The sequence below is a fragment of the Perca flavescens genome, chromosome 21, assembly GCF_004354835.1.
Source record: "Perca flavescens isolate YP-PL-M2 chromosome 21, PFLA_1.0, whole genome shotgun sequence".
NCBI lineage: Eukaryota > Metazoa > Chordata > Actinopteri > Perciformes > Percidae > Perca > Perca flavescens.
In genome coordinates, this window is record NC_041351.1 from 19938623 (window position 1) to 20079999 (window position 141377).

The window sequence follows — 141377 nt, forward strand, 5'->3', positions numbered from 1 at the left end:
TTTTTTTTTTTATTGGTATGAACCCCAAGGTACCTGTATGAGTCCACCCTCTCCACTTCCTCCCCATGGAGGGTAACTGGGACAGGGGGGCCCTCCTATTGCTGCGGACTTGGTGATGTTGAGCTTCGGGTGATGTTGTTGAACCGTGTGATAAGGGTCTTCATCAGTCCTCTGTACTCCTCCTCGTTGTTGTTGTATCTAACAATGGAGAAGTCGTCGGAAAACCCTTTTGGAGGTGGCAGGAACCAGAGTTAAACCGGATGTCTGAGGTGTAGAGTGTGAAGAGGAATGGCACCAGAACAGTTTCTTGAGGTGCGCCTCTGTTGCTAGTCACAACCTCAGAGGTATTAGCCATCCACGGTACATAATAGCCCAGACTAACCCCAATACTGTACATGCAGTCCCCACTTTCTTTTTGCCTTTATGTATGGGAAAGGACATCACATCAAACCCCATCTACCAGTGTTAGGTTTCCTTGCTCAATGGCAAAAATTAAAATCTTGCACTCTTAGAAACCACGCATATTCTACTCTTTATTGTTTGCCTTCTATATACTCAACATATTTGCATTGAATTCAATAGAAGATCAACTTGCAAAAGTTGTAAATCATGCTCAGTTTTGCTTCCTCTAGTGTGTTTCAGTGCACACAGTGAATAAAGGAACTAATACGTATTCTGACACCACAAACCTATTGTAAATAATTTCCCAACACCTCACATGTTTAAGGTGAAGTGATTTTTTTCACCATGCTAAAAGCCCTGGCAGATTTTGGAATAAAGTGTGGTACTATATATGATCTCGACCATGAAGAACGTACACATAACCGGCGACTCACCTGTTTGACAGCATCCAGCAGTCTCTCCAGGAGGTGCTGTCTCTTGGTATCACTCTGCTGAGTGCCTGCAAGACAACAGACAGAAAATTGCCCAAATTTGGTTTGATGATGGATTAAGAAAATAAATTACCAGTCACTGCAGTCATACCTGTGTAAATGATGCATGTTTAAGGAGGAGAGGAAGGGAATGAACTGCTGGCGAAAGTCATGGCCGTCACGGTCAGTATAAAGAAAACAGTTTGTTTATAAAGTTTTCCAGTTCAAACACAATCTTCTACAAGCTGCCAACCCACTAGACCAGCTCTCGGCCAAGTGCTTTGCCAAAAGGCACCCTGGCAGTTGCAGAGTGATGGAAACTGGAGCGGTCCCTTTCGGCCACCCACATGTTTACGAGGGACCCACGTTAGCAACTAGTCATAACCACACTCCACCTCCACCTCAAGGCTAGTCTCAAGATAACTGCCTCTCATGTTAACCTGCCACTTCAAAACCAAACCGCCAAGTGTTTTTCCAGGTTGTCACAGTGTGGTGGTGCAGTTAGTCATGCACTGGACAGGTTCACATTCACAAGAGTGTTCATACAGTGTTGAATCGCTTTCATTTTCTTTCTTTTGTTAATAAATCGCTACGGTTTGACGGACCAGAAAGGTCATTTGCTGTTTATTAACATTGGGGAAGTAGCTGAGCGCTGCCGTTAACAAGTCAGCAGAAACCCCAAACTTAATGTCTGAGCACGGAGGGAACTAACAAGTAACTAAATCTGCTCTTGCGTGCATGATATGGGTTTTTTTGTGGGACAGCGACAAGCCAAAGGCAATGAGACAACAAAACTCACCGTTCATTCTGACAGCCAGACCCCGGTAGCAGTGACATCCAAGCTAAAACGGTTTACCGCCGATTTGATGTGCTTTTAATCATAAAGAGCACAGGCTAGCGATGCACCGGGGACATGCTGCCTCTGTAGCCGAGCTGGACCCACTCAACCGCGGCGTGAGAGCTGATGCTCACACGGTGAACAGAGAGAGGCCTGCCGGTGAGCCGCTGGGGCTGTAAGTCTACCCCAGTGTGACATGTAAGAGTTGTATAAAGCCTGGTGAGCAGATAAACTGTATTAAGTGCAAGCCGAATTTTAGTTTCAGAGCCATGAAAGGACCCGTCTAAAATGTGGAGGTCCGTTTAGGAGAGGAATGAAGTGTTTCAGTTTCAGTAAGGAGCCTGTGGCAATGCAAGCAAAGGAAACGGACTGACTGAGCAGCGTTAACGATCACATGACAAAACACACAGCTGTCATATGACAGGAGAGTCCTAGTGGGAGTTGTAGTCTTTTTGTAAGTGTTGTGGAACTACAAAAGTTAACTTTCAGAATTTTACATGCAAATATGATTTTAAAAAGCATGCTTGTATATTTTCTGGGATTTGTGCAGATAGGGTGAAGCAACATTGACACATCTTCATTTTGTTTGAAAAAAATATATATATATATATATATATATATATATATATATATATATATATATATATATATATATATATATATATATATATATATATATCATAAGCCTTAATCTGTGTGTGTGTGTGTGTGTGTGTGTGTGTGTGTGTGTGTGTGTGTGTGTGTGTGTGTGTGTGTGTGTGTGTGTGTGTGTTCGTTCTGAAATGCACTTCAAATTAGCCCTTTTCTCTTGATTATCTTTTGATATTTGGTTTACTTGCAGCTAATTGAATTGATGTCAAAATCATAGTTTTATGGGTATTCTGTGTTGAGATGGTGCAACATTAAGAATCTCTGCTTTAATGGACGTCCCACAACTGTACATCCAATTACATCATCTTTTCTAAGTCCTTGTCAAAGAATTTTCCATCACATATCAGTTCCTTTCTGGGAAATTATAAGAAACCATTGGACCCCAAAAAAAGTTTTTAAGTTGTCACTCATCTGTAATATACATCACTATCTAATGTATAGAGCGGAACACAAAGATACAGAAGAATTTTGATCAATACATCGTAGTATTTAAGGTGACATTTAAGATGCTAACTATTCTGATAACATATTTTCTCACCAAATGAAGGTTGGGCGTCGCAGCAGAAGCATCATGTGTCCCACCCATAGACTGTTAGAGTCAATGGCCCCACCACCATTTCACAGACTAGAACGGAATGATGTCACAACTAGACAAAAGCAGGAAAAGCAACAGAAATTGTTGTAGTGTTGAAAAATAAATATGTAGCCTACTCAAAAAAGCAGCTGATGTTATCTTGCTTTAAGCCATTTCAATGTTAATTAAAAATTATTTGAAAGCCTTTTAAATGCATATTACTGATCATTTATAGTTCATCTAAGGAAGTGCAACACAACCCGCTGATCAGTTCTGATCTGATTAGACTCAGTTATCTTTTGCAAGACAATAAATGAGATAAACAGCACCAAGGGGCATATAAATCAATGAATGCGTTACCCATTCAGAGCTTGTTTTGAAATGGCTGGAGCAATGGATGTAAATGTGTCAACACAGGAGGGGGCAGCAGTTGGTACAGGGGACGTAACCAGTAGGAACAGCAGGAACAGCCTGATAGGCAGATGATGATGATTTTCATCGCAATTAGCACACAGTACCATTATGTGAATGTTTAAAGTGCTCATATTATGCTCATTTTCAGGTTCATAATTGTATTTTGGAGGTTGTACCAGAATAGGTTTACATAGTTTAATTTTCAGAAAACACCATATTTTTGTTGTACTGCACATTGCTGCAGCTCCTATTTTCACCCTGTGTGTTGAGCTCTCTGTTTTAGCTACAGAGTGAGACATCTCACTTCTGTTCCATCTTTGTTGGGAGTCACACATGTGCAGTAGCTAGGTAAGGACTACTACCCAGTCAGAAGCAGAGTATGAGGGCGTGCTACGCTAGCAGCTAGGCGAGCATTATAACGTGTGTTAAACCTATAAAGTGCATAAAAAAGATATATAAAACAATAAAGGAAAGGGGAAAAGCTAAAACGTATAATGTGAGCACTTTAAGCAAATATTATCAGTACCTTTGCTGAATGAAACCCACAAACACAGCTCTGTGTTCCTCCAGAGATATCTGCCCTCTGTGCTGGAGCGCTCAAACAAGATGTCAAACAAGGCAAATCCAACTGAAGAACCAAATTCATATGCATTAGGGCAGAAAGTATGTAAAGGTATGTTATAACTTGCCTGTTCCCAGCTTCAGAGGGTCAAATTCCTGTGGCAGCAAACCTTAGCCTGCACTGAAAGAACCCATTTTTCTATATTATTGTTTCACCAGGTGCATTATTTTATGATGATAATGTTGGATTTGCAGGTTTAAAGCATTAAAAGAAAACGAACATGCCAAAGGATAACAGAAATTACTGTTACTGACCTGTTATGTAAACATGTAATGTGATAAAAAAAAATACATTTCAATATATTCAGAATATCTGCTTTGCGAATGTTTTATGAGGAAGAAAATGCCCTTCAGGGAGTGTATCGTTGAGGTCTTACGCATGTGAACATTATCTGCTTGCTTGTCACTACACCGTCTCAACTACAGTCTGTATTGTGTATTCACTAAATGGTCTTTCTATCCAAATGAGCGTTCCAAACCGATGACGTTGGCCATGCTTTGGGAGCTTCTAGCTCAGCCTCTTATTTTGTTATATCAGTATCCAGATGACATTTGCTACCGAAAACAGCTACAAATGACAGATTGGCTTAGACCCTGATCGGCAGAGGGCAGACTGTGATATTATGTCATAAATGTAAGAGCATACAAACACTTTAGACCTGTGCACTCCTGACCTCTTGTGGCTGAAATGGGCCTAACATTACATCACATCCAAATAAAGGTTTGTGCAGCATGGGAGAATTATTACAGTTTTTTTTCCAATTGCTAACACACTAAAATGACATGCATAGCACAATTATTTAAACTTGACACACAGAGTGCAAAACCTCTTCTCAAGTCTCCAAAAGTCTAAACACATTTTCTGCTTTACACACATTTTGCAATTCAAAATGGCACTTTTTAAATGCACTGAACACGGTTCTCTGCATAACACACAACAATCTGACATAAAGTAACATGTTTGCCATTTCAAAATACTGCCATTCAAAATGACACTACATGAGCTGATTGGCCAATACCTACATGGGCCACCTGGCCAAACACCTCAGTGGTTAATTGTTACCACTTCAATCAGGAAGTAAGCACTATGAAAAGACCACAGGTGAGCACCTTTTTATTTTTCCAACATTTCTGCATTTTTCTGCAATTTTTTTTTCTTCAGTTTACTGTTTTTTGTGAGCATATTTTTGTTTCGTCCAATGTAAATATATCTGCTGTGCATATGCTGCACTGACTTGTTTGGTGAAAAATAAAAACAAATAAAAATGTTTCGACAGTATGTGTGTGTATCTGCAAATATTTCTGTGCATGTGAACAATCTGAAGAATTTTCTACAATTTGAACTATTTTAGTATTATGGCAAAGCATACTAAAGATGAGAGTGCTTTTCATCATGCCCAACAGTGTGTAGTTGGTTAGATGAAAATCTGGTAATATGAATGAAGTGTGTGTGCCATTTGGTGCAAAAGTTAGATTTTGATAATGCTATATGTAGTTTTGGTTGCAGTGCTTCTTTTTGTAGGATATATATGAGGCATTTTGAAGTTTGGGTGTGTGGTTTTGTGAATTGTGTTAAGTATTTTGATAAAAACCGGCCTCGTTTGCAAAATTGTGTTTTAGCAATTGGAAAAAAAACTGTATATTCCAAAAAAACAACAATAAGAACAAGACTTCACTGCATTACGACAAAGGGTGTTAGTCTGTGAAATAACTGTGCTAATGAGCTAAAAAAAATACTATTCAGAAACAAAATATTGAATGCCTATGAGCTGGACCAGCGCGTTTTGTTGTGTTGGTTATTTCTTGTTTGTTGACTGTTCAATGGATTTTTGGTTCATCTGTTCAGATTATTTTGTTCTTTTTTTTGTCCAAAAGGGTTGATTTGTTCAAGCCGACCAAGTTGAACATGGACACCGGCTAATTGAATTTCTGTGAACTATGAGTAATGTATAAAAAACATAAAGAGGGGGTAGGACCAGAACGGTTATTAACTTCTCCCTACCCCCTTTTATTCCAATGTTTTTATTGGGTTTTGAATTGGAAACACTTATAAAACAATTAACAAGTCCCCAAACAGCAACACCAACATATACAATAATAAAATGACAATAACACAAAATGAAACATTAATACCAGAAACATTATTTTTAAAAAATCAAACATTGCCAAAAGTGTGGTGGGGGGAGCAGGGAATTCGGACCCAAATGCAGAGAGCAGGCAGGCAGGCTGGAGAACGTTTGAAGAGGAGGATTTATTAATGAAACACAAACAAACCAAGGGAGTCCTGTTAACTGCAGCAGGCAAAAACCGATTCCAAAAACAAAAGGTATCAAAAAACCAAGGGAATCCAAAAACAGGAATAACTGGGAGCGCTGACACTGGGGGACACAAAACACACAAAGGAACAAACACCAGACATGGGCAAGCACACAAGACGATCTGACAAGAGACAAAGGGAACACAGAGGCTAAATACATGAGGTGACAGGCAAATCATAAACAGGTGAGACAACAGGTGAAGCACATCAGGGCGGGGCAGGACAATCACAAAGGAGGGAAAACACAGGAAGTAGAACTAGACAAGACAGAAAACAGACTATCAAAATAAAAGAGAAAATGGGAACAACTAACAGAAGACATGGAATCTACTAAATACAGAAACTTAACACTAAACACAAGGGAGAGCAGAGAACACAGGAAGACACAGGGAACATAAATCCACAGTCCAGAATAAAGCAAACAGGATAATACAGAAAACTAGAAAGAAAACAAAATAGCAAGCAAAAATACCGAAACCATAACACAAAAGACCTTTACCTTCATTTGAACTCTTTGTTTTATATTCTAAAGGATGAGGTTGCTGATATTGTATATATTTTTACTAGTGTGACGAAATCTCATTAAATACCAAAACCAACAATGCATAAGTCTGTCTCTCAATACTTCAATACAGCTGTGCACTGTAGTGAGTAACATTACTCAAGCAACAGTGAACAAGACACTATTTTCAGAGTCCGATTATTACACATTTATTGCATTAGTGAGTATTTCCGACAGCAGGGCGGCTTTTGTGAGACTGAATCACATTTTATGTATTTATTTCAGGAGGACACTTGCCTTTCAATCAACCTCTGGGGGGGCCGGGATCAGACTCAGGTGGATTTGTAATCACTTTGACGATTCACTGGCTTTTGATCTAGTGCCTTTAACAGGTTAAATTTCCATTTGTCCAATCCTTTGGTTTATAACAAATACATTCAAAACTAATGACTAATTTCCATCATCCTCAGCTGTACTTTTGTGTCCCTGGATCCTCCTGTGAGCTCAGAAAAAGCCTCTGTTCCTGCAAATCACATAAAAACCAGCAAAACAATCCAGTTTGGGTTAAAGCCACTGATTTATGGTTTAAGGGTAATCAGATGACCTGAGAATCTTCACAGTCCGCTGAAATCTGTACTCGGATCACTTTGGTCATTTCTAATCTAAGGTTTGTGTGTGTGTGTGTGTGTGTGTGTGTGTGTGTGTGTGTGTGTGTCAGCTTTATTAGAGGATCACAAACAGCGTAATTATTTACTATACAGAAGCAGAGCAACATTATGTATTATAGGAGCTAAATGGCTGTTTTCTCACTGAGGAACTCACAAGAGGAACTCTGTGCCTCTCTTGGAGCTGGAGAAGTATACCTTCAAGCAAAAAAGATTGTGACATCACAAACATTATGAAAGCCAATCACGGTCCAATTTGCAAATAGATATTCAAATACACAATCACCATGTGAGACTTTGAACCTCCAGGGACTTTTCAGTGCAGTTGGAGACATTTTTATATATAGTATATCTGTACAGGTGAGATTATGAAGTTTCAATTTACCAGTATTCACAAAATAAATAAATATTCTTGTCACATACTACCCAAATAAAAGTCAGCCTCATCATTAACTTATTATACCCTTTATTTTTCTATTTACAGTCACCACATGCTCAACCAAACATGACTCATAACAAAATTGTGGCCGATGAGAATGCTGAGATTTCTAAATCAGGGCCATTTGCAACACTGTGTTATAGTGGGCAAAGTTGACATCTTATCAGCTAAGATAAGAACATGTGGATGTTATCCAGACAAGACTTCAAAATGCTGTCTAATCATTACTGGTGCATGGGAGCAAAGCAAACAGAAAAAAAAAGAAAAAAAAATCCATTTTAACCTGACGAGCAAAGGAAACAAATATAAAGATCCAGGTTCAGTGACAGTTGTTTTTTTTTGTACAGTCTGATGGGTTAGCTCATATTGACAAAGTCTCTCTCACTAACCCTTGAGGCGAGGAGGCGATGGTGCGGTCATAGATAGTGGAGAGCGACACCTCTGTGCCGGTGTTTGAAGCTGTGCTGCTGCCTGCGGGGCCTTCTCTGACGGGCCTGCTGCTCTTCTTTCTGAAAGAGTTCCTGATCGTGCTGGAGAGGCGCTCGGACGCGCGCCTCACCGCCCGGCTCAGCCCACGGTTCTTCTTGATCAGGCCCACGTCGTCCTCCAGCTCCTCGGGTGGCACCTCGATGTTCCCCGAGTACCAGAACACCCACCAGATCAGGCTTAGGAAGATGACGATGGCCCCCGCGTAGATGAACAAATCGTGGAGAACGATCCCTCCGAACACCCCCACCATCATGATGAAGACACCCACTATGTCGTGGGCCACCGCGAACCAGAAGGAGCACTTGCAGCGGCCGACTCCTCCATACCTGGTCTCCGTGACAAGGTACGGCTCCACCTGTACAGATGTTGACATGGTGGCGGTGGGGATCCTCCGGAGCAAGTTGCCAGAGTTAATCCAGATGTGGATCTGCAGGACAGTGAAGTGTAACCCTCATTCGCTCACATATACACACACACACACGAAACAACCTGCAGTGGTCAAAGTGCAATGTACGCAAGCGGTTATCAGCCAGAACCACGGCTGCTTTATGACTGGAGGACGATTCAAAAGAAACTGTTGCATCGTTGTTGACAAAATAAATAAATAAATAGTTCCCACTTTCACATTTACAGAGTCCCTTCGATTAAAGCACCCCCCTGGCAGCACCGCCTGCGCCTCTGCTTCTCTTTCAGTACGGGGATCCACACCAGCCCCATCACCACAAACATCAGCCCGACGGACAGGCAGGCCGAGGCCACCGACCGGCACGCTTCGGTCACCCCCAGCGACTGGAGCAGGAAGAGGAGTCCGCCTGCAGCACACATCAGGGATCCCATCACCATCACGATGACGGGTTTGTGGAGGTGGGCCCAGCCTGCAGGGCCTGAGTCAGGGTATGGACACAGGCTTTGACTCCCAGAGTCTTCTGGGAATGAAGTTTCTCCAATTGCTTCCATGGTTGTATATAATGGAAACACCAGCCACAGCTCCTCTACGAGCTTGTCCCCGTCTGCTCAGCCAGTACCGGATGAAATCAACGCAGCCACCCCCTCAGAGTCATATGAAGGAGCTATATCCTCCCTATGATGAACACGAGATTGTGTGCATGATGCATCTCTTACTCTCCTCCTGCCCAGTAACCTGTGAGCACTGTAATTCCAGATGGCCCACCACGCCCACACAGCACAGGAAGGGCTTGGATGAATAGACAGACCCAGCCCACCTGCTGACAACGATAACGTGACCATCTTGTTGCATTATACCTCCGAATAAATACACTGTCTGTAGAAATGAAGGGAAATTCATTTATCAATGTCTCAGATCATTATGTATTATTAAGATGCAAAGCCCCATCGATGCGCCCACGTAGCATTATTGCATGCGAGTTGCAGGCAGCAGCTGTACAAGCCATGATCTCAGTAACAATAGGCATGTCATCGGATACAGCTGGCAGTTCTATGCACAGCGTTGATGGCTCAATTCACCATGAACTAACAGGGCGCAAGGCTAATGCACTTCAGATGTTAAAGCCCACAAAAGGTGTGTATACACAGTTCATGTTAACAAGTGTATGAAAGCATGTAGTATTCTTTATAACCTAATAGGGATGGTCTTAAAATGAAGCGCTGCTGACTTGAAACTTAAAAAAACTTAAAGCTAAAGAAGTCGTAAGAGTCATTCTGCAGTCATGAGTTGACTCCTATTTAGAGAAATGCATTCTAGGAGGATCTATTACAGACTGGGTGTTACTCTTACTTTGCTTGAATCACTGATAATTAAATATATCTGTATTATTTCCTCCATGCTGACAGCTAACTACTCTAATAGAAGGGGAAGTCAAAAAGAGCAAATGATAAAAAAGGTGTAAGAAAAGTAATACTTTTTTTTTTGTCAAGTCAACAATACCCAAATGTAAATGTGTGTGTCCCATTCAATAATTAGTAGCCCAAATAGTTCATAAATCCCCACTTTTTACTCTACATGAATAACCACTGGCCAGGCCATCAGAAGCATTTTATAGGTTTTTTTTTTTTTTTTCCACAGTCACATTTTGACAAGGCAGGAAAAACGCACGTCTAATTAATAGTATTAATGGCTGCACTTTATTTAAGCTTTACTAGTTTGAGGGCCATGTCACTGTGTATGATGGCTCACCGACATGGCTTATCAATACAATGAAACAAAAAAAATAAAAAAGCTATAGTTACTATTAGTTCCACCTGTGGTTTTCCTGCGATGATAAAACTGTCTCCTGTTACAAAGGCCTGTTGTTACAAAGAATTCAGGGAACACAAGAAAGCCATGGATAGTTTCAGATAAGTTTATAATCTGCTTTATCCAAGGAAAAAAAAAGACAAAACAGAATGAATATATTGACAATCTGGTCCTGTGTACTGTGTAAAAATGTCCATGTTGAGAGGGCAATGTGCAAAGATGCTCTACTGAGAATCATTTCACTTTAGGCACTTTTCTTTTTACTTTAGAGTCAGTCTTGCCGGCCTTCTTGGTCATTTTGTTTGGCGATTTTCTTCCTTTCTTGGCTGCAGCAGGTTTGGGTGCCTTCTCCAGCTGCTTCTTTTTGGATGGTTTCTACAAAGAAAGAAAAAAAGAAAAGCAATGAGGGTCTGCAGTCCACTTAATGATGACACAACACTGCCCGAGACAGTTGACATATTTAAATGACCAAGTATTTAAATCTAGGAGCTGGGAGTAGCACTGACCTCCAGTTTAGGCTTTTTGCTAGGTGTACTTATGGGAACCAGCTGTGGGATTTCTTCCTCCTTCACGTGTTTCTCCTCTTCCTCCTTCACGTGTGTCTCCTCTCCAGCAGCATCGGTTTGCTTTACGTCCCCTGTCTTGTTCTTCTTTGCCTGCTTTTTGGCTGCAGCTCCCTGAAAATCCCAAAAACACGCGAGGTGGTCGTTTTACACGTCGTTTCTATAAATCTAGCTCGGACACGAGACAAACGTGTGAAGGCAAACTCGTTCTCACCTCTTTCTTGGACGCCTGAGCAGGTTTCCCTGCCTCCAGCACGCCGAGGTGGTTCAGGTCTGAGGTGTAGATGGGCAGGGACACCGACGTCTGACTCTTTATGTGGATGAGCTTCATCACGGGTCCTTTCTGTCAACAGCAATGCAAATATGAAAAGGTATTACAGAGCTTGGGGCTGGCCAAAAGTTAAAAATGTATGCACAAGCCCCGGAAGCAACAAAGAACAATGCTGATGAAAACACGAGACGCTTCCCTGGGCAGCTAGACTCACCGTGCGGAGTTTGGCCGCCACTGTTTGGACAGCGGCCTCGATGTTGTCGGTCACCTCATCCGCGGTCATTCCGGCGTGGGCAACACGGGCCATGCTACAATACACATCCATCATATAAGTGAATGTAGGGTTACTATGTGAAACTCTAATGTGACACTGTAAACAGCACCAATACAAGTAGTCACAATGCAGGATTTTTTTTTTTTGAATATCCTGTCTACATTCCATGTTGTGTATCAAAGGTGTAGAGACAGGCTCCACAGAAAGAGGGGGTCCATCTGGATTAACATTGAATCTCTTTGGCACCGGCAATTCCCCTTAATCTAAACACTTCCCAGAATTGACACGGGGTTGCTAAGACGTGCGCTTAAATTTGACGAGACATAAAACATTCCGTGAAACTAAAAAAAACACAACAGGGTTCCCTGAAGCTAAAATAAAAAGGTTAGTTACACAGAGAGCTGTGTTAGGCAGTTCATAAGGAACACCGTCTCACCAGCAGCAGCCCTTGTTGGTGACCTTCAAGCTGGTGCCCTGGATGACTCTCTGGATGTCTCTGGCCAGATGTTTGCTCTGCAGGTTCACAGACAGCGGCTCTCTGGTAAAGACAGAAACGGGGGTAAAAACACATCTACAAAAAAACTCATTGCTTGGTACTAAATGTGTAAAATATATATGTATTTTTTTTTTTTATAAAAAAAAAGGTCCCATGGCATGAAAATTTCACTTTGAGGTTTTTTAATATGAGTTCCCCCAGCCTGCCTACGGTCCACCAGTAGCTAGAAATGGCGATAGGTGTAAACCGAGCCCTGGGTATCCTGCTCTGCCTTTGAGAAAATGAAAGCTCAGATGGGCCGATCTGGAATCTTCTCCTTATGAGGTCATAAGGAGCAAGGTTACCTCCCCTTTCTCTGCTTTGCCCGCCCAGAGAATTTGGCCCACCCATGAGAGAGAGAGAGAGACATCATGGCTTTCAAACGAGCAAAGTGGCAGTTGGTCAAGGCCACACCCCCACCCTCCACCTTGCCCCCCCCCCCTCTCCTCCTCAACAGCTACAGACACAGAAATGGTACATCCTAAGGAAAGCTCATTGTGGGACTGACTCTAGTGGCTGTAATTCTGCACCAAATTTCGGGAAAGAGACTTCAGATACAGTATTAGGGGACCACTAAGGTCTATATAAAAGCATCCAAAGAGCACCATGTCATGGGACCTTTAACATTAATTAACATTATATGGGTAGTTTATTTGCTCCATTTTGCTGATTTAAGGGCAACTTTCTTCTTACTTTATTTTGTTCTACGTGTTTAATTAAACGCGGCATTCTGTTTTCATAATCAATTTCTTACATCGTTCTCAGACAGCGCCTCACAGAGGAGAGCGGTCCCTCTGACATGAATATGACAATAGGATCAAAAGCTACTCTTAAAAATGAGATCAACACCTAATGTTGGCCGTGTATTGAAGAGATTAGGAATTGAAGGTACAACTCTGACAACACAAAGAATAAAGGGCTTACTTTTTCCTCTGGTAGAAATGTTTTCCGAGGTGGGATGGCAGCAGGCGGCGGATGCGGTCGTCGGAGAGGAACAAGTCACAGTTGCTGAGCAGACGGCGCTTGGCTTCATACGGTTTGTACTCCGTCCTCAGGGCCTTGTACGGGATGATCTGCTCCGGATACGGGGACATTGCCATCAATACGAGGTCTAAATGTTTCCCAAAAACCTGGTAAAACGCTAGTGGCGTTGTAAAATTTAGGATTAACCAGCCACTGGCTAGTCAACCAACTTCGCTACAATATGAATACTAGGGGTGTGCAAAATAAATAGTTTCATATTTGAATCGCAATTTAAGCTCTACAGATTCAAAAATCGATTATATATATATATATATATATATATATATATATATATATATATATATATATATATATATATATATATATATATTTTAAATTGTATGTCTATTGCAATCACATGATATATACTTTATTGACCCCCAAGGGGAAATTCAACATCCCAGTAGCTTACACCCAACATATATCATAACAGGATGTTAAAATAACAAATCCACATGAATAATATGGTCAATAAAAGATACTGAATAAAAATTCAAGATTAATGTACTAAGGAAGGGATGGATGGATATAGATATATATATATATATATATATATATATATATATATATATATATATATATATAGATTTAATAGTTACGTTTTTGAATTGAAAATCAATATTGAATTGAATCATGAGCCTAAAAATCGGGATCAAATCGTGACATTTTCTGAATCGTATACCCCTAATGTATACTTTTTTTTTTTTTTTTTTTTTTCATACTCCACTGTGCATTTATCCACACTGAGCAATGTGTTTGTCTGCAGCTGGTCTTGCAAGAATGACCAGATAAATAGCTGCTCAATGACTCAGGTAGATATACCTCAGTGATGTTTTTCACTCCCTTCTCCTCCAGCAGCTTCCTATAGAACCTCTGGGTCTGCTCAGAGGTCATGTTGGGCTCATCTTTGGTGAAGAGGCAAATGTCGTCTGTGTCAGATCGCTGGCCATGGGGCAAGGGACTGAGGGCGGAATGAGACGTCACGTCAATATCAACTAAGTCAGGTAGACGAGAGTCAATATATGCTACAGAAGAACAACAGGTCAGGCAGGAAGGCTGCTTTACGTTCCTGTCTGGTGGACTCACATGCGGATGGACTGTGCCACTTTGGGAATCTTCCAGAGGGTGAAGAGCATGCTGATCTGTTGAGTCTCGTCCAGGAACAGGGAGTCACTGGTCGACTTGGTTTTCAGGAAAGCCTGCAAAGCCTGGACGGCCTTTTTGACCTAGCAGATACATTAACGCCGTTGTCACAAAAGACTTTGTAAACCCACCGACAAACTTTCTTCCAGAGTTCTAGGGATTCCGACTTGTTGCTGTGCCACTGTGAATTACCTTCGTTGCTAAACCCATAGACATAAATACATAATATATACATAGTAGTGTAGTATCTATGCTAAACCAGCAAGCAAACACGCTAACGTCAGCTGATACGTGCTAGCTTATAGCTGCTGTCGATTTACAACAATGTAATTTATCACAGTCATGTTTGCGTTTAATAACCGAAATTATATTTATGAGTTTAAATGTATTTCAGCAATAAAAGCATTTTTTTTCTTTACCTGTGCCCGGTCCAACACAACTCCTGCTCCATCGGCCATGCTGTCTGCTTCACGTGTGGGAACTGTAGACACGCATGCGCAATTGGTATACTCTACGTCACATAATACAAAAAAACTTTATTTGTACGAAAACTCTGAACACCCAGGGAAGTAAATAAGGTTGGCTCATAGATATACTGCATGTACGAGGATGTCTCCTGGTTGTTTTAATTCAATTTAAAATGATGGATATAGATATTGCAGTCTTTATATGTAAATATCTGTACTGAATGTTTCATAAAATACTTTATTAAATTGCAAATATATGGCAGCTTAAAATGGATTTAAAAAAAATAGCAGCTTTTTAGTCTTAGGAATTGACAAAGTACATCCAATTATATTAATATTAAAATGCATAAATCTACAAAAGGACAGGAAACTTCTATATTAGTATGCTGAATGTCAATATTTGGTATTAATATTGATACTGTGGATATTGATTTAGCCATACCAAATGGGAATACTTATTAAAAAGGAAAACAAATACACCTTTCTGTTGCAGCCTGATCATTTATTTTCAGTTTCAATTATGTAACAGCGGTGTGTGGGTTTGTGTTTGTGTAAGTGTGTGTACCCATGGTTCATCAGAGTGTGAGCTCAATCCAATTAAACCATCTCATGTGGAGAGAGACCAAACTAAAAACTTTTGGTACAGCAGTCCTTTAAACCAAATAAAATGTCCACTGGATTCTTAATCCCACTCTTAAAACGGGAGATGTACTTTGCAAATTATAACTACAGGCTAACTCTGGTCTTTTGTATGATATGAAATCATTCTGTAGTTTTGTTTCTCTTCCCCAAACTCAGTTACACTGCATCCATCTCCATTCTAAAAACAAATGGCGTGGCCTGCCGACTGCACGGTTCGCCGTGGGATTACAGAAGGGGGGGGCATGTAGCTACATTAGTGGCATAGCTGAGCTCTCAATATGAGAAAGCTGACACACTGGACTTGGTCTCTCATTTCATATAGTTCATCATAAAAAGTGATTCAGTCTTTTTTTCTTCATTTGATGCAATTTTATTACCTCCTTCACTCCTTGTTGTCCCTGTTCTTCTCTTCAGCATAGTTGTGTGTAAAGAGAAAGTAACTATTTGGGTCGGCTCTAGCAGCATTTCTCCTCTGGTAAAAGGTGGTAGAACTCCATGCATGCTGCCACTGTTGCATTTAGTCCTTTTCTGGCACCAGCTTCAGCACTTTGCCGATGGCGATAGTTTTGCCTAGTGGAGGAGTGTATGAAGAGAAGTGAGGGACAAAATGGAAAAATAACCCAGACATGAACAGTAGCAAGTAAACATACAATGTATTATCTCTGCTGTGACAAAACATATTAGCTTAAAGGTCCCATATTATGCTTACTTTCAGGTTTATACTTGTATTTTGGTTTGTACAAGAACATGTTTGCATGCTTTAATGTTCAAAAAACACAATATTTTCTCATACTGAATATACCTGAATTCACTTTCTGTCTGAAACACTCCGTTTTAGCCCATGTCTCTTTAAGACCCCCTCCTAAAAAAGCCCAGTCTGCTCTGATTGGTCAGATTGGTCAGTGTTTCCGGGGTCTTCCGCATCCGTGCTCTCGGTGTCTTTGCACTGTCACTGTAGCCGGGGAATGACTGTAACCGCACTATAGCGGAACTTTCCTCCTATATATAGTATAGTTGTGACATCACAACTCTACAGAAGTCCTGACGGCTTATTTAAAGTCACAGTGTCTGAATACGGGCTGCGGATTAAACATTTTGATATTTTCACAGTAACTACATAGCACCTTGACTTGCTGTCTTACTAAGACACCCACACAGCGTCCTTACCTTCGTCTCTCAGTGTGAATCGTCCCATCTGAGGGAATTCTTTGAAGGTCTCTAAGCAGATGACTCCAGCTGCCCGGAGCCTGGCGATACACACCTGGTCCTGCTTAACAAAGCGTGGTCGTGTTTTGCTTTTCTCCCCGGTCTTTTTGTCCACCAGACAGATTAAGGCCTGCAGTCGGGATTTAAAAAGAGTTGAACCGCAGTTCAGTAAGGCCAGGAGGCGATCAGAAACTACTGGCTGAGCAAATAAAATACATTACAAAAACACACTCAAATACCGTAAAATGTTTCAGCAATAGTTTGGAAAGTAGAGCATGTAACTTACTGAGATTTGCACTTCTTCAATGCAGGTGTGGATGTGAAGGACTGCATTGTAACCAGGACAAATGATTGATTTGTGCTCAATAATGACGATCTGAAATAAAAGGAGAAAGCGACGTCAAAAGATCAGTTGACTTGACATAGTCATAATACATGTATTTATTTAGTATTGAAACAGAGCCGGATATATCAGTTTATATATTGGTTCATCATCTATACTCTCAATATCTTCATATATATTTAAAAACAAGCGGCCGAATATGGGTTTAAATGTGTCTTTAACTGATGAAATCGGTTAGCATCAGCTGGCACATTTTATATGCCTCATTCTCAACCGTTGGGCCCTCTGGCTTCTGCACACATGCTCTAAACACCAAACAATAAATCAAATCACAACAATGTTGTGCATCAAACAAGCAGCTAAGTGCTGCTGCTAACAGGCATTGCAGTGGTGGCTCTGCATGAACGGCTGCCCTTCAAATGAATCGGCTTGCACCACAGCTTTGGGCCTACAAAGTCCCTGTTTAAACAGACCCCGACCAATTACCATGGTCTGGGTCTAGCTACAAATTCTCCCCACCAAGTAATGTAGACTCTGAAAGTCAGAGGTACAATGAAAAAAACCTACAGATGTCAGCATGCAGTGACTTTGGTCATCTGGTGTTGACGTACCTGTGCGTCAAAGGTGCGGCCGGAGTGGCAGAGGTTGTCAGGGCTACAGAGGATAAACCCAGGGAGGATTTCTTCCTCCTCGATGCCCTTCAGCCTCAACTTCAGATTCTCCCCAGGAGTTGCGTCATCTGTCTCCACATCGTCGCTCAGCAGGCTCAATACTTCCACTGTGTGCTGCAACACACACACACACACACACACACACACACACACACACACACACACACACACACACACACACACACACACACACACACACACACACACACACACACACACACACACACACACACACACACACACACACACACACACACACACACACCTTTTAAAATATTTTAAATAGACACAATATTGCTGTACTGAAACAGGTAACATACAACTTTATCATTTCGGTAACAGGACCTTCTTTACATCTAGGCTGCAGTAAATTTAATACAAGAATGAGGCCTTGAAGTTATTCCTAGTAGAAGGTTTATTGGTCCCTTGTGAGAAGCAGCAAAGTCATACGGAGGAGATCTCACCCGGTTTGGCATCATGACCAGCTGCTGGGCTTTACTGATGCATCCAGACTCCAGCTTCCCGAGGATAACTGTGCCCATGTCCTGCAGGAACACACGCGTGTTAAGAATGACCACAGCAATTTAGTGTTAGCCATCAGTAAGTTGATGCACATTAGTCATTACTTTTACAGACTTTATAGTGATTCATTAGCTAATCAATAAAATAATAGTAAAAAGTCACGATGACTGGGCAGGGACGAGAATATTTGCCTTCAAATGTTTCAGATCCTAATACCTGGCTTGTTTACATAGAGTATAACGTTACACCTAATGCACTCTGGAATATACAGCACATTGTCCAATAAAAAATGGTTTGACAAAATTCAACCATTTCTTCAGCAAAAAGAAACAATTTAAAAGCCTATTGCAATAGCTGAAAAATACATTTGTGTGAGGCTGACAACATGGTTTGTTTTTTTATTGTGAAAAGCTGGCCTTCTGGAGATATGTGGTTTTCACATAACAGCAGGCAAATAATATTAGTATTCTAATGCTGGTAAAATACTGTTATCATACAGTATGAAAGCAACTGTTCACTTTGGTTTTCTCGCACTATTTTGTCCAATATACAGTACTTGTGTCTTATAATAACTCGTCTCAGGTTCATTTACATAGCAACAGCTATTTGACTGGAAAAAGTGTTATAATTTAAGCACCTCGAGCCCATTAAGTATGTTTGTATGTAGCAGTCCAGAAGATCGGAGTATACTGTGAATATATTCAAGCTAAAAAAAAACTCCCACACAATTTCAAGAACTATGGCCCTAACACGATGCTCAGAAAAATATGCAAATTTGGAAGAGACTCGAGCTCTCCTTTGGGGGAATAACGCTTATTTGCTTTCTTGTCAAAAGTGAGATGAGATATTGAGGCTGGAAAAAGATGAAACAGCTAGTCTGGCTCTGTCCATATTTAAGAAAAATCTGCCGACCAGCACCAATAAAGCTCTCTAATGAACACTAACCGTTTCCCTGGTTTCCAGTCTTTGTGCTAAGCTAACGGAGATAACAGATTTAACTGACTTAAGAGTGGTATCAATCTTCTTATCTAGCTCTCGGCAAAGAAAGTGGATCTGCTCATCAGGAGAACTCTAGTTGGGGGTTCTTAGTCATATAAACACTACATAAGGCTCTTGTGTAGTCACAGGGAGAGAGGAGTATTTAAACAACTTAAAGACAATAGGATAAATAGAAAAGATATGTGGGAAAGGGAAAGATGCTTATAGTAATGTAGGGACAACTGAGGGAGCTGCAAAATAACTTAATTCCACCAACACTTGCAGTATGTGTTGAATGGCTTCCAACATCTAAACCGATGCGAGTGCCAAGATGCTGAATTATCTTTAAGAGCACTGACTATGCAGAGGCTGCAGTGTGTGTGTGTGTATAATCATGTTGGTGTGCTCATGGAAGATCCCTCAACAGGAAGGAGAATGACAAACTGGAGAGGGAACATAAAAAAAGATTTGGGCCAAGTGAACAAAAACCAAAAGAAAATTTGACACCCACTCATCTGCTTGGGGAAAAAAAGCAGTGGAGAAGACAAGCTGCTACAGAGGTCTGTTTGTCTCTATTTGGAAAAACACGGCCTCCAGCCGCTTACCTTGTATTTGTCTACAATAGGTAGTCTGACTGGTCCATCGTTGGATCTGGTGAAGTTTGGCAAACTGTCCAGATGGGCAATAAATGGCAAACCCCTGGTAAAGAGAGAAAAAAAAAAAGTCACTTGTTCACTAGGGCTGTCCTCGACTAAAGAAATTCTTAGTCAACTAACACTTATACGATTTTGTTGACTAATTAGTTGATTTAATTGATAGAGCTGTGCGCTTTGAGAGGTGGTTAAGACTAGAAAAGCACAATATAAATGTAGTTAATTAACCATCTGTAAAACTGAGTTTCTCCACAATTAATCCTGCAAAAGCACCACTTTAAATCTTGTGTTTACCATAAATGTGCTCAGAAGTTTCTTGGAAATAAGTAATTAAACATGAATAAGCATAAGAAATGACTAATCGACTAAAGAAATCTTAGTCAACTAAGTCCAAAACGACCGATTAGTCGACTAATCGACTAAGAGGTGGCAGCCCTATTGTTCACATTTTATTTCTGTTATCAGAAATGTCTTCATGAGTGCAGCTACTGTGTCCTAGCATGGGCTACTGAGTGATTTGTGACAGCCTGGGGACTCTTATTTCAAGTGCATTTTGGCAAATGTATTTAGTTTTAATTAAACCACAGCTGTGTATTAAGTGTGAACCAGCAGAAAATAAATTCCAGCCAGCATTAAGAGAAGTCCAGACTCCACACAAGCCGATGCATCAACTGAAACAAAATATAAAAAGAAATACATAAAACCTAATACTTTTCTGTAAACCGTGTGAGCTGTGGGACAAGCTTATTCATAAAACCATGTGCACAAATACAATTTCTCTTCACTAATACCAATAAACTTATTGTTGGCCAATGTCTCCTTAATTACAGTTGGTAAACATCTTCACTGTAATGTATTTTACAAATATGTATTTATAAATTGTGCTAGTCTTTTTATACTCCGAGCAAATGAAAGGTGAGACCATGATGACATGTTGTTGGCCTTCTTTAACACTATCATAAACAAGAATAAATACCTGTTAAGTGGCAACATGTTTAAGAAGTCCACAGTACAGAGCTGCAATCTCTCAGGGAAAACAATATGTTCCTTTAAAAAGGCAGATGCTGCCAAGAACAGCACTGCTGTGAATCAACATTGCGTCAGTGATGCATTACCAGCCATGTAGCAATACAGGAACAGAAACTGCTGGCAGGGGAACTGGTTTTCATGAATCTACCTACCTTTCCTTTTTGGAAAGAGCAGCCCTGACCATGCAGTCAACATTTTATACTCATGAGTTCAAACAAGACTGCTGAAATATAAATGAATGTGATTACTCAGACATACTTTGCTAACATAGAACATCACAGAGCCGACTTACGTGTACCAGGGGCATTCAGTTACGGGCTCCTTGAGGTTGGCACCTGTGAGTCCGGAGCAAGGCATAAAGTGGATGTCCTTCTTGGGGTTAAAGCCCACCTTCTTTAGAAATGGAACCAGCTTCTCCTTACACTCTTCATACCTGCAGAAAAGGAATGAAAAGACGCAATTATTTACTGAAATATGAAATGCACAACATCATGTATTTTTACAAAAAAGGAGTCAGAAGTCAACGTGGGAGCTATGAAAAAATGGAACATCTGAATAAAACAGACAGTCAACACCAATTGTAATAATTCACTGATAGACAATGTTTTTGGTGCCATGTGTTTGTAATTTATTATTTCAACACATAAATGTGGAGACGTCACTGACGCAGTATTGAAGCAAACGTAAACACGTCGTGTCTATTTGAACCCAGTCCCTGTTCACCTTTCTAGGCTCCAGTTGACAGTGGGGTCATCCATCTTGTTGACCAGGACAATGAGATGCTTGACTCCCGCTGTTTTAGCCAGCATGGCATGTTCCCGTGTCTGTCCGCCCTTCTCAAAGCCGGTCTCAAACTCCCCCTTTCTCGCTGAAATCACCTGATACAAAACCAATAAAAGGAGGCAGAAATAATTCCAGTGTTAAGTGACAGTTAGGTGACAGTTAGGCCCTATTCTCACCTGGTGTGTGTGTGTGTGTGTGTGTGTGTGTGTGTGTGTGTGTGTGTGTAAATATCTGATATTAGATATTCAGAAAAAAAGCGTGATCTGGGATTGCCTCCAAACAGGTCTCACAGGCCGTTTTCTCAACTTGTCAAATACAGACGCCTCGGCACGCCCTTTGGCGTCAGATACCGACGCACAGGGCACAGACATGCACATGCACGCACAGCTGGAATGGCTATCAAAACAAAGAACAGAAAAGCTTGGATTACACTCAAGAGGGAGTGTGACTTCATTCTCTGCTCGGGACGCCATTACTCCACTATATCTTTACATAGCAAACCGTAATTTACTGCTTTTATATGAATGTTCTGATATATGAATATCGAGTGAAGCCCCTTCAAGTAACTTGTGTCCGTATAGGATTTAATCTCTGGGTGTGTCTTGAGGTTTAGGGCTAGTTAGTGTTAGGGTTTGTTGTTTGTCCATCTCACCAGGACGGCCAGGTCGGCTTGGGACGCTCCACCAATCATGTTGGGGACAAAGCTCTTGTGTCCGGGGGCATCCAGGATGGTGAAATGTTTCTTCTCCGTCTCAAAGTAAGCTCTCCCGACCTCGACAGTCTTCCCCTTGTCTCTCTCCTCCTGGTTTGTGTCCAGAGCCCACGACAGGTACCTGCAACAGCCATGTCTATTTATTCCTTTGTTCTACATAACTGCTTCATAAACAAACAAGCCTGTTGGAATCAAAACCTTTTGCAATATTTGCTTGAATGATGAACATTGGAGTCCATGGCGATTAGCTGCAAAACATCCAAAATAACAACATAGGGTAGGTCAAATTGACTGCGCTTTTGAGGTGCTTTCATTTAAATATTTAAAGCAGCTTACTGCAATTTATTCACATATGTTAATACTAAAGAAATGGGATAATTAAAAAGGCATGCTGATTGTAGACACAAGAAAACAAAGATTTATTTTTCCACACCATGTCTCCCTGTTCTTTTCTTTCGCTTCTCTTTCATATTTTTCCAGGGTTCGCTTTTCCACCATTCCAGTTAAGTACCTAGAAAGTAGAAAACAGGGAAAGTTGACACAACAGACGGCCATGGACGTGACGTCATATTTATTGCATCTGTGGCATTAAAAAGTGAAACTGGGGATTCAACTGGAAAACACTGTTACACTGTAGTGGACAGCTAGCGTGGTAACTATAAACATAAGTGTTTTTAATTTTTACAGGTCTGGAAACACAGTGGGCGAATTATAAAAGGCACACTTTACCACATTTAATATATAAGAAAGAGATACAGTGGCTGGCATAAGTTTACACACCCATGCTAAAGTTGACTAAAAAGAGGAATTAAAAAAAAAACATCTTTTGGAAATTGATCTTAATGCATTAATTTAAAAACAAAAATTAGGAAAATTCAACCTTTAAGGACACCAATTTTCTTTGTGAAGGAATAATGTATCGTAAATAAATGTTCTTCCTTAAAATACAGGGGGCATAAGTAAGTACACCCCTATGTTAAATTCCCATAGAGGCAGGCAGAGTTTTATTTTTAAAGGCCAGTTATTTCATGGATCCAGGATAATATGCATCCTGATAAAGTTCCCTTGGCCTTTGGAATTAAAATAGCACCACATCATCACATACCCTTCACCATACCCAGAGATTGGCATGGGGTACTTTCCATAAGATCATCTCTCAATGCAAATCAAACCAGCTTTTAGGCTAACTGAAATAAAACCATGCCAATCTCTAGGTATGGTGAAGGGTATGTGATGATGTGGGGCTTTTTTAATTCTAAAGGCCAAGGGAACTTTATCAGGATGCAAAATATCCTGGATCCATGAAATAACTGGCCTTTAATTACTTTTACGATACATTATTCATTCACAAAGAAAATTGATGTCCTTAAAGGTTGGATTTTTCCTTTTTTTTTTTTTTTAAATAAAAGGCATTAAGATCAATTTCCAAAAGATGGTTTTTATTCCTCTTTTTTAGTCAACTTTAGCATGGGTGTGTAAACTTATGCAAGCCACTGTATTTTCATTTATTCAGCCAACACATAACTAAATTAAAATTGGATTACTCACATGATCTGTCCTCCAATAGTTGATTTTCCAGCATCTAACAGACAAAAAGAAGACGAATAAAACTTTCCACAATCTTCCTCGGATAAATGAATAAACATACTGTACACATGATAAAGAGACGCACCCACGTGCCCGATAAAGACCACGTTCACGTGCTCTTTCTTGGGGGCATCTGGCAGCGCCGGAGCCACTTTGGGCATGGGCATCTCCTCCTCTTCCTCCTCCATCATCTCCTCGTCCTCGTTCCTCGCCGCGCCCCCCTCACAGGCTCCTCCTGAACTCAGATCCTCGTCTGCTCCGCCTCCTCCTCCTCCCCCCGGCTCCTCCTTCTGCTCCCACGTCTCTTCCTCGGTGGTCATGTCTGCCTCTGTGCCTCCATTCTCCACTGGAGCTGGAACGGTACAGTACACATTTACTACACCTGTACACCTGCTATTTCTCTTTAAGGTCTGGATGCTACAGGCAACCCACAGCTTGGAAGGAGGAGGAACTATTTAAGGACCTACTTTTTTGGTGGAATGAAACCCTGCACTGACCACGAATCCTGATTGATTCTGAATCCTGGAATTCATTCAAGATGAGGCATTTCTGCCAGTTTTATGTTCATACCAAACTTAAAACCTTTTACCACGTTTGCACAAAAATGTGGAATAAGATACCCTTTGCACACATTAAACAAACAATTCCATTTTCAAAAGAGAGAACTGAGTCAAGTCATGCTATTCACTTGTTCCTCCTCCACCATTATCATTAATTCATATGCTTTATTGCTTTATTGTAGCCATTATGTTTCTTTTGTGTGTTATAATATAATTATTGTGTATAATGCAGGTTTAGTTATGTAATTTCATTCTAAATGTAAATGTATCTTTATTCCAGGGAACCTGCTGTTAAACTGCCTTACCAGAGTTTAGGAACTGTGGTATAACTTCAATATCCGATCTGTCAGAGTAAAATAAATGCATATGCTGTCAAACAGCTCAAATTACTCTTTGGTTTTCAACCACAAGGTTTCTACAGATGTTTGGTAATTTCTAATTTTAAATTCTTCATTCTATTTTAAAAATCTAAACCGCTGCAAAAAACGATGACAGTGGCGTGTGACATAAAGACCTCAAGGATAGACGACATCATAACATGAATTTGCCTTCACAGACAGTCTAAAAAGAGTTGCAAGACTTCACTGTCTGTGGTATGCAGTTAATCGTTCATTAGTCCTGTCCACTTGTTAGAAACACAGTCAATGCGATGTTCTGCAGAGCAAACATGTACAACTAAAATAATTAGAAAAAAGTAACAAGAAATCTCCTGAGCCCTGCAGAAGAAACATCTTTCCAGGACAACACACAAATAAGCTTCCCATTTCCGTGACTATGAAATGATGCAGCCCAGCAGTCATGTACAAAGCTCTATTTTCTTCTTAACCCTCCCCGTTTATGATCAGCCAGTGAGATATTGCTGCTGGTAACTCAGAAAGACAGTTGTGCCTTGACTTTGTCGAAGTCGAAGTCAATGCTGTAATTATAATTTTTCTTTCAGACGTGTTCAGAAACATGTGACAGGTCGAGTATTAGAACGAGTATTTTCATGAATAAGCCTGTCGGAAATGTCTGTCTCTTATATACACTACATCCGTTTTGGTTGTTTTTTTTGTCCCTGTGTCACTCACTCTGCTACAGCTGCAGTGCTCAGACACTTATTAAAAAAATAAATAAAACACCACCAGTTCTCTGTAACTTGAGTAGAGGCACACAGCAATCTGGGACAGGCCAAAAATGTGAATGAACCTGACTTAGGCAAATTGCAACTAGTCAGCGCAAAGTGACTGGAGTAACCAAATACATTCAAATTGCTCTGACACACAGCAGAACCAAGGTCTCAGCCATGCAGCGCTTGAAACATATCAGTGTGTGCTAGTGGGAGGTCTATTTTGGGCATGGACGTGTGAGATTGCATCATATTATACGTAGGCCCATGCACATTGCTTTACCAATGCCAGCAACCCAAATATCGCTCAATAAGTGAACCTACTTGACTTCAAGGTGAGCATCCGCGTTCTCCTAGTCTGCATAAGGTTTGGCCTGGCATTTTAAATCTGGCTGCAGGTAGATGAGCACACCTGAGCCTAGAACCACACCTGTCCTGTGGTGAACAACCTTGCCCGACAAATAAATTAGTAACTTAATAGCCTGAACATGCAGTGCCTGGAGTACAATGTGGTTGCATACCGGCTGTTTCTGCCACCTCCATGCTGGCAAATGGGTCAGGGGCACCTTTTGAGGAGAGAAAGCAAAGCATGTCAAACTTTCATAAATATGTATTAGACAAGGACGGTCGTTTGACGTCTGGTTGTGACTGTTGCTGTGTTATAAATTAGCTAACTGACCGTTACAACACACGACTATCACTCTAGCAGACTTGGTGATTAGTTAGTGGAAATTAGATAACTGTGGCACTGGCTGGAACGAGCAGAGCGAGTTGCAGAAAGGAAGGCTAATTTAGCTGGATTAGCAAGCAAGCTAGCAAGTTAAGCTAACTTCCAACCAGCTGTCTGACATTCACCCACCGTCTGAAGCCCGAATTTCTACGGCACTTGCTTGAAGGAAGCTTGGTACGAACACCGGGGCGTTAACGTTGGGGACAAACGGCTTGGCGTTGACGTTCAGTGCGGCGAAGGCAGTCGGGAGCTCTGCCGCGGCAGCCGGGGCCTCGGCATCCTCCTCCAGCTCCCACGAATCCGGGGCTGTGTCACTCGGGTCCATCGCTCCTTTTTTCCAGAGTTGACAAGCTTTCCACTGCCGGGGAACGTGGAGGTTTTTTATAGTTCCGATAAAACGCGTTTAGTTGCTGGTGTGTTTTAGACTCTTAGCATCACATTTGGTGAAGTTCCCATTGCTTTGTCAAACCTTGCTTTCGCAAGCGTATGGATCCCGTAGCTGACGAGAAGTGGTGTGTGCAGTACAGTACGGCTACTGCATGTCCTGCAAACACCGCTAGAGGCCAGCACCGAACTTCTGCTTCGTGTACAATCACGGTACCACCTTATACATCAATGGTTATCATCGATTGTATACAGTCAATAGATAAATTAAAGAGAAAAATAAAATAAAATATACATACACACATTAAAAATGTAAACATACCCATACACATTTCCATACAGACGGACACCGTTATGTATTCCTTCTTTTAGAGAGCCAAAGATAGGCAACAACAATGTCACATGTGAAAAATGTCGCTTTGAGGCCATCGACAGCCAACCAGCAGAAACAGCTGAAGCAGAGGTTAATGGATGGGTGCACCTCTACACCCATGTCCCTTTCTGAGCATGACCTCTGGAGCCCTTTCAAGCATGTTAACACCAAGAAAGCAGCAGCAGGATATCTGCAGTTAATCTGCGCAATCTCAGGAAATATGAACTATAAAAAGTACATAACAAACGGATGTCTTTTTGTGTTTATTTTATCTATGAAATACAGGAAAAATACTACAAAACAGCATATAAATAGAATAAATACATTAATCGTACCAGGGCCAAGATTGTCAGTGTATCTTGAAGAAGTTAATATAAATAAATCAATTAAAAAATACCTTGAATAACTTTAAACTGACAGGAACAGGGGTCTATGCTAACATGTGTCTCTCTCTTCCTTTTATCCATCACTCTTTGGCATCAGAAACTCCTCCAGCAAGGATGGCAAACGTAGCCTCGTTCTCAGGCATATCGGGACTAGAGGATATCAAGAAAGAGCAAATGTGAGTCCCAAATGTTTTAACTCTTCAAATAAAAGTATTACTTAGGTCTAAGAGTCATGTCTGAGATCCAAGTTCCTAACAATCAAGTCTTAGCAACCATTATTAGTTTACTCATACATCCTAGAACATTTTTCTCAAGTTATACATCTCGCACAGCTTCTCCTGCCGGTTCAAATAAAATCTCTATACTGTAAGCCAGCCCTGAACTATGCACTGCATGCTCACCACTATATCAAATCATCCAACAAAAGGTGTGTTTAAAGATACATTTTCATATATTTAGGTAAGCCTATGTTGATGATGAGCAGGTATAAAGATAGGTTTACTTTGAAAATGGATGTTTAATAGTCACATCATACAATAAGTTTGGGGTGGAGTATTACTTTAGCACACACTAAAAGCAATGTTAAACTACAGCAAAGACCTTTCATTATCAGACAAAACGCACTCATTACTTTGTGCCATTATTTGAGAGAATAAATGGTGTATTATGAAAAATCCTGCATTATTGATATTATAAACACAAATTGCCAACAACCTGTCAAATATTTTGGCAATTCTCATCTCTGCACGCCCCTTCCTCAAGCTGATACGGGTGGTGGAGGCGTGGGCCAGGATATGCCCACCAATGGGCTTCTTGGGATCAGCTTGAAACCTTAATCAGGGACAGGACACAAATCCAAAATAAACATCTCATCAAAGCTTCAAACAATGTTGCACTCAATGAGTCAGCAACTAAACAGAATTTCAAGCACAAAACTTGTGACTCTTACGTCATTCCGGCACCGGGATCAGCTGTCATTTGGTTGGTGACAAACACTGCTACGTTGTACTCTTCAGAAAAACATAAATGAAAACCAGACATCATCATCATCATTATTAGGAAAATGATTCCTTTATACTTTATGCATATTTGAGACCACCATGTAAGAGACACCAAAGCTGAATTAGTCAACAAACAGCTATATATATTTATGCAGACATTCTCTGCACTGTACATGGCAGGTAAGATGTGGCTGATGTTTGTGGCTTTTACATATTTGCACATAAGCACGCTCTCCTGGTCCAGACCTTCAGAGATCTTCTGCAGCCTGGAGAGCATCTGGGCCAGTTTCTGCTGCCGCTCAGCCAGCTCGCCTCGACCAGAAAAGTCTACTCTGAACAGAGCCATGATGGAGTCGATGATCTGACAACAGGGAGGGGACAAGGAGACTGAAGGGATGAGAAAGCTAAGAAAGAATCCCTACTTTCAGAATGTATGCTGGTTTTTTAACATAAGAAAAACAAGAAAGTGCTGATTCTTGCCCTCCAATAGCTTCACACAGAGAATACCAAAATAAAGGGTGGAAGTAAAACCACAAACATGATGAATATGTGATACATGCTTTTACAATTCATTCTTTTACTCACCAATAGTTTAAACACTCCTCCTTCCTCATGAAATTTGGCTGCTACAAAGTCCAACAGCTCCATCTGGTGTTCACCTGAGGAGCGAGCAAGACTAAAAGTTGAATACACCAAAATATTATAACCTAAGATAGCGTCAAATCTATCTATCTGTTCTAAATGAACTGTATGTTCGCACTGGTATAGGCCCGGGCGTAAAGCACGTTGTCCAGCACAGCACCATGGTCCACGTTAAACCTGTCAGCGATGTCTTTCAGTCTGTCCGGGCGGCTGGAACCAGACCGGTATGAGTCAAGGATAATGTGAAAACAGAATAACAAGAAGAAAAGATACAAATACACACATGAGCAGTCATTGTATAGTCACATTATGACAACTGCTGGAGGAATATCTCTCATAAACATGTTTTCAAAATCAGCACAATGTATGGGGCAATGGGTTGACTGTGATGCTATCTATAGCCAAGGTTCTCCCTGGGACAACAAATAAACAGTGAAGTCTGAGGTACACAACATCAACCAAACTGTAAGTCACATGGTGTGTGGTTGTTCCCATTATGAGGATACAAGGTGTTCTCTGTGTCAATAAAGATGACTTTCCCGCCTGAGTAGCCATCCTCGCCTGGCAGCTGAGCAGTGACTAACCAAAAACAAAAAACAGAATTTGACTTGCACAATGTTTTATCAACCACTTTGAAGCAGCCATTTTCAAAAGGCTCCTTACTCACCACAGAATGTGTGAGATAGCTGGGTTTTCCCTGTGCGGAACTCTGCAGGATGAAATAATGTAGTAAACATTTTGACGCAATGCTGTAAACTGAGTGATATTTAAACAATATAATCATATCATATACAGTATACGGTTATCTAATTAAAAAGACATCTCACCTCCAAAGGCCTCTGTGATAGCCATACTCTCTATACCTCCACCCAAAAGTTTACTGCAGAGATAAAAGACATATGTTGTAACATCTTTACTTTGAATTAGCAATACTTTAACAGATTCACGAAAGGAAAGCCAAACTTTCAAACATCATTTTTTAATTGTCTGTGTATCTGGTGAAGTCGAAAAATTCCTTGATATTGATAGTGTGACAATATTTTGGTTATGACCAGTGGTGCTCTAACAAAACAATCATTAGTAATGTGGATTAAATAACCCCGTCCAGTGTTAATTTGGCTTTGCTAGAAAAGTCAAATTAGGAAAATGATATCAATTAACTCTGTGTCGCCTTTAAGACCATGATGAAAAACATTTGAGCTATATCATAATATTAAAACGTCTAAAGTTCTAGAGCACATGTGTCAAACTCAAGGCCCGAGGGCCAAAGCCGGCCCCTGGCAGATTTAGATCCGGCCCTCATAACAATTTAGGTTCATAATAAATTATGACCCACCTAGCTTTTGTCCCTTTTTCTAAAGTTTTTGTAACTTTTGTCGACGCTATTGGCACTTTTTTGCCAATTTTGGCGACATTTTTTTTGGCGCGTTCTCCAACTTTTTTCCCTTGTTTTTTTCGACCTTTTTTCTTTGATGGCTATGTTACTTTTTTGTGGCTTTATGTCGACCAAGCTGTAAATGAGAAGAGTACACTAGACATACAATAATACAGTCAAAGATATTTGACTTTTTCGATTAAATAAAACATAACATAAACTAAACATGTCTGGCCCTTGATGTGATTCATATTTTCCAGTGAAACTGAGTTTGACACCGCTGTTCTAGAAGATACTGTAAATCACTATCTCCCAACTCAATAAATGTAATTGTAAATGCACATATAAATATGTTCAGTAGTGTAAATCCTACAGTCTTCATGTTATCAACATTAGGAGTAAATCTTAACTCGAACTCCTGGCTCCCGGTTGTGATGTGGAACACCTGCTTCCTCCTTGAGCTGTACTCAAAGGCAGTCTGGAAACCAACATTCTACAATGTAAAGAAAATGACCTAATACATAAAATGTTCTGTACTGTTCCCAAATAATTCAGTGACCCAAGAATAAAGAAGCACAGGTTGAAGAATGACGTGCCATTTTCAATAGAAAATCCAATTTTACCAGTATTTTCCCAGCTGCCTCTTTGATCTTTTCCACTTTTGCCTCTGACAGGCCCTTGATGTTGCACAAAGCCTTGCGAGTAGTCATCTGAATCCCCTTCACAGTGCAGATACCCACTAACTTCATCTTTTTGATGTCTGCTGCATTCTGTGGTCACAGGAGGGGAGGGACAGAGAGATGCTCACATAGAAAACTGACTTTTGATCTGACAGGACAACTCTGACTATATGTCACAGGCAGCCCTGCTGTACTCACAATCCCATGTTTCTGGAGGAGGTCAATGTCTTGGAAGAAGGACTCCTGTTAGGTTTAGAGAAAAAGGAAATATAAACGAGGTAGTTGCTGAAGAGTATCATTAAGCTTGACTATTAAGGGAAGAATATAGCTTTTACCTTAAAAACATCAGCAGCATAACTTAACCATAATTTACCAATGCCTTATTAAATAAATATTAGACTGTCAAACTATTTTTATTTTTGAAATGGTACCTACATTTTTTGTTTTGAATACAAATGATTTATATTAACTTATGTTGTGCAACCTTACCTATAAATTGATATGTTTTTTTTTATGTCATTGAAGGTCATGAACATTAAAATTTATCAAAGTTCAACATTGTAAATTGAAATCTCACCTCATCATCCTGGAAACAAGTATCATCTTCAACAACCTGATCCTCTGCGGCTTTCATTCTCGATGTAGCTAGTTAGCTAGTACTTACTACAACAGGTTAAACGTTGAATATAAAATGGATTCTGCTGGTTCATACAGCAAAGGCCTTTAGCCAAGGTCTACTAACTTAGATAGCTAGCTAGCTAACCTTTTTTAAGTAAGCTAAATTGATAACTAGCTAACGTTATATTCTGGTCTTTCAACTGCTCACGACATAAACAACACTGTTAGTAAAACTATCAGAACCAGGACGTTTGCTTTTTCAACTACGTTTAATATTAAATAGAAGGTAATAAAAGGTGAATGGGTCTATGCTTCTTGAAGCGGCTAGAAACTGGCGGGAATTCGGGATTTTTGTCCAGTTCAAGTGCAGTCGGAAATTATAACTTTATCAATTGAGCGAACATGAATCATGGCATTGCAAGCAAGTAACGCTTTCAGGTGCGTACATGGACAACTCCATGAATTGATTTGAAGCGGGTTTGAATTTTTTAAATGATCATTAGTTACTGTCTCAGCGAAAAAGAACATGTTCCCATTACAACCTCTAGTAATAGCGATTCTTTGATACAGTCTATGATTACAACCAACGGGACGAGGAGCTGAAAAAGAGCAGTGAATGCATCAATGGACACTGGCATTCAAAAGAAACGGTGCATGGTTTACTGGTTTATCTTCTAGACTGTTTTTAGTATATTGTTGTTGTAAAATTAATGTGTTGTATTCCGGGATATGGTTTATAATTTTTTTGTGGTTTCTTATAAGGCCATGTATAGTTGTATGCACGACACTAATAAAATCTGATGCATCATCACTCACTGCAGATAAGTTGCTCACAGTAGGCACAAGTTTACATAATAACATTAATTATGGCTGCATATTTAGGTGCTTTCATCTAATCACAATACATAGTCATAGTAATTGCACCAGTACCTTTCCTGCTGTGAAAAGTTAAAAACGGTTTATAAGGCATTTGAGAATATTTGCTATTTTGAGACAAAATATATTCGCAATTAAAAAAAAAAAATCAGTGAAAAGAAATACACTCTACAATAATTTTAATATTAGAAAACGTAAAAAAAAGTAATTGATTACTTTTTTTAATGTCTGATAAAAAAATAATCCCTTAGTCTGGCCTTTCATTCATAAATCGTAATTTATTGCTTTATGGGCAGTATAACGACAAACATGCTTAAAGTAAACACATGGATATCCATTTGATTTGGTGTTTTAATTACTGCAGTCATGTTGAACACAAAACAGAGACATGAGTTTGCTTAATGAACAGAAGAAAGATTGTAAATTCACATGGATAGCAACAGAGAATAGAAAATAACATTATCTACAGGCTGGATACGTCAGGGTAATATAGAGACATTTAGCATCAAAACATCAACTACCCCAACCACATTTGTCCAAAACCTTATGATGTGTGCTGTCTTAAATTCATTTTACTTTTCACATACTATCAATGGAAAAGGAAACAATGTTTAAATTGTTAAACAGCATGGAACCTGGTGATGTTGAATTATACAATATATTGCTTAAAAATCAGAGCAATATAATAAAAACAATTAACTGTGAAATGAGAGGCATTGCACTCTTGACATACATACATAGTACAACTTTGAACTGTTACGAATAAACAAACAGGAATGCACCACATAGAAAAGAGTGTCATATAGCATGTAGAACTTCAAGAGGCCATCTATGGGACACATTCCTACCAGTTAATCTTGTCTACAGTGTGCTCCACAGTGCATTGGACCTGTTTGTCAGATACTCTATTCTTATAATTCTCCACATAGAAGTAGGACCAGCAAGCTCATGATCATGGACAAACTGCCCACATACTGTAGGTATAGCAATGTTCTTCAGACTGCAAACACCAAGACATACAATTAACCTTTTGTCTTTCAATGCATCCACTTGAACCCGCTATCCCCTAAAGAAAAAAAATAGAAGCCGTGCTCCTGGAAATAAGTCTCTGAATGAAGATGGAGTAAGGAGAGACAGCGAGAGAGAAGTGTTAGAAACGCATCACATCCCCCTCCAATCCCATCAGCCAATCCAATACGTTGGAGTGAGCCTAATGCCATGCTGTTGACATGCAGCAGCTTTTGCTTCCGTTTTTTATTTTTTTATTTAACTGCAGTTCTTTGCCCTTCTCCATGGTCTCTCTGTCTCTCCTTGCGACCGGCCCCGCTGTTTCGTTGGCAGCAGATCTCAGGTTCACGTTGGCCCTTCCTGTGTCTCACATCTTGCCAGGTGCAGGAGGCATCATGCCCGGCATCCCACCAGACATTCCAGTGTTGGGCCCCAACAGGATCTGAAAAAGAAAGAGATCATTCAGGTTGTTCATTGATGTACTCGTCACATACAGCACATAAAAAAAAAAAACTCAGGTTTCTGTGGCTGTCTGTCAGGTGTTGGTTACATGTACACTCACCTGTCTCTGCTGTTGTAGCTGCTGCTGCTCCAGCTGTAGTCTTTCCGTCTCAAACACAACAGGCAGCACCAAGATCATGAAGGAGGTAGTACCGACCCAGAGTGCCGAGCGGGAAAAACTGAAACAAGTTAACAACCTGATTAATGTTTGCTTTTTAAAGTGCTCATTTTCAAGTTCATAATTGTATTCAGAGGTTGTAGCAGAATAGGTTTATGTGGTTTAATTTTCAGAAAACGCCATATATTTGTTGTACTGCACATTGCTGCAGCTCCTCTTCTCACCCTGTGTGTTGAGCTCTCTGTTTTAGCTACAGAGTGAGGCATCTCACTTCTGTTCCATCTTTGTTGGGAGTCACACATGCGCAGTAAGTACTGCTAGCTAGTCAGTTGCAGAGTACGAGGGAGTGCCACGCTAGCACCTAGGCGAGCATTATAACGTGTGTTACAGAGTGGCGCACGTTCATCACAGAAGTAAAGGCTGGACTACAATAGAGCTGTTTGGAGCAGTTTGTGAACACAGTACACAATAAAGGAAAGGGAAAAAGCCAAAAAGTATAATATGAGCACTTTAAGATGTGCCAGTCCAAGGTATGGACCAGCCAATGACTTCTATTTCTAAAATTAGCTTCCAGCAATTCATAATGTGTACTCATTTGGAAGATGTGAGTCTAGCTCAAGAAAACAAAGACTGGATCAATATGCTGCTTCTGGGATCTGACCTACGAATTAGCTTAGTTAATCTCTTGATCCACTGGGCCACCATGCCACACTGCATACATTCCTGCATTGATAAGGAGATATATACCTGTAAAACTTCTTGGCCAGTGAGACCGAGCATTGTGCAGACACTTCAGCAGCAGTGCGAACTGTGTCAGGGAACATCTCTGTCAGGCCCCACAACCTCTCCATCAGAGTCTCATCCAGCTGGAGGAGACAAACGCAAACATCAGACCCGGAACTTTTGGTGCAAAAAGACAAGTAGCTAAAAAAAATAGCATCTCATATGAATAAAAGCATGCATTGGAAATAAATCCACGCTCCTTTATAAACTTGGGAAATACACTTTGTCCATCCTGAAGTTTGCTACAGCTTGGTGTAGCTAGTGTTAACACAGTGCTTAAGTATTTTGCCACGGTCATAACTTTCATAATAATAACATGATAGTGACATATAGAGCTAGTTTGACGAAACAATACTTTTTAACTAAAGAATTGTGTATGCTTTCAGCAGACTCAAAAGAGGTTTGTCAAGAGCCAGAACAGACACCTCAGGTAGTTAGCTAGTTAGCATTGGTAACGTTTCAATCATGTTAGCTAGCCATGTTTAGCCAAGAAAAGGACCAGCTGAAAACAAGACAGTGCGACTCTATGTTACATTTTTGTCCTCTTCCACATTTCCGAAGTACACCAGAATGACCAGCCACTTACATCTTCATCTTCATCGTCGTCAATCTCGTCCTCGGGGGGCCGGGTAGACACCGGGCCCGCAGCGGGGGAAAGCTCCTCGATTGTAGCCATGTCGTCTCCTGCTAGCCCGCTACTTCTCTGTCGGGTTGGATAAGCTGTGTGCACGGCGAACAAGTTGCTAGAAAACACGGTAAGGCCGACAGTTTAGTGTATTTCTGATGATTTTCCCACCGGCTTTCATTAAAGCTAATGCTAAGAGGCGTGCATCTGTCCAACGACAGTCTGAGGTCACAGTGGGAAACGAGAGGCTTGTCAGGGACGGATGACGAGACCAGGGCAGGGGTCAGTTTGTACTTCACCCCAAAGTAAACTGCGCCCCCTGCCGTAGTGGCTGTCTAATAGTAGCCATTGGTCTCAACAAATATAACTGGCTAAAAATATTCATGTAATGTATGTTCGTTTTGCCTAGTAGGCTATTGAGTCCAATTTGCCTAGCCTTAGATTTACCTTGTTTAAATTATACAACTCCATTCTTTCAAAACTGTGTTTTGATATTCATCGGTATATCACTCATTAATCACCTTTTGGCTATATTGTTAAAAGGCATTTTTATGCTTGACATGGCAACATCTGCCTCTGCTTTGCCACTCAGCGGAGTTGGGTAACATTCGGGAAATATAACACTATTTTCCTATATTCACATTTTCCCTTATGGGTCAATGTCAACTCAGCTCTAGGCCTAGTCCATATAATGACGTTTCATTTATGGTATTGTTCAGGTGCCGCCAGAGGTTCCGTCCGATATCCCTCATTTTTGGCCGGATGTCCCATCATCACCTTCCTCTTTGTGTTGGCATTCTAAACTCCGGTGGATTTATGAAGACTATGGTTAACTGCTCCTCAGATCTTTGCAGGGTAAATCCAGACATCTAGCTAGACTGTCTGTCCAATCTGAGTTTTCTGTTGCACGGCTAAAACAATTTTCAAACGTAAACCATGTTCCACCAAAACAAGTTCCTTCCAGAGGCTATTTTGCAGAGGCACCGTTGCTCCGCCCAAGACGATTGTGATTGTTTTAAAGAAATGCCAATAAACCAGAGCACGTTTTTTTCTCCTATCCCGGAATGTTGTGTGGACTAGCCAGGAGGTCTGGCAATGCGAGACTAGCTCAGCTCAAACGCAGCCTACCAGTAGAACAAAATAATGAATGGCATTCACTCAAGATATGTACAATATAGTTCAAAGTGTAACCTTTGCTCCTAATCCCAATTTTTAACATAGCCTACTATTGCAACAGCAGGTACAATGAAAATACATGTTGGCCATTTATAGATTTTTATTTATCATTTTGATTGGCAGCTACATAAATACCCTGCTGTATAGAACTAAAATAAAATAGTCCCATCCCTTATAATAACTCCATGTGAATTAGAAAAACAGACACATAATGGACTAACTCTACATGGTTGTCTGTGTTGCAGCAGTGAAAAAGATTCTGTAGGCTACTTTTCAGCATATAGGCTATGGCATTTATACTGTAAACTATGAGTATGTGTGTGGGGTGTGTGGGTTTTAGCTTTAGTAGGCTACTTGTTTTTATTGTTGGATTCTGCTTGATTTTAAACTTCACCATCATATGGCTTCTAATGCTAAATAGTGCCAATAAAGGGTGACTCTAAAGCCTCTCCCAATGTTTTAATCTTTTTCCAGAGAAGTTGTTGTTGCTGGGAATGGCGAAAGGGGGCTGGTCATGGAAAAGTTTTAGGATGCAGGGATTTCTTGTTTACATCCTCCCGGAGTACGACGCGGGGGCGGGGTTGGCTCCGCCCTCATTCTTTAGACCTGACGTCATTGTCGCTTGTGTTTTTTTGTGAATGAAAGAATCCAACCTCAGAGAGCAGCGGAGTAATTCCGGGAAAAGGCGGACTGACATTTTGTCGCTAGAGTCGCTTCGATCCAGCAGGTAAATTATATTTTTTACTCAATATTAAACGTTCAAATATTTCACTCAAATTCTTTGGTAACAGCCGAACACTAGAGGACTTGTATCCGCCGGGGGCTTGCCAACCAACCAAGGACAAGTGAGCAGGCAGCTGTTTGCTTTAATCTCCTTTAGGTTAGCTCGTCAGAAACCGTTGGTGCTAAATGCTAACGTTACTAGCATGTTTAAGATGATGCGCATAATTTGGCCCCGCGGTTAATATTTATGCCTCTCGTAACATTTGACAGCCAGATGAGGTTCTCACTAACCCCCCTTTTAACTGTATGTCTTGAAACAGATTTAAATGGATCATTTAAAGTCATGCTAAAATGGATGTCGAGGGCACTCGTGATGGCTGTTTACTATAGCAGCAGCGCTTTACCCCAAGCTGGCCAGCTCCTCTCCCTATAAGGATAAGGGTGGATTCTGGATGTAACGTTAGCTAGATTCATAAATGTAGTTTGCAAGGGTTGTCTGTGTTCGCTATTTGTTACGTAGTCAGTAAATATTAAAACAGAATAAATATTAGGGTGTTTTAACTGTATAAAACCCGCTAACTAGCGTTAGTTGTAGCTTGCGTTTGGCAGTGCTGCGTTCACTTGTTGCGTTTCACTTAGGTTGCGTTACTGAAAAAGTACTACGTCCTCTAAAGTGATATTTATAGTGAAATACAAATGCGGATATCCTGTGCTGTTTTGGACAAACACAGAAAGACGTGGTCACCGCTGGTTTTCTTGGGTTTGGACTGAGTGGCAGGCTTGGCGGAGCCGAGCAAACGGTTTATTGCTGAATCACCCTGACTTTACGAAACGGCAGTCTCCTCGGTTTACACAGCCGGAGTCCGCCGGCTGGTTTGACGACCACTATTGCTGCAACCTCCACTTCCCACGCATGTCGGGAAATGCAGTTTAGAGGTCTTTTTTTGTTTCCACCCAGCTCACATAGATCAACATCAACACATGATGTACATGAGTTTTAGGTGGCCTGCACGTACACTAAATCCCCATGTTACTATTAGGAAGGACGAGAAAAAATGATTTTTGTTTTGTAACTGTACTCTAAACGAAACTGAATTGTGACTTTTTTCCTTGTATGGTTCCCCCTCCTGTCTGACAGCACGTTGGGAGTCCTGTTTGTTTACTGGCATGCTGCTGGAGAATGGCACAAATAGTCTTCTCTGTTTACACTTTTTTTTTTGTTTTTTTCTTTTAGATTTTTAACATATGATTCCCGGAGAGAAAAAAGGCCAAGAAAACTTTTTTACTTTTCAAATCAAAAATGTAAATACCTCCATTTGAAGAAGTGTAATATCCTTTCACAATTGGGGGTCGTAAATTCAGGAAAGTCAGTCCATCCCATTCGAAAGCGAGCAGAAAAGCAACTCTCTTTAACTTTAATGATTACGCCAAGTTAGTTAAACTATAATATTAATACAATATAAAGATTCACAACAACCGATTTCCCCAAAGGTTTCGTCACAAACTGCTTTGAAAACTAGCATGATTGTTAGCGCATCTTCAAGGTTTTGTTGTTGAGAGATTTACGAAAGGAAAGAGACCAAAAAAAAGATCATAAATACACCCTGGTACCCAGCAAAGACAATATTTAAAGTGCTCATATTATGCTTTTTGGCTTTTCCCCCTTTCCTTTATTGTGTTCTATATCTTTTTGTGCACATTATAGGTTTACAAAGTGGAAAAGCCCAAAGTCCACCCCAAAGGGACTTACCATCTCCAACAGAAAACACTGTTCACAAACTGCTCCAAACAGCTCTACTGTAGTCCAGCCTTTACTTCAGAGACAAACTTGCGTCACTTTGTAACAAACGTTGTTATGCTCGCCTAGCTGCTAGCGTGGTACGCCCTCATACTCTGCTTCTGACTGGCTAGTAGTCCTTACCTAGCTACTGCGCATGTGGAACTCCCAACAAAGATAGGAACAGAAGTGAGATGTCTCACTTTTGGCTAAAACCAAAAGCTCAACACACAGGGTGAAAAGAGGAGCTGCAGCAATGTGCAGTACAACAACTATATGGTGTTTTTCTGAAAATGAAACCACGTAAACCTATTCTGGTACAACCTCTAAATACAATTTTATGAACCTGAAAATGAGCATAATATGAGCACTTTAAGACGTGGTGAAATTCAGCTGCAGCATGGTCTTGTCTAGATCAGTCTGTTTCACAAAGAGAAATGATGAGTTGGCAGGGAGTTAGCTAGCTCATCAGGGAAGCTGTCAAATGGTCCTCAGCAACCTCAAAGCAACTACATGACTGTATTTTGTCACTCTATGCACACGCAGTATCACGCAACCACGCTTTAACATTTCTTTTGTGTTTTTTGCCACTTCTGGGGCTGCAAAGAGACCAAATGGAAGCCCACTCAGTCTGGAAAAAAAATCCGATGTTGCAGTAAATATGAAAGTTCACACTTTCACTCTCTATGTGGGAAACCCCCTGTGGTTTGTTGACGTCAACGTAGAACTTGTGGGTCTCAATTAAATGTTAATGTCAAAAGATTTGCTGTAACAGGCGTAGCTTCTCATCGGCATGCCATGTGGCCATTTCTCTCCTGTGAGCTCTGGTCAGGATGGAGGCGAAAGTGATAGAGCTAAAAACGGCCTTGAGTTAAAGTGCAGAGTCATTTTTTTTTTTTCTCTCTCGACATTACGGTGATCTGAAGCACACCGCCAAATTAACCAAGAAGTGACTAAGGGGGAAAAGCAGTTCAAGTTGGCCCAGCGTAGATGTTGGACTTTAAACCCACACATCAACATTTGTGAGTTGACCTTAAGAGGAGTGTAGGAAGTCCCCACGCAGTCTGTGAGAACTGTTCAGCAAGAAGAATGGGAGAAAATTTCCAAATACAGTAGTGTTAAGGCAAACCGACTAAAACAAACTCTCTTCCTGCTGTTATTACAGGTTGTTCCTGGAAGCAGTGATTTTTAAATGTAAATGAAAGCTGACCCAGTTCTGGCGTTTAATTCTCCTATTATCATTTATGTTAAAAGATTTGTTTTTTTTGTGCTTTTCCTTTTTAATTTGACAGGACAGCTAGGTGAGAAAGGGGAGAGGGGGACATGCAGGAAATCGTCACAGGTCGGATTCGAACTCTGCGTCGAGGCATAAACCTCTGTGTATGTGCGCCTTGCTCTACCCACTGAGCCAACCCAGCACGGTTCTCCCATTTTTGATATGGGCTAATTTAATTCAATAGGTTTTAATTTTAGGTTTAATCTGCTGTTCTGCTCTTTTTATCTTAATTTTTACTCTTATTTTTAATCCAGTTTAATTTATTTTAGGGAATGTGTGACATGCACCTGCAACACCAAAACAAATTCCTTGTATGTGTAAAAAAAAAAAAAAAAACATACTTGGCAATAAAGCTTTTCTGATTATGAAATGCAAACATTATATAAAAACCGTTTCAACTGTGTAAGTAGAGGTAATTTATGTAGTTTCTAGTCATTTTTTCATGTTACTCGAAACATATCCCACAATACAATAGTTGCATGTCCCTTTTTTTACCATGAAAGTTTTGAGCCGTTGGCGTTGTGTAGGAGGCAAGAGGAAGTGTCGAGGGAATTGGGTTAGGACACCTGCTTTGAGCAACCAAAGGTTAGACGCATGATAACTTCCTCCTGACTATTTCGGCTAAACAGAGAAGGGCCTGTCGCTTTCAAAACCTCTTCTTTTTTTTTTTATATCAAACCACAGAGTTTGTAATGAGAGAGCATGTTTTGGAGAAGCATAAAAGATCTCCGGCTTCTCCTTTTTCTCTTTATCGCGGGTGACTGTCTTGTGAGCGGATGGGAAAAAAACCAAAAATGTCAGGCCAGTCACATGTGATAACCTACCCTTTCTTGTGTCCCGTTTCTGTGTTTGCAGATTGTCTGTATCTGTGTTGACTGGTGCTTTAGGGGGGGGAAACAAACCGAAGACAGACGGATCATGTCATCAGAGAGAAGCAGCAAGGCCCTGAAGGTAGTAACACGCTGCCCGGCAGAAACCTCAGTCTTAGTCTCTCGAGAAGAATGAGTCATGTTAGCCTTTGACTATTTTTACAAGAGGGAACGTCATTGTTGAAAATAGGTTTTACTCCCTTCCTTATCGGTTATTTTTCAATCTCATTTGTTGTGTGTCTCCCCCCCCCGCCTTTTCTTCCTTCTACATGCTCCCTCCCTTCCTATTTCCTCCTCTTTTCCTTCCCCTTCAGGTAAAGCAGGAATGTGGCGAAAATGTGCCCGTCCTGTCGGACAGCGAGCTCATGTCTCTCACGGTGCGCGAGTTGAACCTCCACCTGCGCGGCATGTCCCGCGACGAGATCCAGAAGCTGAAGCAGCGCCGGCGCACCTTGAAGAACCGGGGCTACGCCGCCAGCTGCCGGGTCAAGCGGGTGTCGCAGCGCGAAGCCCTGGAGCAGCAGAAGACGGAGCTCCAGCGGGAGGTGGAGCGGCTCGGGGCGGAGAACGCCGGCATGAGGAAAGAGCTGGAGGGGCTGGGCGCACGCCTGGCGGCCCTCCAGAGGTTCGCCAGGGGCCTGGAGGCCGGGGGGGGCAACCTGCTCGCCACGGCCCCGCGCCGCAACACCGCCTCGGTCATCACCATCGTCAAGAGTCCGCCACAGCCTCAGCCACAGAGGGACCAGGAGCCGTCCTAGAAGGAGCTGCTTGACTGGGGGGCAGGGGGGGGTGGCAGGGGACAGGGACGCACAACATGCAATGCAAAAACACACGCATACACCTGCAGGCATATATATATATATATATATATATTCTATACACACACACATGCAACAGGAAGACGATTTTAGTAGGAAAATACTAAACGCTGCGTCACGCCTCGTTCACATTTTGAAATTCCGTAGGATTATTTAGGCGGGAGCCGTTCGTTCCTGTGTGACACAGCGGTTGACTAGTTTTCCAAAGCAAGGGCCAGGAACCGTGGCGAAAGAGTCTAGGACTGGGTGGCGGTGTCCGCCACTAGGACACTGCAGCTTAGTTGACTGAAATGTGTATTTTTGTTGTGTATCTGTTTAGGATTCTGTCCGCAAAGACGCAGCGGGTTTAACCGTGAACGAGGCATTCGGCACCGATGCACTCGCAGTCATCACACACGCGCGCACAAAACCCCTCGCACCCAGTCCACGGGACGGGACGGGGGGCGGGGTAGACTTTGACTAGCTGGACTCTGACTGAAGCCAGACCAACCCAACCGGAGTTACTGTACATGTTCTCAGCTCAACGAGTCCAGCTCTGACGCTGGTGCTCTCTGATCGTGCTACCGCATGGCCCAGGGGAGGGGAGGGGAGGGGGCTTCTCGCCGCTTCCGGTTATGGCACCTGACCCAAACGGCAACGTGCAAGGGCAGAGCGGACAGCTCTACAACGGCTGCTTAACCTTGTACAGCTGTAGTCCGAAGTGTTTCCTATCTGGCTCTGATAACAGCCCGGTCCCCCCATGTGTCTCTGCTACTGTGCTGAGGAAGTGTCCCAAAAAGTATGATTCATTCACTCTTGTTAGTCATTAATGTAGGAGTTTCTCAACCTCGGTGTCACTTGACAGGCAGGCGGGTGGGGGGGTCATGGGAGTAAGACTTAAGTGCTTGGGTCATGAGGATTTTGGGAGCAAGGTTGAGAAACGCTGCATTTTGTGAATCATGAGTTCCTTTTTGAATTGCCACTACTCCCCACCTGTACTACCCCTCCCCGTGACGGGTCAAAAGTAGTCTTGTACTGCTTGTGTACACGTTTCTCACAATAATGCAGTGCCTTCAGTGTATGGAGTTAGAAGAACACAAAACTAAGAGGGAGGGGGGGGGGGGGAAAGAGGTGAAAACGAACCGGACTCGCTCATTGTTGACTGTTCACGACCGCACATTTCTTTCTTTCGAATTTCTCTAGGTTCTGCTATATTCTGAGCTATGATCCAGCATCGCTCGTTTTACAATCCCCTACTGTGCAGTAACTTTGCTACAGTCTGCAGTGGCTTCCCTTATTTTCATTTTTTTTTTTCATATCTGCTAGACTGCCAACAACAAACGTTGGTCGTTTTGCTCCAAACGTGTAAGGCAGGAATGACGCTGAAGTCGAAGCAAACCCTCTTGCATACATTCCCGTTTTTTGTGTTCTTATTTGTACTGTTTTGTACGTGCCGTTGAGAGACAAGATGTTGAGTGACATTTATCAGAGATATATTCTATATTTTATTTGTATTTAAAGGTAGTTGTTATGAAAAGACAAGCTAACGAGTGCTGTGACGTACTATGTGTTTTTCAGAAGTACTTAACTTACGACTAGTCCGGGGATATTCTCACGTCTAATTATTGTGTTGTGTGGCAACGATTATTACTTTACAAAATGTTAATTATTATTATTATTATTATTATTAGCTAAGTAGAAATATGCTCAAAGCCAATGGCCATATTGCTGTATGATGATTTTTTTTTTTTTGTTTGTTTTGTTGTGTGTGTGTTTTTTGCCATGTTTGTACTGGCTTGTCCTAGTGGATTCTTGGAGGGATATTATTTTTCTATGATGATTTGTATGTCGTTTGTGTGAACAAATTAAGGTCATTTCTGTACTGGCTGGCTGGGTGGGGCAGGTCCACAGGATGTTAAAAAGGAAAATGTGGGAAGAAAGATTGAGATGAGGAGGGGACGAGAAGGCTTAGGAGTGGTCGAACGATGGAGAAAGAAAGTAGGCAAGGTGGGCTGGGAAAAAAGGTGGAAAAGAGGTGGAGCGCTGGTCACGTGAAGACCTCCATCGGTGGCAGGCCCGGTTCAGCCGAGGTGTGCTCAAACAGGCCTGGGTTACAGTGGAGTCCGGGCCGCTGAATAGTGCTAGCATATCATTTATAAGCAGGTGTTGGAAAACACATTAGACTGTTGGCAAATAACTCCTTGAGACATGAGGCATATATATATTTAGCTATATATGAATGAATCAGTGTGGCAAAAAGCATTTATTCTCAATATTTTAACGTCTCCACATCTGTCAAAATTGTGCTGGATGTTTTGTAAGACTTGCAAAACAAAAAAAATGTTTTTTGTATTTATTACTTGTATTTTTTCTATTGTGAAAATTTAAGTACATTGTCTATTTTATATATTAATTATAATAAATGTTGTACATATTGTACATAAAACGGTGTGGTTGTGTGCTGGATCGGAACGACAGACAGACAGACAGAGAGAGTACGGTCTACAGGATGTGTTGCACAAGTTATCTCTCCGGATCAGAAGATAAACTCGAAGTTAATGTAGAAACTCAAGTTTTGGACCAAAGATGATAAGTAAGTGAGACTAATATCTGTTTACATGTTTGTTTGTTTTTTAACCTAAAAAGCAATTTTTCTCATTCTGTGACTAACTTGAAACCAATCAATCAGTAAGTCACGGTCAGATTCACCTTGCATGCATTCTGTACCTACTTACGTGCAGTACAATGCAAAATAATGCTGACTCAGCACACTGATGTCGTTTACTCAGCTTTTTTTTTTATTTTTACATTGTACAGCACAGGGATGACATACCCGATGCAACATTTTGTTACATTAAATCTGCCATGGGTTGATGACCTAGCACAAAATAAAGCTCTGTTCCTACGGTTTAAACTTTTTCACAGTGGCAGATGGTGAAAAGAGTCCAATTATTTTAGTTAGGCATCCCTATTGTTGCAAAAAGTTATGGGGAAAATGGTGTCTTCATTTTTTAAGTTTGAAGGGGAACACCACCTATATTTAGAATTTCAGTATGTTATTCGGCCAAGGAAAGTTAAATAAATATTTGTGAATATGAGCTACTCTCTCAAAGCCAGCAACGAGAGAAGTCTTGAACGTGTGATGTCAAGTAGACAATTAACCGGAGACGGATTTTATGGACCCACTGAATTTTTTTTTTTTTATACCCAAATGAGCTTAATTCTACTGTAGTGTTCTCAGTTCTGAAACAGAAAATGTGTCCATATGCAATAGTGTCAACTAGAACATCTTTTGACTATAGTCTGACATTGCCAGACCTAACTTCACAGCGCTGTGGAGTAAGGTCTGGCTACACCACACATCCATCCTGGGATAGCACTTCTGGATGGGAGAAAAATGTTCTCTGGTTCATTGACATTTCTTGAAACCAATCACGATCGTCTTGGGCGGCGCTAAACTCCGCACGGAGCCACTGCTAAATAGTCATGCAACAGATGATAGCAGATAGTCTAGCTCGCTGTCTCCATTTCCCCTGCAGAGATCTGAGAAGCAGTTAACCATAGTCCTCCTAAAATTCCAACAACAAAAAAAGCAAAAGGAAATGGAAATAGACAAAAATTCATGCATTCGGAGGAATTTCCTGCGGCACCGGAGCAATCCCGGAAGTGGAACGTCAAGGTTATAAACTACAGACGCAGCGACGGTGGCTCTGCACAATGGAGCTTGTTGTGGTGCAGAATTTGCACCCCTCAAAAAAGAAATTCCACCTAAAATATTAAATGAAGGTAAAAGTTTACACAGTACAGTAACGTGAGCTATTAATATTGTCTGGATACATGATTAAACGTCATTACCAGTCAGTGGCGGATCTAGAAAATGTTACATGGGAGGGCAAAGGGGTAGCGAGAGATCTTGGTAGGGCGGCAGGGGAAGACAGTAACTGGAAACCCCCATACGTAAACTGCTATGCCCTACTACGCCCCGCAACGCCCTGCTACGACTATTATTTCTAGTCATAGTTCCATTATCTTTTTTTGTTACTATAATTACCATTATTATGAATGGTAATAATAAGATATCTAATAATAGATAATTCTCTATATCTGTATATCTGTATCCATCTGTATCTAACCGGCAGCGGCCACCAAGACCCTGGATCTGTCTGATGTTTCTGCCCAAAAGGAAGTTTTTTTCTCGCCACTGTTGCACCAAATGTTTGCTCTTTGGAGAATTGTTGGGTCTTTGTAACTTAAAGAGTGTGGTCTAGACCTACTCTATCTATAAAGTGTCTTGAGAAAAGTGAACTGTTGTTGTATATGTAAATATTTACATATCTAACCCTATAACATATACAACAGAATGGGAAAAAATGTATATGTAAGGAGAATATAAAGGAGGAGAATATAAACCAACCATATAGTCCAGGGGTAACTGCAGCCTCCTCTTCCTCTCTGTCATCTTCATCTGCCTCCTCCTGATCCCTCTCTCTGAACCTGCAGCCTCCTCTTCATCCCTCACTGTCAATTCTTCCTTTCCCTCTTCTCTTTCACTCATTTCTGCAACCCCTTCTGTGGTCTTCTCCTGCTCTGACCTGCCTGGTCTCTCCAGTTTACTGTCTTCTCCTTCTTCATTTCCCTCCTTCTCTTCCTCCTGTGCACATCTTAGGATTTTCTTGGCTGGCAATATCCCCACTTTTAGGCTTCAGCTAATATCTCCAGCTACTCTGGCCTGCAAAAGTCAAGATGTGAAAAGCTCTTGTTATTCTTCTATTACATTACACTGTATGGCCCTGTAGCTATTACATGGGTTTCTCGGCAACGTCATCACGGCTTGCGCACGCAACCAGGGGGCAGAAAGAAGACTTGTGTAGCTAGTTAGTAGTAGTGGCATAGCCTAAGTCAAAATGCCAAGGAGTTGTTGCGTGATTAATTGTACAAACAGAGCCAGTGATGGGTGCCTGATGTTTAACATACCTAGGGGGAAGCATGCTTTTGCCAAAAACCGGCGGAGGTTATGGCTTCAAGCCATAAGAGAGGCAGATTGGGGTCATATGCAAGAGTCAGGCTCCCATTGTATCAATCAGAAAAGTTCCAGATTGTTGTTGTTCAGCTCAGTGATATCTACCTGTCAGGGCTGTGGTACTCGAGTCTGGACCATAGACAGTTAAAGGTCTGGATTCGAGACAAGTTTAGACTGCTAGCTAGCTAAAGCTACGTAGATGTTTTGGTAACGTTAGCGCAACAGCGTTAGCCTAGCCTACTAAGTAAATATTACGACTGCCTTCGGTGTTTACTATATCTGCGTCCACGTTGCCAAGATAAGACCTGTTGCGTTAGTGCTCCTTTTGTACATAACTTTATTGAATGAAATATTAAGCTTCGCTCCTCTGAGATGGGTGGGTTTTTGTTACGTTACATACAAAGCTAACTGGCTATAGTTAGCCTACATTAGCTAGCGGACATTAGCTAACGTTGCCGAGACAGTGGCATTAGAGCTTCGGCGAGCTAACCAAGACAGTGTTGTTGCCCTCTCGCCCACAGTCAACCTCTGCTGCTAAAAACAATCAACCTGCAGTGATGTTTTGAAACATCACTGCAGAATTTGTCTTACAAGAATTTGTAAGACCATAGAGTATGTGCTATGCAAATGCCATGACGAAATTCAAAGTGTAAATATATGCAATGTATGTCGAAAGTTTAGCCGCGACGTTTCCCCATTGGAATGAATGGCAAACAGAGCTATAGCTAGCTAGCTTCCTCGTAACGAGACCTCTCCAGTTCACAAAAAATGATTAAATTGTAATCGGTCAAAAACGTTAGCTTTGTAAGACCATATAGTATGTGTTCTATAAATGCCATGACGAAATGAAGGGACTAAGACATTGTGCACTGAGACAAAAATGCGTTTGCATTATCGGACCAGCTCACCAATCTGGCTTTCTGCCCCTGGTATGCGCACGCACCCTTTAATGTTTGTAAACAGGAAACCCGTCTATATAAGTAGCCTAAATACATAACATCAGACGAGATTTATTACATGCACACATCAGTTATGTTTAGACTAGCCTTCTTAACCCCGTTGTATTTGTTGTTTTCCCAGTTTGACAGTAAAGGATGTCGCCTGGTTTAATTTGTGCAGCCGTATTGCCGTGATATGTGAGAGGAAGTGGATTTTATAATACTCCTTAACTAATCATATACAAATGATCGGTCTCAGCAAGCACGGTGTAGTGTGTTGTAACGTAACGCCACCGAAACGGCGACCCTCTGTAAACGTTATGAATTCAAACATGCCAGTTTGTAATATTTTGTATTCTGCTCTTCTTGTCTTTACTGAAATCAAACTAATCAAACAGCAGAATGCGCTTACAAACAAGGAGGGAGCGATTTGACTTTTGGCTAACGTAATGGACAGGCTGTTGTTGATGCTGACTCGCCTTTAGCAGACATTACATTTATTACAAATTTAACTTTAGATGAAACGTGTGTTTTAACTTCACCTGGGGAAACGGACTTCACTTTCCGAGGCTCGGCTCGGTCGCTCCAGTCTTTGCCGGGATGCAGGGCCCCCACACCGCAGCAGACTCGCTGTGTGTGTGTGTGAGCCAGAATGTGCGAACGCCGCTCTGCACGTTTGATGCGGGGACGTAGCTGAGTATTTGAGGGGCAGGGGGCTAAGATTACATCTACAATTATTATTTATTATGAATTAATATAAATGAATTGTTTGTTTCAATGTTTTAAGAAGCCTGTGCACATAGTGGCAGTTTGTTTTTACAAGCAAAGTTTTTTGAACACCAAAGTTGCCCCCCTGTACATCTGCCCCTGTTACCAGTGTGTACTGTTAGAGCTGGGCGATATGGCAAAAATCAAATATCACAATATGTTTGACAAAATACCTCAATGGCGATATTGTAGGGTGTAGTGTTACTATTGATGCTTTCGCAAAATATTAACACAAGAGAGTTTTGATAAATACTCACCAATAATGTGGATACAATGACTAAGTGGGTAAATGCAAATAATTGAACAGCTTAGGGTGACCATATTTTGATTTCCAAAAAAGAGGACACTCGGCCTGGCCTTGAGACAAATCCAGATAGTGGTGATTCTCAGAGGTTAATGAACATGCTTTATTATGCCTCAATTGTGCAAAAATAACTTCTGTAATAAAATAAAATCTGTAACAACATGTAACAAAAATAATAGCTCTCTTTTAAAATAAATAATATGAAATAATGTTCTAAATATGACCTCTTCTGTGTTAGAAAATCCAGCTTCAACAAAATATATCTCAATACCTTTTCAATGTAATAAGATAAATAATAAAGACACTGAAACATATGTGCCAGCTTTGCACACGGTGCACTCCGCCTCCCACTTGTCCAGTCCCGACCGGGACGGTACGTGGGACATTTTTTTTGCAGTTCAACTGTGAAGCTGCACTAGTCTTTTTTTATGGTTGTAAGTGGACTGATGTTTATACTTGTGCGGTAGTGTGTGCGTCGAGACGGCGTGTGTGTGTGTGTGTGTGTGTGATATAGAGCGGGGGAGAAGTGAGAGTGACAGCGAGCGAGTCCTACCGACTCTAGAGTCCTAGTGAGAGAAACAAAGTGTCTCCCGTGTGTTTTCTGACCACGGTGGGAAATCTTTAGCAGGAAACGCTTCGGCATTTTGTGTGTAATGCTGCTCCGCTGTCTGCCCTGGTCCCTGTCTGTCTGCCCTGGTCCCTGTCTGTCTGCCCTGGTCCCTGTGTATGTGCGCGTCGCAGAGCCGCTCACAAGGCAGCCTCTCGGGAATTACGTCACACAACAAAGTAGCCTACCGTAGTATTGTGCTGAGCAAAGTGCCAGTCAATTTAAATACACGCTTAATGGTCCCATGAAAAACTATAGTTCCTAGCATCATTCATCTGCTTAGCCGCCCGGACAGGAAGGTAAGGGTTTGAGGCCTACCTGGTGTTCCTCGGCTTTGCCGTCGGCCAGCCCGCTCCTCTTCCTTCGTCGGTCGGCGTGGCATCCAACAGCGTCGCCACAGGCTCGACGGTTCATTTGGTAAACATTTAGGGACGATGACATAATAACACAAGCTGATAGGGCAGCCTCCTCTGAGCCTCCTGCTGTCTGCTCCACAGACACTTCTCAGCCTGGCGGCCAATCAACGAACAGACTGGATCGTGACGTGACAGTACAGCAGTTCCACACTTTATGCTTGATGACATCACAAATTTGAGTTTTAGCACTCTAGTTTTGGGATTTGGGAAAGAGTTGTTCATGTTGACTGATATTTGCGGACAGTCTTAGACCATAGGAATAACGTGTATGAATTTTGAAAATTGGCGTAGTTCCCCCTTTAATACCACTGAAGTACACAGAGGTCAATTATCCTGTTTAAAAATATACATTTGGAGTTTAAATTGCTACACTTAGCCCCTGTGTTGTACTGCAAAGAAAACACCTGAAGATACGTTAAAAGTCCAATGTGTGGGAATTTCTCCCATCGAGCGTTGAGATCATATATCGCAATCAACTCTCTCGCACCACGCAGTTCAAAGTACGTATTACAGCTACGGTAGCCTTCACTCTTCAAAAAGCCGGTCTCTTCCTCTTTTTAATATCCTTTTTATTTTTCTGGGCAAAGAAGGAGACTCCTGTTCCTGAAATTTGGATTTCGAATACTTGTGGTCCTCCATGTTTCCTTCTTCAAACTTGCAGGGGGCCGGGAAGCAACGATACCCATTAGCAGCATTAGCAGCACCTGTGAGTTTATCACGGGACAGCGAAAACGCTAAAGGCGGAGCAGTATGTCCTGTATGTCCCTTACCGGCTAACGTATTTCAAGATGGCGCATGAATATGGAGCGTCTACCCCAGTTCATGCGAACGCAAATGTAACATTTCAAGCCAAAAGGCATACTTGGAATTGATGGTGGTGGAAAATATTCATGAAAAAGGACAAGTTTGTGAACGGGCAACACAGATTTTGATACTGAACAACTAAACCTGTTACACACTGGACTAGTCCACACAGCATTCCGGGATGGGAGAAAAACGTGCTCTGGTTTATTGGCATTTCTTTAAACCAATCACAATTGTCATAAGCTCTGCGCTTAGCCGCTGCAAAATAGCCTCGCTAAGGAACTTGTGTACGTACAAAAGTTGTTTTAGACTAAATATCTTTTAATATATATGCAGGTATTTCTCCATTTGAAATGAAATAATAGCATCATGAGCAGCTTTATCATATACAAACAACTAGAAACCAAAAACAGTCATGTGAAATAAAAAAAAAAAAAAGACAGTTAAAGTAAAAATACAAAAGTAGGTATTTTCTTCTACTGCGCTCCATCTTCACAGCATATATGACTATTCCCACATACATCACCCCTCCTCCTGTAGACAGCACTGAAAGCTGTATTTACATCTGCAGCATTTCCTCAGCTAGATTCATCAGCACATCTCACACGTCACCAGATAATGAAGACGTAGAGAAAGAGGAAGGAAGCTTGAAAGTGAATAATGGCATTTCAAGTGCAGTACAATGGATATACTGTCTACTTTGCTTTCAAATTGTAAACCTGCCTTTGGGAGCTGTGATTCAATAAAAAAAATAAAAACTTGCATCGGTTCAATTCCACCCTGATAAGACTTCACTTTGTAGCATGAAAATGTCCAAAAAAAGCACACCAACGAACGCACAAAAATATCGGCACGGTCATTCAATGGTTCAGCATTAAAATGCATTAATATAGATAAGAAACTGTAGTGTACCGTAATTGCAACACAATCAACTGACCAGTGTTTTTATAAAATACAAGGTCATCTGTAGAGGGATGAAGCTCAGTTATGTTAAAAATAATGCATCCATGTCAAAATGCAGCAACCCAATTACCAAAGACAACATTCAGCAAAGTCTAAAAATAGGACACTGCTCCTGTGCACGGACATGGCTTCTGTCCTATTTAAAACCAATATTATGTCAGGCAGAAATAAAAACAAAGACCCATGACCACTGTCTGAGGCTGGGGCGTGTTGAGAAGACCCCCTCCCAAAAAAAAAAAGGGCTGTTACACACGTGCACCAAGCTTAAAGTGTGTGATAAGTGGCTGTCTGCCTGTTGATAAGAGTGGGAATGTGTCCACGTGTTGTCCACGCGGCCCCCTGGTGTTCACACGGCGCCACAGCAGAGCGGTGGCAGCACTCGCAGTAAAACACGTCCGCAGACTCGCCATGACTCATTCACATGACTCAAGAACTTCAATTATGCGTCCAACAAATAACCAGCTCTGCCTGCGGTGAAGTTGAATCGAAAAAGAAAGAAAGAATAGACTGCCTGGAAGAAACAGAAGAGCATCCAAGTGGAAGAACTGTAACCAGTTTTACACGTTACATGTTATTTTTAACTGAGAGAATAACTGAGAGTAAATGCATAAAATAAAAATGTGGTTAGACGTAATATATTTCCCCATATTATTGTGCTAATATTCAGTTTTTTTTTTTTTTAAAGCTTTCAACTAGCTCAGGATAAGAACTGTAAAATGTGCAAAAAACTGAAGCTAAGCTTACGACTTACAAGCACAAAAAAAAAAAAAAAAAAAAACTTACAATACTGAAACCCGATTAGCTGACAAAGAAGTGACTACAGTGGGTGTGTATCAGGGCCAGTGCAGAAACACACCTGGTTTGGATGGATTTTAGTCTTTCTCAAGTATCTGGCCAATCAGGAACTTAAGGTTGTGAAATGGGTGGATATTTGAAAATGCACTACTTAAAATGAAATGACTGAAACAAATTGAAAGTCAAAGAAATGAGTGTGTGTCAATCCTTTCTGGGGCTTTTCAATGTGTATTATCAAAAAGGAAAAGCTTTAATTCATTCGATGAAGCTCCTCTACTGACCTATATTTCTCTCTTGTTTTCCCCTCAGCCCAGTTGACCTACATTGTGTCCTGCAGAGGTCTCCTCTCCCTGAGCGAACCGCCACTAACTCTAATCCCGGCCACTCAGAGAACGGCCCAGTAACCCCGGCGTAATCCTGACCGGATCCGATGCTGCTGCTCGTCTCCTCCTGGAGCAGCTCTACTGTATAATCTATAATCTGCTCTCCTGATCCATACAACTGACATTAACTCGTGGTTCCCACCCCCCGCTTAGTTTCCCTTTAAATCCATCCCCACACTGCAGTGAAGGGTGTCCCTTCCATCCCACCATACACCAGGGTCTCCCCAGCTCACATACAATGTCATCTATGTTCAGTTTATGACTTGTTGGAAAACATTTTTATGGCCGATTTCTTCTGAAAACAGCTTCCGTTTGAAGCACGCAAATGTACTTGCAGACCGACTAAATTTGTTCAATTGTTGCAAATTTGGATCTAAATATTTGTTTTAAGTTCACAAAAAGGATTTGCATGGCTTGATGAACACAATGACTATCTAAAAAAAAAAAAAAAAAAAAAAACAGGGCGTTCAAAATGCAAACCAATCCAGGCCCAGGACCAAAAAAAAAAGAAATAGAACATCCATTAGGATGATTGCATTGCCACATGACTGAGCTGAAATGTGACATGAGGCTTCTAATCCAAGCCAGGAAACTTTTCAGTATGATTCAGTACGTAAGAGTGTGACTCACAAACTTTCCTGAAAACCTAACACGAGCCTTTTCATTTTCTGGCCAAGGGTTTATCACCAAATCAGCTTCAAGTGTTCCCGCTAAAATAAAGACGCTCGTGGGGGGAATGTGGGTGCAGGAACGGTAATGAAGGAAGATCCTTGCATCCACAATCGGTCTCCATAACGGGAACATTCAAACACACACCTCTCTAACCCATTCACACACTGAAGGGGGCCGGCTGCCCGGGAGGATAAAGTACCGTCCGCCATTGAAACAGTCTCAGCTCTAGAATTCGTCGTCGGAGCTCAGCAGGAGGGTCTTCTCCGTGTCGCCGCGACCGCTGACGGCGCTGTGCGTGCGGGAGACGGGCGGCGGCGCCCCCTGCTCCAGCGTGGACTGCTGGGTGTACTGCTGATAGGCCGGGGAGAAGTTGTGGATGGCGTCCTGGAACATGTCTCCCGGGCTCATGGTCTCCTTCAGGCTGCTGGAGATGCTCTTCATAGGGGCACAGCGGCCTGGGAGGGGGGGGGACCAGACCGAAGGGTTAGAGGTTAGGAGAAGAGGTGGAAGAGAGTAAATGGGGTTTAAAAGGAAGATGAAAGGGGGAAGAGGACATACAGGGTGTAGACAGGCCCAGGAGTGATTTAAGGGAGGGAAAAGGAAAGGAAGGACAGGAGTGAAAATAAAAAGATAAAAGAGGAGGGAAAACATTATGAGAGGTATTATGGTGATTTAGGCAGCAATGTGGCAAATCAAATGGAGAGGGGAGAAAGGAGAAGAAGAGAGAATAGAGTCAGAGGAGAAGTGATTTAGTGCAAAGGAGAGAAGGGTGGGAGCGGAAATGAAAAGGACGAAAAAAAACAGAGACAAGAGAAGAACAGGTGATTTAGAGGGATGTTAAACGGCGAGACAAAAGGAGGGAATGGGTGGAGGAGAAATGGGGGGGGTTTAGGAGTTTAGATTGTGAAGGGACAGTGGATGTGAGTTAGAGAGACGGAATAAAAAGGGAAAATGGTTCATTTCACAGTGATGTAGACCGGTAAAGAGGATGGGAACGATTCAATCACATTCAAATCTTTGGATATAAAAAAAAAAAAAAAAAGAGCAAAACAGAAAGTGATTGAAAAGATGTGAGAAGGGCGTGACTAGGGGATTGTGGAGCAAACAGCATCAGTGGTTAAACCTACCAAACTCTCCGTATGTAGGAACAGGTCCTTTATGGCACAGCAGAGAAGAAAAAGAGACAAATAAAGAAGGAGGTGGAGAAACCGGCCCAAACAAAAACAACGAGTGATGGGCAGAAGAGTGTAAAAAAAAGTGACATGCAACAGATGGAAAGAAAACGGAAATGAAAGGGAGACAAAACGCTATTTTAGAATATTTCCGATCCTTCCTTTCGTAAGACCTGTGCAGTAAACTGTGGCGTGGTGTTACCTTGGGAGTCGAGACTCTTGTCCATGTAGACTCTGTACGTGAAAGCGTGGCGCAGAGCCAGCGCCGCGAAGAACATCTCGATGCAAATGATGAAGTTCTGATAACCGGCGGCGACCGTGCCCTCGCCGACCGTCGCCGCCACCGAGTCAATCTCGGGGATGGCCCCGCACTTCTCCAGGACAGCCAGCAACACGCCTGACACCCAAAAAATGATAAGACGGTACATAATGAAGATAAAAACTATCCTCACGTACGTACAGTATGTGAATCAAAAAGAAGAAGGAAAAAAAAAAAATGCACATGCTGTGCGTCGTGGCGTACCCTGCCAGAAGGACAGGAAGATGATGGACTTGACCATGAGGAACTTGAGCATGGGGCTGTACGGGCTGAGCAGCTCCCTGGTGGAGAAGTAAAAGAGGAAGAGGGCGTACAGAGACAAGCTAACCGAGATGTTGTTGACGATGGTCACGTACAGGTAACCGCCGGCGACACTGTCGAGAGAAGAAGAAGTCGGAGAGAGTGGCGTTAGTTGTGTTGGTGTTGACTTATAGGTTGGTTTTTGTTCTGATTGCTGTTGCTGCAGGTCGTGCTGAAAGCCTAAATAAATCTCCCATTAGAGATGATTAATTAAGGGAGGGGGCAACGATCAGTCTGGGACAATCAATTCATCTATATAAAAAAAAAAAAAAAAAAAAAAAAAAAAAAAAAAAGGGAATAAGCCACAAGTTCCCGTTTTTTGTCTAAATCTGATGGCATCTTTGTTAACTGATTTTCTGTACTGCATTTTATGTTTTTGCGACGCAGCTGCTACTCGTAGGTTCTTAGTACCAGCTCCACCAATCAGAAACAATACATGAACCCAGAGGTCAAGCCAGGATCAGCTGATAGACCTTCCTGTCTACCTCTGCCGTTTGCAGCACTTACTTGAAGTCTCTGTCCTTGTATTTGGCGTAGGCCTGCAGGATGACGGTGACGGCGGCCATGAGCGGTTTGACCACGCAGAACTGCAGAGTGGCCTGCTTGCAGAAGCGCAGGAAGCCGATGGAGTAGGCCTTCCCCCTCAGACAGCAGGTACCGTACATACAGCTGGACCTGATGGGACAAAACACATAGATTACACTTAGTTCCGTTTCTTTTAAGATTATTTTTTGGGGCATTTGAGGCCTTTATTTGACAGGACATCTGAAGAAATGAGGAGGAGAGAGGGGGGAATGACATGCAGCAAAGGGCCACAGGTCGGAATCAAACCCGAGCCCGCTGCCTCTATATATGGACAGCCCGCTCTACCAACTGAGCTATCCGGGCGCCCTTGATGCCGTTTCTGATACTTCTGGTGTCCAAGACACATTGAGTGTACAAGAAGAGCATTTAAAAAAAAAAAAAAAAAAAAAAAAAAAAAAAAAAAAAAAAAAAAAAAGAGGAAAATGTTCAATAATTGCTTTGAACGTAAACACATTTGCTTATCCAAGACCCTCGTTAGATGCTGGGGTTTTCCACGGCCGGTTAGAATCTAACCCTTCAGCTGGGGGAACAGGAGACTTACTCGATGGGTTTTCCTCGGATCTCAGCCATGATGGCGCTCTCTCCTCCCAGGTATTCATAGCACAGACTCAGGAAGTTGTAAATCACAAACGCTGGGGAGGAAAAAAAACCAAGGAGAGAAAGGGTTGGTTGTTATGATCGCTATTATTATTTACTTATTTTTTTTATAATCATGGTAGCCCTTCACAAGCCACCAAGATGTTTCACTGTTTGGCTCTTTGATTTTGGAATGTATATCCCTTTATAATAAAAGAAAAAGCTAGTTATTGTTTTTCAATAACTATTATTTTTTGGTTGTTTTCCATTATTGATCTTGACAAAACAAAAATGCAGTGATTATATTATAACTCATTTGAAAAGCCCTTCATAGACCCGTTTTTCTTTTATTTATTTTTTTACAACAGACATTTTAACTTAACTTTTCATTTGAACTTGCCACTGTAGGAAAATATTACTAATTGCTCCGTTGAATTCAAGTGTCCCAGTAAGTAGTGACAGTGAGCCAGCATGCACACTACCACGACCCTGAAACTGAAACAGCGGAATGGAATTCAGCCATCATCAATCATTCATCTAAAAATCTCCAACCTGCGCTTTTCCTACTGTCCGTGACAAGTCAAAATGTCTTCCTCCACGACTGAGTAAGTGTTCACTGGATGACTGCTTTGAGCTATGATCTTCAAATTGTCACATGAATTATAATTGTGTCAAACACATTTCAACTTTATGTAGCCTGTGTGAAGACAGATTTAACAGCACTTGTTTGTATAGCCTATAAAATAGTCAAGCTGCAGTTGGAAACTGTGAGAAAACGGTTTAAACTTTAAAACCACAAAAGGTACAGCAGATTAATCACTCAGTCACCCACAGATCCCCCCCCCCCACACACACATCACTTCCTGTCATACTTGCTTTGACATCTGCAAGCAAACCTATTGCAGAATCCTTTGGCATTTGTGTGTGACGTTCTTCCAGACTGTGCTGATTGTAGCTGATAACACGGACCAATCACGTTTCAGCAAGACACCATGCCATTTCTTAAAAATGTCACAGACAAGGCAGTCGCCGTTGAGACCACCCCTGCCATCGTTTGACAGGCAACAAAGGAAATAGGCTGGATCGAGATTCTTGCAACATTGGGAGGGTCTTCTCATTCGTCAACAAAGATCATATGTGCCTTTACTTCAACACTTAAAGTCAAAGTTCTTGGCTTTGGCCTGGCACGTCCTGTGTCTGCTGTTCAGCAGACTATGTGCTGGATGTGGAAATGGAACCGACTATAGCAGCGCTGGAGACCCCAGAGCAGTTTGCTTATGAGGCGGGTTTCTACGCTCTGGTAAGGAGATACGTCAGGCTCAAGTGTCTTGCTGACCGTGAGCTGGTGGTGGAGATGAACTGTGGACAACCAGAGAGACCAGCGTCTAGAGGCATGCTACCGCCACACTCAAACTTAACCCTTTATAGTTTCTTTGAATTTATCGGTTACTTTTTCGAAAATCCACGTGAACCACTCCTCCCGTCTGCCTGAATTAGATCCACCGCACAGCACTTATTTAAAAAGAAAAGAAGTCACTTTTAAATCGGTTACTCCTGTTATTTCCTTCTTCCAAAACAGTGGTGAAGAACGCCAGGAGCAAATGCCAGCCCAGGAGTTTAGATTTTATAAATAAAAAAAAAATAACTGCGTGCCTAATTAATCGGTTACCTTATATCGAATGCTGATAAGCAATGTAGGATTTAAAAGGCTGTTTTTTTTAAACTCCTGAGTCGGTGCAGTGCTCACTCCACATAAACTCACCAGTAAGCTACTGACAATGTTACCTTCACTTAACCTGTTCAACTGACTTTACTAGCAGTTTAGAGAACTTGACGTACCGTACCGTACATCCATCCATACACATATATATACACATATATATATATATACACACACATATACAGTGGGGGAAATAAGTATTTGACCCCTTGCTGATTTTGCAGGTTTGCCCACTTACAAAGAATGCAAAAATCTACAATTTTAATCATATGTACATTCTAACAGTGAAAGACAGAATCCCAAAGAAAATTCCAGAAAATCACATCATATGAATTTATTAAAATTGATAACCATCTGATGAGGAAAAACAAGTATTTGACCCCCTGGACAAACAGCATGTTAATATTTTGTAGAAAAGCCATTATTGGCCAGCACAGATGTCAAACGGTTTTTATAGTTGGTGACAAGGTTTGTGCACATTTCGGCAGGGATGTTGGCCCACTCCTCCCTGCAGACAGCCTCCAAATCATTCAGGTTTCGAGGTTGTCGCCTGGCAACTCGAATTTTAAGCTCCCTCCAAAGATTTTCAATCGGATTCAGGTCTGGAGACTGGCTAGGCCACTCCAGAACCTTGATGTGCTTCTTCTTCAGCCACTCTTTTGTTGCTTTGGCGGTGTGCTTACGGTCGTTGTCGTGCTGAAACACCCATCCTCGACCCATCTTCAGCTCTCTCACTGAGGGAAGGAGATGTCGGTCCAGAATTCCACGATACATGGCCCCGTCCATCCTCCCCTCAATACGATGGAGTTGTCCCGTCCCCTTGGCTGAAAAGCACCCCCAAAGCATGATGTTGCCACCACCATGCTTGACGGTGGGGATGGTGTTCTTTGGGTTGTACTCGGTGTTCTTTGCCCTCCAAACACGACGAGTTGAGTTGAGGCCAAAAAGTTCTATTTTGGTCTCATCTGACCACATCACCTTCTTCCAGGCCTCTTCTGAATCGTCCAGGTGCTGAATGGCGAACTTCATGCGGGCCTGTACATGTTTCTTCTTGAGCAGGGGGACCTTGCGTGCGCTGCAGGATTTCAATCCATGACGGCGTAGTGTGTTACCAACCATTTCTTTTGTAACTGTGGTCCCAGCTGCCTTCAGTTGATTCATCAGTTCCCCCCTTGTGGTTTTGGGATGATTCCTCACCGTTCGCATGATCAGGGACACCCCACGAGGCAAGATCTTGTGTGGAGGCCCAGACAGAGGGAGGTTGGCGGTGGTGTGGTGCTTCTTCCATTTCCTGATAACTGCACCGACAGTTGATCTTTTCTCTCCAAGTTGCTTTCCGATTCTCTTGTAGCCCATCCCAGCCTTGTGCAGATCAACAATCTTGTCCCTGATGTCCGAGAAAGCTCTTTGGTCTTGCCCATGGTGGTGATGTTGGATGCTGGTTGTTTGGGTGTTGACAGGTGTCTTTTATACAGGTAACAAGGTGAGGCAGGTGTATTTGATGTAGATAATTGGTTCGGATTGGGGCTGTGTCTTAAAGAAAGACTAACTGGCTTGTAGGAGCCAGAATACTTGCTGTTTGTCCAGGGGGTCAAATACTTGTTTTTCCTCATCAGATGGTTATCAATTTTAATAAATTCATATGATGTGATTTTCTGGAATTTTTTTTGGGATTCTGTCTTTCACTTTTAGAATGTACATATGATTAAAATTGTAGATTTTTGCATTCTTTGTAAGTGGGCAAACCTGCAAAATCAGCAAGGGGTCAAATACTTATTTCCCCCACTGTACATACATACATACATACATACATACATACATACATACATATATATATATATATATATATATATATATATATATATATATATATAGATATATAGATATAGATACATACAGGGAAAACACTACTAATTAGTTTGAATTTTTTTCTATTAATGTGATGTAAATACATTAACTATACAATACGCTGAATCAGTTCTATGTACAGACATGAGAGTGGATGTATCAAAAGGGTAAAGGGGCTTACTAAAGCGTGGTTCATGGTTCTGCGGAGACGCCACGTAAGAGCTTTCGCCGTAGCCTACGTAAGTGGCCTGAAGTTTATACTTGTGCGTTGGCGTGTGTGCGTCGAGCCGGCACGTGTGTTTGTGAGGGAAGTGTGTGGTAGAGCGAGGTAGAAGTGAGAGGTTGACGGCAATTAGGTTTGGAGCGAGTAGCGACTCTAGAGTCATTATTTCTGACCATGGTGGGAAATCTGCAGCAGGAAAAGTGAACCCTCTCCTTGATTTCATGTTGTTTATGGAGAAGGAGAACCAGGAAACGAGTCGGGGGAAATGCAACGCTGCCAAGACACGACGTGCGTCGCCGTGACGTGTTGTTACATTTTTTCCGTGTCTCCACGTACTGTACCTATGGACGTAGCCCCGGCGTAGAATTTACGCAGAAGTATAAATCACGCTTAAGGCTGCATAGGTCCAGAGCCTAGGCTTCTGTGCTACACCACTGGCAAAGAGCAATACCCAACCATACACAAAGCAATGTAGCTAAACAGCACACATAACCTGATACTTGAGTTTTAGTTCTTTGGATATTAATCTTTGAGTTTTAATTCTTAATTGAGTTTGGTACTTAAAACAGTTTGGTGCTAAACTTAAATGAATTTGATAATGTATTCAGATTCAATAAAATGCTATCCAATATGTAACAAAATAATGAACAGAAAGCACAGATTGTGTTTACATCCTTCGGAGGACCTTTCACTGGCTCACACAAGCTTAAGCCCAACCATAAATCGTCCCTCTACAATGAACACTTAACCTAAATTATGGTAGGAATTTGTTTCTGGCCTCAAGCTGCAGAAACATCTTCACTTCCTGAGCAAGAATCTCAAGCCTGATCTCACGAGGCTAGAAGATCAAAACGCACACACGCACCGTGTGACTGATCTTTACCTGCTGTCTCCTGTGACCAGTGGATTATCTCTCCTCTGTGCTGTTTCAGGGAGAGGGTGAGGACGACCAAAGGGCTCATGAAAACACAGCCAGACTAATCCTGTTAACACACACACTCTCTCATCATAAGAAGACTGTGCATGTGAGGTAAAATAAGGTTGGCGTGAAGAGTGTATATCAGTTAGTTGTGAAAATGTGATGTATCCTGGGTGTTTGCCATGGCGTGTGTGTGTGTGCGTGCGTGCAAAAGCTTCAGGAGGATGTCTGTGTGTGTTGCAGTGTTGTGTCAACAACACTGATTTTCAAAGCAGCGGCACTGCTGGCGATGGCTCGTGTTACGTCGGTTATCTGCTGCGGAGGTATTATATTTTCCTTTACACACACACCACCACACACCACCACACACACACACACACACACACACACACACACACACACACACACACACACACACACACACACACACACACACACACACACACACACACACACACACACACACACACACACACACACACACACACACACACACACTTCTGTGGTCTATTGTCTGACGTCAGTCACCTGTTAGACAATACTTAGGTAATAAGATTCCATAAAGGCCAGTTCACAGTCTGACTTTAACAACAGCTAGCGTACAGAGCCGAGTGGTGAGAACTGGTGGATGTGCGTAGCTCTCACTGTGTCTCAGCTGTTTACCATTATGCTCCTTCCCTTCTCTCCACGGACCCCGGCGGCAGTGCCAGTTGCCAAGGCGATACAGTAGGCCTTACATACAATGAGAAGGGGAACTTTTGCAGTAAGTTTGGTCGAGAGAAACTCATTATCTGATGCAGCCACTCTGGTTGATGAGAAAGATTTGCAGGCGCGGTTGCCATGCAACAGGTCGGCCATCCTTGACCAGGAAAAGATCTGGGCGGGGCTCAGCAGCGGCATCGTGGGAAGTGGAAGACAAACAGGAGGAAGAGAAAGGAGAAGATGCGGACAATAAGAAAAAGACTCGGCTGAGAGTGAGGTGGAGGCGCGGGAGGAAACAGTGAAGGGAGGAAGGATAATGTCAAGAGAGGAGGAACAAAAAAACAAAAAGAGCCGTCTGTCAGAATAGTTTGGATGTAGCCATAGAGCGCCTCCACTCCATAGCTGAATGCATGTGACATCATCCGTTCGCTGACACGAGACTTGACGCCTGTGCTAAGTGTCACTCAGCAGTGAGCGGACTATTTCTATCCTGAACGTCACAACTCCGGAGGAAGGAGGAGCGGAGGCGGTCGGCTGCCTTTCTGCCAATTCAACGATGTAAGGGTCGTCCAAGATTCAAAGCAGCCGGCAGCGTTTGTTGTGTTTGCGTCACCCATCAGCTCAGCAAAGCTGCCAGCTCACCGTCAACTTTTCTGCCCTGACATAAATAAACACCGTCCATATTCCACAGTGAGCAGTAAGCCATTGCTTACATCCCTTCTCCTAGATTTCAGTCGCACTAACTCAACTCAAAATAATATCAAAACCAGGTGGTGGAAAGGATTTTAAAAATCTATCCATGGAATAAAAAATAAAAAAAAGAGCCATTAGATCGGTCTTTATTCCTAGGTCCCAAAACGGCATTCAACAAGCAAGAGCTTCTCTTGTGTACTGTACGGTCAAAGCGGACAGTTCATCGATTTGGTGCCCTTGCCCCGGTTGTCTGCTGAATCAGTGGCATTAATACTACTCAGTGGAATTAATAACAGACTGAGCCGTGATGGGACAGAACTGGAGGACGAAGACGAAAACCACGTCCTTACCCTCATAGCAGTCCCTGACGGTGTCAAAGTACACGTAGTACTGGTCGTTGGTGAAGAAGAGGAGGCTGAGCCAAGAGTCGAAGGCGTAGATGGGAACGATGAAGAGGATCCGTACGATGTGGCGCTGCTCCCTCGGCGAGCTGTAGAAACGTAGGTGCATGTAGATCTGGGACGGACAGAAGAGACACTTGAAATATTGACAGAAAACGAAGGTTTAAAAACATCCGCACTGCGTCGGAATAAAACGACGCACAAGGTGCTAAAGGCTGGATTAAAAAAGTAACATATTTCATGTAGCTTTGTGGCATGAGTAAGAAAAGCGGCTTCCCTGTTCTTACTATGGCTGTAGACGAGTAAGCCTGGAACAAAGGGCTTAGACACTTGTGCAGCAAGATAAGACAGCGAGTCTACAAGTTAGACTGGAGCAGAGCTTTTGTGAGCTTTAAAAAATAAAAAAAATAAAAAAGGACTTGGAAACTAAAAAAGAAACTTGTTATTATATGTCATTATGAGGATACAGATTCTTGAGAATATTCAGATTTTTATACAGTGTATTATTAATTTCTCTTTGCTGTCTGGTCAGCGCGGCAATATATTACCTCACCTACATCGTCCACCAGGAATAGTGTGAAAAGAAAAAAAAACTCTGACTCTACAGGCTTGTCATCCACCTAGATCAAGTTTCACCTTTGCGCGTGTGTGTGTGCGTGTGTGTGTGTGTGTGTGTGTGTGTGTGTGTGTGTGTGAGTGTGTGTGCATTCATGCTCTGTACCACAAACACCTGCCGAGGGATGTTGCCAAGCAACCCCTGCCCTTCTCTGGGCCTGAGCAGGTCTGTGTGTTTGCAGGATGACATCATTTGTGCATTAAAACACACACCAGTGTTTCCCATCCATAGGTTCTACTTGGGCGCCCCACCCAGGTAGATTGATACCCACCCAGGTGGATAAAATCTGAATTACATTTTTTTTCCAAATTAACAATTAAAACACACAGACCAGTGGCCTCCAGCCCCTCCCCCTAGTAAGCTTGAGCGCCGCGCATATGACCGAAATCTTAGTACGTGAATTGCATACTATTTCCAGTAGATATTACAGTATTCAAAACCCTGGACACTACACCGGCATAAGTATCCCACAATGCAATGCGGTAGTAACGACAAAATTCGAAACAGACAAACGGACCGCAACTGAGGTAGCTCTGTAACGTCTAAGGCACTTTCATTTACGTTTCTCCATATTTAAACATCTGCTAGTCTAGTTATTTACCTTTTTCAGTCATTTAAGCATTATCTGGCGATGCCGCTAAAGCTGAGCTCGGCAGGGGTTACCACGGTTACGCGTCTCGAAAAGCAAGGAGGCTCTCAGGAGGGGACTTTGAAAATTACAGCTGAGCGCGTCCGAAAAGATACACACTACGGTTTTATTTACAAAGGAGTATGTTGAATGATAGTATACATGTTGAGCGTGTAGTGCAGAGTATGTGATTTCGGACACAACCAGTGTTGACATTTATAATAACATGTAACTTTCTGTATGGGTCATAGGATGGGTTTAAGGTTAAGTTGTTAATACAACATTTCAGCTCTGGGTAACGTCAATCACGTATTTTATCTGCTGAACCATACATTTTATTTGACAAACCAACCAGATTTAGTTGATAAAGCACAACTACACTTCATCTGTATCTGCACGCACGCACGCACGCACACACGCTTGCCAAATCTAGTTTACATTTAGTAAGAGTAAATAAAACAGTATCAAGTAGAATTAAAGACATGATGATTGGACCACCTCTCTCTCTCTCTCTCCTCCTGCTGGCTGGAAGCGGTTACCTGGTGACAGGTGAGAATGAGTGCGGTCCAGACGAAGAAGCCAGACACAGCCTGCGCTGCGGAAGTCATGAGGAAGATAGGCTGGTCCGGGCTCAGCAGCGGGGCTTCAGGGAGCCATGAAATGTTGGGGCCCGTTGGGGCTGCCGTTGGCAGGGGGCCGGGCGCTGCAGCCAGAGGAGCGCCATCCCCCAGCCTCTCTGAGAGCGGCATGTCTCGCCTCATCAGCTTCAGCATCTGGAAGGGACAGAGAACAAAGATAAGGTGTCTGCGCGCGTGCGTGCGTGCGTGCGTGCGTGCGTGCGTGTGTGTGTACATTCTAACAGTGACTACGCTGTGACACAATTTGTTGAGAATGAGCATCCATTTCCACTAGTAATCATCAACCTGGAATATGGATCACACATTCTGTTATCAATGTAATGTGTAATCAGAGACACATGTAGCCTGATAGATAGAGGACACACAGATACACTGCAGGTCAACATTACGCCATGAGTCAAGGATGTGTGTGTGTGTCATTTGTATAATGTATCTGTGTGGGACTGTATGGAAAGAAAAGATTTTTGGAACTAACCTACATGCTGCCAGATTACATGCCCAAACATCTACTATTCAGCTGTAGCTCACACGCTCCGCCGTTTCTCCAAGTAAACAGAAAGCAACGTGTCATTTAGCTGCAAGGCATTCTGGTATTTTTAGGCTTCGATGATTCCTCCTTGTATGATAATTAAACATTGAGGCAAAATGGCTCTATAAGAAAATGCTGTTTCATTCACAGGACGAAAAAACAACCCTGGTATTTAAAGCTAAGTTAGGTTTTCAATCTCTGAAATGTTTCTGCAATCAAAACTCCACATGTGCTCTAAAAACCTGGATGTGTCCAGTTATCTTCTGAAGTAAGAAAACAAAAAACAGACTCAAAACAACAGAATGGACCTAAAAAATGTTTTGGCAACGTTTTTCCCCACCTCTGATATTCATGTCTTTCCATATCTGACTAGTGAGTCGAACAAGAATCAACCGCTTTCAGCCTGACCAAATTTAGCTCAGGATGGACAAAAAGACGTCATATATGCTGCCGCGTCCACTTGCGGCTGAAGATGACTGGACTTAAAGTGGCCAGAAGACACGTTACGTAAGCTGCAGCTTGTCACCGTCTCCAAGGTGACACTGTCTAGTGCTCAGGGCACGTTTGTTCTTGTACACTGACAGACAGCTGGCGTACAGGACTGAAATAACAAAAGAGTGGACATAAGTGCTAAAAATGGTCACTGGATGAGAAAGAGAGACAGGGGGAGAGAGGGTATCCTTCATTTCTGACCACGTCACGTCTCGTCTGCCAGAGTGGCGTGGTTACCATAAGTCACATAGCACACAGAACAAACAGCAGGGACATTGGCAGGCTGACATAATGCTATATCTCTCTCACACTCACACACCTCTTTCTTTACAACACTAATTACATTAAAACAAAGTGATTTAATTTGGTGGTACAATGAAATGAATTAGACTGCTTTCACACTTTTATATGTGAGGCTGAGAGGACTTATGGTTTTGCTGTGTGTGTGTGTGTGTGTGTGTGTGTGTGTGAGTGAGAGAGAGAGGTCATTTGTATTAGTTTGCCAGGGATCAGCAGCTCTACATGTCAACAAGGAGAAGTGAAGGCATCAGCAGCCAGCCACACACATACACACAATGCCAGTGACAGCGAAATTATGCTGTGCTGAAGCAGAGGGGCATCTGTGGGTTTCATTTAAAAGGCAAAAAAGGTCAGTCTGTGAGTCTCTCACACACACACACACACACACACACACACACACACACACACACACACACACACACACACACACACACACACACACACACACACACACACACACACACACGAATAACAGTGAGACAGAGGGTTAGGAATAAAGCAAAGCAACAGATGGAAAGGGGCGATGGGGGGGCAGACGGGGTGTGTTTATAACTCATAAAAAGTAAAGATATGGGTTAGCCAGATTGGATTAAAATACTGGTTGAAACAACAACAACAACAACAACAACAACAACAACAACAGCAAAACTGGGGTCCGTCCCACAGAAAGCCTCCAAAATATTTGACCACTTCTGTCTTTTGCTTTAGCATTACTTCCATATCAGTGCTTTTATTGTAGCCTACAGCTGTCAATTAATGCTGCGGGGTAAATCTCCATAAACATGTTTGAATAACATGAAACGACACCCAAATTCAAATAAATGAACCTTAAATAGCAACGCTTGAAAATACTTACCTTAGTTTATAGCCGCAACTATTCAGACTAGAATTATAAACCTAGAATTGAGAAAGAGACACTTTATTAGTCAGGTTAAAAAAAACAAAAGGTGTTAAAAGCAAAGTATTTATAACCTGTGTTATAGGCTAGGCTCACCTGCTAAATAGGCTGCTGATTTTTAAATCCTCTTCAGCTCCGCCAGACAAACTCGCGAGCAGAAATAACCCAGAAACGGCCTTAATTCCTCCTCAGAGCCGCACCGTTGCTCCCCGGACATCCATGTTGAGACCTCGGCGGACTGCCCCGTCAACTCCTGCGTCTCCCCGAAAAACTCACCTCCAAAGTTAGTCTCTCATGTCTAAAAACTTATATATTATCCTTTTAGTGCTCCTGTCTGTACATTAACATCGTCTAAAGTCCGTGTTTCTGGAGTTAGAACACTGAACTCCGTCATTCCTCTCCGCTCCTGTTTCTCCACTCCGCTGACTTCAAACCAATCCTGCCGGATTAACTGCAGATCAGAGGAGCTCCGCCCACACCACAAAGAACGAGCCGGCTCAGCCAATCACACACAGACTACCATTAATAACCCGGAAGAAGGCGGGGTTTGTTCATTGGACACTGAGCATGCGCGGGTCTATTGGTCTATTCTCGGTACAGCCATTCTCTTAATACATCCATGGGTATAGCACATAAAGGTAGGCTAAGTCAGCAGTGGCAATGTGGGTGATGTGTACAAGCATTGATGTATGTAAGGTGCCCATAAGCCCACAAGCTTCCACACATTGACGAGTTATTAGTTTACGACTTCTTGTCCTGTGTGTGCATAAAATACTAACCATAATATTAACTGGTAATTTTGTTATGTTATAGGCCTATTGTTCTTTTTCAGTAGCCTACTGCATGTAACTTTTACATTTTTTTAAAAATAAATAGTTTGAGCCTTGTTTTTCATTTCTTTTCCTAGGACATTCAATTGTTACAATTAGGGGCTTTGGTTTAAAACATTAAAGTGGTACTCCAGCAACATCTTATTGTACTCTCATAAAGTTGGGGCACTCAGAAACTCAAAAAACAGTTGCAGGAAATATAATTACCAGAAAAATAAATGAATCCGACTTTTTAAATAAAAAAAATAAAAAGTCCCAGTTTCAGCTTTTCGAAAACCCTGACAATCGACTTTTAGATCATCTGGGACAGGTCCCCATTCCCCATCTTAATTAGTTTTACTCTTTTTATAATCCTATTTGTATGTTTTTATGCTTTTAAAATTGACCTGTGCCTTGCGTATTCTTTTTTTATAGATATTTTCTTAATACATTTCTGTCTTACGTAAAGAATTGTTGTTGAAAGGTGTTACACAAATAAACTTCCCTTGCCTTGATTAACACAGGCAATCAGATATGATGACTCCTATCTTAAAGGTCCAGTGTGTAATGTGTTTATTCAAAATCAGTGTTGCCCGTTCACCAACTTGTCCTTTTTCATGAATATTTACCACCACCATCAATTCTAAGTATTCCTTTTTGGCTTGAAGTGTTACATGCATGAACTGGGGTAGACGCATAGACAGTATATAATGAACCAACAGATCCCGTTGCTCTGGACGGAGACCAGTGAAGGATATTATAAGCACTTTTCCGGTGAGCGCTGAGCGTTACTGCGCAGCCTCCAACTGAGAGAGACAACGTAAATGTGACGTGAGCAACATGTCTGAAAGTTGTAAGTCTTCTGGTAGCTGTGCCAAGAGAAATCTCAATCATTCCCAATCTTGCAGAGATGGAGAGTGTAGGTATATGTAAGGAGATAACATGGGCACAGGCTAATTATTGCTAATTAAAATGCTAGTAAGATTAGTAGTTCAACTTAAACAACTAATGTAAGTCGAATCTGCCTGGGAGCTTCTCCTGTACTATACGGTAATTCCTCTACTATGCGACAGTAAATTGCGTGGTTATGACAGAATCGTTAGCCTATTTTTACAAAAGCGTCTGCTACGGAACCATATCGTGAGATACAAGGTAATGGAACCTTTTATACATTGTCGTGTTTCTTTAGAAATGAACAATGGACAAATAAAGTCTTTAAACGCTTCAGATGTAAAGTTATTCGCTGTCAAAGTGACGTCAAACTGAATGGCAGTCAATGGAATGCTAACGGCGGGTGATCGTTTGGTAGCATCAAAATGGCGCCATAGGAGGTTCGGGATGTTGACAGACGTTTACCCCCTTGGGCTCCATATTCATCCGCCATCTTGAAATATGTTAGCCGGTAAGGAACATACAGGACATACTGCTCCGCCTTTTGCGTTTTCGCTATCCCATGATAAACTCACAGGTGCTGCTAATGCTGCTAATGGGTATCGTAGCTTCCCGGCCCCCGGCAAGTTTGAAGAAAGAAGGAGGACCACACGTATTCAAAATCCAAATTTCAGGAACAGGAGTCTTCTTCTTCGCCCAGAAAAAGAAGAAGACTTTTTGAAGCGTGAAGGCTACCGTAGCTGTAATACGTACTTTGAACTGCGTGGCGGTTTGCGATGTATGATCTCAACACTAGATGGGAGAAATTCCTACACATTGGACCTTTAAGAAAAGAAACACAACGCATTAACATAAAAAAACACCATAAAATAACCCTAGCAGAATTTTACAACATAATGCCATAAAGAACTCAAAACAGCAGCAATAAACACATGCAACATACACATAAAAAGAAAATTAAATTAAAAAGATATGCATACACTGTACAAAAGGAACAATTTCAATATCAAACAAGTTAAGCTGAATGTGTAAAATAAAATGTCAATGGGTCAAGGGGTAGATGCCACTCTAAAATGCATATGAGGTGGAAATGTGAAAAAAAGGAAGAAAAATACATATAAAGTGTCACATAATGAATATGAATGGTCAAATACTTTGCTATCAATTAGAAGTCTGTTTAAGGTGTGTATATTTTTATTGATTCAGAAAATATACACAATTATCATAGTAATAAAGTCGAAGCATGGGATAGAAATGTACAGGACATCAGGCAGCTCCTTCCCATCAGTGACATCCGTCCATCCTGACAGGCCTGGGTCAAAAACACTCCTTCAAATATGAATAAGAACCTCTCCGTCATTGCCTGCCACAGTGGAAACCAAAACACACACTTCTGGCGGACTCTAAAGTTTAGTGGTGGTCTTTCACCCCCAGGGCTGTCAGAAAGTAAACAGTACTCTTCTCTCCAGGTTCCATCTTTACACAATCTGTCACATTCTGGCAAAAATGTATCTACACAATTTTACATATATTCTAAAACAAAAACAAAAAGCAAAAGGAAAGAACATACCACCAAATGTCGTATAACTTTCTCAAGTCTTTTTCAGACCCGGAGTTACAAGCTGGATTTAGGCTTCATCATATCATACAATCCTCATGGCTCTCCCTTTTAAATCTGTCCTCAACTCAAAGCAGTCTTCCTCCTCCTCCTTCTCTTTCCACATTCAGCGAGCATGTTTTCCTTGTTAGGCTTTCCTAGGTAAGACAGTAGGGCTAACAAGTGTGCTGAAGAAGAGAACGTTTTAATTGGGGACAAGTCTTCTGTGATGATTCATGGGTAATTCACCATACACAGTCACCTTTCCCCTCCTCCAGCCCCTCAGGCTCTCTGAAGCAAATCGAAAGGCAAAACGAACAATTAAAGACAATAACACACAGACGGTCACTGACACTTGTTGACAAAAAAAAGCAGCCTGGCTCCCATTCACAAAATTCCCCGCAGCCTCTCTAATTCATTCCTCCTCCTCCTCCTCCTCCTCTGATCCTCTCTTTGATCCGTTTCCAAGCATTCTCCTGTCGCATCTTGTGATAGGGCCTGAATACACTTTTGTTTTATGTTCATCTCCATAGTTGTTTACATATTTATTTATAATCAAGAACACCATAAGCAGCGGATGTAGCTCTCAAACATGATCGGTTTGATAGTTGATTTTAAATGATTTTATCACAGGTGTAAACCACAGAATAACTGAAATTTAGTCCGTTTTGTGCACTTTGATGTGTTTTTTTTTCTTCTGCAAGTTGAGTCGATGGACAGGTGAATATGCGTGAAAGGAGGGGCGGGCCCAGTGTGTAGTTTCACCCACTCCCGCCCCCCGTCCCCCCCGACCACATCCCGAAAAAGCTGTACCGTCTGGTTCCAGTCAAGAGTTTGTTTTGTCCCGCTGGTTTCTATCATCTCAGTGTTCCTTCGGCTCTTGCCCGGTCACCACTGTTCACACAGCATACTGACAGACACACGAATGGCCTCCATCCCCTCTTCAAGGGTCAGAAACGCTTCCTCCTGCTCCTCTTGTTCTCCTCCACTCACTCATGTTTTCATTCATCCATTTGAAAAGTAAGGGGTATTTGATACCCTGCAGCTGCTGAACCACAAGACAACAAAACACAGAAGGGAAATGTCAGCTTTTAGGTTGTGGAAAAGATAAAAATGGAAATATGCTATATTTTCCTTGAAATGCTACAAACAATAAAAAAAAAAAAAAAAAAAAGTCAGTCTCCCAACACTCTCTGACTTCTTTACCCTGTCTGTGGCGTTGATCCCGAAGCCTTGGTTCCTACTGAAGGTCACGAATATATACTTTCATCTTTAAAAAGGGCTAAAACAGCTTGTAGTTTGTTTCTCTTTTAGCAGATGTTAGTCAAACAGGAGTAAATGGCGCATTTTTTGGTGACTATTTCCATCATCAGCACATTAGATGCCCTAGTGTTATTTACTGTGTATGTAGGATCGACTCAAAATATAAGTTCATGGTGATGAAGGTGCATATAACATTAGGGATATATCGATTTTATCGGCTGGCCGATATACCGGGCCGGTATTTGCATTTTTATGTGTATCGGCATCGGCCGATACGCGGCTGCTGCGTTTGCCGATAGTTTTTTTCCCGGCATTATTTACAGACAGGCATCCACAGGCAGCTCTGTGTTGCTGGAGACGCTGCAGTTCACGTGCAGACCATGCACTGCCCCTCCCCCACTAGCAGAATGCTGGAAACCTGCCAGGCTTCCAGTACCATGGCAATTTTAAATTACAAATCAAGCACTTTATTTCAGTGGCTACTTTTCACGTTTATTGTTTTCTTAAATTATTTAAATGTGTTGAGGAAGGACATTTTGTGATGACCTGATTATATCTGTCTTATGTCAGCAAGCAATGCATCATCAAGGCTGTGTTGTAGATGTCGATGGAAGCCTTTTACCCTTGCACAGTTAACCATATGCTGTGCACCCATCCATATGATGCACATTGCACACATAATTTGGGTGATATGAATGTAAGATGATTGCAGAAGTGACACTGATCTGTGTTTTTGTTTATTAATTTTAAAGAAATGGCAGAGCAGATTCTGAAAACAAATCCAGGCCTGTATCGGTCATCGGCTAAGGATGATGGAAAAAAAATCGGCATCGGCACTAAAAAATCCATATCGGTCGATCCCTAATCAACATTGATGTTTTAAATAGTTTTCGAACAACAATGGAGGTCTATAGCACACATGAATAAGATACATTAGGCTTTGATACAGACACAATAATTTGTAATTTGTGGAGAATAAGAAAAATAAAGTATAACACCAGACTTATCCTGTGAATACAGGGCATTACGACATGGACTTTTTGGCATCCCACTTCAAATACTTTTTCATTGTTAACGTGACAATGATACATTCAGTCAGTTTGGTCTATAATGTTTAGTGTATTTGAGTTTTTTTGTTAAGCGTGTTGAAATATTCTGTCTTTTTCCGATTTTCTACATTTTCCAAAACTAACCAACTGTGAACTGTGAACACCCAGTTGTGAACACATCATTTGTGGCTGCATTGCTTTAGATTGCAATAGCAAGAGGAACAGCAACATTCACTCTACAGGGAAAATACCAACTTTTTAATTCTAGAATAAAAAAACTTTTCATGAAAAATGTGGGTGTGGGTGGGTGTGGGTGTGGGTGGGTGTGTGTGTGTCCATACCTGCCACTGACCTGCGGGCCAGCCAGGAGGAACTCACTTTGCCAGATGTTCAAACGGCACACTGACCTGAGTGTGGAGGGAAAGATGAGAAGCTTGAAGCAGATCAAAGGGAGACGAAAGAAACCTGAAACTGTATTTACAATTTGAGCTCTTCCATGCACATATCCTGTATGCTCTTTTGCTTCTCGATTTACATCCTGAGTTTAGTTTTCTTTCTGGCGATTTGATCAGAATATGGCTATTTGTGACCTGTTGGCTGTTTCACAGGGGTTTTCCTCTCACAGGGGTTTGCTGCTAGCATGGAAACATTTTTAGAATATGGGTCGACCCACAGAGACAATTGAAGCACGGGAACTGAATAAAGGTTTGGACCAGAGAGAGCAAGCTAAAGAAAAACCAAAATCAGAAAACCACCACAAAGTCATCTTATTCACTGGGGAGCAGTGGAAGGCTACTAAAACTGAACTGAATTATTTACAACTTTCAAAGATCACAGGATATTATGCAAATGTGCTGGTTTTGTCTGCATCATAGTTAATGTATGCAAATTCAGACTGCACAGTGTAAATTGAGATTGTATTTATTTGAATTTGAAACATCTGCTCCACCAAATTGTTATAGTGCATGTGAGATTATATGAGTAGCGATGTAAAGACAGCCTGGATATTTAGAACGGCTGGTGACATTACTGCAGGATGCAGACATGATCCCTAATAAATGAAGAAGCATTGGAGAGAGTCCAATTACATATTATAGATTATAAGAGGCTTTGGGCCTTGGTGGATTAGTCTATTCTGTGTTTGTATCATGTCAGATTTAAACTGAGCACAGTAACAAAAACTCTTCACATCAGTATATTGGTGGTGGTAATTTCGAGTAGATTATGTTTGAATATTTTCCTAGCTCCAATATTTGCAATTTGGCATCATGAATTATCAATTTATATCAACATGAGTTGCAAGCATTACAGAGAATCCAATGTCAGCAGTCAAATGTAAATCAATTTTATTCACACACAAAAAGCAATCAATGCTACATGTGAAAAGAGAGCAATATCTGCTGCAGTTTATTTACGGTTGAGTTTTGTAAATTCTTAAATAACAAGAATAAGAGTCCACAGTCATACTAATGGCTCTGTGAGGATGCACTTTTGCACAGTTGTGCTTTGAGTTCCAAGCTAAGGCCAGCTTACGAACATGCTCGCAACGACAATGCTAACATGCTGGTGCTAAGCAAGTCAAATTTTTACCATGTTCACCGTCTTAGTTAAGTGGGTTAGCATACCACCTGGGAATGGCCTTGGTAATGCAGGTATTAGGTCACGAACCAATCACAGAAGTCGTGAGAATATAGCATCCAAGGACCGCGAACCTCTGTACACAATTTTTGTGCCAATCCATCAAGTAGATAGAAATCAAGATATTTCACATGTAAGTGAAAACTTTGACATGCTGAACCAGGAAAAGTAAGATGATCACCAGTGCCAGTAGGATTCATCCTCAGGGGACCATGAATGTCTGTACAACATGTCATAGAAATCAGCCCAACAGTTGCAACTGGACTAGAGTGGTGGACCAATCGACTAGCATGGCCGCTAGCATGGCTAAAAAGGATTCAGGAAACACACAAACCCCTTCAGCTTGCATCAATGAGAGGTCACCGCCTTCTCTAAATATTAGGTGCACGCAGCATTATATCTAAAGCATGTCATTTGCACTTGCAACAAGTGATGACTGTGACTGTTTGTTAGCACTGTGCCCTATGAATCGCCACCTTAAAGGACAATTCTGGCGCAAAATGAACCTCGGGGTTAATAACACATGGGTAACGAGTCGACCGTTCTCTGGGATATGTTTTCATGCTAATCGAATGTGACTGAATGTTTTATCGCAAAGCGCTAATTAGCTTATAAAGCTAGTCGTCGGGGCACGCATAAGTAAAAAGAAATCGCTATTTCTACACCACTAACAAGGCTCAAAATAGCACCACACTTCCATGGTAGCATAATGAGGGTACCTACATGTAAACCGAAGCATTGAGAACTTTGTAATTGTACAGACAGTTTATTAAAAAGTTAGTTTATAAAGACCGTACCGTACACGTATACAGGCAGGCGCCATCTTGGGAAAACAGTCATGAACGACGAACGCCGTGTAACCAGTAACCAGTAACATAGCTCAAGCACGGCGTTCGTCGTTCGACTGGTCACATTCGATTAGCATGAAAACATACCCCAGAGAACGGTCGACTCGGTACCCATGTGTTATTAACCCCTAGGTTCATTTTTGCGCCGGAATTGTCCTTTAATCTGCAGCAGCATGCGCATAAAACATGCAGCAACTCCCTTCTTCTTCTTGCTGAACCTGTAAAGCCACAATCTGCCTACCTGTGACGCAGTGATGCGTGACTGGTCAAGGCGTGCAGTCAGGTCGGAGGAGGAGACGTTGGCGGGCGCCCCGCGATGAAGCCTCATGGCCACCTTCCTCTCTCGCTCGGCTCGCTCTGCTCGCCCCGCCTGAGGAGAGCGGTTACCTGCACACACAGATAGACACGCGCTTGAATTGAAAGCCTTCAGTCTGTTACGGTTGTATCTCTAAAACCACGGACAACATCCTGACCTGACGGCTGGACCCCACGTGAGGCCGGGTTGGAGGGAGCAGCGTCCGCTTCGTTCCTGACTCTGTTGGCTGCTGAAGGGTTCGGACCAGGCGGCAGAGCTCGACCCCCAGCTCCTCTTTGGCCTCCTCCTGCTCGCTCCTCCGGCTCCTTTCCCTCCCTCCTCTCTCTGTCTCCATCCTCTGCGGTCCTGCTGGCCCCCTGAAACACAGAGAAATGTGAACGTACGGCTTTTAAACCTCAAAGCTGGAAGTAGTTTGCAAAAAGCATAGTCTATATCCACGACGTTCCTCTTCCGGGATTGCTCCGTTGCCGCCAGAAATTCCACCGGAAGTCACTCTTTTGGGCCGGATGTCCGTTACCTTCCGCTTTCTATGTGTTGTAATTTTAAACTCCGGTGGATTTGTGAGGACTATGGTTAACTGCTCCTCAGATCTCTGCAGGGTCAATCCAGCTAGCTAGCTAGACTATCTGTCTAATCTGAGTTTTCTGTCGCACGACTAAAACAACCTTTGAACGTACACATGTTCCACCAAAACAAGTTCCTTCCCCGAGGCTATTTTGCAGCGCCACCGTGGCTCTGTCTTGGCATAGCGGCGCCCAAGACGATTGTGATTGGTTTAAAGAAATTCCAATTAAACCAGAGCACGTTTTTCTCCCATCCCGTAATGCTGTGTGGACTCGACCATGACCCTCCTCCGCAGCGCTGTGGAGAAAGGTCTGGCAATGCGAGACAAGCAAAAGCAGTGTTCCGTTACTACAACTGTTACGGAGTGTGACAGGTCTGAATTTTGGATGAGCCACTCACAAACTTCAGCATGTTCCAGTCAAAGACGTAGTCGTAGGAGAAGCCCTGTCTGTGGAAAAGGTTCCTAAAGAGCTGCCTCAGGTATGAGTAGTCTGGCTTGTCGTCGAACCGCAGGGAGCGACACAAATTCAGGTAAGTGGAGAACTCAGCTGGGAAAGACAAGAGAGAAATCAAAAATCAGCTTTATTGGCTAAGTATGTGTGCACATACTGTACAAGGAATTTGACTCAAAGCTGTCAAGGTGAGGTGGCAAGCCTTCTGAGAAGAATTGTGACAGAAATATTGCAAAAGCCCTTTTTAAATTAGCTTTACTCACAGGGGTATCCCTTGCAGAGCACCTCGATGGGGGTGGACATTTTCTTCTCACTGATGCGTTCATACTTCTGCCTCTTGGTGGCAGCCTTGAGGCCCTGCCAGGGCAGAGAGCCCAGGTTGAAGTACATGAGTACGTAGCCCAGAGACTCCAGGTCGTCTCGCCTCGACTGCTCTGTGGAGGAAAAAACAGAACGAGAGAGAGAGAGAGAGAGAGAGAGAGAGAGAGAGAGAGAGAGAGAGAGAGAGAAGGGAGGAGTGCGTGAAATGGCAAAAAAGTTTCAGGGGGGAGAAGCAGAAAAGGAAGAGGAGGAGACAAAGACAGAGGTGAAAGATAAAAGGAAAGGAAAAGAAACAAAAGGAGGCTGCAGTTCTGAGAATCCAGTCCTGATCAATAAACATGCATATTGCAACATATTCTACTGACTGTGGACTGACCACAGTGGGGTTAGCAGAACACACACATCCACACCTGCACAGATACAGTATCTTGGCCAACCTCTACGTGGATGCTGTCTTACCGATGCCCAGATGGGTGTTGATGGAGGCATAGCGGGCGGTGCCGGTGAGGTTCTTATTCTCACGGTAGGGGATGTGCTGGTGCGTTCGGGCGTCACGGTATTTTTTGGCCAGGCCGAAGTCGATAATGTAGACCAGGTTGCCCTTCTTGCCGAGCCCCATCAGGAAATTGTCAGGCTTCACGTCTCTGTGGATGAAGTTCTTGGAGTGAATGTATTCAATCCTACTGATCTGGAATGGATAAGAGATGGGAAACAGGATTTAGTTGGGATAAAGGAGAGTATTAGTGGTTTTGGAAGCTGTAGCCCATTGATAAAAAAGTGCAGTTAATGAGAGCAAACTATTAGTTTTTCGGGTTAGACGCTTCAGGAATCCCCCAGGTAATATCATGTGAGTAAGCTGTAAAAATCGACTTAGAGAGACTTGAACCTGGCTTGAGCCACAAAATGTCTTAAAGGGGTACTCCTGCAATTTAGCACTGCACTTTGATATAATTGGAGGACTAAAAAGACAGATTTGAAAAAGAAATGGTCAAAGTCGAATCAGCAGAGGGAGAGATATCTTGACTGTTAGTCCTGAGTATGGGTTAAGCTAAAAAAACACTGGATCCTACAACCCCCATAATGCAACTCAGTATGGTACTTTGTTACATAGATGCCCACATCTTAACCCCCAAGTTCATGGGATAAGTCGTACTCCTTTTGACAAGTAAACTGGTCTTCATGTGTAAAATCTATCTTTTGTCAAAGTTACACAATGCCATTATCATGTAATAACGCATGTTGCAATCGGGAACTGTTTAAAATTCTTTGAAAAAAGATGCTCTGACATCCAAGATGTGAGTTAGCTACCAAAAGGCATTCTATTACTGTAATGAGTTATATTGCTTTGAAATTAAGCCAGAAGACGAAAACTAACAGATGGAAAATGTAAAAGGGTACATACATACTGCTTATGTATTTTGGTGTTTTAAAAGATTGACTTTAAGCAGGCAACAATAATATCTCAAATGTCATAGTGTCCCTGAATGCACCAACAATGAGGGTTTTTTTTTAGCAGCACATGCTCACAGCTGCAAAACCAAACTACAGTTATGAATTTTGACAAAAAACGTAATGACATCTTAACAGTGATGGATTACCTTTCACAGCTCTGCAAGCTGATTTTCATAGTGTATTTACAGAAGTGGAGGTCAATGGCTGCCTATAAGGGAAAACGTTCCACTAAAATGATCATAGACAGTGAACGAAATGGACACATCAACGCCATAGACTTCGACGGAGACCAGTGAAGTCAAGTAGAAGCACTTTTCCCGTGATGGCTGAGCGTTACTGCGCAGCCTCAAACTGAACTTGACAACGTAGATGTGACGTGAGCAACCTGTCTGAAATGTGTAAGTCTTCTGGTAGCTGTGCCAAGAGAAATCTTTTCGTGGATAAATGTTACTTCATATGAATTCACTTGCCACATACCGAAGTATTTCCAATCCATCAAAACGTTGCTGAAATATTTTGTTCCAATGCTTTCATAGACTCTCTATGGGCTTCGCCCTAGACTGCATGCCTCCACGTCCCCCCAATTTCCTGTGAGCTTCTCCTGTACTTTACGGTAATTTCTCTATTGTGCAACAGTAAGTCGCGTGGTTATGACACAATCTAAACCCAATCACAAAAACATCTGCTACGGGGCAATAACGTGAGGTACAAGGTAATGGAGCCTTTTATGCATTGTTGTGTTTCTTTAGAAATAAACAATGGACAAATAGTCTTTAAACGCTTCAGATGTAAAGTTATTCGCTGTCAAAGTGATGTCATAATGAATGGGAGTCAATGGAATGCTATTGTGGGGTGTGGTCCTTTAAGCTATTTGATTAGTATCCTTTCTATATTGCTCTAAAACATGTGGGTGCTGGTCAAATGCATTAAAAAAAAACACCCACTGTGGAATAAAATTGAAATGAAATTGAAAATTGACTACAAATACTGTATATGAATTAGAATCTGTCTTTTTTTAAGTTTTAAGATGAGTGAGTACTTTGGTCTGGATGTCTGGTAAACAGTAACTCCTTTTCAGAGAATCAGTTACTTTTACTACTGGTCTTGATAGGTAGAGCTGGGGTACTGGGAGTCTTTATATTCCCATAGTTATAGAGTGTTTAGTTTAAAGGTCAGTTTTGAAGGCCACAAGTCTCATTGCCCAGTGAAATAATAGTTGATTCATTGGTATTGATCAATAACCCTGTCAGCCTGTCTGCAGATAAATAAAGGTCATTTTATGTAATGGGACAGTTCAATTCTTAGTTATTGCCAGAGGAGAGGAGAGAAGAGGAGAGGAGAGGAGAGGAGAGGAGAGGAGAGGAGAGGAGAGGAGAGGAGAGGAGAGGAGAGGAGATAACGATTAGGAAAAGAGGTCAAAGTTGCCAAAGAGAAAATGGGAGGAAAAGAACAAATGTGCCAGTTGCAGACTAAAGAATGACATATGAGGCTCATAAAAGACACCACAGGCTGACCCCTACATGACAATGGTTAGGGCTGTCTTGCGGAGCTTCCATGTCCCAGATTGGAATTGACTTTTATGGAGGAGCTGAATGGGCCAAGATAGTGAGGGGATAGGCTTTGTCCCGATCCAGGAAACAAGCTTCGGAAGTTTGGATGAGAATTATTCTCAGATTTCAAATGATCCATTTAGTTCCAGTCTAAAAATAAGGCACATCCTTTTTTTTTTTTTTTTTTTTTTTTTTTTTTTTTTTTTAAATCGGTGTAACTTCCCAGCCTGAGGTTGGCTTCGGTGCATTATGGGCAAGCAAAGGTGCAAGTTTAGACAACTGTAGTCTTTTTAGATGGGATTGGAACTGCGCAATTTATCGTGTACCTTTCCATAACGATCACTGTTTATGTATTGTTTTTCCTTGGGCGCCTTGAGGGACCTCTTTATAAAGAATAAACCCAGATGGAGCCTCCATGAAACACAATAGTGTTCGGTGAGCTCTTGAAGTCATTAGTTACTACGGAGGGACTGTGTGGCAGTTATTGGCCCTGGGTCTCAGGAACAACTCTGACGAACTATTGTGTTTTACAGCGTGGACTGCCGGCAGTCGGTCAGTCAGTCTCACCATCTGGTCGGCCAGCAGCAGGACAGTTTTCAGACTGAACTTGCGGGAGCAGAAGTTGAACAGGTCCTCCAGACTGGGGCCCAGCAGCTCCATGACCATAACGTTGTAGTCGCCTTCCGCTCCGCACCACTTGATAGACGGGATCCCCACTGTGGAGAGGAAGGGAGGGGGAATCAGTGGGTTAGGAAACAGAATAGGGCATAATAACCATAGACTGATAGATAGATAATGACACGGGGTTGAGAGTGTATAAACAGGTCATAATCCACCAATTAACAATGACACACACTTTTCTTTTCACTTATTTGACTGGACTTGCAGTTTGCATTTACACTACTACTGCTATTTTAGCAGAAGATGGACCTTTGCATTACTTTTAGGTTTTTCAACCTCATCTATTTTTCATTTAAATGGTAACTACAATTTTTTTCAACCTGGACCCTATTTTCCTATGTTTTTGGGCCTGAGTGACTGATGGGAACAACACTCTTTGACATTGTTCCAGTATTAAGCAAGAACACAGCAGTAGGCAGCGGTGAAACAAGCTACAATGTAAGTAAATTGTATTTACCTTCACAAAAGTGGTCGTTTTGCCACTGTGTCTCCAAAACAACTGCAATCGTTGCTGATTCCCCTTACCAGCTCCAAATACCCCTTAGCGCCCCCTTAAACTCTTCACTGCCTCTCAGTGTAAAGTGCTAGTAAAGCTTTCAAAATCCCCGAAATGCTTCTTGTGCATCTTACCTCCGCCCTGCATCATCTTGTAAAATTTGCTCTCGATGTGAAGCTGTGGATGTTTGGTTTTCACACATTCCAGTTTGATGGCTACTTCCTCTCCTGTAGCGATGTTAGAACCTGATGGGAGAAATGCCAGCGATGTAGTTGCAACATGTCAATCATTCCCAACACAAAAAGGGTCTTTTGACCTATGAAATTTAAGAGTGAGATCTACTTAACATTGTTCACATGAACTGGAATATGTGTTATATTCTTTTGCAATGAAAGAAGATAAGGAACAATATCAGGTTAACACAACACAAACTCACCGAGGTAAATATCTCCAAAGGATCCGCTCCCTATCTTCCTCCCAAGGCGGTACTTGTTCCCCACCCTCAACTCCATGGCTCCTGAGCTTTTTTAACTCACTGAAGGGGTAAACACACACACACACACACATAGATACAAACACAAACAAACACACACACACAAAGCTGTCATCAATCAGTGGTGATCAATAGAGTAAAGGACAGTGGTGCAAAGCTGCAGACTTTGAACTGAAAGCCTCAAGCCTTGGTGCGGCTGTATCATTAAAGAAAATAATACTGGAAGCTTGGGAAGAATCGACAGCAGAGATGAGAAAGTATGAAAAGTGCAAATTACCGAGGCAAAGCGGTGACGTAGGGCAGCCTGAGTTGAATCACTGGAACTAGGAAAGAAAATGTTGCTCACTTCCAGCTTGACTCTATGTGACTAAACCCAGTGTGGAAGCAAATCATTTTTCAATACGCAGGATCTAATATAACCACCCTGCTCCTGTCAGCCATGTTTTATTTATTTATTTTTAGTTAGAGACATTACACCTTCAGAGGACACAATAATAAACTCTGGTATCTCAGAGGACAACAATGTGGGCCAATCAAGGGTTTATAAAGTGCATGGGGAAAAGGTGCGATCAAAGAAGAACCGGGTGTGTAGTTTAGTATAACATGATTTATTCAGAGCTGAAAGGAGGGGGGGTTGTACAAGCCATCTCAATAAACTCCCAATTACTGACTGGAGTCCCCTGATGAAATTTCGAATGAGTCACGTTTTCCTCACCCCAAGCCTGTGTGAACAGCCATCAAATATAGGGACTTAACAGTGGGAATTGACTGAGGGCTTATTTCGACAGAGGTTGTGACTGTTTACAAGCCGGTTTGGCATTGCACTAAACGCTGACTAAGTTCATTTTGTTTGTCTCGGCTGCATTGTAGACCTACGTACACCCCGTCCACATACACTGAGCAGGGGGGGAAATAAGGCAGAGCAAGCCACTGCTGCACATGACCAAACCCTTTACCTGAGGTCTCTCCAGCTCATCTCCTCCTCTCTCATAGCTGCTATACTGTCAGTGTTACAAAACTGAGATCCAACGTTGCTGCAAAAGGACTGCAGACACAGGCAAGACGTTGTGTATTTTCAGAGCGAAATACTTCATGCAGTTGCCCCAGATACCACAGGAGAGGAAACGGGGAAGGTGCTAAATGCAAAAAACACATCGCTCGTCCCCCACTGACCATCAAATGTGGCAATAATTCCCATAACCGCACCCTCCATGTACAGGTAGGACCTCTGAACAAGCACACACCCAGCCCCAACACGACTCTATATTTAGACCTTATTTATCTAACCCAAAACACACACACACAAAGCCTCCAGACACCTTGACTAGCCAACATACACCCCCAGTCCACCCCACCCCTCCTCACCTCACCGGGTTATGGCAGGCTCCGTGGTCGCCCGATGGCTCCGTCTCACTCAGGACCCTGGACAGCGACGCACCGACGCGGCTTCGGGCGGCTCATAACCTCGGAGATCTGTGACCCGAACCCCCTACTCCCGAAAAAGACCCCCCCCCACCCCCCAAACAAAAAATACAGTTGAAACGAACCGACTGCAGCCCCGCGACTCTGGAGGATTTTCACTGTCACGATTTTTATGCTGGGGGAGGAAAAACACCGAAACCAGACACTGAGGTCCCTCTCTCTCTCTCTCTCTCTCTCTCTCTCTCTCTCTCTCTCTCCTCTGGCTGCTCTCCTCTCTCTCCCCACTCAAACACCCCCTCCCCCCCCAGTTTACACCATTGACAATATCAATGATGTCATCCACAGACTTAAAGAGATGCCCGGATTATCTTAAAGCCGTCGCGCTGCCGCTGCTGCCTGTTTTTGCGGACGTGAATGTATCAGCGCCAAGCTGATACGTGTATTTTCACCAACACACCTAAATGAATTCCTAAAGTACACACATTAGACAATTACAGCATGCACAGGTAAGTGCTCTGTGTGTGTTAAACTGTGCGTCTAGAAGTGTCAGCCCCCTCTAGTGGTAGGCCTACTACTCCTGACAAAAATGCATCACTTTAATACCCAACATTAAATGTTAACATTTAATCATAGGCCTGTTTGAAATGGAATTGCAGTATATTCGATTCAGAGTACGATTCTGTATTATTCAGTAGCCTATACAGAACAAACTGTAAACCGCTGTAAGTGCAACCCCATTTATATATATATATATATATATATATATATATATATATATATATATATATATATATATATATATATATAAATCGTAATATGGCATGAGTGTTGTCTTTTCCTGGTTTTAAAGGCTGCATTACAGTAAAGTGATGTACTTTTCTGAACTTACCAGACTGCTGTAACTGTTCTGTTATTTGCCTTTACCCACTTAGTCATTATATCCACATTACTGATGATTAGTTATCAAAAATCTCATTGTGTAAATATTTTGGGAAAGCACCAGTTAACCCTACAATATCGTTGGGGTATCAATATCGAAGTAGCCTATTTGTGATATTTGAGTTTCTCCATATCGCCCAGCCCTACCAACAATGTGTTATGTAGAATATATCACCAGCTAAACTTGCACAAAAGTAGGCCAATTCGTGTTTTACACCGTCTGTTGGACTAGTTGCTATGACTAGTTGCTTAACTAATGTTAAGTAAAAAAAGAAGCACTCAGACATTTTTTTGCCAAAATAACACGTCGACGAAGCACGAGAAGCCCAAACGAAAAAGAAGAAAAAGCAGCTGTCCTAGCATAACAGGATCTGTTCGGACCAATCAGATTGTCGGACAGATGATCAACAGTAACATAATCAACCACGTCACCAAAGAACGCTTGGGTTGAATTTGTTGAGATGTGTAGATTCCACCATCGCGTCTCTTACAGAAGATATCGACAGCGCATTCATTTTAAAATCCTCAGCGTCCAACTGCCCGAAAGTAAGAGAGAGACTGAAGAGAGAGCGTTATATGGTGGAGAGAGATAGAGAGAGACTGAAGAGAGAGAGCGTTATATGGTGGAGAGAGATAGAGAGAGACTGAAGAGAGAGAGAGCGTTATATGGTGGAGTGACATAGAGAGGGACCGCCGGCGCTAGAACCAAGCCGTGAATCAGAGAAATAAAACGTGTTTTCGCCGATCCATCTCGAGAAATGCAACTGTAGCGAGCATGTCACTATCACTAACGTTATCCACATTTATATTTACAAGAAACAAATGATATATCCAGCTTCAAAAAAGTCTAAAAGTTGGAAGTTAGAACGAATGCACGCGAATGCATTGTGCAAAGAGTGGTTGCTATGGAGACGATACACAGTGTTGAGTTCCGTTGCTCTGATTGGTTGGAGGTCTATCCAATGAATGCAGAGGCATTTTTTTTCCTGGTTCGGTTGGAACACGCCCCATAGTCACAGCCCAATGGAGCGGTTTCAGACTCATTCTGACTAGAATCTGAGTATGACCACGTCAGGCTAAATGAAACCCATAAATACAATATGAATACATAATAAACAGAATGTGTTCTAGCAGACTGATTGTGATTGGTTAAGGTTATGGGCGTGTATCGCAATTGATTTGAAAATAAATCCTCTCTAAACGTCTGTCGATGTTTGCGAACCTAAATCACCCTTTCCTAAAGTTGTCAATCAGAGAGGAAACCTTGGACTTGAGGGACATTATCTGCATTGCAATTACTTAATTACTCGTTTAAAAACAGAAAAGTTAAAACAGAATAAACATGACAGTATAAGAGGGAATGGAAAACCAGAGACTGCGCCAGAATGTATGCAGCATTCACCCTAACATTAACTTTTCTAGCACTGCCAACAAGTACAGGGGACTTTTTTTTTTTGCTTATGGAACAAAGATGCATTGGCAGCCAGTCCCATTGACTTTACAGTCGAATGGCAAAGGAACAACTGCATTTATAAGATGGTTGGCATCTAACCTGAAACAGCAGGAAAATGGGCTATGAATACCTGACATCCTATAGGTCAGAGCCGGCCCCATAAGCAAACTAAGCGTCTGCTTAGGGCCCCGTGGCTACCAGGGTGACCCAAGAGCGCTTAAAATGTCCCACAATAGAGCTCATAACAGAGCCGGTCTATTTAAAGATAGCGTTGCTGCTAATAGGTCTCATATTAGTCTTTAAATGCGTATTTGTACATTATGAGTGCTTAAACTAATATTTACAATACACAAGTTGGTTAAGTGCCAAGTGCAGTGGCAACATGTTACAATGTGGAGAGTCCCCAAACCAAATCCTGCTTAGGGCCCCCAAAAGTCTAGGGCCGGCCCTGCTATAGATCAACGGTTAACAACTCTGCCGCACAGATCAAACAATAAACCACTACAGACTTCAATTCAACCTTTATTATCTTGTTCTTTTCTGCTTTAAATTAATTTCCTCTCCTTTTTGTAACATCTGAAATAAATGAAAACATCCTGAACAGGAGTGATAATAAAGACTGACTTAATTTAAATTGATACATAATAACAAAAAAAGACAAACAGTAAAACATAACAGGTAATGTTTTTAACGTGTCTGTAAAACACTGTTCCAGCTCAGCTTGGTATGGTAGGATTTGGCATCTTAATAGAAATGCCTTCAGTTGGTTGCTTCGTCTTAAAAACAAAATATTCTCTTATTGCATTTGGCAGAAAAAAAACAGGAACAAAATGCAGCTAAAAAAAACAACTTAAGCGACATATGCAATAGTGCCAATGTTTTTTTCTTTTTTTACTTTTTAGCTATTACAATATCCAGACAGTCAAGCACGCAAACATGTATACACATCCACACACACACTTTCAAATGTAAGATGTCAGATTAACAATTATTCACTTCCCTGACTGGAGCAGATAAGTGTTCAAAAGCACACACACTCACTGTCACACACACTCACACTCACGCACACACAAATCTCTCACGGACAAGAAAGAAAAGAAAAACAAAACATTCAACATTGTAAGAATAACAGACACTCCCGATATCCTCGTCATTATCTTCATCACATCCTCCCCCATTCGGTCATACTGTCATCACTCCTTTCATGCATGCACAGGCAGGCAGGAGGGCACCTTGTACAGCGAGTAAATAAGTGATCGTAGTCATTAACATCATGACAATATATAATAACCAACTTGATTTCTCGAGTAAGAAAAAAAAAAAAATACAAATAGCGAGGTCAGTGTTTGAAGGGAAAAAAGGACATCTCTGAATTTCCACAAAGTTTCACACGTTTCTCTTTTCTTTTAAAACAGAAGAAAATATGATAAACAACCGACGTACATCAACAAGGAGATACAATTTTGCTTGTCAAATATAAGAGCAATGTGTAACTGATGAGAAGTTGTGAAGGCTGCTGACATGGCGGGCGGCCGCTGGTTGTTAGCCAAGGCCACTGCTGTTGGAACTTGTAGTCGTCCTGTAAGGTCTGTGTAGTTGTTTTGTAGCTCTGGTTAAAAAAAAATGGAGGGATTTGTGGAGGATGTGTCAACAACAAACCCAGAGGCATATAGTGCAAGTTCGGCTAATGTTGTTTCGGTTTTGATTTTTCTTTTTTCTTTTTACCCTGGGTCCCATGTTGATGACATATTTTTGTAGAGGTGTCGGTACCTACTTTTCCCACATCTCAACAAAGGTTGCCGATCGTCCATTGGACTCGGTCGTGTGGCGCCGTCCCACATTTTCTACAAACTCCAGATCCTTCCCCACTCTCAAACTTCCGAACATGAGAACTTAGAAGTACGCCAGCCAGCCAGGTCTATGATGGCTCAGTCTGCAAGTCTGAATTTTGAGATTCAACCGTTAAATAGTAATACAAAAGAAGGAAGTTGTGGCACACTAAAAACAGCAATAGCTAAACTTGTTGACATGTACGACTCTGGCTGAGCCTGTCTACAGTGCATGCCTGAGTGATCGGGTCTCTGAATGCAGATGGTGAGAATTGGAGTAGAAAGACAAAGAGCTATCCAGTTGGGTCCTAAAGAGTGTAATGGTTTTCACCTTTTTTTTTTTTATCCGGTTCAAGTTTTACTGTTGTCTTCATTTAAAGTTTAGCGGTTTAATGTGTATGTGCTGAAAATAATGTGTGCATGTACTCCATGTAGCCTGTGTGTAGTATGAATGTTGAGTGACCAAAGTAGCTTTGATTCATGTCATCTCTACAAGTAAATAAATACAGAGTGTGACATATGTATTACAACTTGGGTGTAAAATGTGTGTGTCAGTCGGCGCCCTCAGATGGAGTCAGCCCCCCCGCCCAGCAGGTCCCCTGGCAGCAGCGAGGCGGGGCTGCCCATCTGGTGACGGTCCTCAAGTGCTGGGGAACCCCAGAGGCTACTGCTAGGGTATCCCGCCCCGCTCATCCCACCCATCCCCCCCCACAGACCCTGTCTTCCGGCCTCCATGCCTCCAGCCCCGCCCACCCCGGTCCCATTGCTGCTCCACTGGGTGAAGATGCCCAGCCCGGGCCCCTGGGTGGAGGACTGGTCCGATGAGCTGCCTGTGCTGTCCAGACTCTGCCACCCGGAGCTGGAAGGCCCGGCTCCTCCGTTTCCTGCTCCTCCAGCTGTGGAGCCTCCTTCTACTCCTCCCCCACCGCTGCTTCCTGCGCCACCCCTCTCGCAGCTCCCTCCGTTACCGTTGGCCCCCACCGCGGAGGATGCCGTCGGCCCGGAGCCCGCAGAGCCGGCCGTGGTTCCTCCACTCCCTGCTCCTCCTGCCTGGGAATGTGCAATGTAGCGAGCCACATCCTCCTCGCTCACAAACTCCGCCAAGATGGTGGTGTTACCCAGAACACACCTGATAGAAAACAAAAAGTCTGTCTGTCAGCCTTATGGGGTTTACAATAAATTATACTGTAAAACACGTCATGTGATACAAGTTCTTGTTTTTATGCGGTACAATTCTTTCCATTTTTACTAGATGAAATAGATTTACTAGTTACCACGATACAGTATTACTGTATATAGCGATGAGGTGAATAGGCTTGAATTGACGGAGGTTTTCGGTAACAAGATGCCTTATACCATGCCCACATACTAATGGTAAAGCAGTTAATGACTTGAAATTACAGTGCCTCCCAGTGCCAAATCGTTTGACATTTTGGGAAATACACTTATTTGCTTTCTTGGCGAAAGTTAGATGAGAAGATTGATACCACTCTTATATTTGTATGGAAAATATTAAACTACGCCGGCAGACGCTTAGCTTAGCTTAGCATAAAGACTGGAAACAGAGAAACAACTAAACTGGCCAGAGACGGTCCTGAGTGTATTGATTCCAATGGGAGAAATGATTGTGAAAACAGATGACTGATTTTTTTTCCACCCCATAGTCACCAAAGTAAATATTGAACCCATTCATCACAAGCCATATATCTCCTGAACATTCGGACACAAAAGGGCCATTTTTCAAACAGACACATCAGGAGAAAATTAACTTTGTTTCTGTATCAGGACCAAACTCTTACAATATCTGGCAACACAGATAAGCTACGTGAATGTCCTAGCAAAACTAATTTTCATTACTCTAGATATGTCTTTTAGCGGTGTAAATATGTCATTTTAGCAAAATAAAATATTAATAAATTATACAAATATAACTTTTCATCCATCCATCTGATTTTTTCAAACAAGGCCACGCCCATTTGGGAGTTTCATGCCATTGGCTCAGCGTGTAATGCGATCAATAATAAACATTGTACATGGTGTTTGTTTGATTCGTACAAACACCAAAGTGTAAAAATTACATTTCAGTTTTTTTATTATTATAATTTTTTTTTTTTTTTTTAACACAGGTAAAACAAATTAGATAAGTTTTAAATTATTGAGCTTTATAGGCTACTGGTTTTAGTTACAGATTTACCATACAGATATGAGAGTGATATTGTAAAGATGTCATCAAAACAACAGACTTAGAGAGTCTTACATGTGGAGTGCGCTCTGGGCTTTGGCTGCCTCCTGTTTGGAGCTGTAGCGAATCAGAGCGGTGCCCTGGGTCAGGCCAAGGTGAAAGGTCAGAAGAGGGCCGTGCTGCATGCAGATGGTCCTCAGAGTGGAGCCATCAATCTGCAGGAATATACAAGATGGACGACGGTGAACTTAAATGGAAGATTGACGGGTTTGGGTATGAATTTCAGAGCAGCGTTTCCATGTGCTCGTTTATGATTCGTGCATGCATGAAGTGAGATAAAAAATTTTTTTTTATTGAAATAGTTACAGCTCTAGATCTTTCCAAAAACAAAGAAAATAAAAAAAATATATTACTATTTTCCCCCACGGATGTTTCAGCAGTTGTCTTTGTAAAACATTTCTGTTATTACCTGTGGTGTGAGGTTGCTGAGCACCAACCAGCAGCTTTCCCGAGAGCTGCCGTCACTCCAGGTCGAGGCTGCAGAGGCAGAGAGAGGGGGGGAGAGAGAGAGCGAGCGAGAGAGAGAGCAAACAGGGGAAAAAGTGTGAGTGGGAGTTTTCCACATTCCCTGTGAACACAATTGCACTCTGTTTTTCCCCTCGGCTTCTTAAATGTAATAAAAAATGAATAACATTCCCTGCTGCTTCCACTGAAGCTTGGCTACTCTTCCAAATCAAATATAAATGGACATTTTGGTTCAAAAGAGCACTGTGTTGTAGCTAAGCAATCAGAGCCAGTTGTTTTATCTCCTGTACATTTAAATCAGATGAATGATTCAACGAGCACTATGCCTGGATGAGGAAAAGGCAACCTTGTAACCGAAACAACATGAAAAATGCAACGGGCATTACCAGTGGTGCTCGAGCCACCGCCCCAGCCCCGGCCAGCCAATCGAGGAGCTCCGCCAGACCAAGGAGAAGGCGATGGCTGCTTTTGACTGGCTAGTCCTGGAGGTGGGCGGGAAAGCTGGGACAGCTGGTTCTGGCTGCTGCCGCGAGTCGCTTTCCAGGACTTGTGTCCGATGGGCTCTGGGGGCCAGCTGGTCTTGTAGTCTATGTACTTTGCTGTAGGGTTACAGAAAAGTGAATGAGGGTCTGGAGGGGTTGTACACTGGTAAACATTATGCCAATAGGTAGCAAAACCAGCATTGTAATCAAGAAGAACTTTGACAGAGACGCAAGTACAAGATAAAAGGCCAAGTCCGCTTTTATAATTTACAATTATTAAGATGTAATGTCGTTATGCCCATGCAGCTGAAGAGGCTTTCCCTTGTTTGACATAATCAAACCACTTTATCATTTATAATACTGCATTGAGCATACAATTTTCCGGCATTACAATTCTCCAGCTTGTTTAATCACATTTTGGAGATGGTGCATGGAGTGAGTTGCTTTAGATTATGACAGCTGAACTATCAAGTACAAGTTGTGTAAGTTGTGACTTCTATCATTCAGTTACATACAATAAATACAGTATTTTAAATACATCAAGACAATATATGTGAGGGACAATCAGAAATAGGGCAGCGACTTACGATTATTTTCATTAGCAAATCATCTGCTGATTATTTTCTCAATCAATCGATTCACTGTTTGATCTATGAAATGTCAAAGGATAGTGAAAAATAACAATTTCTCACAATCACAACTTACTAAAGCCCACAATTGAGAAGTTGGAAGTAATGAATGTTTGACATTTATGTTTGAAAAATAACCACAAACGAATAACCAATGGTTAAGTTACCGGTTATTTCCTTCGACAGTTGAGTTATCAATTAATTAACCAATCGTTTAAGCTCTAATCAGAAATGAAGACAAAGCCACACACCAGCCCAGAAATGATGTTGAGTGTGTGTGTGTGGTTACCTGAGTTGTGTGCGTGGTTGAGGGGACTGTCTGAGGCACTGTAGGGCCAGGCACCAGGTGAAGGCAGCAAGGTGTTGAGGGGAGGGGTGGGATCTGCAAACAAAAGGCACAAATATTCAAAAAACAGAATCCATATTTATGGAGACTTGTTCATTGGCTAAAAAACTATTTTGTCTAATCTTCATACAAAGCGAACACAAGCAAAACTATGAAAACAAAAAAAGATCAAAACACAAAGAAGGCTGAAAACATCTTTCTTTGTGCAACAAGGCAAGAAATGGTACCAGAAGACAAACAAAGAAGGTAAACTAAGTAACTGCTAGATATGGTGTGTTCATACATCTTATGGTACAGATAATGAGGCGGTGGAGCGGTTAAATGCTTACCAGTATTGTCTTGTAACAACTGGTGCTCAGTATCATTGAGGTTAGGGGACACTGCGTTTCCCATCATGCTCCCTGGGGTCATGTAAGGGTCAGAATCAGGGTCGACACGGTCGATTCCCTTCCAGGGCACACCAGGCTGGAACTCTAAAAAAGAAACACACATGCACATGTTGAAGCTAGTTTTATAAATAAAAAAAAAAAAAAAAAAAAAAAAAAGGTAGAGAGAACATTCCTAAATTGTTCTCCGAAACAGAAAAGACTTCTTCTCCTTTTTGTCTTATTTTAAACCTTGTGGGATCCTCTAGCGCAGGTTATAACTTTAACTATGACTTGTCATTTACCAGGGGGCCAGCTGGGCGTGGGGGTAGGCTTGGTACCCATCTTGTTGCCAGGGGTGCGATGCCAGTTGTCTCCCAGCCCGTCTCCAACCATCATGTCATACTGAGAGTAGGGCGAGCCGCCTGGCATCTTCATGGGGGGGACAGGACCTGGAAGGCAATGATAATGTAGGTTACATCACTGAATACCAGATGGGTTAACTAATGTAACCTTTATGTGACTTCACAGCTAATCCCATTAACACTATCTGCCTCAAGACCTTTATGTATTCCGCTTCTTATAAAACAACATTAGTATAACAAAACAATAACCACAACAACACAATCTTACCATTTTTGTGGAATGCATTCTCAGGTGAGGAGGTGTCTGGAGAAGAGTGTCCTTCCATCATCCATTTGAAGCGGGACTGCTGAATCCCTAGGTCCTTCATGCCCCCAGGTCCCCCCACTACAGAGCCACCCAGGTCCAGACCTGGGAGGTTCACCCCAGAACCAAACCCTGCTTAGAGGAAGAGACAGAGAACAGAGGGAAACATGAAGAGGGTTATTTTTTTAAGTAAGTAAAGGGAGAGCGAGAGATTTAGCTGCTTCTTTTTTTTCTTCTTAAACCGGTCAAAGAACAAGAACTCACCGGAATACGGCCCGAGAGTTTTCTGGTGCAGGTCAGCCACAGATCCTGCCAGGCCTGGGTGGTGCATGGTATCAACCCCGGGCAGTTTGGGACCAACACCTCCACCATGGTGGGAGGGGGAGAGTTTGGAGCTGCCGCCTAAACCCCCGACCTGTTGCTGCTGCCTCTGCTGCTGGAGCACCGCCATTATCCTGGCCAGCTAAGGAAACACGACAAAAAAAAATACAAGAGTCAGGACCTGGGAGGAGGATGTACAGAAGTGACAAAAACTGACGCTGCATTTCATTAGTGGTTCATGTCCTCGTTCACTTCCCCTCAGCGCTTCCCCTCGGGGGAATCCCACGCCGCCATCTTAAGCGTTGTTCCATTTGTCTGAAAAGCTCAAGGGAACTTGGTGAGATTGACCAATGTAGGGCTGAGGGAGCGAGTGATCCATGATGGTCACTCCAGAGGTGGATATCACCCACAATGCTTTGCAGTTATGCATTTGGTGCAAGAAAATGCATCCAGGGTTAGGTGGCAGTAATGTACAACCAGTACTGTTGGCTGACCACCAAAGAAGGAGAAGATGAATAAATTGAATAAATACATTTCGGCATTTAAGCAGAACTAATTGATAGTATGATATTGTATGTATGTGAAAAATGTAGTTAATATAACTAATGTCAGTTAATATGTATTTAGATTGTTGTACTTGTGATTTCTTAATTGCCAGCATTATCTTTAAACGCAAGAAAAAATTGTTTTTGCAAGGTAACCACTAGCAATAATATGATCCAATCATGATAGAGATCACAAACTTTCTAAATCAGAAACTCATGCAGCCTTTAAACAGGTCGAGGAGTAACTATGCTACACCAATAAGTGCCATTTCAATACCCCAATGTGGCACAAGGCACACTTAAAGTCTGGTAACAAACCCTTTGCTTTTAAGCAGTGGAGTGACAGAGGTATTTATACTTTAGACCAGCTATTCAATGAGAAAGGTATGTTGAGTTTTGAAGATATGAGAGCTAGTTTTGAGGTCCCCAGGACATCCTTTTACTTTTATCTTAGCTTAAGATCAGCCCTAAAATGTTATGGAGTACCATGGGAAAATAGTCTTGAGGAGCACCCAGTCATTAAATGGATTGTTGATTTTCCTGTGAGAGGATTAGTGTCCAGGATTTATGCTAAACTGATGCAAGCATCCATAGGAGAACTCCCAATAGTGGGGAAATGGAAGCGAGAGCTGAGCCCTGAGGGGAATGCAGTTAATTGGGAGACAGTTTGGGACAACATTTCCCACTGTTCCAAGAACCCAAATCACCAGTAGAGGTGTTGAAATTAATCAAATAATTGATGCATTGCATCGCGGACGTGGACGATGCTGCATCGATGCAGTGGGCCACCATAATCGATTATAACGCAATGACGTTGCACGTTAATTTTCCGGCCGCGGCATAAGCATTTAAATGAAAAATAACATTTTCAGTAGCCTAGCTAACCCGTTTCACACCCACACACACACGCCAAACGGCTTAGCGAAGACACGGCAGAGTGGAGAGGATCGCAAATCGAGAAGAGGAAAGAAAACACTGAGAAACATGGAGAGACGCTAGTTAGCTTGGAAACGATCTAAGTGGAATAACGAAGCTGAAGAGGTGTAGCTACACTACGGCACTTTTCCTGTCTAACAGCAGTGGTTTAGAACAAACGTCCTAGTGTGCCTGGCTAAAGTTGAAGCTAACGGACTAGCTAAAGTTCGAGCTAACGGCGGAGAGTTGCTGGTTTGGAGGACGCTGATTTTGGACCGGAGAGGACGACAGCGTGTTTCCTTGCTGAAGAGGACTTTGCCGTAGCTGGTGACTGGTTTTCGTGTTTGAGCTGCGTTTCTTGGACTAACAGCTAACTGTAAATTGGATTTCGGTGCGTTTGCTTTACTGAAGATAACGTCCTGCTGGCTGCTGCACGTCCACATGAGCCCGCAACTTTTTTCTTTTTTCTTCTCTCGGCGTGTGTGGGTGTGTGTGGGTGGTGGGTGGGTAGGTGTGGGTAGGGGTGTATTAACACAGTGGTTTAAGAGGGTTTGAGTAAGTTTTACATTGAAATGCTTTAAGGAGGAATCATGTTGTGTAGCTGGAGTGTTTTAAGTGGAAACTGATAGAGAAACGGGTAAAGGGGTAGCTACGGTGTAATATTTTTAAGAAATATTGCAGTTAGCATATTTGAAGGGTGTGATTTGTAATATGCTTTTTTTTGTTATTCAATCTAACGGCTAAATGTTATTTATACATTTAAGTTATTGTTCAGTAAACAGTACCTTTTTTGTTAAAGAGTTGTGTGGGGACAGTTATTTCAATACAGCACAACAGATTTGCTGGTTAAAAGTAAGGTGGTATATGACTAATCCAAAATAGGTAAACCTTTGTGGTAGCTACTTTAAAGAAATGAACCCAAACACCTATTCCCACTCCCTATTGCACGATCTGTCAACCTGAAAAAACTGGAACTTTCCTGCATATGGTCTGGGAGTGTGAACAGGTGCATGAGTTCTGGAATAAAACAACATCAATAATATCTGATGTGATAGGATGTCGAATTCCTACTGACCCGATTGTTTTGTTACTTAATGACGACTCTAAATTACACCTGCTTGGGAGACAGAAGAAAATTTGGCTAGCCAGTTCAACTGCATCTAAGAAAATTATAGCTCAACTCAGACTCAATGACCTCAACCCCACAAGAAGTAGAGGAGAGTGATTAGGCAAGGTGTGATTTCTGTTTGTTTTGTTTTCCTCGAGACCACAGAGGGTGGGGGGTGGGAGAGGGTTTTTGTTCTTGTTCAATTTGTGTTTCTCTTCTGTGCACCATCTGCTATAACTTGTCACACGTTGTGTAATTTGTTTTGTATGTCTGAAGGTGCCAATGAAAAATTGATCACAAAAAAAAAAAAAAAAAAAAAACTCATGCATACCAAGCCTCATTGAAAAATGAGTCTGCAGGTATTTATGATGATTTGTAAAATGCACTTATAACACATTTCATAAATATTTGTATAGCGCCTTTCACACAAGAAATGCTTTACATCAAGGGAATGACATGACATAAGCAGACAGAACAAACATAAAAACAGCGATAGAATGCCGGTTAATGGAAAAAAAGATGGAAAATAAAACACACTTGAAGCAGCAGCGCTTAGCCTACAACTGGCCGCGATCCATATAGTTTGGACTGAAAGTGAACAAGGGCAGGTGTGTTCCATTTATATCCCTGCTCCTGTCCCACCCACTTTCACTCTGCTCTCCAAGTGGCCTCCGTGCAATGTATGCTGCTACATGATATCGAGGGCTGAGGGGCTGTTCAACCACTAATGAAACGCAACACCAGTGAAATGTGTTTATGTGTACCTGTTGAGGGTCAGTCTGCTGCCGCACGTTCGGCGTGAACTTCCTCTGGTTTTGCAGTAGCTGCTGCGGTTGCGGCTGCTGCTGCTGCTGCTGGAGGAGGAGCTGACAAGCCTGAACGAACACAGTCAGAGCGAAACAGAAAAAGAAATGAGGAGGAGTGAGATGGCAACAGAGACAAAAATGCAATCTGCACAGCAATTTTAAAGCTTTGCATTGACAAACCAACGTGTCAACTGAGTACTATGTAGAGCTGGCTCCACTGTGAGTCAGAGATGTAGCAAAATACATTTGTATCACAAACTTTTGACTTTGATGGTGACAGGGTTACTACACCGTTTCAATTTCCAAAATAAATATTTTTCACCTAGTTACTTCACCTAGTGATTTCATGTATTTTGTGGGTGAAAATGTGAGATGCAGAGAGAGTAAAAATCACAATTTGTTGATATTTACTGTATTACACAAAATGTACAATCATATGTGAAAAGTATGAAACCTTTTTTGTGAAACTTTCAAACGGTCATATATAATATCATATAATTTCTCCATATATTTCCAGACTCAGCAGACCTGTGACGGAACTCTGAGATGTATAGTGCTGCTTCTTACCAGCTGAAACTGGATGTGAGGTGGGTAGATGCTGCTGAGCATGGCGATATGCTGGGGGGACAGCTGTGGAGGGAACACACCTCCCCCGACTCCTGCCACGCCGCCAACACCCCCCACGCTCCCGCTGGGAGGGGGCATCTGCTTCAGCACAGAGCCTGGCACCTGGAGACAGACACAACGGCAGGCAAGCACACCTGTTACCACAGAAACACTTTGGTGCTGTAACCACTAGCAACCACATTAGCTTACTGCTTCTCCCTGATTAACAATGATTCTCTTTTATGTTCTCATTAACTGTTAACAAGTGCCTTGACTCAAGTGAGTGAATGGAATTGATTGCTAAAAAAAGACATGTATTTCACTTTGTATTTGTATTCTTTAGAATTAAGCGGGGAAACATGTCCTGAAGAGAGATTATGCACTCTAGGGACCGCACTGACAAATAGACACTATGCACACTGCAAGCAGAGCACATTGTGTAAGCTCATACACAAGAATCAGACCATTAGAAACTATGTCAGAAGATTTACAGCACAAAGACGAGTAATGTATGCAATTATCTGATCGAGTGTGTTTATCCCACATTGGAGCCTATTTACAAATAAAGGTTTCCCCACCAGCCTCACTGCAAGATCTCATCTTATAAATTAATATCAATGAAGTTCATGAAGATACAAATGTCAAAAGCAGATGTCTACATTGCATTTCCCTACAAAATACGAGTTACCAGCTTATCATAACAAGTGAGTCATAGAAATTGCTCACACAAGCATGAATGTAGAGGTGGACATTGCAACATTTAAAACTTCCAAGTTAAGAAGTAATTATGCGTTTAATTGCTTACTTAGGAGCAAACAAACTGTGGAGATTACTTGCTTCACAACCAACACAGTCAACCCACATACTTCCTGTGTCAATGCTAGGTGTAGACATGTAAACATGTAGACAGCTGGGAAGCTGGGAATACTGATCACAGAATAAAAGCAAAAGCATTGGTACCTGAGGTGACAGGAACTGATGAGGCACTTGCGCTCGTATCCCTGGGGACTGGTTTATGGGTGGGACACTTGGCTGGTGTCTTGACTGAGCCATCCCTCCACTACTGCCAAAGATACTGTGACTGCCCTGTGATCGAAGATGGAAAATGAAATCTTAGAGAGGACCCATAAAAGTGCAGACAAATACATGAAGAACATACACATTACACAGAACATGACAGACTGGAGCAGGACAATTTGGGGGTATAATTGTATGATTACTTTTTCGAAAATGTAAAATCTACAAGAATATAATGTAAGAAATGGTAGGACAGAAACAAGAGGCGTGGTTATCTTACTTGTCTAAAGGGAATAGTGTGGTTGAAGAGGGAATGGGGCTTGTAGACAGTGGGTGGTGAATACAGAGAGCAAGGACCCTCCTCCCCAAGGCACCAATCCTGATTGGTCAAAGGCAAGGTCTGTCACAGTGACAGCCAATGGAAGACCAATTTGAGTGGTGGTGAAGGAGGGGGGTGGGGGGTAGGGGAAGAGTGAGACACGGAGGAATGGGGCAGACCAGCAAGAAAAGGTAGAATCACAAGAGGAAATAAAGAAGAGTAAGAAAGGACAAACTGTTATCTAGACATAAGAAAGACATAGAAGAAAAAGATGCCAAAGGTGGCAGTGAGACATTACCTTGTCATAGTAGGACCCAGCATCGCCAGGTGCTGCCTCTTTGGAACCAGGTGGACGATAAGCCATCCCCCCTCCTCCCCTTCCTCCTTTCCTCATGTCTCCATTGTAATCGTTCATCCCCATTCCCATGCCTCTTTTCTCCGCATCCATCTTCTTCTCCTGTAGAGAACCTGGTGCCAGGTCAATGTTTGGGCCACTGGGATCATCATTCTGTCCGGCAGAAAAGGCCAAAATTATCAATATTAACATTGTCATGTAGAAATAACCAACCTGCCAAACGCCTGCATATTTTGGCTAATAAGTGTGTGGGTACCAAGTTTATTATAGTTTTGCATTTTTCATGAGTTTTTATTTTAATTTTGTTTTGACTTTTTGTTTAAAATTTCAGTTTACTTATAATTAGTTTTTAAAGTGGGTTTGCTAGTTAAGTTTAATTTTTTGAAAATGCTTAGTTTTAGTTTTTATTAGTTTTAGTTTTTTTTGTAATATGGGTTATTTGTCAAGGGCAAGATTCAAAAAGTTCAGAAAAAGTATTGTGTAATAACTCAAAAACATCAATTTTAGAAATATGTTTTCACAATGTCGTCAACAATAACACCAGTACATAAAATGTACATATGATTAGCACAAGTATGTAAACAGTCTGAACAAAACGCCACAGTAAGTGCAAAATGTGTAAGTGACGTGTAACCTAAATAGCCAATAGACTAAAGAAGATATATGAACTTTGGTTCGCGTAAAGTGGCGAACTTTTTGAAGTCAATTGACTCACACAGTTGTGTAGACATTCCAGTATAAATTTTTCAATTTCAAATTTTATTTATAGTATCAAATCATAAGAAAAGTTCTCTCGAGACACTTTACAGATAGAGTTGGTCTAGACCCCACTCTATAATTTACAAAGACCCAACAATTCCAGTAATTCCCAAAAGAGCAAGCATTTAGTGTGACAGCGGTGAGGAAAAACTCCCTTTTATGCAGAAACCTTAAGTGGTGAGGAAAACTTCCTTTTAGGGAGAAACCTCGGACAGACCCAGGCTCTTGGTGGGCGGTTGTCTGCCGGTGCCGGTTGGGGGCGTGATGAACAGTGGCAATTATAGTCGCAACAAAGATAACGGAACTATTACTAGAAATAGTAGTTGCTATAGTAGTTTGTGGCGTAGCGGGGCATTGCAGAGTGTAGCAGAGCATAGCATGACGTAAGGGGGCATTGCAGGGTGTAGCAGAGCATAGCATGACGTAGCAGGGCACTGCAGGGCCTAGCTGGACGTAGGTGGGTTAACACACATAATAACCCATTGTTGGCCCTGTACCAGGGTTAGCTTCTGTTTCGGGGAAAGGGGGCTTTGCATTCTCCTTTACTTTGTTAAGGTAAGCTAGGTAAGCCTCCTTGTGTGCACTTCTCAAATTCGTGGGATTTTTCCCTTTAATAAATTGTCCACATAAGTTACCACCTTCCACTGCAAGGCACTTGCTTTTATCTGACACAGTCATAATCAAATAGGACTCCGCCGCTTTCTTCCGACTTTAGGTACTGCCATGATGCCGGGCGAGGGGCATGGACTATGCGGTCTTCAATTTGACGTGGAATGTCAGAATTTCTGGGTTCCTAGTTGGAAACTATATAGATCTATGGCATAGACTGTATAAAACAGGTCTGTGGTCGGAAAGGTCAACTCTGAAAGATCGTGTTTACATTATTTGCTCTATGAAAGACATTGACGAAGAAGAAAGCTAAGGTCATTTACTCAATCATTTTTTTTAATTTGTTTTGTAAACAGACATTACAGTTTTAGTTAGTTATGGTTTTTTGTAATGCCTTGTTTTTATTTTTATTTCAGTTGACAATGTTTTTTCCCACCTAGTTTTCGTTATTTTGTTCGTTTTCGTTAAGGATAATAACCCTGGTGGGTACAAAACAAGGCATCTGAAAAAAAAAAAAAAAGGAAGGTTTTGATGTTTCCTTGCCACAATAACACTCAGCTGATGAGTAAAAGGTGAAAAAAAATGTCATCTTACCAGCAGCCCCATGTTGGAGAACTGTCTGTTGATGGGGCTCATCCACGAGTCCCCTCCACCAGCTTTCAGTGGACCCTTAGAGACAAATACAAAGTCAGCAGACAATGATTTCACAAGTTCTACAAGGGTTTTAAGAGATACATTATAATTTAGATTTAATACAATAAGCTTGCCATACAAAACCAGTGGAAGATATTTTCCCAGAGTGGGTCAAATTCATAAAATCAGCTACTTTCCACTTCTACTTAGTTCATCTTGTGTCTACGAGATGGTATAGTGGCTAAATAGTGACATAAAATACATCCATGCCTTAATTGGACTATACTTCATAATTCTAAAAACTGAACTATCCCCTTAAGAATTATTTACCAACATGAAGGTTGCAGGTCCCAAAGTGTTGTGCCTTTGTTTTTTGGAATACATCTTTAATTTTTTTGTTATGCTTTTCCTTTATCAAGATTTATTTTCACCACCCACCTTGTTGCTGGGCTTCTTCCCAGTGTGGTTCTGTCCCCAGCCCCCATTGCTTCCCTGTCCCCAAGACGAGCCGCTTCCCTGGGAGCCGGCGCTGTTCCACATGCCACCGCCGCCACCCTCCTCCTCCTCCTCCCAGCTTGAGTGACGCGAGGCAGCCACAGAGCCCTCTTTGTCTCCCCAGCCATCTTGCATAGACTTTGAACCTGTAGGTGAAAAAAAAAGTAATACTAAATGCCACTATCAGACAGTGAAAAAGAAATTAACAGATCTGAAATTAAAATGCATTTCTATGTTTTTTTTTTACCAATGGACTATTAAGCATGCCAATGTTACAAATGCAATGCATCAAAAATATTTAGGTTAACCTGGCACAACCAACACAATCCTCAAAATCTGATTGTATGGATATCCAGTAGATACCATATTTGATTCAAATTCATTTCAAGGTGTTTTCACCTCATATGCTCATATGTTTTTATTTGATTTTCTAACCAGATTTGGTGGGGATGGGAGAAGGGTTTCCCCAGCCCGTTGTCTTCCCTCCAACATCATCAGGCTCTCCCCAGCCAGTAGGGGCATCAGTAGTCTTTCCCCAAGCTGCCGTGCCAGTGTCTACTGAAGGACTAGTTGGAGAAGTGCCACTCCAACCTGATGGACCTGCAGACACACAAGGACAACACAGGTTAAGATGGAGCAAACTGGTAGAGACCCTTTATGTAAGGACACAATGGTTTCTTCTCAATTCCAGTCCAACGTCTAGACTCTGCACACGCAGACTGAGCTGTGTTTTGTTTACGTAGTAATCTGCGTCTAGTCTGTGCACGTTTACAGGGGTTAGCAACAAAAAGCTATGGCAACTCTCTTTCTCACATGTACTTTTTTGATGAGTTAATGGCTTGACATTGATCCAAAATGCATATCAAAATCAAAGCATCTTCTCTGCAGTCAGAGTATTACCCAGTGAATAGTCACTGACAGAAAATGTGTTTTTACCTCAGCTGTACTCAGTTAGAGCACCCACTGAAGCTACAGTACTGTAGCTGAGTCATGATAATGTGGTTTTGAGATGAAAGTGCAGAGATAGCAAGCAGGTGGCTGGCTGAAAAAGAAATACATTTTTGTTTTGATACGCTAAACGTCCATGCTAATCTATAAACAGCAGATCAACCTTTCCTGTAACCGCTGCATTTGTAGTAATGCATTTTTGAGTTGTTAACTTCTTTGTGATTTTCCACAGACAGCCGATAAAGAACATTTGTCAAAATGCTTCAACACCTTGAGCTGCCAAATTGTGTCAGCTGATTCAGAAACACACTCCAATTCACACATCAGGGTTTTTCCTGGCTCAGACTGGGCCTTTGAGGGGACACATATGAAGTGGGGGGTCTGGGGGTCATGCCCCAGGAAATTTTGAGTGTCAAAGACTTCATTTCCTACATTCTAATACATTTTCAGGCACAAATGTATGGTAAAAACATCTTAATTTATGTCAAGGAAAATGCTAAATTCTGGTGGCAGGTAACAATATTTTTTTCTATTTTTAAATATTGATCAAAAAATTGTGAGTGATGTTGAATAGCCTATAGGCCTACAGTAGTGTAACGGACCTCCCCTACAGTTCGGCATGCATTTGAACCGCGGATTAATTGCAAATGTAACCATCATAGTGTGAAATACAGTTTAACTGCTGCTGTAACATGAACGGCAGAGAGGCGGAGCGAGACGACGTCTCTGCAGCTTATTCAGGGAGTCAGGGCAATGCCGCCAAAGCACTCGAAACTTTGGTTTTCATGCATACTAACGTACGACTCACATCAGGTGTTAAAACAAACTGTGCCAAAACGTTGGAAAAAATATTTAACGCTACCACGAGTTTTTATTTTATACTGATAGACGGCGCACACAGAGAGAGAGAGCGAGAGAGAGCGAGAGCGAGAGCGAGAGAGAGAGAGAGAGCTCTGCGTCTGTCAGCAGCAGTTTCTTGCTGTGCCGCCAGTCCCAAGAGCAGCATGGTCACCGGGAGAGTCTGGTACAGTCTGACTCTGCAAACGGAGATACCATTAGCGCTATACAGCGGAGCGTTCAGATCCAGTCAAACCATTGCCAGCTGCATGTGTATATACACAGTAGTGACTAGGGCTGGGCGATAAATCGATTTCATCGATTAACTCAAATGTGTAGTTAACGTCGAATTGTTTAAATGAAAATCCGTTTTCTCCTTAACATTCAACGACGCTCCCCTCTGGGCTCCCGTAGTTCCGAACAGGCTCAGCCCTCCCCCAGCGTGTTTGCCATAGAGATACACAAACAACATGGCAGTGACAGGGACTAACATTAGTTCTTTTCTTACTAGTTGTTTCATTACTTTATTAACCGTAATCTCCGCCGAAATGACCGGCAGCTCTTGGCGCTCTGTACCCGGCTGACAGTCACCTATTCTCGGATAACTGAACCACCAACTACCGCTGACCTGACGGAACATCGGAGCCGGTGTTGAGGAACTCTGTTGCGGTTCAACACATCTACTAAATGCCACTGATACGGCCGAGCTGTGACGGAGGTCTGTAGCGGCTTAAACAATTAGTAATCGCCGCTCTGTAGCACGGAGCTCCTCTTCGATGTTTTTTTTACCGCTAGTTACTACGAAGGAGCTTGCTAGAGGTATGCTACATTCATGAGACCATGTGATGTTAATGTACGTTACTCAGCAACAGGTGAAAATAGGGGCAAGGTTGCGCGACTAAAGTCAAAATGATTTGAACGAGAAGTGAATTACCTGTATGTGTGAAAACAGCTGTTGTTTTGTTGTTGAATGCATGTGTGAATGGTTTGGTGAATAGTTTGTTAATTTTATTTTTTTGGAAGACAATTTTCACTGACATAATGAGACCGTTTTCTTATTGCAGGAATCTGAATCCTTCACATTGTATAAGTAATCAATACTTCCCAATTTCCCTCCAGCAAAATACGACATATACTACCATAAGATGAACTGCGGTTCTAAACCTTACATCCTCTGTAAATGCTTCTGTAAACAAAATGTTTTAACAAAATGTAGCTTATAATACAAGTTGAAAGTTTTAATTGATATTTCAGTTCTTCTGAAAGAGTGTAAAAAAAGAAAAGTCAATAAAATAGGTTTGCTATTTAGGACATCTTTTCTCAATGAACTTTATTAAATGGAACCTATTAGCTTTTCCATATTTTCTGTCATATCTATAATGTTACAATGTCGAATTTGAATGTCAAAAGCATCAAATAATGAGGTTAATGTCATACAAGGAAATCCTTGTGAGCTAAAACCTCAGATTTCCCAGTGTTCGGAATGCTCCACTTTCCATGTTTTTCATCTGCTTTTGGGGGGGGGTAACGTTATTGCAGCGTTTATTGCCACAATTACTGGAGCTACAGCCAACGCCAGAGAAGCTGTAATCTTGGCTACCAATGTTGTTAATTTCTCCCCAATTTCGGGTCACATTACTGTTGAAACACATCCGGTTGGGTAGTATTGGGTTCAAAAGCCTTCATTGGTGTTTGCATGGTACAAAGGAGCGCTGATACGGAAATCAGAGCAGACTGGGCTTTTTCAGGAGGGGGGCTTAAAGAGACAGGCACTCCAACAGACCTTCTCATACGGAGGGTAAATTCAGGTGCATTTGGCCATGGGCAGTATGAGAACATGCGTTCTAGTAGAAACACAAAATACATATGTGAACTAGGGCTGCACGATTTGGAGAAAAAGTCATATTGCGATTGACAATGCTGCGATTATGATATAATTGTTTCATGAGTTTACTTAATTATCAAGGAAAATGCAGAAAATAAGCTACTAAAATTTTGAAATGTGTATTTTTTTTACTTGAAAACAAAGTCAAACAAGCATAAGAAATAGCCTACATAAACAAAAAAGTGCAATACTTTTTTAAATAACTTCATATTTTGGAAAATTAAATAAAAATGGTTATTAAATGAATACATTTGTTTACTCAAACCGCAAAAATGTTGCGGTTATGTAATCGTACAGAGTAACATCGCGATTGCAATTAGATTAATCGTGCAGCCGTAGTATTAACCTTAAAATGCTATACAATAGGTCCCCTTTAAGCAACATATGAAATAAGTTTTCCCTTTATGACAATTTCAAAATCACTGTACTATGGTCAAGTTCACAGTTTGTGGCGTCTTACCTATAGCTGAAGTTTTTCCAGGTCCATGGCCAGTGTTGAAGTCTCGGTTACCTCCTAGCCCTGCGGCCTGCCTGCTAGGCTGCTGCTGTATCGGAGGTGCCTGTGGTTGCTGTTGTTGAGCCTGAGGCTGAGGCTGGTCATGCGGCTGCTGCCCAGCAGGGGCGCTGTTCTTATCCCACAGGTTGACCGGCTTGTAGTTGTAATGGGTTGGGTCTCCCCATGCTGATGTTCCATCATCTATCTCGTTCTTCCTGCTTATAGACTGCGGTGAGGGTTCCTCCCAGCCGCTGGGTTCAGAAGTGCTTCCACCCCCTATGGAGCCACCAGGGATGGGCCCCGAGGTCCAGCCTGAGCTTTGGTTCTGATTCTGGGCTTGAGAGATGGGTTTCCTCCCCCCGACTCCTTGCATAGCCCCTTGGTCCAACGCTTGCTGTCGCTGTGGATGCTGATTGCGGGGCTGCGATTGTTGCAGTTGTGCCGGTGGGCCTGTGATGGAGCCCGGCTGGCTGTTTGGCATCTGGTGCATTTTGTTTCCTCCACTCCAACTTTGATGGGGTTTGGACCCCATGCCCCCAGCAACACCCACCCCCCCTCCTCCTCCACTCCCTCCTCCCCCTGTGCCCCCTGCTCCCCAGGTTCTCCGAGGAGCACCATCATCCCAGCTCCCCCAACTACCCACACCTGAATCCCCACCTGAGTTTCCTCCTCCATTCTTCCTCTCATTCTCCCATCCCCCTCCTCCGCTATTTGATTTAGACTGTTGCTCTCCCCAATCCCTACCTGCCCCAGCCTTCGGTCCTGATCCCCACCCACTCCCTCCTCCATTCCCTCCCATTTCTTTCCACCCCCCTGTCCCTTTCTCCTCCTTATTTCCTCCCCAGCCTCCACTCACTGGGTCTCCCTGTTGCCCAAGATCACCCCATCCTCCTCCATTTCCTCCTCTACTACTGTCTCTCCATTCCTCATTCCCCCAGCCCTTTGCCTGCTGGCCATCCCCAGCCCCCATCCCTCCTCCACCCCAGCCTGTAGCCTTCCCCTGCTGGCTATGTCCTGGCATTGCCCCTGACCCTATACCAGGTCCCGTTGTGTTCACTGGCCCAGATTGTGAGACGCCAAGATTCCTCATGTTGGGGCCTGACGGTGGTGGGGCTCTCCCAGACAGAGAGGCCCCACTACTGCTACTGTTGCTGCTGCTTTCCCAGCCCTCTACGGGGGACGCAGCAGATGGAACCAGGGAAGGACTGACCCCTGGACCCATAGAATCAGTCATTAGAGTTCTGGGTCCTCCAGAATACTGAGAAGAACCACCAAGAGAAGATGCGTGTTTCGATGTAGTTGATGACGATCCACCTTTAATCTGTCCTCCATGTTCTTCAAACTCCCAGGACGTGTTTTGTCGGATCTGTGTTTGGCCCCAGCCTGTGTTGGACAGGACCCGAGGGTCCAAATCAGACCGGCTAAGCAGGTTCTGTAAGGCAGCTTCAGCGTTAGGTGCAGAGCGGGGAGGAGGTCGACTGTGACTACTGTTAGACCTGCTCCCGTTTCTGGAATTTCCACCACTGGATGAGGATCCTCCCTGTGCTCCCTGTCTGTCTACTCCCCCACCCCATTCCCCTGTTTCACTCTCCCCCTTTTGATTGTCCCAAGCTCTGGTTGTAGTGGTGGCTGTTGAGGAAGAGGAGGAGGTGGCAGGGGGGTTGCCAGCTGTGCTGCCCCCACTACTGCTGCTGTTACTGCTGCAGGCTCCACCAATTCCATCACCTCCTGGATTAGCTCCACCAGTACTGGTGGAGCTCCCACCCCAATCAACACCAGAAACCCCTCTCTCCCCTCCTACTCCTGCTGACCCCCACCCTCCCTGAGATACCCCGGAGGTTTGACTACTGTTTGCCCCAGTTCCAGCACTGCCCCAAGCATTTACCCCAGTAGTGGAACTCTGATACCCCCAACCAGATGTCCCATTATCTCCTTCAGCAGCTCCGAATCCCCCTGTGCCACCTGCTCCACCCTCCCATCCATCAGTTCTTGAGGCACCCGTTTTGGAGTTAGCTGCAGGGTAAGAAGACTGGCCTCTCCATGAGGAGGTGAGGCTGTGGTCTCCCACACTCATCTCGCCTCCTCCAACACCACGGTCCATTCCCCCAATTCCTTCCCCCCCTGCGATTTTTGGTCCCGCTGATTCGCTGTCCCACTTCCCCCCTCCCATCTCTCTGTCTCGTGATTGCATTTGGTGAAGTTGCCGCTGATGGGTGCTTGATTGATTCACAGATAAAGGTGGGTGACCCCCCAGCACCCCGACTGCCGCGCCTCCCAGCCCCAGGCCCAGGGAAGCGGAGTTGTTGGCAGACAAAGACCCTACAGGGCCCTGGTGATGGAAGGAAGATGGACCTCCCTCCCCTGCAGCAGCGGGCCCATCCTGCTGCACCAGGGCAGGCCAGGCCGAAGGGTTGGCATTTGGATTGAAGTTGGCACCTGGAATCCCACTGCTGCCTTCGACGGGGCCACTGGCGTCATGGCTCCCTGGCACAGCGGAGGCTTTGGAAAGTGAGGAGGGCTGTTGTAGCAGAGGCCCAGCTGCAGCTACCGCATTCCCTCCTCCAAGATGACCCTGGGAGGCAGCCATCCCCCACGCCACACCGTTGGACGACTGCATACATTCATTGGGCAAAGAGAACGAGGAAGTGGGTGAGGATTGGTTGCCAGAGGCACTAATGCTGTTCACAGGCATTCCGTTGTTGCTGCTGCCCCCTCCAGCCCCGGTGAAAGAAGCTCCTCCTCCATCACTGCCAGCGATGCTAGGCCATTCCTCCAGGTCGTTGCCATCAACGATCACCTTCTCCCTGCCCTGAGAGGAGGCCTGGCTGCCTGAGCTCGCCCCCCACATGGAATTTGCATAATTAGAAGTAGTAGTAGAAGCAGCAACTGATGATGAGGTGAGGGCCAATGAGGAGGCAGCTGCACCAGAATCTGAAAAATCAAATCCCACAGAGAGAAACTTTAGGGGTCAAAGGAAGAAAGAAATTATCAAAATAATTTTTACATATAATGGATCAGTTCTTTATGTGGCATACAGCATTTCTAACACTTACCTGAGACAGCAGCCAAGTTTGCATTGGGGCCATCCCCTCCTCCTCCTCCTCCTCCCCCTCCCAGCAGCATGGAGGACAATGGCGGCTGACCCCTCTTCAGTAGCACTTTATGGTCCTGCTGGCAGCGGAATCGCGGCGGCACTTCTCTCGGCATGTAGCGCGGTTGCTGCTGAGGCGCCTGGGCACCGCCTCCGCTACTTGTACTGCCGTTTCCGGCAGCACTGAGGGCGCCAGCGGTGGAGGAAGAAATGGTGGTGGAGGTGGGCTGTCCGTTGGCCACCGCCAGGCGCTTGGCATTGTTGCCGCCCTGTGACGGGGTGGCAGCACTGCCAGGGCCCAAGGTGGCTGGGGATGGGGAGACAGAGGGGGTGGGTCCAGGGCTGGGGGAGGCAGAGCTGCTCTGAGTGACAGGAGACTGGGCAGATGCCGGCTTGGTCAAGTCTGGCACTGCAGGACGACCAAGGCAGGGAGAGAAACAGAGGGGATGAAATTAAGCATAATTTAAAACAAGTACATCTTGGTTAAATAAGAAGAACAGTGCACAATTCACTTCCTGTAAATGTAAGCACTAACTGTATTTTGGTATGAAGCAGATAAGGAAAGGGAAGATGCTAAAAAAAGAATTCCCCGATACAGATGTTTTGCATTTATCTTAGACTTTTTTTAACTAAAACAAGCAAATATTGCAAAAGACAATTAAGAATTAAAGCTGCGAGCAGCGATGGACGGGCCCTCGCGCGTGTCGGAGTTACCGGCGGACGCCGATCCTTGCGACCGTGCATTTGCGCGGCACTCAGATGCCGCAAATTGTCAACAATGAAAAGGGAACTCCCTGCCGAGTTCAATGATACCTCACACAAGACTCTACCTTAGATGGGTCAGCATTTATTAAAAAGGTGGCTTCAACATAGTGGGCGGGCCAAACCATCACCAATGAATAAGGAAGTCTGCTGAGTTCATTGATACCTCACACATGGATCAACCTTAAATGGTTAAAGTGTTATGAAAGGGGGCATGGCTTAAGCTTAGGGGGAGGGTCAAACCATCACCGATGAAGAAGGAAGTCTGTGCTGAGTTCAATGACACCTCACACAAGGGTATACCTTAAACGGTTCAAATGTTATGAAAGTGGGCGTGGCTAAAGCTTAGGGGGCGGGTCAAACCATCACCAATTAAAAGGGAAGTCGGTGCTGAGTTCAAAGACACCTCACACAAGGGTATACCATAAACGGTTAAAATGTTATGAAAGGGGGCGTGGCCTGAGTAAGTGGGCGTGGTCATATTGTAGGGGGCGGCTCACTATCACATGTAGACCACACATTCTGAGTTTCATGTAAATCGGATGATGTTTGTCATATAAGGAGCATTTCCTGTTGCCAGCAGGGGGCGCTAAGAAATTTCGGGCAGATACGACAATGTACACTCAAGTTACAATAAATTCTTTGTTCATCGCTAAACACTCAAAATGGCCGCCACGCCACGCTCGCGCCGTCTGACGAAAAGTTTTTCTTTTTATACATTTTCATCGGTAAGGTACAGATGGTACAGACCAAGTTTGAAGTCCATCGGATGAAATCTCTAGGAGGAGTTCGTTAAAGTATAGCACCTTGACTTTTAGGCCTACTTCCTGTTGCCACTAGGGGGCGCTATGACTTTAAGTAAATATCGGCCTTTATTTGTCCTCAGGGTTGGACTCTTATGAATCCTGAAAAGTTTTGAGGTAATCGGACAACGTACACTCGAGTTACACCCACTTCCTGTTTCGGCGGCGAAACGCACAAAATGGCCGCCCTGCCACGGCCACGCCCTATGACGAAAAGTTTTTCTTTCAACAACTTTTCATCTTTAACTTCTTAAGATGGCACAGACCGAGTTTGAAGTTGATCGGATGAAATCTCTAGGAGTTCGTTAAAGTACGACATGTGGAAATGGCCAAAATCGCACTAATTTCGAACATTTAATTAAAAATGGCGAACTTCCTGTTGGGTTTAGGGTATGGCTCTAATGAAGTTTTTTGTACATCTTGACATGCTACATATGTGTACCAAGTTTTGCGAGTCTACGTTAAACACACTGGAGGGCCTCAATTTCCTTAACTTTCTAGGGGGCGCTAGCGAGCCATTTTTGTGCGACTATTCCCGAAACCCTTAAAATACGTAAATTTTCACCAGACTTGATGCGACCGCCAAACTTGGTGAGTTTTTGAATATGTTAAGCCCCTCAAAAAGCCAATTCATTTGACAAGAAAAAGAAAAAGAAAAATAATTCCTTCAGTTTCAATAGGGCCTTCGCCGCTGTCGGCGCTCGGGCCCTAATAAGAATACAACTTAAAAATAAAAGATCAAATGTCAGAAGACCGATAAAGGAACTTTTGGTGAACATAGGAAACACCTGACTATATCCAAACATACACACATACAGTACATCACTGTGCTGCTTACCTTTGTTTTTTTGTTCTGTGACCTAAAATGATGATAAGAAACTAGTTACTAAAAATCATTCTTTAAAAAGCATCAAAGTGAGGACAACATAAAATACATTTTATTCAGCAGACAACATCAAGAATAGATTCATAACTATAAAACTGTGATTGTGGTTAGATAAAGAAAACATTCCCCCCTACCCCTTGTCTGAAACAGTATTCTCGTAACACTGACACATAATCAAAACAATGTTGACGATCATGATTTAGTTTTCTTCCAATTAGTTCCATTTCATATTTTTAGAACAGTGCAACCTAAAACTCCTCCTGGGTCAATGAAATCTTTCAGAATTGTGTTCATCGCAAACTATTGTTTAAAAAATATTGTCATGAACCAATATATGATTGGATAAGGATGTGAATGAGATCTATACAACCTGTACAAGTAGGGCTGTCCTCGACTAAAGATATTCTTAGTCGACTAACACTTATAGGATTTTGTCAACTAATCGATTAGTTGATTTAATTGACAGATCTGTGCGCTTTGAGAGGTGGTTAAGACTAGAAAAGCACAATATAAATGTAGTTAATTAACCATCTGTAAAACTGAGTTTCTCCACAATTAATCCTGCAAAAGCACCACTTTAAATCTTGTGTTTACCATAAATGTGCTCAGAAGTTTCCTGAAATAAATAATTAAGCATGAATAAGCATAAAAAATGACTAATCGACTAAAGAAATCTTAGTCGACTAAGACCAAAACGACCGATTAGTCGACTAATCGACTAAGAGGTGGCAGCCCTATGTACAAGACAGTGGCACACTTTAAGGACAACAACATTTATTGCAAAAAGCACATACAATACACATACAACAATAGTTCAACATCAATTAATCTATTCGGTGCCACCAAACAATTATAAATGTTGTTGGTGTGTGCCTCCAGTAGGAGCGAGTTAGTCGAGACCCTAGATCAAGTATTTTTTAATGTTACGTTTTTTTAAAAGTTCTCATCCACACATCAAGGTTTACCTACGCACATGGTTTGTGCTTAAACTAAAATTAACATCCGAAATAAGTTATTTCATGAGTGTAATGGAATCACCATATTTTGATGTAAATGTAAACTGCTGTATTCAGATATGAATACAGTATATTCCTAACTCATCCCATCATTCCATATGGAGGAGCCTGCAAGTAACTTTAAATATGCTCACCTTCTGAGAGGCTTCCCTTTTCCTTTTGTCGTCTTTTTTCCTTTTCTTGTCTTCCATGAACTACTGCTCCTGTCCTGATACTCCTTTCTTCTAGAGGAAAAAGAAGGGTATCCAAAAATGTAGTCACACAGTCACCATTTTCAAGTCACCGAGTGCTTCCTTTGTATAGCCAGTGGCTTTTTTTTTTTCAAATCACTGCTAAAAAAACACTGACCAATAGTTAATGATGACTGCAGCAAGAATCAAGGGAAAAAGACAACATAACAGTGGCAGTGTGGCTCATGGCCACGTGAGCCTCCATCCATGTGTGTAAGCAACAATGGACTGCATACTTGATTGGATAAAGCAGCTATCAGGTGCTAGAGCTAAGAATACTGCTGGACATATGGACAACAAACAAGCAATTATCCCTATGATATGCATACTGTAAGTTGATCATGTAACTGTAATGCAGCCTTTAAAACCAGGAAGACAACACTTATGCCATATTACGATATCCAAAATCTAAGACATTATCTAGTCTCATTTCACAAAATCAATATATTGCCCAGCCCTAGTTTCAACCAATTTAGACGGTTTACAAAGAGCTTGATTTAGACAGCTAACTAATAGTGTCAGCAGACTGACTGAGTCTGTATGTGGCTATGGAAACCATTACAAGTGACCAACTGAAGTTTTATAAAATGGAGTGTTGCTTTAACAGCTGTGAGACAAGAAATGTGTGCAATACTACAACACCAAATAATGCATTGTCATTAGGATGCCCAATATAAGAACAGAGCAGGCTGACATGGACAAATCCAATTAACAAAATATTTATGATTAGATACCTCAATGTGGATAAATATTGATAAACTGTAGTGCTATTTTAGAGTTAGATGTTGATGCTTTATAGTAGGGCTGGGCAATATGGAGAAAGTCACTATCACAATATATTTGTGTGTGTATGAAGAAATGCCAATGATTTTTATTTTTTATTTCTCTTTTCTTATGTATGTATCGGTTTTATAATGTTCTTAGAAATGCCCAACCAGGGACAAGAGTTGAGAATTAGCACTAGCTATAAACTCTATATGCTGTGCATCAGTTACGGCCTTTGTATCGTAACTACGTTTACTTGTATGGTCCCTGTTAAATAATAGGACTGCGAGAACAGTGTGGTGAAATGGCATAACTTCACTGTAGAGTTTAAAACCAGGAACAGACAACACTTGTGCCATATCATATTACGATATAATAGATATATTGCCCAGCCCAACCTTATAGAAAATTATTATTTGATTGTTTTCTAAAGAAAACCATTAATACTGTATATATGATGGTCAAAACGGTAAAGGCATGATCCACTGATAATTTTACTTAGCTTTAACAATCTAACAGGCTTAGAAAATGTTGTTACTCTACTGTTGCAAGGAAGCACACATTTAATACACCAGTATATTAGAATATGGCAATAACCGAAATCCCACAGTGTATCCAAACGCATATCACAATGTTGAAAAACTTAGAGAACAGACGGTTTAAATGCATAAACTTACTGAATTGCTAGGCCCTGACGGTGTCTGTTTTTAGTTGGTTTCGTTTTTGCTCAGTGCCATAACAGTTCCAGCAGGCAGGATTCCTTGATTCACAGACAACGAACCCGACATCCTTCCTGAAGCATTTCTGATCTCAGGCCTGGTGCATCAGAAAGCCAGACCTGTTTATTATGTTATTACAAGCTGTCAGGTCTGCACTCCGCTCTTCAAATCACGGATGTAAACTACACCAGCTAATGTTACAATAAATGTGTTGTCCTGTCGACGTTATCACAAGCTCATCCGCATTTAGCTAGTTAACGCTACAACATTAGCTAACTAAGTTAGAAGATCTGAGCTTTCTTATGCTAAAAATGGAAGACACACAGGTGATTAAAGTCGCTTAAACTGGACCGTGCATAAACGGGTTAGCGTATATATCCAACCACCTTCATCCCTGTAACATTCACGTTAATTATATGTATATACAGGCGACAAGTTTAACAGCAGCTGCTGGTAAAATATGTCGTCGATGGCTAACATTAAGGAGTGGTTTGGCTCATATGCTACTTTATAATATAAACAGCACGCAGATTATGTTACTACGTTACTGTTAGCGAGATCGACCAGTTTTCAAACAACGTAAGCTAGGTAACGTTAACTACTGTGTACACACCGAGCATTGAGCCACATATCTGCCACTGCTAATGCACAACCACAGATACGGCTACAACAGTGCTAGCTAATGCTATCGAATATTAGCTAGCTAACGTAGCTACTGACAGAAGCTACAAGTAGCCAGGCTAACGGCGTTAGCTAGCAAGAGCAGTGGAATGGCATTTCATTAACAAATATGTTGCAGTCATTTTGCATGCATACAAATTATGAAATGTTACAACGCTGAGAAATAGTTATCACATCTCCAGCGAACGTTACTCACCTCTGGAATCACATATGAAGAAAAGCTAGCGTGCTAGCTAGCTTAGCTAAAGTGCTTTAGTGCGATTTTCTTTTTTAGCTTTTTGAGGCATTCGTCGAGGCTACAAGAACAGCGACGCCTGAGCGAACAGTCAAGTAAGTGGCAGATGATGAGAATACACACGCAATAAGCAACTGGATGTAAATAAGTACTAACACTGTAATAGTGTAAACCCTAATGTGCAGAAGAATTTAAATTTCAAAGCGCTGTGTAGTCAGTCGGTTGACGGGCGGCCATTTTGCTGCTCAGCATGAAGCGTCTCCAATGGCCAGCTTGTGGCAGCTGCGTGGAAGCCCTCTGACTGGCTGGCTCCTATCGGGAGGGATGCATAAAAGACGCATTTTGACCTTCATAAACTTTTGACAGTCAAGCTTATCACCACCGTTAATGCTTCGTAGGTTAACATCCCTCCCAAATGCAAACTTTAAGTTTGCCACTAAAGTCTTAACAGCCATTTGCAGAAATTAGCATATTCATAAGCGCCGCTCATATCTGTTGCATAGCATGGGTCCGAAAAAGAGAGGAGCAAGGAAAAGGACATCCGAGGAGGCTTTGGGAGGAGAACAGCACAGAGAGGGCAATGAGGAGGAGGCTGAGGAGAGAGGAGACAGGAGGAGGAAGAACCGCAGGAATAACAAATACATTGGAGCTCATGTTGGCATTCAAGGTAATGCGATCTTATTAAACTCTCCTTGAGTAGTTAAAACACACACTCAATATTTATTGTAATGTCTATGTCCCCAGGTGGGATATGGAAAGCAGTGGGGTCCTGCACAGAGATGGGTGGCAGCAGTTTCGCTCTGTTTCTGGGCTCCCAACGGTCATGGAAGAGGCCTGCACTGGACCAGACCGCTGCAGCCAAGTTTCGGGAGCAATGTTCCCTACAGGAGTATGACCCAGCTCACATCCTGCCTCATGGGTCCTACCTGATGAACTGTGGATCTCCTAAAGAGGGTTTGTCAGAAACCAATGGATGTCATGTCTCCAACTATCCCTTGCTCCCTCACACTCATCAGTTACCTGGCCTGGTTTTGTTTAGTTGGAATTTAATCTTTTCAACCGTGTCTCCTCTCCTCTCTCTGCGACAACCTCTTCCGTTTTGTGCACCATGTTGCTCCCAGATGTGTTTGAGAAGAGCCAGGCCATGCTGGTGGATGAGCTCAGCCGCTGCAGCCTCCTGGGCCTCAACCTCTACAACTTCCACCCTGGTTCCTCCCTGGGCTCCATCACCACTGAGCAGTGTGTGGCGAAGATAGCAGGAGCTATTAATCATGCTCACCAGCAAACCCCTGCTGTGGTTACAGGTACAGGGGCTGGACTTAACATCATCCAAATAACAAACTCCCAGTGCTATACAGTAGCCCCACAGCAAATGCCTTTCTGATGAAGCTCATAATATCTAGATTAAGTGTGGTTCATATTTGTAGCATTCAAAACATCTGGTTAAATGTACTTGGTTTTGTGATGAGGGTCAATCTGCGACCACTGGTCCATGCTTTTTCTTACATAATTTTGCGGTGTTTGAGACTGATGCCTCTGCAATTCATGGAGGGACTACTGTAAACCATTATTACAAAGGCAGATACTCCCATCAAGGCTATTCAGTTGAATTAGCAGTGTGTGTCCGCTTTAACAAAGGTCTTATAATCACTTTTATAAAAAAATTGTTTCCAAGAAAGACAGGAACTTCGAGGTTATGAGGCCAGATAGTCGCTGGTGCTAGTGCATCAACTGCAAATTGGTGTCATGTGGCAAGGGAAATAAGTCAGAAAACCACAATGATATATGCTAAACACATGAAAACTGCTTTAGCAAAGATCAACAGTAGAGAACCTCACCAACACTGACAGTAAAGGAAGTTTTTAGGACCAGGCTAGCAGCCCTAACAGGGATTTATATCCGTACCTGTTGACGGCATTGTCGAACAGAGAACATTAGGAGCTTCACTGAAATACGAACTTACTGGAAGACAATGCTTTGAGTATTTGAATCTCAGCACAGCGCGACAATTCAGCAGTCAAATCCAGTGCACACAAATTAAAATAAAATTTGATTAAAATCACAATTTTTGGGTTAATCCCTTTGCATGTGATTAAGAAAATTGGACTTTATAATGTTCTTGACACCATTTGGGAGGATTCATATTTTAACACCACAAGTCACTTATTAAAACAAATTAGGCACGTCATGTCCAACAATACCATTTGACTTCAGACTGTCTTCTGTGTTAATACGTAACTTACAATTTGCGGAACTGACTTCAGGCTTGACACCGGTGTTGTATTACTTGTGATTCAGGACAATGACCACAGTCCTTTTGACTCACGTACCCTAAATGCCGCTGGTGTGACAAGAATACACTGCAGCGGAATGCCTGCAAAAACAGTGAAGCAGTAGCACAACTGGCCCCAGGCTATGCTTTAGGAATGAACAACGTCAGCCAAACCCAATTTTGGACGTGCGTCAGGTGTTTGGGGGGAGAGAAGAGGAGTATTGGAGTTGAATTGGTGTGTCGGACTGATAATGCCTTCTTTTCTTGTGGTCAGTGTTGGAGAACATGAGCGGTCAGGGCAGTACGGTGGGTGGGAAGTTCTCTGAGCTAAAGAGCATCATAGACAAAGTGAGAGACCAGACCAGAGTAGGAGTGTGTCTGGATACCTGCCACGCCTACGCAGCAGGTGAGTGATACCTGACGTTAATCTTTTTGGCCCACAAAATCGAGGGCAATCAAAAACGGAAAATAGTTTAGTTTGCTTTAACTTCATGGTATAAACGTATAATCTGCTTTTATATCTAAGCCTTAAAATATTAATACTGCCATTAGGGCTGCGAGTGTTGTTTGCTCTTGTGCTTAAGTGTTGTTTCATGTCTTGGTAGGATATGACGTGGCTGCAGAGGGAGGAGTGAAGGCCATGCTTGATGAGTTTGATCAGGAAGTGGGGCTCCACTATCTTAAAGCCATCCATCTCAATGACTCCAAAGGTACAGCTAGGACTTTCTCTCACAAATATCACTGTCACACCCCAGTCTAGGGGTGCCCAGGACACAACATGAAAAGGCCCCATCTTCCCTGTCTCCCAAGTAGCCACAAACACTTATTTGTTTGAATATCAGAAAACATCTATTTTACATTAAATAGAAAATATAGATAACCTATAGATCTAGGTAAATTATACAAGGCTTCAGGGTGGCCTGCCACCAAAATAACCAACAAACGATTCCATCTAGAAGATAAGAAATTAACCTAACAAACAAAATGGCAAAAAGTGACAAAAGACTTTCCTCCTTAACTGATAAAACAGGATTAACACACCTGTCAGTCCACCCTTACTACTCAAAAGAAACTGTACTTAATCTAAAACAAGGTTGAATGAAGCAAAAGTGTGGCCAGTTGGGAGATGGAGAATGAGGAAAGCAAGCAGACAGCTGCCATCTTGGCTCCTTATATTTCAGGTGGTATCCCCAGCTGCAGCCAATCAGGGGTTCGGGGCATGAAAGCTTTCCACCAATTATCTCCTGGTTATGTCACACACTTATTTGCATGGGAAATGTAGAACAAGAGAAAAAACACAGGGCACACACACACAACAATCCCATACATACATAGATCGATGAATTCATGGAGTTGGACGAACTTTGTGACTGTTATGAATTCAATTCAAATTCTGCTTTGTTAGCTCTCACTGTCCTTTCTGACTTTTTTTAGTTTCCTTTTTTTGCAGGTAAACTAGGCTGCCACCTCGATCGCCATGAAGACATTGGCAAAGGTCACATCGGAATCTCTGCTTTCCGAGACATTGTCAATGAGCCCAGGCTGGACAACATCCCTCTGATACTGGAGACACCTGGACGGTGAGATCACTGCGCAGACTAGGGGTTTGTTTGTGAACAATGGATGGATATGGTCTTAACATTGGACAACTTAATTAAATTACAAAATAGGAATATAATAAAGAGTGCATGGTCTGTTCTGACGGAGTTATATCTTTTTTTTTTTAAGTAAATAAAAATGTATGGATGTCATTATGAGGCAGGTGCAGTTTTAACATTGCTGTTCTTTCCTTTCCCCACAGGCCAGGGTTTGAGTATGCTGAGCAGATTGAACTTCTCTATTCCCTCTGTGAGAAAAACTAGTAAGCACCCCCACTGATGAGTTGGCACCGCTAAACTGGACCCTGCCATACCACAGCTCACACGTCTGAAGAGAAATCCAAATCGTTTGTCAAGGACCAAAGTGGATGGGTGGCAGAGCCCGTTCTCTTTCACCCCACCCAAATTTGTTTGGTTGTTAATCACCGGGTGGACAGTTCTGAACATGAGTTGTCTTGTTTACATTGAGACTCTAGATGGCAGCATTAACACACAGCACTAACTTCATTTCAGAGTCCTCGATGTGATGCCAAATAACACAGGCACAGACCTAAAAATGTATAAAAATCCAATTTACATTCACATTTGCATTTGAAGAGTCACATACTTATGGTGCAGTTTCAATTTATAGGACCTAATGTAGTTATTGGCAACTGTATTTTTCTTATCTGATCCCTTCAAATGCCATTATTTGAGGAACTAATACTTCACCAATGATATTGCATGTCACTATATTTAACTGATGTATATGGATTTATAAGGACTCCCTATAAACTAACACACACACACCACTCTCATCCATAATAACCCCCGCATTCCTTCTCTAAAATACTCCGGCTGTTGAATACCAACACTTTGGTGCAGCTGTTGACCCCTGGGAGGACACCAATTGATTGTCACACCTATTTCAACACCCCACGGTGCACATAGACATACATGTGTGCACACACACACACACACACACACACACCTGACATTTGAGGCTTTGAAACCTACAGCTTTCTATCTGTGAATGCAGCTGAGACAACGACACGAGAGAGCAAATACAGAGAGAAACGTGGGGTTTAGAATATGAGCTACTAATACGTGTTGACTTTAGTGTGACTCCTAATACTAAAAACAGTGCAAACATAACCAGATGCAAGTTTGATCATGTTTTCTGGATTCATATTAAACTTTTCCCCACAGCTGCATGTATTCATTTTAAACACAAGACCGGTTGTATACAGGTGGTAAAGACTCATAAGGTAACGCAGTAACCGGAAAGGAGTGATTTCTGAGTTCAAAACTCAAATTAATCTATATATTCTCCACTTTTTTACATGTAACATGTATTTTTATGACATTTCTACTCTTTTCATATACTTGTATGTACAATATCTGTATCTGACCTCTTGTCCTAGAACTTCTTTGTCTCAGATCATAGCATAAAGGTCACAGGATTGTTTTGTTCCCTCCATTATCTGGGCACTGAGACCTTGTGCTGTTAACTCTTGTTTACATGCAACATAAGTAATTTTGGAATTAAAACTTAATCTCCTGCTTCATACACTGGGGATAAAAGCATCAAGTAAGAGCAGGTCCAGACAGTATGTGTCTTTCAGTGTGGTGTTAACAGAGACAGGAAGTGGAGGTGCCTGGCCCAAGAATGTCTCTGCTCTCAGGTCCCACCCACAGGAAAAGCCTGTCCAGCCTGTTTGAGTCTTTGCTGACGAAAAGAAAAAAAGTAGTCTCCTGTTTGTGGAGTTTGAATAATGAAGAGGCTGGTCCTGGTACTTGTATGCTCTATAGTTTAGATAAGCAGATGTCTGATGGTTTTCAGAGGTGTTCTGGCAATGTGGGCGGGTCAGGGGTTACAACCCAGGGAAGACGAAGACTAAACCGTGAACACACATTCCTGAACTCTAAATGAATAATTTGCTGGAGGAGAAATCCACCAATGGGAATATAAAAATGCCGTGCCCAATCTCTAATTATCCTAAAATGTGTGGTATTAGCTGGTTCTGGTGTACTGTGTGTGTGTGTGCGTGCGCGTGTGCCCGTGTTTTGCGAGCGCTCGTCCAGCCGTTTCTTCTCCTCTTTCTCTGTCATTACATGATGCTGTGAATATTTTTCCACTGCAGCCTAAAGCCACTGATCTAATTATACAACTTTGTAAATACTTCCAGATATCTTTGGTTAGATTGCAGTGTTTCATAAGGCTTGTGTAGCCAACTGATGATCTCCCACTGGACTCGGTTTCTATCAGACATGACATGATAGCTGCTGTGGGACACAAGCCTCTTAACGGGCTGCCAAAGAGAAGCAGGCGGGACAGAAATCTCAAACAGTTAAGATGACAATGTGGTTCTGCGTTCAAATGGACCTGTCCTGCAATTTATTACAAGCACTTGGTTCATTTTTTTTAACAATGCTTTCACAAGCTGAAGCCTTGCTGTTTGTTTTCAGTTCCTCAATTCCCTACGTTATCCATGTTAAGCCCTGGTTTAACAACAGGATGAGGGAGCTGCTCAAAGCACCGGACATACATAGCGGTGAGATCAGGGGACAGGGAGGAGTACAGGAGGGCAAGGGCCAACCTACACAGAGGCATCACATCTGCTAAGCGGAAATACAAAGAACGCATTGAAGACAACTTCAATGACAACAACCCTCGTGCAATGTGGCAGGGTGTAAAGAACATTACTGGCTATAAACAGAGCAACAGTAACACCACCTCAACTGACTCCTCTCTCCCAGACCAGCTAAACATCTTCTTAACCCGCTTTGAAGACTTCAGCTCCAGCTCCAACAGGGGACCGGACCCACATACAAGCACCACCTCCTTAGAGAGCGACTAGCCACTCACTCTTCTGACCTACCAGGGAAAGAGAGCACTACACAACATCAACTGTAATAAAGCAACAGGGCCTGATGGGGTTCCAGGACAAGTGCTGAAGGAATGCGCTGACCAGCTCGCTCCAGTATTCACACACATTTTTAACCTGTCACTACAGTAAGCCATAGTCCCCACCTGTTTGAAAACCGCCACTATAATCCCTGTACCAAAAACCTCAGCTATCACAAGCCTGAATGATTACCGGCCAGTGGCACTCACACCAGTGATCATGAAATGCTTTGAGAGACTGGTACTGCCCCACATCAAGGCCCACATCCCTCCTGACTTCGATCAATATCAATTTGCATACAGGACCAACAGATCCACTGATGACGCCATCTCCGTAGCACTGCACACAGGCCTCACACACCTGGAAACCCCCAACAGCTATGTTAGGATGCTATTTATTGACTACAGCTCTGCATTCAACTCCATCAACTCAGACAAATTGACTAATAAACTACAAACACTGGGTCTAGGAGACCTTCTCTGCGGATCACAGACTTCCTCACTAATAGACCCCAGTGTGTCAGGATCAGCCATCATACCTCCTCTAGCATTATTCTCAACACCGGCGTCCCCCAGGGCTGTGTCCTCAGTCCAGCCCTTTATTCACTCTTCACCCACGACTGCACCTCCTCCCACAACTCCAACACCCTCATCAAATTTGCTGATGACACAACCATAGTTGGACTCATATCAGACAATAACGAAATAGCTTACAGGAAAGAAGTCCAGACCCTGTCAGCTTGGTGTACCGACCATGACCTCAATCTCAACACCAAGAAGACAAAAGAAATAATAATTGACTACAGAAGGAACAAAATAAACCACAACGGACTGTGTATCAACGGGAAGGAGGTGGAGAGGGTGGCAAGCTTTAAGTTCTTGGGAGTGCACATTGCAGAGGACCTGACCTGGAGCCAGAACACCTCCCATACCATTAAAGAAGCCCAGCAGAGGATGTTCTTCCTGAGGACCCTGAAGCGCAATGGGCTCCCTCAGGACCTCCTGATGCGCTTTTATCGCTGCACAATTGAGAGCACCCTGACATACTGCTGCACCGTGTGGCACTCCAACCGCACTGCAGCAGACAGAAAGGACCTGGAGCGGGTTGTCAAGACGGCTGAGAGAATAATCGGCACCCCCCCTACCAAACCTGAGTGAACTATACTCAAGCCGTCTTCTTACACGGGCCACAAACATCAGGCAGGACACATCGCACCCTGGACACTCCCTGTTCACCACCCTCCCCTCAGGCAGACTGAGAACCCCCAGTACACGTACAAATAGACTTTGAAACAGCTTCTTCCCCAGAGCTGTGAACATATTACAAAAATCACACATATAGCCACGCATACAAACATAAAAATCTCTCACCCCCTCAGTGCAATCGTATTCTGTGTAATAACTGCTGTGACAGTTTTTAGCTGTTTTATCTATTTATTGAGAATGTGTTAGTGGTAGTGTTAGTGTATGTGTATATGTGTTTGTGTACTTGTATGTATGTATGTATGCATACTCTGTATGCATATGTATGTATGTGCATACTTATGTATGCATGTGCGTGCGTACGCATGTATGGATGTGTATGTGTATATGGGTGTAGCTATATTTTTATCTTTATTTTATCTTTTTTTACTCTATGCTGCTATTTGGAGAGGATTGCTCCAACAGAATTTCGTTGTATAGCATACAATGACAATAAAGATCTATCTATCTATCTATCTATCTATGCATGCATTGGAACTGCTCAGTAAAACCACACTCTTCCACTGAACAGCTCAACTGGGACAGTTGCAGGGTTTTTTGGGTCACAAGTGCAACCAAGCAGAGGGAGGCTGATGTGTTCACTGTCTCACAATCCATACAGGGATTTTTTTTTTTAATCTTCAGGTCATAGGCCAAACCTCAGTGACCTTTACGCTGCTGTTTATTATTATTAATATTATATAAATGTTTTTTCAGAGGAATATAACAAACGCCCCAGCCAATATTTATCACTTACAGTCTTTTTACTCACTTCAACAGCTTGTGTCTCTTACTGTATTAGAGTGGAGCATTGTCTACAGATGCTTTTGATTATGAAGTATCGAATATGAACGAAATATAGAAGTGTACAAAATCAAGGCCAAAGATCCTCCTCAGTAAGAAAGCTAATAAGAGTATTTTTTCCCTAAAATGTCAAACTAATCATTCAAGCAGGGGTGTCGGACTGGTGGTAGTGGTGGTGGTGTGTGTGTGTGTGTGTGTGTGTGTGTGGGGGGCACTTAGTACCTAGGGCCCTCATGTGAGGAGGGCCCAAAAAGAGAATGAATAGCTGTGGATCCGGGGAGGGGCCCATAGAAAATGCCTTTCTACAGGGCCCAGAATTTTGTGCTATGCTCCTGCATTCAAGTATGTACAGTTGGGCGTTGTTACAATATTTCCTGCATACAATGGAAGTGTTAGGGCTTTAGTGTCTTGAATTGTTTTGTCAGTAGATTCAGTTAAGTTTGTATTGGTACAACTGCATCTTGGAGTGGCAGAAGCGAGAAATGTTTCAAACATTTATTAATTTTTTTTTAGCTTCTTTGCTCACCTGCTATCTAGTTTTTACACACTTTCAGTCGCAGCACTACTGATAATTAGGACAATGGATAAATTACAGATCAACCTCACACCAATTTGAAATTCTATTCATCCTTAACACATATGTGGATATATTTTTGATTGAGCTGTTTTTTTTTTTTTTTTTTTATCTGTAAATGACCTTTCAAAAGCAGATCTAATTAACAAGATCACTATTCGTGTAATTAAAACAACTGATTGGGTTGTGTTGACCCGAGGGAGGCTAAGAGGAACCGAGATAGATAAAGATTCATAGTTAAACCGGGAAAGACAACTGCAGAGAGAAAGAGAGAGAGAGAGAGAGAGAGAGAGAGAGAGAGAGAGAGAGAGAGAGATAATACAAAAAAGGAGAGAGAATAAAAGAGAAAGGACTGTATGCGTGGCTCTTGTGTTCCAGTGTGGCTTGAGTTGCAGCATGAGCCAAACTTTATCCGTCCCTGTGTAGCCTACCCACAGTCTGACTGCTACATCTGCCAGCACTTCCCAGCGGAGATGCCACACACAAACACACTCTCACAAAATCCTCTGTATTGGCCACATGTTTCTTCAAGCCTCACACACGCACACCCATGAACTGAAGTGCTCAGAAGAAATAAGAGCTTAAGGGCAGGGTGGAGTCCATTTTGCTTTCTCAGCAAATCTTTTATTTTTGCACCTCAGCGGCGGCGCAGGCATCATAACTTACCTTCAAGATATGGCATTTCACTTCCCACTGTGAAAAAAAGAAAGAAAGCAAGGCCGTGTGTATTTGAATGCTATGTGTATTTTAGTAGACCCCTGCATGGTCAAACTGTGCGGGTATCTTGTGGCCTGAGTGAGAGTGTTTAAAAGTGAGTGGACGGGGCTATAAACAGAAAAAGGGAAGGTTTATGAGCAGTGGGCTCGGTGGAAAAGCTGGAAAGCGACAAACAATTTGGAGAAGAAATTGCTCAAATCGCCCCCTCAGCGAGGTCATAGATCTCTAACATCACACTCTATATAAGGAGAGCCGCTGTGGTTCTTTTCTCTCATTCCTTCCATTTGTCCTTCTCCTCTTCTCTCCCCCTCCTTCCATCCCTCTCTTCCCGCTGGCTCGGGTGAGGAATGCTACCCAGTGGTGGCTGGGCATCGGGCCACGAGGAGACAAGCAATCACAGCAGCAGAGCAGGAAAAAAGATGAGGAGAAAAGAAAGAGGCTGGAGGAGAAGAGCGAAAGAGCCGAGTGAAGAGAGTCAGGGTGGACGAGCGCTGCAGGAATATCATATCATATATCATAGATCTTTACTGTAGAAGTCGTCTCACTTGTATCTACTGTACCTCTCACTCGGTCCACTAATCTCAAAAAAAAAAAAGACTAAGTGAAGGACAAATCCACCTTAACATTGTTTCAAATAGCAGAAATATAGACATACTGTATTCCCACACAGACAGATGTATCCACTGATCATTTCCTTAATAGCCCACAATGTAAAACAACCACAGATTGCATCATCCTTAAATACGTTGCTGGTGGAGAGGAAACTCAGTGGCTGCTTCAGTTGCCTCCTTGTAATTTGCAGCAGCACACCATGACATTGTTCTCTGTCCACTGTCACGTTTATTCACTATGGCACTGTCATCACTCTCTCTCTCTACAGTTCATGTATACAGCTCTGAGATCCTTTCTCTGGGTGTTGTCAAAGGCAGCCTGGGAAATGTTGATCGCTAACTAAAGTAAAAAATGTCCAGGTTACTATGATGGTAAATTGCTACATGAAAAAACTACAGTAAAGTAATTTTTACTTTTAATTTTTCTTTACCTGTGCATACTCAAACCCTCTACTTTAAAGCTGCTGTCATCAGTATTTTTTATATTAACAATAAATAAAATGACTGTGTAATGTTAAAGCAGTAATTGTAGTAAAAAAAAATCACCAGACCAAACTCAATCTTTTAAGATTGAACATTAGTCTGGGGAGTCTGCTCTGTATTTTCTACTGCACAAGAGGCGTGATCAACGGGCATAGTTCAAATGACTCTGTACGCAATTGGATAGTCCTTCAACCAATCAGACCACCGATATCCGGGTGATGTAGCAGCGACGGCGGCATCAACGGGTTGCTGCGCTTTGGTGGCCGGCTTGTTCAATGTGAACAAAAAGCTGCTTGCCTTCGCTTTCCTATTGTCATTGTGTTAAACCCGCCAATAGTGCGCCAGGTGTATTAGCCAGTTTCTGATTGGTTCCCGCAAATTTTAAAATGGAAGCAGGAGAGAAGAATGTACAGGTTTCCAGCCTGAGCTGATCGGGCTGGGTTTTCCCAGTCTAGGTTGCCTCACTTTTCCCTTTCAAACCTCAAGAAACATCAGGTCAATTCAGCTATTTGTACTTCAAAATATGGGAGCAATAGTCTTTTTTTTTTACTTGTGTGAAAACATTAGTTACCAGTACTTTTCCTCACTATCACAACCAATAACAAACAACCAGAATGTGACAAAAAAATAGCTGTTATTCTCATTCATAGAAAAATCCTCCTCTTAAACTTGTTTGTCCTTATCATACTGAAATAGAAACTTCACACACACACACACACACACACACACACACACACACACACACACACACACACACACACACAAAACACACTCACACTTACAAACTCACCGCTGCACTCACACTGTTATTCAGATGCCACCCAGCCAAAACTAATTACAATGATGTGAGCGAAATCACACTGACACTGCTAGCTGACACATCATCAGCATCAACTTGTTGACAAATGGGTCCAAACACTCAGAAAACATGAATGGCATGCTTTGATAGGGTTTTTTGTTCTCGCTTTAGAAAAGAGGCATGTTGGGTGTGTGTGTGTGTGTGTGTGTGTGTGTGTGTGTGTGTGTGTGTGTGTGTGCGTGCGTGCGTGTGTGTCTCAAGCCAGCACTGAGGTCTTTCAGGTCAATCATCCATACACAAAGAGCACAAAGGTCAGACATCAACATTTCTCACAGCACAAAACACACACACACACTCCTGTCCTGACCTCCATTGGGGCCTCAGACATCACCACCCAATGGATGAACTAAGTAAACACATATTGCAGTTTATATAAGAGTCTCTGTTATCACACCTTCAGATTCACAGGCTTTGACGAGAGAATCCATACTCTCGGTCCCCCCTCCCCCCCCCCACACACACACACACACACACACACACACACACACACACACACACACACACACACACACACACACACACACACACACACACACACATACAGCACGGAAAACAGCAGTGCTCCGCCACATACCTCCATTCTGCAAATAGCCTCCCTTCCTCTACATCTTTCGCTTCCTTTAACTCTTTTGACAGCCTGTGTGAATCCATAAATCATCCGGCCTGAGAGCTCAGCTCTCCCAGCTGACCTGAAAGGTGACACGGCCAAGGCCACAGGCTGAGACATGGATGTGGTGGTCAGGAGCCCATGCTAAGGAAAGGTCTAGACCTACGTCTTGCCAAACTGATGTGCCTTTTATTAAAGGAACAGTTAATCCAAAATACAATAAAGCTTTTTTTATTATTATTCTTATCTATCAGTCCAGGTAATTAAAATAAGGTCTGCTAGTAAGGCTTGGAGAGATCAACTCTCGCTCATCATAGCTCAAGTAAATTTGGGCTTCTCAAAAAGGTAAGATCAGGGGAGGTTCAAATTCTGCAGTCGACAGGACAGGGAAGATGGCGGTCTTTGCTGGGGTCTCTGTGACTCTGTGTGTTCGTGCAGGTTAGAGTGTGTGTTTGCTTGTGCCAGTCGTAGCGCATTTTCCTGTTTTAGCCTTGCGTGGACATAAAGAGCGGTCTTACAATAGCCCATTGTCCCATCTCCCCTCCACGCTTCCCGTCCGGTCAGAATTCACGGAAATTAGGACACAGGGCAAACAAACAGCGGCGGCTACAGCTCTCCACCCACTGTCGGGCCCTCCAGGAGGAACCCCGGCTCTGATTCCAGGGTTGGGTGGGTTCCTGCCAGGAAGCTAATCAGCGTCGCATCCCAGTTTCACTAATTCACGGCTACAGTATGCATGTGTGCACTCAGATGCATATGAATGGGGAGTGATGGGGACTGGAGCAGGACGCGGTAAGGGGTGCAGGGTGAAGTACAGAAGGGTTGGGGTTTGAAAAGCAAAACCAGGAATGGGGGGGATTTCCAACAGAGGCCTATATGGTTTATAGTGTATCAAATAGAGTGTGATTACACCTACAGTGAGTTGGTTTTCTTCGGTGGGAAAGTGGACTTTTCACATTTGTAGGTTTGGCTGCATATAGTTGAAACATGACAACTCTCTTTTTCAGCAGCCTCGGTTTAAAAAGTAAACGTCTCTTTCATTTTCTTCAAAGATATTTCAGAAAGTCACTACATAAAGAGTTTTTAAGTCTTACCAAACCAAGTAATGGCATAAATTTGAGTTATAATAGCTGACTCACACGCCATCCACCGGGGGTGTCTAATCATGTAGGTGTTTGTGCCAACTGAGTTTGAATGGCATCACTCTTTACAAACAATATGAGCCAGAGGAGGTAACAGATTTTGAGTGAATTGCTCCAACATGGCACTGAATCAGCACTGGCTGGTAAAAGTCTGTGTTTAGAGTCATTGTGTAACCCTAACCCTAACATAGGGCCTAACTTTAAGAAAAATCGTAGAAATGTGGGAACGTAGGGCTGTGCAAACATAGGGCCTAATTTTCAGTGAAAAAGAAAATCTTAGAAATGTGGGAACATAGGGCTGTGAGACCATAGGGCTGAGGGACCATATGGCTGTGGGAACATAGGGCTGTGGGACCATAGGGCTGAGGGACCATAGGGCTGTGGGAACATAGGGCTGAGGGACCATAGGGCTGTGGGAACATAGGGCTGAGGAACCGTAGGGCTATGGGACCATAGGGCTGTGGGAACATAGGGCTGTGGACCATAGGGCTGAGGGACCGTAGGGCTGTGGGACCATAGGGCTGTGGGAACATAGGGCTGTGGGAACATAGGGCTGAGGGACCATTGGGCTGTGGGAACATAGGGCTGTGGGAACATAGGGCTGAGGGACCATTGGGCTGTGGGAACATAGGGCTGTGGGACCATAGGGCTGTGGGAACATAGGGCTGAGGGACCATTGGGCTGTGGGAACATAGGGCTGTGGGACCATAGGGCTGAGGGACCATTGGGCTGTGGGAACATAGGGCTGTGGGAACATAGGGCTGTGGGAACATAGGGCTGTGGGACCATAGGGCTGAGGGACCATTGGGCTGTGGGAACATAGGGCTGTGGGAACATTGGGCTGACCCCCCCCTTAGCTTAGGACAGGGCCGTGCACTCATAAATACATACCGGTATACATAATACTCACACCCACATGAGCCTGCATGGACACACACACACACGCTGCCAAATCCACAGACAGACAGACAGACTGGAGAGTAAAGATCCGATCAGGAAACACACTTGATGAAACAAGACATTTGGGATTTTCTTTTTTTTTTTGTAAAATAGTAAAACAGTCCCTCCTGAAGACATAATTCAACCAAAGTCCTGGAGGAGGAGAGAGAGCGAGAGCAAGCACCTGTAGACTCCCTAGACAGACGTTTGGTTCCACACCCCTGAAAAACACAGTAGCCGCTGTTATTCTAGGAGTCAAATTAGCGAACGGGCCGCTGAAGGTTAGAGAGGCCTTATTTAAACCAGTCTAGCTGCTGGGGAGCAGCCCATGCCGCAGAAACAGGATTTACTAACTGGTACTCAATCCCTGTTTGAATGCACACCGCTGCAAAAAAAAAAAAAAAAAAAAGAGGATATTACTCAGACTGAGAATTTGAATTTAATTAAGTTGGGTTTTGTTTGAAAGTGAGAATTTTTGCTTTATAAAACAGTCTGTTGGCAGGCAGAATGTCTGCCTCAGTGTCCAAAACTCACACAAAGGACACTGGGCCACTTAAAAGCACAGTTGGAGTTTTTTAAACTTTTTTTTTCTACCTTAGAAGAGAAGAAATCATGGCTTTACTTTTTTAATGTCTCAGAATGCATATTTTTCATGGTATGCTGAATGCTGTTTTAGCATAAGTCATGCATGTTTATGAAGTAGCGGCAACATAATAAAACACAACTATTCCTGTAAGTGCGCACATTATAACAGCACATAACTCTCTAATGTTGCTGCACAATTTCAGAGGGAGACTCCCCCCCCTCACACCATTACTTACAATTTCAGAGGGCTGTTGTTGATTAGCTGAAACTGTCTCTGGTCTCAAATGAAAATACATTACAGTTTACGGGCTGGCTCAGCAGTCATTTTCTTTGAAAATGACTTTGGTAATTGGTTGAATTTCTTGGGCTTGTGCTGCTGGAAATGGTTTCAGCGTATCTGGCAGGCGTTTGCACTGTGTGAAAGTCGTTTCCTTGAAAGACATCCCCACGTTCTGTCTGTGAAGTGATTTCATTAAATTGGAAGAGAGAAAGAGGGGTCACTCAATTAAATCAGTGGTTTGATGAACAATGCTAAGGGGACTTTAATAGTGAAACTAATTGTTAAATGCCCATTCCTTTTAATTCTAGCAGATGACTTATCATATACATTCTTGATAATAATTATAGCATCATCATGAAACCTACATTTTCCTAAAACCTTGTTCAAGTATGAACAGTTCACCGAATCATAAGCCTTTTTAGCATCCGGCCCAAAAATAACATAAATTCAACTCTGCATTCATTTTGAATCTTAGTAAATTATTTTTATTGAAAAGAAAGAAACAATTTAATTTTATCAATGTAAATAAGTAAAGGGAAAGTCTATATTGGCTTTACAACAAGCTCCGAACCCCCCAGGACAGTGAAAAATTCATGCTTGAGTAATAATTGGTGATGTAGGAAAAAGCCAATAGGGGCAATTGTTTTTGCAAGATGGATGAATGATGACATTTAACATTTATTATTGAAAAATACACACAGAGCAAAAATAATTACAATTCAATATATTTAGTATTATAATTATAATTAATTTATTCCAATTAAATGATCCAATTCAATCCAAACATACACAGTTCACCTGCCTGTGTGGGAAGAAACCGGAGCACCCGGAGTAAACCCGCGCAGACATGGGAGGCTACATTCACACAGCCACCATGCCGCCCTAAGAGTGAAGGTAAATCAACTGCAAAACATCTGGGAACATATCGTATAGATTTGTGTTTATGAATCCTTCCCTCAACTAGTGGAGGCAGATGGCCGCCCACTTAGACTCGTGTTCTGTTCAAGGTTTCGGCCTGTTAAAAACAAGTTTTTTCTTGTGTCGGCCGGACTAAGTGCAATGGTTCTTGGGGGAATTGTTGGGTCGCTGTAAATTATAGAGTGTGGTCTAGACCAGTGGTTCCCAAACTTTTTCACATCAAGGACCCCTTAGTCTGGATCAGCAGAAGTACATCGCCCCTTACCTTCCGCTCTCTGTGTGTTGGCGTTCTTAAAATCCCTTCAATACGGGAAACAACAACAAACTTTGAGCTAACAAGCTACATGCTCAAATGGCTAACTAACAGCTAGTCTATATCCTTGACGTTCCACTTCAGGGATTGCTCCGGTGCCGCCAGGGGCGTAGCACAAAATTCTGGGCCCTGTAGAAAGGGATTTTCTATGGGCCCCTCCCCGCATCCACAGCTATTCATTCTAGCATCTTTTTGGGCCCTCCTCACACGAGGGCCCTGGTTACTCAGTCACACATTCATGATCATTTTCGTTTTTTGTGAGAAAATAAGAAAATTCAATTACAAAAAAGGTAAAATAAAAAATAGAAACAAGATTTTTTATCATTATTGGTGCTTATTTCACAGGTGAAAGTGCTTGCAATGTAACAATTGTATAACTTTGTGTGGGCATAGCAGGTGCAGAAAGACAACATAGTTTCATAGCACCTACATTTAAATACACTCGGGTCCAGTAGACCCGAACACCTCTTATGTAATAGTTATGTGTAGGGGGGTGTACCGTGTGCAGTCATTGAAAATAAGTTATTTTTCATGTGCAAATATGAAAATGAGCCAAGGCCAATGAGTTTGAGTTAGAATAAATAATAAATAGCATCATTTTAGCAAACATTGAAAATGGGTCCCACAGACCCGTACACCACACAAGGGTTAATAGCAAGAATACTTTCTTTTATCTTTTGTGGGGGAAGGTCTTGTCTAAGTAGAATTTTGTTATTATTATTCCATGTAATTTGGACTTTCATAAGAGATGCTGTATTTTCAGTTTTATAGCTGATTGTCTTATTTTGTTCACAAGTTACAGATGGAGTCTGGAGATAATGTGGGGTACTTATTGTTTACTGTTTACATCTTACTTTACATACTATTAGGGGAGAGACTGTATGACACTAGGTGTTACAGCCTGAGACATGCTCAATAAAAAAAATTATTGCCTTCTGCATTATTTTTGTGCTTTTCCTTCCATTGTACCGAACCGAACCGTGATGTCTGAACCAAGGTATAAACTGGACCGTGACTTCTGTGTACCGTTCCACCCCTACAATCAGGACAGAGGCCTAGCAATGCGTATCCATGGCACTGTGTACATTAAAATATAATTTATATTTAATGTGGCGTTTTTCTTTCGCGGAGTGCAAATGTTCCACCAAAACAAGTTTCTTCACGAGACTTTTTTGCAGAGCCACCGTCACAGCGTCCAGAACTTAGAGGCACCCAAAACGATTGTGATTGGTTTAAAGGAATGCAAACTGCCCAGAGCGTTTTTTTCTCCAATCCTAGAATGTATGTGTGGTGTAGCCAGACCTTACTCCCCAGCGCTGTGGTCTAATGGCAATGTGATAATAAGGACCCCTAAACTGACACAAATTAGACCACAGACCCTATTTAATAAGATTTTGTCCCAGTGTCCCCCCATCTGATAGGACTTTTCAGTGACTACAAATTTTAGTACACAAATTCAGGTGGATTCAGATGGTTTTGCGGTTGATTTACCTTCAACTTAAACTATTGTACCGTGAACCCTGAAGCTGTACAGGCAGGTGTAGTCTATGTTTCCCCAGTTGCTGTCAATCTGTAGCTTCACACATCGGAAGACTCCTTTGTCTGGATTCTGTTAAGAGACAAGAGAGAGAAATGAACAAAGAGAGTCAGAGAGAGAAATGATGAAATCCACCTCTATAATACAGTTAGTTTGACTACCACCATTTGCAGCCATTAACATGGGAAGGAAGAGCTTTCATTCTCAGAAGAATCTCTACTTATTATCCTATACATGTTCATGAGAGCTATACTGTCATATCATACTCACAGGCAGTTTAAAGGTCTGAAAGGCTGGGCCGTCTTCATCATAAACCAGTGTTCCCAAATGGGTTCCTTCCTCGTCAGTGGTAGAGAGGAACATCATTCCCTGGAGAAGAAAAAGAAAAGAGCTGAGCCTTTTGTTGTACACTGTGTGAATAAAACTGACAAGTATGCTGGACATATCCAGTGGTGGAATGTAACTAATTACATTTACTCAAGTACTGTACTTAAGTACAAATGTTGAGGTACTTTACTTGTTTACTTCTACTTATACTCCACTACATTTCAGAGAGAAACATTGTACTTTTTACTCCACTACATTCACCTGCACATCATCACATCTTTAGTTACTAGTTACTTTACAAATTAAGATTGTTGCACACAAAACTCAAATCCGATGTTTTTATATAAATTAAACTATCCATCAATATAACGGCCTACAAGTACATCTGAAATATTAGACGATTAAAACACAGAACTGTTGGGATCATTTCCTGTGTATAAATCCTAATGAAACAGATGAAGATGACTCACCTTGTGATTCATACGCAAAGAGCGATGCCTGAGAATCACCCATGAACACATATTGCCTGAGTAGCTCCACCTCCAGCTGGAGCTTCTTTAGTTGCATCCCCATCATAAAATTTTGCCTGAGCATCTCCTCCCCTGACTGATCTCTTTGAGTTGCATAATCTTGATCACATGTTGCTGGAATAGCTCCACCTCCACCTGGAGCTCTTTTACTTGCATGCTCATGTGTATGTAATGTGTGATTCCTGAGGTCACAAAGCACAAAGGTTAGAAATAAAGTTTGAGGATGTGGTAAAATTTAAGACTCCACAAATAATTTAAACCAAAAAATATACTGCTGCCTGGAAACATACAACTGTTCACAGATAGAGAGGGGGGGGGTTATAACTTAAGAGGGGAATTCAATTTGAAACAGCAGTATGCTTGGACCAATCGCAAAAGTATGTTTTTCAATTTGCAGTGTGGTTTTGTGGAATGGTCTTGACGACGTGATCAAGCAGTATAAATATAATGATTTGAATAAAATAATTGAAAAGATATATTTTTGATAATACAGAAGTGACCAAGGAGAATGTCAATCAAAATGATGCTTGTTTTTTTTGTTCTTTTTTTCTTAATAAATAGGACGTAAACTGGAGTAGTATGTTTGTATTGTTTTAAAATGGTCTGTTTAGTTTATCTTATTGGATTGTGCCCTTGCCTGTGATAGAGACTGGGAGTAGGACTTGACAGGCCTAGGCTTCCTATCCCTTTTTTCTAGTGTGTGTTATGTTGAAGTTTTTTTTAATCTTTTTTTTCATTATCCTTTTCTTCATTTTATTTATTTTTGAAGCGTTCAAAATAAAGATAAAAAATAAAGCTATCATTTCTATTGACTAAGGGTGTAACCATACATGGACCTGGATCGATATATATCCATTCATCCTCAGCGATCCAACATTATCGATACAAAGTGGAACTATCACTACGTATCCTCATCTTTAAGATGCGCCTTTATTTTGAAATGTCCACTACAAGAGTAGTTTGTTTTTAATTTAAATGTCTGGAAGAGCAATGCAATGCAACATTTTTATTTTAGTTGCTTTTTGTCAGTGAATATAAATGTAACTGATTGTGTTAAATGGGCTTATGTATCGTCTCGTATCGGTCGCAGTCCCCGGAATTGAATCAAATTGAAATCGTATCGTGGCAGACTTTGTGATATCAGTAAATATTGCATCGTTGTCCTAAGAATCAAAATATTAACATATCGTGATTGTTTTATTTACACCACTACTATTGACAAGGAAACTTTAAAAAAATAAAATAAAAGCAGCGGCCCCAGGTTTTAGTGTATTAGAAATGATGTTAGCGTAAGATTTGGACGAAACTCACCAATGGCCAGAAGGTCCAGGATGCAGAGAAAGCGGATGAGCTTTACTGGTCCAAGTGGGATTGGCCTGAGTGGGGACTCCGGTCTCTATGGTCTGAGTCTCAAAAGGGATTTGTGGAGTGTTGTGATGTAGATAGTGATTTTGTGTGTCACCGGTGTTACTGGTGTTTCCGTCGTGGCCTATTGACTCGTGGTGATGACCACGGTGACGTTTCCTCCTCTGAAAGATCCTAAAAGAAACAACAGAAGTTAAAGTAAAGACTAACGTCGCTGACGGGTAACAACCTTGTATCTCCATATTTAGTCATTTTAATTTCTTTTCATATATCAATGATACAGTATTGGTCACCCTTTACGTCTATCTGTGAGTTTTACAAATATTTAAACAGTGATGAGGCAATTTCATCAGACTTTGTTGGAGGTAAACAGCTTAATATAGTGTTTTCAAATTAGCCTTTTTGTCATTTCCTAAAAAAAAAAAAGCAACAGTTTTGGACATAAATTGTTTTTTTTCGCGAGCGACGATGTGTTGAGATTTATAAAAGTGCTGACCTCACAGCATATGCACATACAGGAAACAACATGTGCACACAAACACAGTCCGCTACTTACCTGTAACAGGTCTCCCTGTAGGAAATGATTGGAGTCCTCTCCTCTGTGTAATAGCCAGCTTCCTCCAAACGAGGACTTCTTCTCGACATGACTGGAAAATGGTAGAAAGACAGAAGGGCAAATCATCATTGACACACAGCCGCACACTGTTTACTACATATGGTTGATAGTGGGCAGACAGGCAAACCAATTGTGCATTTTATGACTAAAGCATGAAACTTTCAGCATATAATCTACATTCCCTAAGGTTTTATTTCAGACGTGGAGGCAATTTGTATCTGACCACTGGTGACCTTTAGAGCTCATTGACCACAGCATTGCATTTCTCCAGTTTTTTCCCCACCACTCTCTATTATAATCACGTATATATTCCCCCTTGACATTTATTTATTTGTTATTTTTATAACAATTCTCGTTCTAATTAACCTTGTTCCTTGTTTCAAACTACCACCCGACCATCCCCTTAAAATGTTTAACATTACCCCCCATGTTGAAATGAAATCTACTCCCATGGTCATGGGTTTGGTTTAAATACATAGCTTTACATTTTAATATCCCTTTTTGTCGCAGCGATTAAATAGTAGTCATTCCAGGCATATATGTATTTGATTATTTGAAAAAATTGCCTTTTTTGGATGCTGATGAAAACATCGCTGAGTTTTCTGCCTTTATGCCTGTGACAAAAGAATTTTAAATTTGACAGCCTGAAATGTGTTTGCCCTCTGCCCAGCTAGTCTCAGAGGTCCAATCTCAAATGCCTTCAAGACTAAAAATAAACTTCATGGTTTCAAATTGGAGAAAATGTCAGGCTTTAGCTAAATGCACAATACTTTTCAGGCTCATCTGCTCCACTATTATATTGTCAGTAGGAACAATAGAAAAGTAAAAGACTTAAAGTGCTCATTTTATGCTCCTTTTCAGGTGTTACCAGAATAAGTTTATGTGGTTTAATTTTAAGAAAACACCATATATTTGTTGTACTGCACATTGCTGCAGCTCCTCTTTTCACCCTGTGTGTTGAGCTCTCTGTTTTAGCTACAGAGTGAGACATCTCACTTCTGTTCCATCTTTGTTGGGAGTTGCACATGCGCAGTAGCTAGGTGAGGACTACTAGCCAGTCAGAAGCAGAGTATGAGGGCGTGCTACGCTAGCAGCTAGACGAGCATTATAACGTTTGTTGCAAAGTGACGCACGTTTGTCTCTGAAGTAAAGGCTGGACTACAATAGAGCTGTTTGGAGCAGTTTGTGAACAGTGTTTTCTGTTGGAGATGGTAAGTCCCTTTGGGGTGGACTTGTGGCTTTTACACTTTGTAAACCTATAACATGCACAAAAATATATATAACACAATAAAGGAAAGGTGAAAAGCCAAAAAGCATAATATGAGCACTTTAAAAATAGTTTTGGGGGTTCAATTTCGAAGAAAGAGATGACTCCAATACACCCTGCACCTAATGAGGCTTACTGGTCTGTCAAATAAATCAATAAATCAAAAGTAGGGTGATTAAATGTGTTTAATAGCATATCCTAAAAAGCTTAACAGTTGGTACACTATAAATGCACATTCACCCCTATAGTCAAAGGTTTCTGAATACCTAGTTTGGGGATGATTTCAAGCATCCTATTGTGAATAAGGCAGTATGAACTTCTACTTCCATTTGCAGACAACATGCTCCATATTGTATCACAACTGATTCTGGCCATGTATGCGAGTTTTTAGGCTTAACATAAACATTTCACCTCCAGCTGGCTTTAATAAGGCACTAATTACAGTCCAGTTAGCATCTGACAGTCTGCCTTTAACACTCAGTTTGAGACATTAAGCACTTGGCCATTATGGAGGTAAGCTCTTATAATTCAGTTCTTAAATCAGAATTTACAATAAAGTTAAACTTTATTGCTTGAAATCTATCCCAAAAAGTTGTTGCACTTTTTTATTTTTTTATTTTTTAGGCCTTTATTTCCACAGGACAGATGAAGAGCGTGTGGCTCTGTGAACTATATCAATACAAATCCTTTGTTATCTTCTTATCCAGTTATCTTGATTTGAAAATCTTGAAGTTCTCATTAGTACTTTACACAGAGAGCGCACTTGTGGCCCAATTTTTATACCAGCTGTCTCGAGTATACAGGGGTAAAATCAGTGTCACATGCACACCATGTCAGAAACCTTTCTATAGTTTTTAGATTTAACCTTTTTATCCCATCATTCCATATTTTCAGAGGTAGACTGGTCCAATTGGTGTCCTCAGTCTCATATTTTGAATTTGGGTATCGTCTGTCAGAGAAGTCTCAATATCTTTCAATTGTTCATGCTCTTATTGGGCAGCCCTGTGATAATCCCTCACTCATGGCAGCACTAAACCACCCTTTTTTCTTGGCTGTTGGACAGTGTTATAGCTCCTCTTTGTTTTTTTGCCCTGCCACAGGTTCCTTGATACAAGCCTATCCCACTCCACAAATTGCTTATCTGGAATATCAACAGGCAAGGTTTTAAACAGATACAAAAGTCTTGGTAATGAGTTCAATTTAGAGATTTAGGTGATAGTTGATGGGTCTGTCCAAATCTTTCGGCAGAAACACCCTGAGATATTTCATTGATTCTGCCTGCCATTAAAGCTTATAATCAGACTTTATGTAATCAGGAGGGTCTCATTTATAAACTAGCACCTGGGTCTTCTGTACATTTTATTTCCAAATACGAAATATTCATCCTGTTTTAGCACACCACCTCACTCCCTACACACTCTCCTCCTCTTCTCCTTAGGCCTCCCTCATCCTTACTGCTTTTCTGCAGCCCGACTTCCTCTCCTTCCCCCCCTTTTCCTCCTCCATCCCTTTATCAACTTTTGAGATCTCACTTTGACATTAGATGCTTTCTTTCTATCTATCTATCTATCTATCTATCTATCTATCTATCTATCTATCTATGCTATCGTCAGCTTACATGTAATTTGCTAGCTAGCTACAGCTGATAAAATCTGCAAATTCAGCCAACGAAATTGACATAGCTGACTAGAAATGAGGCGTTTTGTATACTTCTGTCTGAAAACAATAAAGACCCATTGTTTCAGAAATAACCAAGAATTACAAGCAGTTAATATGCCACTGTTATTATTGCAAATTGCGTGAGAGAATGGAAATGTGCCGTGAGAGAACAGAAAGTGTGACAGAAGTAAACAGACAGACAGACAGACAAATAGATGGCTGGCTTATCAGTGTTCCCAGCACATTTGATAGCTACATATTGTTCTAAAAGACTGAGGCTAAAGCTCATAGAAGAAGACATAATAAAGAAACAGCATTGTACTCGTACTGCAGTAGAGCTAGTTAGTCCTTGTGATACGGATCATACTCTTATCAGACTGTTATTTCATTATAACATAACCCTGTTTGGCCGCAGACAGCGGTTATTTGTGTCTTTTTGTCTATGTTCAAAGAGTATTTTCTACATTTATCATTACAAGAGGAAATGCTTTTAGGATGAGGACTAACCAATGTGGTGTTGGGCTATTTTGACTGGGATTGCTAAAGTGTTAAACCTCCCCAAATCCAATAAAGAGAAGAACATGGCATCCTAGTGGGGTAATACTCAACCATGCATGTGCAAGTTGTGAACTGGCCTGTTTTTAAAGGGCACCTGTAACTCCACAAAATAACATGGTATGAAATGCTCCTTGGCCTATCACTGAGTTGGATTATTACTAAAGCTAGTAAGCTAATTAGCTGGACATGCTAACGTTTGCATCTAACGCTAGAGAAGATAAACATATTGTTTAATCCGCTTCTTACACTTTTGGGTTCTGAAAGGTGATTAAAAAAAAATACACAATCGTCCACTACACCGCTTCAACATTGTAAATCCAAAGCTTGACTGGCCTGCTGTGCCGGGTTACGGATGCCAATGATTGGATATGGATTGGATTGGACAATCATTGTTCAGGGGACGAGTTGCATATTTGATAAATATCCATGAGTAACAATTCTACTTTCATTGCTCTGAGCAAACTGCTGTGATTCATGCCGGTAGATGCATCATGCAACATTATTTGCATATTCCAGCTGACAAAGATTATAGTTAAATCTGCTCTCGTCCAGACACCACTTGGAAGGACTCACCGAGGCAACACGCCGCAGACAAATTGGTTGAAGCCAGAGAAGCAGCTTTGACACTCTCAGACACAAAGTAAATCACAGTAAGGGGTCAACAAGCCCGTCTGACTATGACGCTTGTTGTCACACACCTACTCATCAATGTGTTTTCACCATCATAACTACCACTGGTGGCCACAGGGAAAGGATTTGACACTGCAAACAGCCTGCGGGTCAGTGTGTCAGTGCTCTTACACCCCCCTCTTTTCTCTTTCTCTCTCTCTCTCTCTCTCTCTAGTTCCCTCTGGTTAGATATAATTACCCCTTCATCATGCTCCAGAAAGCAAAACAGTGATCTGTATCTCCATATAGGAATGGTGGCCTAGTCTATACACAGATGCTGTATTGTGTATTGATGTGTGTGTGTGTGTGTGTGTGTGTGTGTGTATGTGTGAGTGTGTGTGGGTGGGCTTGTTTAACTATATTTGTGGGGTCCAAAAACCCGGGAGTCCAGTATCCTTGTGGGGTCAACATGCTGGTCCCCACAAGTTTAAAGGGCTGTTTGAGGGTTAAGACTTGGTTTTAGGATTAGGGTTAGAATTAGGTTATGGTTAGGGTGAGGGTAAGGGTTAAGGTTAGTTGTGATGGTTAAGGTTATGGTAAGGGGCTAGGGAATGCATTATGTCAATGACGGGTCCCCACAAAGATAGTGCCACAAACCTGTGTGTGTGTGTGTGTGTGTGTGTGTGTGTGTGTGTGTGTGTGTGTGTGTGTGTGTGTGTGTGTGTGTGTGTGTGTGTGCGTGTGTGCGTGTGTGCGTGCGTGTGTGCGTGTGTGGGCACACATTGGGATATAAAAAGAAGCATTTATCACCAGCAGATTGCACATACAAGTGGGTGTCTTTTTGTGTGTTTTCACAAAATAAAATAAAATAAAAATGGCTGTGGGTAACAGTGTGTGTGTTTGTCACAAGATGCAAAAGTACAAAAGCATCTTGGATAACCGGCTAGGCACTGAGCACATTAAGGAACCTGTTTGTGGTTCCACTTATTCAAAATGGAGAAACACACATAAACACACATTGTGATGGAGTGAGACATTTGAGAAAATAAGCTAAACACTGAGATAAAAAAGACAAAGAACAGATGTAATCTGAGGTGAAAAATATAGAATTTAGAATTAGTTTGCTGGCAGTACTTTGGATGTTCTTGGTTTTATCTCACCACAGAACACAACATTCTGGACTCCCATTACACAAACACACACGCATCTTTTGTCATCAGAAAAATGTCAGGTCATCTCACTGAAAAAAGCTTTTCCAAACAACTCAGCGATAAGCAAATGCCAAATTGAGTATGTTTTGCCACAGAGTCACGGAGTGTGTGTTGCATGTGACTCTCAAAGGGACTTAACACAGGCTGCTC

The 141377-nt window shown here is 42.2% G+C and overlaps 10 protein-coding genes and 1 long non-coding RNA gene across 20 annotated transcripts in view; 3 read left to right on the forward strand and 8 right to left on the reverse strand.

Annotated features, from left to right (window-relative positions):
* The window catches only part of snx29 (sorting nexin 29), a 185863-nt gene extending 183791 nt beyond the window's left edge, over nt 1-2072 (reverse strand). The window contains exons 1-2 of the mRNA XM_028568209.1: nt 1672-2072; nt 837-901 (exon numbers count right to left, since the gene is read on the reverse strand). Of these exons, the coding sequence (XP_028424010.1) occupies nt 837-901; nt 1672-1678 (72 nt within the window). The 5' untranslated portion in view covers nt 1679-2072. The remainder of the gene's footprint in view (nt 1-836; nt 902-1671) is intronic.
* Nucleotides 2073-10466: 8394 nt separating this feature from the next.
* On the reverse strand, nt 10467-14931 carry rsl1d1 (ribosomal L1 domain containing 1). The gene is made up of 9 exons (XM_028567832.1): nt 14826-14931; nt 14350-14489; nt 14086-14224; nt 13165-13313; nt 12142-12243; nt 11646-11739; nt 11375-11503; nt 11104-11274; nt 10467-10972 (listed from the first exon to the last, which is right to left on the reverse strand). The coding sequence occupies exons 1-9, from the start codon at nt 14862-14864 to the stop codon at nt 10832-10834; spliced, it is 1104 nt and encodes a 367-aa protein (XP_028423633.1). The 5' UTR covers nt 14865-14931; the 3' UTR covers nt 10467-10831.
* An 823-nt stretch (nt 14932-15754) lies between these two features.
* Nucleotides 15755-26984, reverse strand: gspt1 (G1 to S phase transition 1). Of its 3 annotated transcripts, none has more exons than XM_028567196.1 (14): nt 26527-26984; nt 26150-26233; nt 24085-24351; nt 23961-23994; nt 22846-22923; nt 22353-22533; nt 21641-21795; nt 21210-21350; nt 19841-19934; nt 18200-18280; nt 17676-17849; nt 17008-17097; nt 16683-16851; nt 15755-16085 (listed from the first exon to the last, which is right to left on the reverse strand). In XM_028567196.1, exons 1-14 carry the CDS (start codon nt 26720-26722, stop codon nt 16033-16035), a joined length of 1797 nt encoding a protein of 598 aa, XP_028422997.1. In that variant the 5' UTR covers nt 26723-26984; the 3' UTR covers nt 15755-16032. The 3 variants fall into 3 exon arrangements, with proteins under 3 accessions (XP_028422997.1, XP_028422998.1, XP_028422999.1); XM_028567197.1 differs by having other exon boundaries at nt 26189-26233; nt 26527-26983; XM_028567198.1 differs by lacking the exon at nt 26150-26233 and having other exon boundaries at nt 26527-26983.
* On the forward strand, nt 25804-29083 carry LOC114547790 (uncharacterized). Its single transcript, XR_003691270.1, has 3 exons — nt 25804-26002; nt 27638-27716; nt 28768-29083. It is a non-coding gene; the product is annotated as an uncharacterized LOC114547790 (long non-coding RNA).
* On the reverse strand, nt 27403-32196 carry dmc1 (DNA meiotic recombinase 1). Of its 2 annotated transcripts, XM_028567199.1 has the most exons (13): nt 31816-32196; nt 31437-31481; nt 31182-31328; nt 30969-31051; nt 30011-30063; nt 29851-29892; nt 29690-29762; nt 29302-29393; nt 29127-29200; nt 28788-28902; nt 28490-28550; nt 28255-28371; nt 27403-27690 (listed from the first exon to the last, which is right to left on the reverse strand). In XM_028567199.1, exons 1-13 carry the CDS (start codon nt 31870-31872, stop codon nt 27621-27623), a joined length of 1029 nt encoding a protein of 342 aa, XP_028423000.1. In that variant the 5' UTR covers nt 31873-32196; the 3' UTR covers nt 27403-27620. The 2 variants fall into 2 exon arrangements, with proteins under 2 accessions (XP_028423000.1, XP_028423001.1); XM_028567200.1 differs by lacking the exon at nt 27403-27690 and having other exon boundaries at nt 28280-28371; nt 28753-28902.
* An 869-nt stretch (nt 32197-33065) lies between these two features.
* Nucleotides 33066-36079, reverse strand: tomm22 (translocase of outer mitochondrial membrane 22 homolog (yeast)). Its single transcript, XM_028567330.1, has 4 exons — nt 35729-36079; nt 35107-35225; nt 34303-34420; nt 33066-34182 (listed from the first exon to the last, which is right to left on the reverse strand). The coding sequence occupies exons 1-4, from the start codon at nt 35816-35818 to the stop codon at nt 34108-34110; spliced, it is 402 nt and encodes a 133-aa protein (XP_028423131.1). The 5' UTR covers nt 35819-36079; the 3' UTR covers nt 33066-34107.
* A 1464-nt stretch (nt 36080-37543) lies between these two features.
* Nucleotides 37544-43747, forward strand: maff (v-maf avian musculoaponeurotic fibrosarcoma oncogene homolog F). The gene is made up of 3 exons (XM_028567329.1): nt 37544-37670; nt 41575-41670; nt 41903-43747. Exons 2-3 carry the CDS (start codon nt 41638-41640, stop codon nt 42344-42346), a joined length of 477 nt encoding a protein of 158 aa, XP_028423130.1. The 5' UTR covers nt 37544-37670; nt 41575-41637; the 3' UTR covers nt 42347-43747.
* A 10371-nt stretch (nt 43748-54118) lies between these two features.
* On the reverse strand, nt 54119-68082 carry tmem184ba (transmembrane protein 184ba). 2 transcript variants are annotated; one of them, XM_028568647.1, is made up of 9 exons: nt 67711-68082; nt 67573-67613; nt 65297-65530; nt 63463-63628; nt 56973-57063; nt 56354-56521; nt 55751-55920; nt 55430-55624; nt 54119-54510 (listed from the first exon to the last, which is right to left on the reverse strand). In XM_028568647.1, the coding sequence occupies exons 3-9, from the start codon at nt 65528-65530 to the stop codon at nt 54281-54283; spliced, it is 1254 nt and encodes a 417-aa protein (XP_028424448.1). In that variant the 5' UTR covers nt 67573-67613; nt 67711-68082; the 3' UTR covers nt 54119-54280. The 2 variants fall into 2 exon arrangements, with proteins under 2 accessions (XP_028424448.1, XP_028424449.1); XM_028568648.1 differs by having other exon boundaries at nt 67573-67633.
* A 3634-nt stretch (nt 68083-71716) lies between these two features.
* csnk1e (casein kinase 1, epsilon) lies at nt 71717-83503 on the reverse strand. Of its 5 annotated transcripts, none has more exons than XM_028567515.1 (12): nt 83405-83503; nt 82991-83079; nt 81978-82076; nt 81676-81786; nt 80932-81080; nt 77822-78050; nt 77305-77475; nt 76989-77137; nt 76183-76381; nt 75951-76096; nt 73565-73630; nt 71717-71959 (listed from the first exon to the last, which is right to left on the reverse strand). In XM_028567515.1, exons 3-11 carry the CDS (start codon nt 82051-82053, stop codon nt 73598-73600), a joined length of 1263 nt encoding a protein of 420 aa, XP_028423316.1. In that variant the 5' UTR covers nt 82054-82076; nt 82991-83079; nt 83405-83503; the 3' UTR covers nt 71717-71959; nt 73565-73597. The 5 variants fall into 5 exon arrangements, with proteins under 5 accessions (XP_028423316.1, XP_028423314.1, XP_028423315.1 ...); XM_028567513.1 differs by having other exon boundaries at nt 82991-83170; nt 83400-83503; XM_028567514.1 differs by lacking the exon at nt 82991-83079.
* Nucleotides 83504-86357: 2854 nt separating this feature from the next.
* On the reverse strand, nt 86358-115380 carry tnrc6ba (trinucleotide repeat containing adaptor 6Ba). The gene is made up of 23 exons (XM_028568582.1): nt 114679-115380; nt 113760-113898; nt 112222-112311; nt 111024-111045; nt 108583-109029; nt 105494-108460; nt 101799-101963; nt 101307-101509; nt 100830-100904; nt 98811-99020; nt 98474-98593; nt 98137-98262; nt 97138-97299; nt 96529-96639; nt 93140-93338; nt 92840-93010; nt 92512-92658; nt 92171-92314; nt 91785-91877; nt 90771-90983; nt 90329-90396; nt 89935-90074; nt 86358-88806 (listed from the first exon to the last, which is right to left on the reverse strand). The coding sequence occupies exons 3-23, from the start codon at nt 112276-112278 to the stop codon at nt 88242-88244; spliced, it is 6405 nt and encodes a 2134-aa protein (XP_028424383.1). The 5' UTR covers nt 112279-112311; nt 113760-113898; nt 114679-115380; the 3' UTR covers nt 86358-88241.
* si:ch211-141o9.10 (probable endonuclease 4) lies at nt 113851-119774 on the forward strand. 2 transcript variants are annotated; one of them, XM_028566892.1, is made up of 8 exons: nt 113851-114812; nt 115221-115384; nt 115462-115671; nt 115839-116021; nt 117264-117395; nt 117595-117699; nt 118440-118569; nt 118791-119774. In XM_028566892.1, the coding sequence occupies exons 2-8, from the start codon at nt 115222-115224 to the stop codon at nt 118849-118851; spliced, it is 984 nt and encodes a 327-aa protein (XP_028422693.1). In that variant the 5' UTR covers nt 113851-114812; nt 115221; the 3' UTR covers nt 118852-119774. The 2 variants fall into 2 exon arrangements, with proteins under 2 accessions (XP_028422693.1, XP_028422694.1); XM_028566893.1 differs by lacking the exons at nt 113851-114812; nt 117264-117395 and having other exon boundaries at nt 114948-115384.
* The last annotated feature ends 21603 nt before the right edge of the window (nt 119775-141377 follow it).

Bases quoted from the DNA above. Each gene is read 5' to 3' on its own strand.
- dmc1 (XM_028567199.1), bottom strand. From the start codon at position 31,872: ATGAAAGCCGCAGAGGATCAGGTTGTTGAAGATGATACTTGTTTCCAG. The intron at 31,329-31,436 runs GTGAGTACAGCA...CTGTGACCACAG, and splicing joins TCCTCCAGAAACATGGGATT to AATGCAGCAGACATCAAAAA. The intron at 29,893-30,010 runs GTGAGATGTCTT...TTCATCCTGCAG, and splicing joins TATCACAGAGGCCTTTGGAG to AGTTCCGCACAGGGAAAACC.
- maff (XM_028567329.1), top strand. From the start codon at position 41,638: ATGTCATCAGAGAGAAGCAGCAAGGCCCTGAAG. The intron at 41,671-41,902 runs GTAGTAACACGC...CTTCCCCTTCAG, and splicing joins GAAGCAGCAAGGCCCTGAAG to GTAAAGCAGGAATGTGGCGA.
- csnk1e (XM_028567514.1), bottom strand. From the start codon at position 82,053: ATGGAGTTGAGGGTGGGGAACAAGTACCGCCTTGGGAGGAAGATAGGG. The intron at 77,138-77,304 runs GTGAGTAAAGCT...TGTCTTTCCCAG, and splicing joins GCTCTGCAAGGGATACCCCT to CTGAGTTCTCCACTTACCTG. The intron at 76,382-76,988 runs GTGAGTGGCTCA...TCTGTGTTTCAG, and splicing joins ACTGGAACATGCTGAAGTTT to GGGGCCAGCAGGACCGCAGA.
- rsl1d1 (XM_028567832.1), bottom strand. From the start codon at position 14,864: ATGGCCGATGGAGCAGGAGTTGTGTTGGACCGGGCACAG. The intron at 14,490-14,825 runs GTAAAGAAAAAA...TGTATCTGCTAG, and splicing joins TTGTGTTGGACCGGGCACAG to GTCAAAAAGGCCGTCCAGGC. The intron at 14,225-14,349 runs GTGAGTCCACCA...TTCCGCCCTCAG, and splicing joins GTGGCACAGTCCATCCGCAT to TCCCTTGCCCCATGGCCAGC.
- tnrc6ba (XM_028568582.1), bottom strand. From the start codon at position 112,278: ATGGAAGACAAGAAAAGGAAAAAAGACGACAAAAGGAAAAGGGAAGCC. The intron at 101,510-101,798 runs GTTAGAAAATCA...TTTCACCTACAG, and splicing joins TCCCATCCCCACCAAATCTG to GTTCAAAGTCTATGCAAGAT. The intron at 93,339-96,528 runs GTACACATAAAC...GTGTTTCCTTAG, and splicing joins AGCAGACTGACCCTCAACAG to CTGGCCAGGATAATGGCGGT.
- si:ch211-141o9.10 (XM_028566892.1), top strand. From the start codon at position 115,222: ATGGGTCCGAAAAAGAGAGGAGCAAGGAAAAGGACATCCGAGGAGGCT. The intron at 115,385-115,461 runs GTAATGCGATCT...CTATGTCCCCAG, and splicing joins AGCTCATGTTGGCATTCAAG to GTGGGATATGGAAAGCAGTG. The intron at 117,700-118,439 runs GTACAGCTAGGA...CTTTTTTTGCAG, and splicing joins CCATCTCAATGACTCCAAAG to GTAAACTAGGCTGCCACCTC.
- gspt1 (XM_028567196.1), bottom strand. From the start codon at position 26,722: ATGGACCCGAGTGACACAGCCCCGGATTCGTGGGAGCTGGAGGAGGAT. The intron at 19,935-21,209 runs GTAAGTCGGCTC...TCTCTTTACCAG, and splicing joins ACTGAATGCCCCTGGTACAC to GGGTTTGCCATTTATTGCCC. The intron at 16,852-17,007 runs GTAAGTTACATG...TCCCGACTGCAG, and splicing joins TTGAAGAAGTGCAAATCTCA to GCCTTAATCTGTCTGGTGGA.
- tmem184ba (XM_028568647.1), bottom strand. From the start codon at position 65,530: ATGCTGAAGCTGATGAGGCGAGACATGCCGCTCTCAGAGAGGCTGGGG. The intron at 56,522-56,972 runs GTAAGTCTCCTG...TTGTCCCATCAG, and splicing joins ATCCGAGGAAAACCCATCGA to GTCCAGCTGTATGTACGGTA. The intron at 55,625-55,750 runs GTACGCCACGAC...TTTGGGTGTCAG, and splicing joins CTTCCTGTCCTTCTGGCAGG to GCGTGTTGCTGGCTGTCCTG.
- tomm22 (XM_028567330.1), bottom strand. From the start codon at position 35,818: ATGGCTACAATCGAGGAGCTTTCCCCCGCTGCGGGCCCGGTGTCTACC. The intron at 35,226-35,728 runs GTAAGTGGCTGG...TGTCTCCTCCAG, and splicing joins ACGACGATGAAGATGAAGAT to CTGGATGAGACTCTGATGGA. The intron at 34,421-35,106 runs GTATATATCTCC...AACTTGTTTCAG, and splicing joins CTGGCCAAGAAGTTTTACAG to TTTTTCCCGCTCGGCACTCT.